This window comes from Mixophyes fleayi, chromosome 6 (genome assembly GCF_038048845.1).
Source record: "Mixophyes fleayi isolate aMixFle1 chromosome 6, aMixFle1.hap1, whole genome shotgun sequence".
Taxonomy (NCBI): domain Eukaryota; kingdom Metazoa; phylum Chordata; class Amphibia; order Anura; family Limnodynastidae; genus Mixophyes; species Mixophyes fleayi.
In genome coordinates this window covers 23,561,775-23,705,953 of record NC_134407.1, presented here as the reverse complement: position 1 = coordinate 23,705,953, position 144,179 = coordinate 23,561,775, and the positions used below count along the sequence as shown (strand labels likewise).

General features: G+C 36.9%; 1 protein-coding gene and 1 pseudogene across 1 annotated transcript; both read right to left on the bottom strand.

The window, feature by feature from the left end:
- Nucleotides 1-44,531: 44,531 nt before the first annotated feature.
- LOC142160676 (centrosomal protein of 55 kDa-like) lies at nt 44,532-62,757 on the bottom strand (annotated as a pseudogene).
- Nucleotides 62,758-64,737: 1,980 nt separating this feature from the next.
- On the bottom strand, nt 64,738-67,083 carry LOC142160210 (furin-1-like). The gene has a single exon (XM_075215153.1). The coding sequence runs from the start codon at nt 67,081-67,083 to the stop codon at nt 64,738-64,740; it is 2,346 nt and encodes a 781-aa protein (XP_075071254.1).
- Between the last annotated feature and the right edge of the window lie 77,096 nt (nt 67,084-144,179).

Sequence of the window (144,179 nt, the reverse complement as noted above, 5' to 3'; positions counted from 1 at the left end):
GTTGAACCTGGAGACTATGTTATGATCCGCAATTTCTTACGTTCAGGTTGTTTAACAGACCGTTGGGAAGGCCCGTACCAAGTGCTGCTGACCAGTACTACATCACTGAAGGTTGCAGAGAGAGACACTTGGGTCCATTCCACCCACTGCAGGAGAGTCCATAATCCGGAGAAAGTGCAAGACAAGACTCAGACCGACGACATAGAGCTGTCACTTGTGAGCCTGTTCCGGGAGACCTAAAGCCTGCAGTTGAGACACCTGAACCAGAGACGTTGCCTCAGAACTATCTTTCCAGCGATGGAGTGGCGGTTTTTGTTTTTCTTTTGTTCCAGGATTTTCCTTGTTTTTACTTTTTCTAGGACATTCTATTTTTGTGAAGGAGGATGGAGGACGGAGGAGAGTTCTGGGAGTGATACGGATGAAATAGAGGCCGAAGAAAAGTTAATAGGATATCCTGAGCAGCCCATTATCAAACTTGGTCCAGGGGTTATGAAAAGGTCTGCTAGCTCAGGAACTCGGAGGCAGTGTGAGGGGCTATTGTCTGATGAGTATTGTATCTGCAAGTTCTGCAACTCCCTAGTTGACGAGAGATGCATCCAACGATGCCAGTCCCCCAGTACTCTGAATATAGGCGGGCATCCTTTGGAGGATTATCACTCCCTGGTGGGTAAGGTGCTAAACCAAACTGAGTGTTGGGTGTGCTCTCACGTGCCTCAAGGGCAGCATAACATAGGACTAGTGCCATTCCCGCTAAACATATCCGAAGTACTCGAATTAAGGGGTGGGAGGCCCATAGAAGGGAGGTACAATAACACTAGGTCCCCTAGTCTGACGCTTCGACAATACTCCATAGGCAGATCGTTGCTGTGCCTAAACATATCTCATGCAAAGCGCCTGGAGAATTGGGAGGCTGACCTATCAGATCAGACAATGGCTCGCCACACTCATTTTAGAGAGAGACTCACAAGGTCACTACTAGGCAGGAATGCTGATGGAAGTCACAAGTTAGGGCGTATAACCAAACATAAGAAGGTATCTATTGGAAAAGTCTCTACAGATAAATGTGAAAATATCATTAATGCCGACACGTGTCTAGAGCAGATGGAGACACTAGGCATGGGTAGTTTTATCAAAACTCTGTGTGATATAATTCATGGGCATACTGTTCCTTATGTTCTCCCTGATGATGTGTATTTTGTTTGTGGGAGGAAAGCTTATTCCTGGGTGACTCCGAGTTCCAAGGGCTTGTGTTTCTTAGCTAAACTGGTTCCTGAAATCATGACTATTACTCATGAAGAAATGGTAGATATTCACAAGACTACATCACCACCATACATACACACACAGTATGAACACCGTGGCAAAAGAAATATGATTCCTGGTGAGGAACCCATAGCTACAAAATTGATTAGTGAAACTGCTGGTTTCCAAGTTATGGTTGCTCTAGATCTCACCAGGACCGCTCGGGGAACATTAAACTTTAAATATATCCAAGACCTAGCTAAATTAATAGATAATATAACCGAGATGTATGATGACACTTTCAGGTATACTGGAAGGGAGCTACAAGCGTACAAGAAGGAGTTGGTGCAACATAGACTGGTACTAAATTATCTCACCTCTATTACTGGTGGGTACTGTGTGACACTGGCCACCCAGTTCGGTGTCAAATGTTGCACGTACATTACTAATAATACGGAAGACCCTAAAGAGGTTATAGACCAGTAGATGGATGAAATTTTGCAGCTGAAATGGGAATTTCGAAAGAGCCATAATTCTTCGTTATATGAAGTCGGGGAAAAGGTGGCGGGTTGGTTCTCATGGTTGAACCCAGCAAAATGGTTCTCCGGTCTGGGGGAGTGGGTACAGGAAATGGTTGCTAGTGTAGGTAAGCTCCTTCTCCTTATACTGGGTGTCATCTTAGCAATTGGTTTAGTTGTCAAATGTGTTCCTACTGTGTTGAAGTGTGGAAAACGGTCTCATGGGAGTAACACTAAGAAAGAGACGGAAAGGGTGGTACCAGATACCGAGATCATGGTCTGTGAAGAAGTATTGTATAATCCTGAACTTGAAACGGTGATTGGGTGATAGTTTATTACACTATCAAAGGGTGGAACTGTCGAAGTCAGCAAATTGGATAAAGTCATTTCAATTAAAGTCTAGCAAACTTGGTTGTCTTTGTCTGAAAAGATGCATACGGTACGCATCGACGTACAAGGGCACGCTACGGCGTGAAAGGGCGTACGCATCCACTACACGTGGCAGCAACAGTAATTGGTCTTTTACCATACATTCGCACAAACACGCATACTTATAAAATAGTACACATTATTGGTAGTTGCAACACATAGTCAGTTATGTCGAAATATAGTAGTTTTTATATGTTATATCAGAGTTACATGCATATTAGTGAAATACACAGAACGGGTTAAAGGAATAACATCATGAGTGGTATCATAATGAACCTTGTTACATATCCTACTGTTTGGTTCACTCTGCGAGGGAATCGCAGAGTGCATATGCAAGTTATGAATGATAGAGAATTATGAACTACTTAAGACTAAGGAATTCTGGCGGGAAGAGCAGAGCATACCCCCTGCAGAGAGGACCCCCTCCTTTGGATTCCTTAGGATGAACCAGCCAATGATTGACGACCCCTTGGACATTCCTGAGACCCGGACCAATAGATGCAAGCCATACCATCTTCATTGTATTACTGTATTTGATTGTGTATATAAGCAGCAGCTTGTGATCCAGAGTGCAGACATCTTGTCCCCAGACTTCAGGATTGAATGACTGCACTGGATCCAGAGCGCCTGCGATAAGTAACGGCTGTATTTACTATTACTTCGCTTGAGCATATTTTTCCACTTATTGCGAATAAATCTTTGTGCTTTGGAAACACAAATCGAGGTTCGACAATCGTTATTGGTTAGCGACGATACGCACATAACAATAATGTAAGTGACTGGAATGTGATAGTGTTACAATGAAGGCAGTAGTAGAAGTGGCAGTATGACATACCACTGTATACACCTCACTTCTACCACTGTATATATATGTATAGTGTAAATTGATGGAATGTGATAGTGTTACAATGAAGGAAGTATGAGAAGTGACGGTATAGCTTACTGCTGTATATCCCACTTCGACCACTGTTCACACCTATATAACTTGATGAAGTGTGTAAATTGAAAATAACCAGTTAGTTATTCTGGAGATCACTGTAAATAACAGGGAAAAGAGCATTGGATGGTATGGGTAATTCATTTTTAGTCATGGAGAGAGAAAGGGAGGGGCGGTTTGGAAATACATTTTTTGGTGAGGCCATTATGGCTTTCATGCATTCTTGAGGTACCTATGATATCTTTGACTTCTGTAGAAGTTTCTCTGCTAAGATAAAGTTGCTCAGCATTAGGTGTCATTTACATATGTGCAATGTTATTTCTTGTTTTGTGACATGGAATATGGTATATGGAATATATGGAATATACCACAAAAAGAGTATGATTAATCATTACAAAAATGACTTTTTGTTGATGAGAATATTTGGAAATAAACTGCAATGGGTGGAGATGTTATTGTTTTTTTATGCATGTGTATGTCCACTCTAAAGGCCTCCAAAATTACCACTAATGTTCAATCATATCTGGTGCCAATTAACTATGTATATTTGCCTAAGGCTTTCTTCACACCTAATGGACCTGGATGCCTCAAAAACAATTGACAGTGTTAGTGGACCTTTCATGGTACAAAGTCTCTAAAAATTCATCCCTTCCCTAAAACATCTTGAATGGCACAATTTCTCCTTTGATATTCGCCTTAACTATTGAACCCCTAGCAGCCCCCTAGAATCTGAGTAACTGTAACTTAACCGGCATCATAGGAACCTTGCATTCAGATTATGTTCTCCTCACACTAATTAACCCCCACACATCTCTATCTATTCTCCTTATTGAAATCAATTAATACAGTATTCTATCTGGGTTCAAAATCCACCTTCACCAAAATTCAAACTGGAACTCAATTTCAAAGTCAAATGGCAAATGCATATGTTTATATACTTAGCATACCAATTACCAAACAAAGCAACCAGTTATGTGATATGAATTATTTTACCCATCTTTCCACCATCAAATTAGACCATCAAATTAGAATGCAGTGAAAAGTGTGCCAGATAATCCGGTTATCACAATGGTGAAGATGAACATCCTATTCAGGCTGCCCTACATTTTCCAGACCTTACCAGTCAAAGTCTTTCTCAAGATCCTCAACTGCAAACAACACATGACACCCATTTCATTTTGATCTAGAAAATGGGACAAATTCAAGATTCCTAGCATGCACTAAAGGTGACAATCTAAGATTACCCGATTTTGATATATATTATTATGCCTTACATATAGCACAATGCACACACCTCTGTACACAAATACCTTGGTATACATAGAAGTGGATATGTTAGGCTTGAAGTACATCTCCTCAATACTTTAGGTACCCATTCATAACTGACCACTAGCAACAAAAACTCATGCTATCATCACATTTTCGTTTTCCATATAGGACAGTCATTCAAAATCACTCCCTACCACTCATACCCTTCTGACACAACGCATTAATCATACCCTAAAAAAAAACATTATTCCACCCACAAAAGTTGACCAAGATATAGTATCAAATTCCTTTGCAATCTTGCAACTGGTGATAATTTCCCAAAATTCTCAACCTCCACAACTCCAAATTCCACCAATATCTATCATTTTGAAATTTCTACCACTCATTTCACCACCTTCCACCAAGTAGACCATTGACATCTAATGAATCACTGTGTCACAAAAACACCTCCTCCAAAGGCTCAATTTATGTAGTGTATAAATCCCTCTCTGTTGCAGAGTCTGCAGACAAACACAGGCACAAGCTCTCATGGGAAACAGAACTGGGACAACACTAGACCCAGAAGAGTTGACAGAAGTATGGCACAGAATAGCGAGAAGTTCCCTACGTGTTCCAATGCAAAAATGTAAAAATTACTTAACACTGGTGCCTGTTTCTTGCCTAAGATTTTTAAAGGCACCACTGACTGCTGCTCCTAGGAAGCCATTCTTTTGCACAAATGGTGGGAAAGATCCAAACTGAACATATTTTGGTAAGACCTTAAGAAGCTCTACCAAATCCCTTATACTATTATTACCACCCAACCCAATTATACTATGCTACCCTATCCTCCTTGTCTTGGAAATATACAAACACATGAATAATCTAATACAATACATATTTAAGATATCTTACCATCAGCTTGTGGCCCCCTGGAAGTACATGGTAATTAGCCGCATATTTGTATGTATAGTATGGAATATATTGCCTGCATCTTGAAATATTCCTAAGTATCTGTTGGTAAAGTAAGGTGTCTGTGGGCTATTATTATTATTATTATTAATTTTTATTTATAAGGCGCCACAAGGTGTCCATAGCACCGTACAGGGACAAACAAATTACAATACAATGGGAGACAGCACAGTACAGTAAACAGTAAGCACAGTAACTCAATAAGCTCAATGCACAGCTAGAGAGGGCGGGGAAGGGGGAGGGAGGATCCGCAAACAACGGGGCCCAAGAAGGAGGGCGCAGAAGACAGGGAGACCCCCAGGGGGAGGAGTAAGTGAGAGCGGACGTGGGGTGGAGGACCCTTGAGGAGGAGGGCTAAGTAGCTGGAGAGCAGAGTTAGAAGTGGTGGAAACAGGAGGAGAGATGGCCCTGCTCAGAGGAGCGTACAATCTAAGGGGAGGGGTGGACAGACAGAGAGACTCACGGGAGAGAGGGAGAGTAGGGGGACGGAGGCAGAAGATAAGGTAGGAAGTTAAGTGGGAGACAGAAAGGCTTTAAGAAAAAGGTGAGTTTTTAGGACCCGTTTGAAACTGGACAGATTAGGGGAAGTTCTGATGGAGGGAGGGAGCTTGTTCCAGTGGAGGGGGGCAGCGCTGGCGAAGTCTTGGATACGCACATGGGAGGAGGTTATAAGGGGTGAGGAGAGGCGATGGTCAGAGGCAGAATGGAGAGGGCGGGATGGAGCATGAATAGAGAGGAGGGTAGAGATGTAGGGCGCAGTGGAGTTGGCGAGGGCCTTGTAGGTGAGTGTGAGGAGCTTAAAGAGGATTCTGAAGGGGAATGGGAGCCAGTGAAGGGCTAGGTAGAGGGGGGAGACAGAGGAAGCGGCAAGAAAGGAAAATAAGCCTAGCGGCAGCGTTAAGAACAGATCGAAGGGGAGCGAGATGAGAGTGGGGGATGCCAGTGAGGAGGAGGTTGCAGTAGTCCAGGCGGGAGATGATCAGAGAGTGGATAAGGCATTTGGTGGCATCTTGGGAGAGGAAGGGCCGGATGCGAGCGATGTTACGCAGCTGGAAGCGGCAGGATTTAGCAAGAGAGAGGATGTGGGGGCCAAAGGAGAGAGAGGAGTCGAGGATGACACAGAGGCAGCGAAGTTGGGGGACAGGGGAGATAGAGGTGTTGTCGACAGTGATGGAGAGGTCAGAAGGGGATGAGGTATGAGAGGGAGGAAAAACTATGAGCTCAGTTTTGGCAAGGTTACGTTTGAGGAATCGACAAATTCTCAACACCCACCAGGTATATGCCACCTACAGCTTCCCTTGCACATTCCCACTCGCATACCAAATGATCACTACTGGGACATACCTCTCCTCCATCCATTTTGCCCTCTGAACAATTGTGATACCAGACTTTATGATACAAATTGCACAGTACTGTATACATGATTAAAATCTTCATTGTGCAAAATGTCTTATAGACTGTTTTATTGTTTATTGTATTTGTAACTTTATTTGAAAAAAGTATGTGTACTTACTTAACCAACCTGACCCACACTGATCTTTCCCATCGTCTCTGTCTCTGTCTCTCCTCTGACCCCTGTCACCATCTCAATTGTCAGCAGGTCCCAGATGTAATAGCACTGGGTGGACTTTGGCGCACAGTTGAAGTCCACAGTACAATAGACCAACACCTTAACACTAGAGAACAGAACTGGAAGACCCAAATACATGATAACAACGGGCGGCTATTTGGTGAATACTGATTAGGTGCTAAAGTCCAGCATACACAAAAAACTATTTTGCAAGGAAAATTCTAATATACTGTATATATATGTACAAGTTAACCCGTGCATGATACTCGTGCATTCTAGTCAAATCAAGCTACTTAAGGTGTTAAAAAGGTTCTTGTCATGCATTGGGGGCTAGGCCAGGCCTCTTTAGGGGAAGAGCGTTACTTTCTCCATCACCTCATCCTTCATCTTTATCGCCACATCTATCCAGATGTCTATCCAGACACAGGGATCTCTCTCAGCGGTCCTGAGTGTCACACTCCTCTCGCTCTGTCACCCCCGGCAACCACCAACCACTCCCCACTGTCACCCCCGGCAACCACCAAACACTCCCAACTGTCACTTCTCCTTCAAGAAATATATATATATTTTTTTAAAATCTTTATAAACACTTTTAACAATTAACAAATTAAATTAACAAATTAAAAACATCTTAGTATACCAAATTTCAGCCCTTTCTGAGTTTTTTTTTCCACACACACACACTAAGAATTTAGTAGGTCAGTGTATAACTCCGTCCAGCAGGTGGCGCTGCAGCAAATTTCAGCCCTTTCTGATTTTTTTTCCACACACACTAAGAATTTAGTAGGTCAGTTTATAACTTCGCCCAGCAGGTGGCGCTGCAGCTTGGTTGTTTTTTTTACACACACAGACACACGCCACTAGGCTTTTATATAGTAGATACATACACACACACACAGGCCTGCATGTTCATAACCTCTGATAATGTTAATTGATCCCTGCTTGAAATTCTTTCATTTATACATTAGTGCATATTGTTATAAGGTAGCAGTCTTCGCTTTTACTCCATTGTTGACCTAGCATCTTGACCCTACTTGTGATATTGCAAATTTAATATATTAGCATATAATAAGGAAAATTCTGCAATAAATACAGAGCAACACCTGCACAGTCCACAAAGCATGAAAATAAAATATTTCAGATGACATTGACAGCAAAGTATTTAATATTCCACAAGAGTTTCAAAGACAAATTGTAACATTTGAAAATATATATTTTAAGCAATCAATCTGCATTCTTAGCAAACTGCCTCTCACCCTGGTGGGGATAATTTTGCTTTATATAAATAGTTTTGTTCTCAAAACTTAGTAATATTACAGTGAAACCCTTGACACTCTTGTACATAATTCTCCAGCTTGTCAACTACAATAACCATGTTTTCTTTTCAAATGTGATATTACTATTACTAATGCCTTTTTCTCATAGCAATTCAAAAGAAGTGTAGAGGAAATGTTATGAATTTCATGATACCTGACCTATGAACTACCTGAATGAGCTACATGATCATAACAGGTTTATCCAGAGTATAGCTGTTTTCCAAAAGTGTTTTGTAGGTGAGAATCTGATTTGAATTTAGATTTTAGTGTATGGATTGACATCAATATGTGTATATTGTTGCTGTGAACTGGAATTCCATTCAGGTTTTGGTTATAATGAGAATGAATGAGGTTCCAAAGCCAAGAGACGTAAAGGCTCAAAACTGCCCCACACATTCCGTTATAATGGGTACATTTATTTAATCTTAATTAAAAAATGCAAAGATCTGGTTACTTTGTTTGCATTTATAGGCATTGTAAAGAGAAAACATGCAAACATTGAAAAAAGAAATGCATTTGCATACCTCCCAGCATTGTAATCCCTGGCATCCGTACAGGTGCGTGGACATCTGGAGGGGGGTGTGGAGACATCACAATGGGGGCATGGCCACTCCCCCAGAGGGCAACCTAGCGCTCTAAAGCACTAGGCTGGCCCGTAGATATTTCACTTCACTTCCTAACATTGCAGCATGCACCAGTAGGAGGTGTGCTGCACCCTAGATAAGCCTTAGCCCTAAAATTGTGACTGTCTCACCAAAATTGGGACAGTTGGGAGGGCATGCATTTGCATTATTCTTTCTGTGGTTAGTTGGATTAGCATGTGGTTTGCGTGAACTGACGGCATGTCTGGTGCAGGTCTTATTCTGTCCCATTTCACCTGAGCAACTATTGGGAGTTATGGTGATGTCATTGTGATGTCACAAGGTTTCCCAGAACCCTTCTCCCCACTAAATACAGAAGTGTTGAATACTTCTGCATTTTGAGCACAGCAGTCATATTGAGGGGCAGTAACCAAACACAAATTGTCCTATCCACTCTCTGAACCTTTAGGTTGTCACTCACTGATTTGGTCTATTAATAATAGTGTTCACATTTACTCCCCACTTTTGTGTATCTTATGTCAGAGTAACGTGTAGCTTTCACCGACATAGATAGACCGAGGACATTCAGAAAATGGTTTATACATCATTAAGTATGTTAAAGTGACTGTGTTCAAAATAGAAAGAAACTTTAGTTACATTATTATTATTATTATTATTATTATTATTATTATTATTATTATTATTATTATTATTATTATTATCAATAATATGGGCAGCACGGTGGCTAAGTGGTTAGCACTTTTGCCTCACAGCGCTGGGGTCATGAGTTCAATTCCTGACCATGGCCTTATCTGTGTGGAGTTTGCATGTTCTCCCCGTGTTTGCGTGGGTTTCCTCTGGGTGCTCCGGTTTCCTCCCACACTCCAAAAACATACTAGTAGGTTAATTGGCTGCTATAAAAAAAAAATTGACCCTAGTCACTCTCTCTCTCTGTCTGTCTGTGTATGTTAGGGAATTTAGACTGGACTGTAAGCTCCAATGGAGCAGGGGCTGATGTGAATGAGTTCTCTGTACAGCGCTGCGGAATCAGTGGCACTATATAAATAAATGGTGATGATGATGATAATTTCTTTATAGGACCCAATTGATTCCGTAGCACTGGACAATCTTCCAAATACAGATAAGACATAACTAGTTCTAGTGAGCAAATCACAACTACATGAAAACAGTTACACTTAAGTAGCATAAATAAGAGTGAGTAAAAAACAAAACAAAAAAAACTGTAGGGACTCATGAAGAGTGTAGTAAAGGACATGATATATGAGAAAGATAGAGAGTAGACAGATATGAGACAATAGGGAGGGAGGACTAAATGGCAGTTTTTGGTTCTACTACAATGAGCTTTCTCCTGAGTCTCATTTACATACTGTAGAAAACAGAAATAGTCAAGAAAATTAATTGAAATACTATAGATGTTTAGATAATTAAAACATAAACTTTTCTGACTTTGTACATACTATTACTATTAAATCTGAAACTATTAACTCATGTAGGAAAGTGCCCTTTAATTTACAATACTGCTCCGTTAATTTACAATGTTTCCATTATTATATATTCACAAATGAGAAAGTTTAACATTTACCCTTGCTAAAGATACGGCCTGATATTGTAACTTATTTCCAGTTATTTCTCTACGACTGTGCATGCCTCTTTTATAAATAAGTTAATATATAATCTACATAGGTAAGCACAAATGCTGCTCGCAAGTGTTTATTACAGTAAAAAAAGAAATTAAATTTTATTCACCAGGAACTGCAAGGGCAGACATACTATAGCAATAATACGTCTTATCTAGACAACACACATTGAATCCATCCACCAGTGTTACCGTTCAATTATGTGCCTAATCCTAAATTGTACAAAAAATATGTTTTCGAGATTGCAGAAGGCCTGTGATTCCCATTAAGTTAGTAATGCAATTTCGCCATGTAAGACAATAACTGATTATGGAGGAAATTATGTGCCTGCTCGGAATGTGTTTCCTTATTCGACATGTCTTATAGAGAACTATAATTTAAAATCAACATAATAGCTTATTTTCTTGCAATGAGTTAGAAAAAAAAACCTTAAGTCTGTAAAAGTACAGAATTTGTCTTCCTAGGTCATTTACTAAAAGACTTACTAACTTTTCATTCCTCCAAATTTAAACAATGTGATTTAACTGCCCTCCGTGTTGCAATACATGGGTTGTGGAATTATAAAGAATTTGTAATCCGTCTTTGTAGTTGTTATAAACATTTTAAGATAATGAACAACATGGCAATATGGTCATTAATTGTCTATAATCAGTAAAATGTTAAAACTGATGTTTTAAATGTATTTTTGCCGGTAGTGGAGCCCTTTCTTTAAGCATACTTGGGGCTTCAGGCACAATCACTTTGTTTTAGGTTTCTTAATTTTTTGGGGGGAGTTGGACGCTTTTTTAACATCAGGTTTAGAGATCAGAATAATTATGAAAAATATTGAGCAATGTATCAGTATGACCTTTAATTGTCTTTAGCCATGCAAAACATGCCACAGATATTTAAATTTTTGGAGAGAATTTGTTTTTTCTTCCAGCACAGTCAGTCAGGGTTTTTAATTTACATTTTTTATCATAACATAAGGATGATTATTATTATTATCCTTTATTTATTAGGCGCCACAAGAGTTCCGCAGCGCCGTACACAGCACAAACAGTAGACTAAACAAGGTGACACATTACAAACGGTTAACAAAAAATACCAAAACTTCAGAGACTCCAGGCAGGCGAATGCAGCAAAGACGGAGCAGAAGAGCAGGTATGGAGAACAGAGGGATTATGAGGAGAAGGAAGGATATTTTAAAGCACCTTTTCTTTTATTTATGTATTCATATTTTGGAGAGAGGTCTTATTGACCACTTGTCCATTTTATAAAGCACCTAGTGTCACCTCAATGCCACCTCTGCCGCCTTTCAGAATTATTTTACCAAGCCCAATGATTGAATAAATGAGCCTCTAGCTTTTCAGTTATTGTCTTTGGTAATGGGTCACACTCTGTAAGGAGCCCATTTTATATGCACTATCTACCCCCTAAATGTCCAGTCAAGGGCTGGATAACAGGATGTGGGTATGCTTGAAATAGTACAGGTTTTATATCAGCCAATGGCTGGCGAGCATTGAAGTTGGGAATAATAATTTTAGTTGAGGCTTATTCACTGTACAGATCATATATCATTCAATCATGTTTGTTTATTACCCTTTATTGCAGTTGGATGAATAATGACGTATTCACCATTGCATTATATCTGGGATGTTTTCTACTTATTTTGTCTTATTACCCAAGTTTTCAAAGTTTACACTAACTATGCATTGCCAGCAATTACATTTTTACATGTCAACAACACTCTTTAGTAAACTGTCCCTGGACATGTGATGTCCATATTAGGTAGCATTTTTTATTTTTCTTAGGTTTAAAGGCATGCAAGTGATCAACGAAGTTCACATTTTTAATACAAACTACATCATGCCTAACTCTAGGTGAATTGCATAAGTTAACAACATTCATTTAATCACTATTTTATTTATTTATTTTATATATATATTCTTTAATTACAATTTTAAGCATGAAAAAACAAATAAGTGTCATAAACAGTAGGTTTCAATTTAGAAAGACAAAATATTTGATAATGACATGAAGAATTTTCCCAGTTTCGATGTGACATTCACCGGGAGCTAATGGATTTTTTCAGTAATTTTTTATTACGACAGATACTGTGTATTTGTAGCTACATGATAGGTCTGTAATGAGTATTGTTTTATGCTTATAAATGTATTATCTATGTCCTTGTTTGAACCAGAAGTGACATAATCCACCCTTATGTATTATGGGTGGAAGTGACATCACTATAAGGACAGAAGTGTGGACATACCTGAATGCCTTGCAATTGATGGTGTGCTGATTGGCGCTCTCTGGAGATATGAAACTATTTAGAGTGCCTTATAAAGTAATTCTGATGAAACGCGTCGAGTTTGTACCTATTGGACGTCTTCTTCCTCACAGTTTGGATTGGGACTTTCTCTTTGGCCAGAAATGTGTCCCATACCAGAATATCGCTCGCTGTTTGAGGAGTGCAGATAAGCTTCATTTTAATTTTTTTATGTACGGGCATTTGGAATTCTAATTTGATGCCTTTTCTATAATTATTAAAGCTTTTGTAATTTATATTGGCAGCCTTATTGATTAAATTATATGTTCCTAATAAAGTTTTGATATGGTACGCATATGCCTATAAGTTTAAATTTATCTGAATATCTAAAAAATAACGTAATAGACTATATTACTTTCTGGAGTTTTAGTTTCCAACTTGGATCCATCCTCATAACATGGAAAATTGAAGAGGAAGAGTCTTTACCACTTGTTTATGCATCAGATAAGCCTGTGAGAATTTGTTCTTTGGTATGTAGTTACCCATCACATCTTATGTGTCTTTATATGTATTAAGTTGTAATACACTATGTGTGGCACTTCTGTTTTTGGCTTTGAATAAATAAAAATGTTTAATAAAAATAAGTTGATCAGTATTATTATCATTAATAATATTATTGTTTCAGATTTTTAAACAAATTTTTATTAACATTAATACTAATCACTTAAAATGTCTTATAGCTGCTAATTGTTCGTCTCTGAAACAAATTTGCTCTTGTTTTAGGCCACTCACTTGGAGTGAACTATTACTACCGTTCCTCTTCTGTACTAGTTTTGCTCCACATAACAGTCTGATAAATAACATGAGAATACTTGGTCTAGGTAAAAAAGTCTGTATGTGGGTAGAACTGTTTAAAGGATAGAAGGCAAAGTAGTTGTAGTTATAAGTGAAATCTACTAAACTGGGCTAAAGTTATTAGTGGTGTCCCACAAGGGTCAATATTAGGACCTACATTTTTTTATATTTTTTGTTAATAACCTTGTAGATGGCCTGGAAAATAAGATAACCATATTTGCTAATAACACTAAGCTGTAGATTTATTAACACAGTGCATGCTAGTAACTTGCTACAGAACAATGTAAACTTAAAGGCAAACAGTGGTGCTGTATGGCAGATAAAATTCAATATAGTTGGTTTATTACTAAGATGCTACTTACACATTAAATTACAATACAATTGGGGAAATAATAGTTGACAGAACATTGAGCTAGCTGCACACAGTGCGAGGCAACGATTGTAAAGGCAAATAAAATCCTAGGATGATTAAAAAGGGGGATACATAGATGTGAGGCAAACATAATATTATCATTGTATAAGTCACCAGTTAGACCACATTGTGAATAAGTGGTCCAGTTTTTGGCATCACATTGTAAGAAGGAAATAGAAGAACTAGTGAGGGTTTAAAGGTGGGCAATCTCATTAGAAAAAAAGTTAATTAAATGGTTAAATTTATAAAGATAGGATAGAAAAATTAGTTTTTTTGCTTTGTAAAAAGGCATATTAAAAGTCACCTAATTAATATATATATCAATACAAAAATTTGTTTGTCAAACAGTTTGTACCAGGGACGTAACTAGGGTTGTATGCAACACTGAAGACAAATGTTAGTGAGGAGTGACTCTGGTCCACTCTGACTGTCACAGTGAGTAATGACAATGAAAGTGCCTCTGAGCCATTTTTAATACAGATTATTTTATCATTGTATGTGGGGGCTGGTGGGGAGAGTATTAATTTAATGTGTGGGCTATTAATGTAATGTGGGGAGGTATTATTATGTTGTATGGGATTCTAAACCAACGTGGATCTCTAATAAATCTGTGTGCTATTAAATTAACCCCGGGAAATAAGTCTATTTTTTAAAGGGGACTACAATTAATATAATGTCTGGACTGTTGCAGGGAAATAGATCTATTAACTCAAAGTGAATGTCACTGATTTAATGTTAGGCTGGTTGGTGGAAGGTATCTTTTTTTTTTAAAACATAAACTTCCTTAATTTAATGTAAAGCTTGTTGGGGGAAGAACTAGTTTTTAAATGGGAGTGCTTTTAATTTAATGTTAAGGTTGGTTTGAGGGAAATAAGCATACTTACTAAATGTAATTGATATTAATTTAATGTTGGGACTGGTTGATGGGAAGGAGGCCTATTTTTTAAATGTAAATACTATTTAAAGTTGGGCTGGTTAGGGAGTAGAAGGCCTAATGCGGGGTAAAGGGAGACCTAATGTTCACTCATTGATCTCTTTTCCAGAAGGTAAATAATAAATATTTCTCTTCCAAACAAGGCCCCTACATTTCCTGATCTGGCCAAACATCAAGTGAGCTTAAGACACCAGCAGCAGCACCAGGTAGTCAATGCTGCAAGAATAGATAGGATAGAGCAACTCAGTCTGCCAACTGCTCTATTGCCTGGGTAAAAATACAGATTTTACTGGAATATCCCATGCTGTCATAACTTTGTACAAACTGTCTTGCTTCATACTTCTCTGCTCCTAACAGTGGTGCGCTGCATTTCCGGTGTGCTTGAAGGGGAAGGTATGAGTTGAGGACAGCCTAGTGCAGAGATAGCAAGACAAAGAGATCAATAAGTAACAACTTGGACAATAAATGGGGTAAAGGGAGGAAAAGAGTTGGGTAGCAGTCTAGCTTGTGTAAATGGCTTGGCATGCCCTACAGTAGGTTGGTCATGCCTCCTTCTGGGGTGTGGCACCAATTCATCTACTATCACTCGCCCCAAGATGGGAGTAATAGGAAGCTGTTCTTTACGGTAAGGATGGTTAAGCTCTGGATTTCCTTACCTTACCATGGGATGGTGATGGCAAATACACAAACAAAATTTAAAAATGACTTTGATACCTTTCTTACAATAAATTGTATCTCTGGATACAATTAGTAGATGGCATTATGTAGGAGATTGATCCAATTAAATTATCTGACTGCTATTTTGGGGGTCGGGAAGGTGTTATGTTTGGGCTTTCTTGGGATCAATGCAGTCTGAATTTATAAGAGGGTGAACTCAGTGGACCCATTTCTTTTTCAACTTCACTATCTATGTAACTATGTATGTCCATTGAGAATCAATTTTAAAATTACAGTTCACAGTTTCTGTCCAAGAAGTGCGTATGTGCTAGAAGAATCATACAGCATACAGCTGACAATCTGTTACAAAATCTGTTACAAAAAGTAAGGGATGTCATTGCAACATGGCTAATCCTGCTTGGACTCTCCTGAGGATATGTCATTTCTGATAATGACACCAATATTGTTCAAGCATTACAGGGGGAATTCCATCACATTTCCTGTTTTTCTCACACAATCAACTTGGTGTTACAGAACTTTTAAAAAATGACAATGACATGCAGGAGATGCTGTTTGTGTCCTAAAAAATGTAGGGTCATTTTCGGGATTCTGCAACAGCATATAGGAGAATGCAGCAGCTGCAAGAAGACTAGCATTTGAGGGGAATGTACTTTAATCCAGCAAAGTAGTCACCTGTAAAGAGAGTGCAGACATGGTTAGCTTGAGTCAAGTGATTGCCTTAATTATACATTTTAAGAAGGAGCTACAGAAATTTAATGGATGAAATAAAACAAAGTAAATGTGCTAACTATATTTTAATTGTAGATTAACTACTTAATTCGCTTCGCCAGGATCAAAGAGCTATCAACATCTTGTACTCATTCAGTTTCTCTGGCAATCGCTTGTTGGAAAAAAAGTAGCTTTCCCAAGACACCCAGTGGTGATGCAGATGAGTCAGCACAACATTTTGATATTTGCTCTGCTGTAAAAGAATTGGCCAAAATTCGTGACAGCTCTGCCCTAAAATGAACTACTAATTCCATTCGGAAGGCCATTATCTACAATTACATCATAGTACACAGATTTCTATGATGGTGAGATGAATTTGTATTGTTTGAGGAAGACTAGCACTGAACCATGCCACCTCTCCTGTTTCTGAGTGAGCTATGGTACAATAAAATGTAAGTGCAGATTTAGACCAAGCCAGGCAGACCTATAATTTCTATTTCAGCAATTACAATTAGCAATGAAGCAATGGAGCTCTTCTTTTTGGGTGTTACCTATATAACGCTGTAGAATTTGCCTACAAATTCTACAGACAAGCCTGCTTGTCTTCCTCTTCATCAATGACTCTTAGCAATTGAGCACTAGTCTTTGGGTGTATATTACACCCAAACCTTATTAGTGCAAATTAGGAAAAATACAGTTTAATCCCTGCTAGGCCCTCCACCATCCTTTTGCATGTTAATAGTAGGATTGGTTGGAGTTATGGGCATGGTCACACATTTTTGGGTAAAATCTTTCAAACTAGCCCAGATGTCAAACTGTTGTGGTCTGCCACCTGCATCATCCCTGCTTCTGTTTGGAAAGTGCAATTTGGTGCCAGAACCTCACGAGCCACACTGCTGCCTCTGGTGCAGGACTTACACAATCAACCGCATCCTCATCAGCGCCCTCGTTGGCTACACAAATCTCCCCCTCATCCTCTTCTAATTCCAAAGTGTCATCCTCACTTGGTGTATCACCGGCTACACTCGGGCTGTTCAGGCACACATCAGCAAAAATGCTGAAAGGGCCCTTCTTTATGGGTACACTATCAGAATGGTCACAACTACACATACCACTCATGGATGGACTCTCCTCAGGAATTGGTGTCGTTTCTGAATTAGAGGATACTTTTTCCTCTAATGCCTTAATGTTTTCTTGCAGCTCGAGTTTCACACGTAACAGTAGTTGTGCACCACTTTTGGACTCTAAATTACTTGGTCTTGCTTGGTCATGACTGACCATACAAGAAGGCGGCTCTGTAACATATTTAGATATCGCTCTAATAGAGAAAGGCAACGCCCTCATTCTTTCTTTGCCACTGCATGTGTAGAATGGCATGTTGGCAATTTTTTGCTTGGCAGTTAACTTTTCATCAGTTACAGCTCTTTTTCTCTTCAACACGGTAAAAGCTTTTTTTTTATTCCTGGACTTAAAAATACTATGTTCTTTTACATAGGCTTTACCAGATGACGTACAGGGAAGACTACCATCAGGACTGGTGCCAGCCGCTGCTTGCTGATCCTGCTCATATGTGGACTGCTGTGAATCCATTTTAATGAGACCCAAAGCACTTGTGGTGCAAATTCAGAAATATATCTAATAATTTCAGCACCAGAAAAATTGTTTTTTTCAAAGAGGAGAATATCTGACACCCCAAGCACTTGTAGTGCAAATTCAGAAAGAAATTGTCCTGGTATATTACCATTTCTGCAGGCAGAAAATAGTTTCATTAGGAGGGAATATGACACCCCAAATAGGTTTTAATGTTTGCAAAAATGCCTCCTCAATACTCCTCTCTTCCTGCTCTAATAACTGCTCTCTTCCTGCTGTAATAAGTGCTGTAATAAGTGCTGTAATAACTGTTCTCTCCCTGCTCTAATCCTGCCACCTAACCCTTCCTTCTCCCTCTGTCAAATGGCGCTGGATTGCTGTGGAGGCGGATATTTATGCATTTGAAACATAGCGAAAACCGAGCTCCGAAATCCGACGACATCACAATGATGTTTTGTCTCGTTTTCAATTCCGAATAGGTGGGAGAGTACCGAGCCTGCTCGGCTCGGTACTCGGGGAACCGAGCCCACCCATCTCTAGAAATAAACTATGGCTTCCTCTTGATTTAGACTTCAGGTTAATGCTGTTGAAGTTTACTAGTTGGATGAAGGTGGTAATCATTATTTTCTGTACACTAACATCAGTTGGAATGCATTTAGTACGCAATAATATAATTATTATTGTAAATAAGAACATGCAAATAAGTTTAAACTATTTATTTTAGTTAATATAAAATATAAAGTGGTAAAGAGACTAAATAATCTTTCCAACTTACAAATTATATCGAGTTTGGTATTAATCTGTTTGCAATTGCATGAGAATGTTTTCAGTGTTATATGTAGCGTTCGCAAGGTTATTCATTATATCACTTTTTCACATGCCAAATAGCCAGCACACAGGGATCATAAAAAACAGTTTATACAGTTCTAGAGGTCGGAGCCTGAGGAAACCATGAGTTTAGAGGGGGTACAGTCACTCTGATGCCATGTTAGCGCATGCCAGATATTTAGGGATGGAGATCCCCTGTTAAGTGGATGTATGGCGGTTTCACCAATCTTTTCACGTTTGCTTGTTGTCATCAGCTTGGTAGCTGCCCCACAGTGCTCTTTCTTCTCTTTCTATATACAATGACCACACAAACAATATATATACAAGGACCACACACACTATATACTGTATATATATATATATATATATATATATATATATATATATATACATATATATATATGCACACACACTGGCCCCTCACACAATACATATATATACACACATCTATATATATATATATATATATATATATATATATATATACATACATATATATATATATATATATATATATATATATATGTGTATATATATATATATATATATATATATATATATATATATATATATATATATACATATATACATACACTGGCCCCTCACACAATATATATATATATATATATGTATGTATATATATGTATGTATATATATATATATATACTGTGCACTGGCCCCTCACACAATATAAATATACTGTACACTGGCCACTCACACAATATATATACTTTATACACAAACACTAGCCCTTAACACAATAACTATGTATATATATATATATATATATATATATATATATATATACTCTAACCCTTCACACAATATAAACACACAAGCCCCTCACACATATATTAATATACTCCCCCCCCCCAAATTTATCTTGTTCCATCCGTGTGCGCTGTGCAGTCTTCTTTCTCATCCCACATGGGACTGTACCTGTCACAGGGTGTGCGTTCTATGTTACACTGAGCAGTCCACAGATAGGAGGAGGGGGGGAGAGGGGAACGGATCGTAAGGATCTGCGGCCAATGAAAGGAGGTAGCTGGTCCCGGAAGAGGGGCCAACCACCTAGCAATAGGGACTGTCCCAAAACAGTGTCTTTTTTGTCTGCTCCAGCCCGCCCCTGGGGAGAGATACACAGTAGTGGGATGACATTGAAAGAGGAGAAACAAGGTTATAATACAGATGAGTGTGAGGCATGGATTAAAAAGTGTCAGCTCTGGTGTCCTTTGAGGATAATGTGCTGTGCAGGGAAAAAAAAGATGAGCGATGGTTTGGAGCTAATTTGTGCCAACTGTATTTGTACTGCTCTCTTATACATGTGGCAGCTCTATACATTTAACTAAGCTTATTATTAAACCTGCATTTGTATGAGCACCTGTCTGGTGAACTACAAACTAATATTAATTAAATACATTAAGATACATTTAAAAAGTGTCTATGGCGTTAAAGTTCTATTTACTAACAGTCCTGTGCCACATTCTTTTCCCTGACCCACATCCTATAACAAGTGTGGAAATCCTAACATCATAGGCATGCAAGAACATGTTTGTGACATTTCTGCTGTGTTCAAAAAAAATATTGCAGCCACAAAAAAAAGTGTACTCCTGATCAGGGCACTAGGAGGTTTATAAAAGCGATGCTTCAAGTCCTTGAAGGTGTCACCTGATTATTTGAATATGTGACATGTTTTTAGGTTTTTGCTGTGATTTGCTATGAACATGTCTCATGATGAGACAATTTTTTTAAAAAAAAGCATTTAATTGTGTCCTATTTCATTTGCATCAGAACACTTTTATAAATTTACCAAATTATGTTTATACAATTCCCTTAAGAGTTAAGTTATTATAATGTTTCCATCAATCTACACTTGCTATGTGACTAAGTCATGCAACTAGCTTTCTGTAGTGTTATGGTAATTAGAAGTGGTTTCTGAGTATCCAGGCAGCCAAAGAGTTAACCTAGAGCTGACTGTGTCTCTAATCAGCTGTGTCTGCTAATGAGTCCGTTTATTTAATGTCTCCCAGAAGAAGTGTTCTGGTTCAGTTTCTGCTAGTGAATAGAACAGGGTGTTTGGGAATGAAGGAGATAACTGGAACTTTATATGATGAGGTTACCAAAAAAGGGAAAAATCACCATGAAATAGGCTGAGGGGATATATAAGCAGTGATTAAAAGTATTAAACATCTACAGCAATCAGAGACAGTTTCAACTTCAACTAGTTTATTGGCAAAAAAAACAAAGCTGTTTTGTAATGCTCTAACCACTGTCCTAGTTTAGTATGTTCACATATGACTATATCTGGCTATCAGTGCATTGTAGCATCTTAGAAATGTAGGGAAACTTGAAAATTAGAAAACCAGATTTTGCTTTCAAGAACCATTTGATTTTCTTGCAATATGCTTAATTTCAGACCCTATTCTGGAAAGAACAGACCACAGCTGATTCATACTCAGAGATTTTAGAAATGCATGTAGCCCTCTAAGCTACCTACACAATCCTTGTTATGCATCTGTATAAAGATAGCTCTGCAGATTGCTTGACCGTGTGCATTTTATTTATTCAAGATTTTTTCGAAAATGTTTTTAATAGTCTCTATTCTTTAGTATATTTCCTAAAGCTAATGAGCATGTACATTAGAAATGAGCAAATGTGTAGTGTAAATGCTTTTTGTTCAATTAGTGGTTCTAGACAAAACAATGTACTATATGTGATTTATAATTCTTTGCCAGTGTAATACTATAGTTTTTATTGTGGTGCATTCATAATACAAAATTTAGCACTTTTTTTGCAAGCATTAATTTCTTGATGCTGTTCCAGAGCTGTGCCAAGTGCATGGGGATTATTGTAGGTGGAATAATCCAGTTCATGCACAGACTGAATAACTGTGAAATTGAAAAGCTTGGAGATCCCTAAGTTCTCACTGGGCAAATCACGCTGAGTTTCTAAAAAAAAATAAAGAAAATTGACATACCTGCCCCCAAGAAAATGTATCTTGTGTTTGTGCTACGCCCATTTTCAGATGCATAAACTACTGGTTAAAGTGTTGGACACTGCTAAGCCTCGCTGTTGTCACAGGAGTTAAATATGATGCTCTTAAAAAAAAAAATCTTTTTAATTAATTAATTCCAAATGCCATCTTTTTTTTTAATAATCATGTCCTTTTGTCTCCATGTCCTGGGCACCAAAACTAGATTGTGAGCTTAATGGGCAGGACAACAAATATATAGACAGGCTCAGACCCATCTTCCCACTCTTTCCACACTTATACTATCTTTTTATTACTTATGTGTATGGTCAGATACCTATAGAAGAGAACTATTCTGGGGTCCTGTTGCTGCACGTAACTACTACAGATATTTTGGGGAGGCACATTTTCCTTCATGAGATCTCTAGGCATTTGCCTATGTTACTTTGTGGCTGGTTTTGTTTTTAGGTTTGTCACATCAGTTTTGACATCCTAAAACCCCTTTGTGAAATGCCCAAAAGACTAAGAATGAATGACTGCTTTAATATTAGTGGCTAATGCTTTTTGCCTTACAATAGCTACACAAACTTTTTCCCTATCCTCAACTACAATTGTTATTCCATTACCCTATGTATCAGTTGTTCCCCACACTTAGAGTTTAAGTTTAAATACTGATCCCCCCCAATGTACAGCGCTATGTAATATGTTGGTGCTTTATAAATGAACAGATAATAATGGAGGCCATTGATATATTTAGGAAACGAGCAGTATATTTCATACTGCCTGTTGCTATGGTTTGGTTTTACCTTAAACAATTGAGCATGCGTGAAATTATGCTGTAGTGCATTTTTGATATATTAGGGACAATGATTAAAAGGGAAGATGGAAGGGGGGAGAGAGAGTGAATGGGATGGAAAGGAAATTATATTTGAAGGAGTGCAGGATTTATTTTTTTAATTGGGGGAAATACACCAAACCACTAGTAAGCAGAGGAGAATTCAGGACTGTGTATCCAGTTAAAATAGATTTGTTTTTATTTTTATTACAAGTATACATTCAGTCAAGTGTATAAATTTAGAATATCCAGCGTTCCATGTGCCGATTTACATAAACATATATGGACCAATAATACTTTCTACTATAACACATTTATTTATGCACTACATTTACATGCGTGAAACAGGCTCCATACAAACTCTCATTTCTTATATAAATGATTTGTCTAGGGGATTTAGTGTAGAAAACAGTTTTTCCTTGTAAGTCGGCTGTGGGGGTTTGTTTATTGCATGCCTAAAATGTATTGTTATGCCTGCCGAGTGCAGTTTCCTCTTCAAAATCTACAATTGATCTTATTATGGTAGGTAAAATGCAGTTAGTTGGTTTCCCTGAGGCTGGAAGCTCAGCACACTGATTTACAGTACTAACACTTCTGGACTTATATATATATTTTTTTTTGTTCTTGCGGCACTTGAAAACATTGTCATAACAGCAAAGAAAATGCTTCCTGTAGGTTTGAGCTGTTGGTTTTTACTGCACACTTCTGAGTATTTTAATTGGAATAAATTGTCTTTAATTTATTATGTTGTAGTTTATTATGTTTATGTAGCCATTCGAAGGGATTTTATTGGATTAAGGAGCCAGCAGGCAAAGAAAATACTGATGTATTAAAAATAAGATAGGTCTTGTGCAGAGTTTTAACCCATATTGTAGGTGGAAACCTCTGACAAGTGGTTTGGTAGAGTATAACGCTCCCCAACCAAGGAACCTCTCAAAATGATTAACAGCACCAAGACAGTAATTATTCATCTTATAGTGGTCATAATCCCACCTACTTACTGTCCTGTTAGCTACAGTCATATACTCATTTTAGTCCTTATTTAGTGTACCAGAAAAGATGGTGTAAAGTCTGAGAAAGTATAAACTGAGAGAAGTCTAAAACAAAAATGTCCTTTAAAATAAAGAAATTTGTGATGGGATGGACCGCCTATGCCACCCTGTCTGTTGTTGCTGGAAACCAACTGGGCTTACTTTGCCACTGGAAGGGGCCTTCTGCCACCACTGAGCTCCTTCTATGGCACTCCGAACCACATTCCTTCTGGGTCACTGACGCTGCTAGCGTATCTCGTTGCTGATGTACCTGGGCTAGTAACTCCGGACCTCTTACTATGGATCCGGGTTGCTGTGAATGGATCCCCCTCTGGCCTATCACATTGACTGGGACAGCACGGTGGCGTAGTGGTTAGCATTTCTGCCTCACAGCACTGGGGTCATGAGTTCAATTCCCAATCATGGCCTGTGAGGAGTTTGTATGTTCTCCCTGTGTTTGCGTGGGTTTCCTTTGGGTGCTCCGTTTTCCTCCCTCACTACAAAAACATACTAATAGGCTAATTGGTTGCTTACAAATTGACCCTAGTCTCTCTCTGTGTGCGTGTCTGTGTGTGTGTTAGGGGATTTAGACTGTAAGCTCCAATGGGGCAGGGACTGATGTGAATGAGTTCTCTGTACAGCGCTGCGGAATTAGTGGCGCTATATAAATAAATGGTGATAATAATAAAATAATAGAGAAAAAAAAACTTGCAGTTTACCACAGTAGTTGATTATGTTAAACAGTTTGTTCCAGCATGTAAAATGTCTGCCAATTTCAATGACTTCCAATAAATATAAAAAAAGCACTGTAAAAAAATATTTCCATGTATCTGGCAGTCCTGTATGCAGTATGTCTAATATATGTTGGACCCTTTGCATTAATAAAGTATTTAATACTGAGTAATATACAACAACTGAGTAATATACAACAAAACTAATATTGTATAGTAATATGACAGTACTACATTTGGGTACATTTTGAGGTGTAAGGTAGCAGAGGGAAATGCACCCATTTAGATAAATTAATGAGAGATTGTGGAAAAGTGTAAATTGTGAGTGTAAAATTTGGGATTGACAGTACTTTGGTTCTGTTTAGTAAGTGTAATACCCTACCGAAATCTCTGGGGTAGACGTAGAACATTTTTAAAGCTGTAATAAATTATTTGCTTCATTCTACATTTGAGCACAATGTGGAATGTTTTTAAAACGGTTTTGACCATAAATGTTCCCAGTTCTACTCCAACCGTACCACATAAAAGAATGAAGTGAGGGTTGTATATAAAGTTTCCGAAATATGAACGTACAAATTGTGCCGAATGGCATGCGCCCGAACGGTAAAGCAAAACTCAGAATATATTGCTGGAATGTTGATCACCCAGTGGAATCTTCAGTCTTCTAATCACTTAAGTTTCAATTTTCAAAAGTATATTAATATTTACAACAGACATCATACTTTACATTTTGTGAAATGCAGGAAGAACTTATTACATTAGATTAAACCTCTCATCCCAAATTCACAAACTCTCTGTCAAGGTTTCTATGGTTGGAATATGTCTGGACCCTTGAGAACCACCCAAAGGGCCCTTTATAATCCCTCAAGGAAGGATGGCTGAACTGGTTAGCCGTTAGTGCCTAGATCTGGAGATAAGAACTATTCTCCCCTTCTACATTTGGTAGCAGCATTGCACTCTGGTGGAACACTTCCACCATTTCTTTTCCGCGCAGACTTCTCGCACATTGGTTCCCTTGTGTATCACATTAACTGTTGCTGTAAAGGATTTAGAGGGGGGAAGAGAGTAGAGAGACGTTTAATCTCTGTATATTACGTGTACAGCTGGTTCGGTAGGTGAATGTTAACAGATTATTTAACTCATGTCAAGACTAGAGCTAAATTAAACCAACTTTCCTAAACTATTCAGTAAGTCCACCCAATTTAAAGATGGCATTCAAATTGTATGTGATATCTTGTATAATAACTATATAGAATTCCATTTACTGGCAGTTTAGGAAATCACAGCTGCACAAAATGTCATTAACAGCACTTTGGGGCTTATGTAAAAATTAGTACATTGTACACATGTGTAACTCGTAACAGCCAATCAGATTCAGACAATTATATAACGTCATTTAGAAAATGAAAGCAAACATCTGGTTTCTATCGGTCCGAGCACAATTATGCTTATAGCACTTTTTTAAAATAAACAATTTTTTTTTGTATTCATGGCAAGCAACAATGTAGCAATCTGCTGTAAATTTTGAAATATCCAACTTGTATTCCTATATATTATGCAATAATTTCTTAATAAACCTGCGTGTGTTCCTGACATGAACACTTGAAATGTATATAACTCAACGACTTGTTCCTCCACAGAATGGATGGAATTACAATTTCAGCCCTTCATAAACTACTTCCGTTTTCAGCATTGTTTAGCTATAACGTTTCTTCTTAAGCAAGAGGAAAATTGCCTTGAAACCTATTGATTTTGTGATTTGTGAGTAGGCTGAACAACGTTGTACATCTCCAGTGCTGTGTAATCTTATAATTAGGACTGGCCTTAGCCTTTAAAATAAGTGATTTTGCCCTTAGTCTGACAATAGCAGAATCATGAATTATCAATTTTAATCAATTTTTTTTTATCTAGTGTTGTGTTTTGTATCTGCAGGAATGTTAGATGCCTTAATTTCACTTCCACAATAACTGCAGGGATCCAACGCCAGAATATCTACTCCTTTAGCTTTAATGTTATCAAAACAGTGCACTATGCACTTTGTTTCCGTGTAATAACTTTGAAAGATTAGTGATGGTCTACAGGCAATCTCTGGTATGGTGCCTGGCCACAGGGATATCTGGCCCGCCACTCTAGGTACTAACCTCTGGCCCGCCGCCCTAGGTACTAGCCTCTGGCCCGCCGCTCTAGGTACTAGCCTCTGGCCCGCCGCTCTAGGTACTAGCCTCTGGCCCGCCGCTCTAGGTACTTGCCTCTGGCCCGCCGCTCTAGGTACTTGCCTCTGGCCCGCCGCTCTAGGTACTTGCCTCTGGCCCGCCGCTCTAGGTACTTGCCTCTGGCCCGCCGCTCTAGGTACTTGCCTCTGGCCCGCCGCTCTAGGTACTTGCCTCTGGCCCGCCGCTCTAGGTACTTGCCTCTGACTGCTATAGCGAGTGGAGTAACTGACCATGACTGGAGTGGAACCAGGAGACTTATCGGGAATATTTTGGAAATCTTGCCAATCACAATAAAAATGCTGCATCTTGCGGCATTTTAACAAGAAAATATCTCCACGTTAACTCATTGTCATTTATAGGATGCCACAGATTGTGTAGCGACAAACATACATATATGACATACATGAGTACAGAGTAAGCATAATCCTCAACAATTATTTGTATAGCACCAGCAAATTCTGTAGTGCCTTACAAGTGGGAACAAATAAATTACTAGGCAATACAGATGTAAACACACAATAGCAACGTGAGACAGAAATTCAAGAATGAGTAGTGTGAACAATAACAATAAGCTGAGATACAGGTGAGAATCATATAATTAAACAAATAGCATAACACACAGATAAAATTCTGCATAATACATAATCATCCCCATTTATTTATATAGCGCCACTAATTATGCAGCGCTATACAGAGAACTCAGTACCTGCCCCATTGGGGCTTACAGTTTTTAAATTCCCTAACACACACACACACACACACACACACACACGGGTCAATTTGTTAGCAGCCAATTAACCTACCAGTATGTTTTTTGTGTAGGAGAAAACCGGAGCACCCGGAGGAAACCCACGCAAATAGGGGGAGAACATACAAACTCACAGATAAGGCCATGGTTGGGAGTTGAACTCATGACCCCAGTGCTGTAAGGCAGAAGTGCTAACCACTTAGCCACCCTGCTGCCCATACATACCGGGAACATACTAGAAAGACAGAGTGTGGTCCGCTGTGAGACATAGGATAGAGAGGAGCCTACTCGTAAGAGACAGCTGAGCACCGAGCAGTAATAGCTTACCGCTTCACCACGCCAGTCTCGCCAATTTTGTGTGCACACCGTGAAATTGAAAATCCAGATTTTAAGGATTTATTTTTTTCTGTTGTTGCAATGGTAATAACAGAACAGATATATAGCAGCAGTAACCTCTTATGTATTTGGTGTAAATAAGCCCCATGGATTACTTCCTCTCAATCTCTTGTCCCTACATCTCTTTTGCAATCAGTCACTGGTGAAAGGGCAAAGTTCCAATATTTACAATACAAGTGCAAACTTGGACTGTATGGAATTGAGTGACTAACTGTGAACTCTTACTGTTTAAATATGAGTTTATGCAAACTGACAGGGCTAATGCATTTACAGTATAAAAGCTTTTAGGAGCTTGATAATTTGGCCTGTTTGATATCTGTGATATTTCTATGTTTAGACAGTTGAGAAATAGCCATTAATCTTACAATTGCATTAATCTTGCAAAAACTGCTATTTTTCAGGATTTAAGGCATATAAATGTTTTATTAAATAGTCCCCTTAGTCCACTTGCAGCTCTAGAAGTCATAACAAAAATCCTCCCATGTTTTATTACTCATGCTCACTTATCAACCATATAAAGAGGTTTATCTTGTGACACTCTAGTAAGTCACAATGAAAGATGGACATTTAAAAGTTGCTGTTGTGTTTTCATGGTTACACTTTAAAGATTAAGTAGTAGCAAATTTAGTTCTATTCTTGTGTGTAATATATGGAATAGAAGAAACATATTATGAATTGGTCTTTCCACTTCATTTTGTAAATGGTGAAAAATGCACTTCCTACATTAACTTATATGGATATTTGAAGTCACCATGTACAGACAGAGAAATTAGGATGCTTTTTTTAATGCATCAGAATTTACAGCAGGGGTGTAGTATTCCTTATAATAAACAGGTTTCCTTAATAAACACTGACATGATGACATCAGAAATCACCAGTTACAAGCAATGACATCAGAACTTACTGTTTATATATTTGCAGCAGTTTATACAATAATTAAAAGGATATACAAAAAGTATAAAAAAAAGTTATGAATTTTGTGGGGAAAAATGTGCAACATAATTGAAGGTCCTTTTTTAAAAATTGCACAAATGTTATTAAGATGCTTTGAATACAGTTTACCTACAGTTTTTTTATTTTACAAATACTGTCCAGACCAAGCTCTATGTACTGTAAATGCAGAGTTAGGTCTTACTCAGAAAACTAACTGTAAATTGTTGTTTTTTGTAACGCATAAAGGGGACCATGTTCTGTTGTTAATGTTACAGCAATCACATGTCAAGTTAGAACATTCTGTTTAATGATGTAGCTTGGGTATAGACAAACTATGTTTGTAATCGGGTCTTAAACAACAGTTATGTTGCTTGTGGGCTCAGTGGTTAGCACTTCTGCCTCACTGCACTGGAGTCATGAGTTAAATTCCCAACCATGGCCTTATCTGTGAGGAGTTTGTATGTTCTCCCCGTGTTTTCCTGGGTTTCCTCCAGGTGCTCCGGTCTCCTCCCACACTCCAAAAACATACTGGTAGGTTAATTGGCTGATATCAAATTGACCCTAGTCTCTGTCTGTGTGTGCATGTATGTTAGGGAATTTGGACTATAAGCTCTAATGGCGCAAGGACTGATGTGAGTTCTCTGTGCAGCGTTGTGGAATTAGTGGCACTATATAAATAGCTGATGATAATGATAGACTACTGATGCAGCTATCTGGTTGCTAAGGTGTACTGCACTTTTGTGGAATTTGAAATATGCGAATTAATATGCCTTCTCATGTTATTAATTTTGCAAATATTTTTATATACTCATCGCATCCTCCCATTCCTGGTTACAGGACTTTTTTCAGGCTGCACCCACATTGTGGAATTCTCTCCCTCGCGCAGTAAGACTTTCTTCTAGTCTTCAAGCGTTCTCTGAAAACCCACCTCTTCTGATATTCCTCAACCAGCATCTTAACCTTCCTAGCTTACACTAACACTACCCTCTACACAGCTAACACAAGACAACAACCCTCTAACCAACATTGCTGTGTGACTGATCACACATGATCTATAATGAGTAGAAGAGTATGAACAATTCTCTGAACTTCAACCTTCCCCCTTCATTTGGGATCTGTTGTTTAGAATGCTTACATTTGATGGTTTTCTGCATAAGGGTTTTAAGGCATCGTGCTTAAAACATAATAATTACATTTAAAATTGACCCTGTTTTTTTCCCGCATTGCCCCCTGCATCCCTCCTTGCAAAATTATTTTAGTGGTGCTCCTCACAGTAACTATAGGAGGAGGAGCTCAGTGATCAATTACGTGTGTGACATTATGGAATACCAACAATTGTTTCACCTATTCTTTCTGGTTGTTGGCTCTCTGAATATCTGGTTCCTAGATGTACAGAGTGACCTTGTGCTCCTTTGCAGATAAAGTCACATTGAAAGCCCTTTTGTTACAAGTCCACCTGTCTAAGCTTCTGTTAACTCTGAGAATTATTGGCAAGATCCAAGTTAAAAAGAATTATCTAGTAATAGCAGCAGGGTATAAAAGGCAGTAAATTGCTGTAACAAAACAATGTAAACACATTCGTTTTATCAGAACTCATAAAAGTCTGCAGTACACATAGACTAAAAATACATCAGTACATTTCTTTTCACAATAGAATGGTTACTGTGGCAATAAGATGTTTCATTGTAGTTAGGAACTCTAATAAGACAAATGCTTTATCTTATTCAGCCTTAAATTGACCGTTTTGTCATAATATTCTAATAGACAAACACATTGTTTAAAAGTCCAAGAATAGAAAACAAAATGTGTGGCAAATGTTACAGGCTACACAGGAGAAGAAACAAAGTCTTCTGTTTAAGAATAACTGGGAAAGGCAAAATACATTTTTAGATGCACAGATGTTTTGTATCATTTATTTAAGGTGTTAATTATCCTATAAAGTAAGATCCGTGGATGAGAATTTGCAATCCGCTCTATACTGTACATTGTGTGGATGAGCGTTGATAGATTTATCACTGGCCAACTGTGTGGCTTTACAATCTTGTATCCAATACAGGATAAGTATGGGTAAGAACAGATAAGAATTGTTTAGCCTCAGCCAGGCTTAATCTATAATGGTAGCTGTTCTGTTTCTAAAGATTTAGTCCGCTGTCAGCCCTGGGAGTCATAACAAAAATCCATCCATGTTTTCTTACTCATGTTCACTTATCAACCAAATGAAGACGTCTTTCTTGTGACATTCAGTGTCACAACACTATTTCTCTAGAGAGTAATATCTACATTGATATATAAATATCTTATACATTAAGTCCTCTAGAAAGTCACAAGGAAAGATTGAGTTTGCACATTTTAAAAGTTGTTGTTTTCTCCGTGGTTAAACTTTGAAGACTAAGTAGAAGCATTTATATTAGTTCTTTTCTTCTCTGTAATATATAGAATGGAAGAAATAAATTATGAATCAACCTTTTCAGTTCAGTTTGTACATGGGGAAAAATGCACTTGCTGCTATATATTATAGAGAAATTTGAAGCCACCATCTACAGTCACATAAAGTTACTTTTTTAATATATATAATAAATTACAGAAGGGGTGCAGTATTGCTTATGATAAACAAGTTTCCTCATGGTTACTTAATTGATGACATCAGAACTCACCCGGTATAAGCAATGACGTCCGTATTTATTACAGCAGTTTAAACATACATTGGCATCCTTTGTGCACACCTCCCAACACTTTAGACTTTCAAAATTGGGACCTAGTTAGCCCTGCCCCGAGTCTGCCCAGAAATGTCCCTTTTGAGGTCCACAAATGGAAACCGTTGGGAGGCTATGCCTGCTTATTATATAGCTCATAACATCCCTCTGTTGGATGTTTGTCATAAAATCAAGCACATCTGCAAACCGCCTGTCTAATATTTCTTCTGCTGAATTTATATGCTGAATTAAAGGAGAAGCCCAGTTTTTGGGATTTTCCCATCACTCCCTTTATGTTCTCCTTTACTAGCTTGTGGGTGGAGGGAACATCGCAGATATAAAGGAATATACAGGTTGTGTAAAAACCCCAAAAGTTATACATTGTCTTGTGAAGAATACCTTACACCTTCCTGTCAGTTTATCAGTCTACAATTTATTTAGACCTGAACTTATTAAATAGTCTAAAGCAGGCCTGTCCAACCTGCGGCCCTCCAGATGTTGTGAAACTACAAGTCCCAGCATGCCCTTCCAGCTATCAACAGGTTGTCTACTGGCAAAGAATGCTGGGGCTTGTAATTTCACAACACCTGGAGGGCCGCAGGTTGGACAGGCCTGGTCTAAAGTGTAGGCTGGTGGGGTGGAGTAGGATGATTTTGGAGCCATGCTCCGTTTTGGCCATTATATTCTCACTCATTTTATTATGTTTTGCAGTAAAACAGCATAGTCTGATGTGTTGTGAAATGTACTGTACCTTAAATCTATATCTACAGATAATTCGCTCTAACATTTGTGTTTTTTAAAAAAATATTCAGGTAGTGCTATGACTTTTAAAGTTGTAGGGCATACAGTATTTATGTGTTCTTGCATGCTTGTTACACTAGTCAACTTGTGATATTATGTGAATGTCCAACTAATTTTCATGCTATTACTCATCCGGAAATGTTAAATAAGCTTGTTGTCTCCTGCAGATATGCAATATCAGCTTTATTTCCTTTTACAGGTCATGTAGACACTTTTTTGCATTTGATCTGGGAATTAAAACCACCTACAATCCAAGAATTTAAAGTGCTCTATTTTGAATGGGTGACAGGTATGTGAGTGGTTGAAGGCTGCATGGCTAACCTAATTCCTCCGATGGATGATAATAAACTCAGTGGTGAGATGATCGGTTATCTCAAGGTATCTTCCACATCTGCAACTCAATAATATAAATGAAAATAAAGAAGTAACATGCATATTAAATAAATAGCGCTCTCAAACTATTATGCTTCATCACTTTTTCAAACGTTTTCCATTCCAAAATAATTAGAAAATAAGCTCCGGGGTAACAAGTGTAGCTCTTATGTCTCGTGAACAAATGAGCGTTAAAAGAATAAAAGTTAAATTAATACATCATCAATAAAGATCCTTTACTTTAGAAAAAAAAAGCCAAATATTAAACCATCCTAATTTTTGTATATTACATTAGATGAGGTTTGTGACGAAGAATTAGCAGCAGGTAAACCTGGTAGGGGAAAAAACTGTGTAGATGGTGCTTCTGCAGGATCATCAAAGATATGTGTTCTGCTGTTATCAGTGATCTTTAATTTTAAGGGATACATGAGTGCAAAGAGCTTATTGTTTTTAGACAGATAAAGACAGATTGGCATAAACTATTTACATTTTTGTGTGAGCACATAACAGAATAGTCCTGAAAGATTCAGACTCTATTATCAACAGTCAACTGTTTTGAGCATATATATTCAGTAAGAATCCTTTCTTCAACTCGACAGCCAAGAAATCGAGCTGTTACTGGGTGTGGTCTTGTAGCATTCCCCTCCCTCTCCTAACCAAATTGATGATCTCTTTTTATTTGAGAGGTTCTTGTATATGCAAAGCTGCAACTAAAGTCTGCTTGAGGTGAGAAAGCAGTGATTGACCTTTAACCTTTTCTAGTATTCCTATAAATTAAAGATTGTTTCTTCTGATTATCAACATCATCCAGCTTTTCGCTTAGTTGTATTTGTTCATATGGGTTTCCGACATGTTCTGCTTTACTGTGTTTTCTATGTACAATTCACCAGCGTTACCTGATGCCTACTTAAGTAACTATACCATAGTACACTCTTTTCTATTCTCTAATCACCTACCTATTTCAGTTTGCCTAAATGGGGAAGGACAGGAATCACTTTTGCTTCCTGTTGAATGATTAGAGTACAGAGCATATCTGTGTGGGACCAGTACAGGAGTCGGTGAATGGTGCAAACATGGTTATCATTAATTTTATTTTATTTTTTTAAACTCATTGAAATGAGAGAGAGACCACTTCCAAGCGTTGGATGGAGTGGTGTAAAGCACACCAATACTGGACTGTGGAGTAGTGGAAATGTGTTCTGTGGAGTGATGAATCACACTTCTCTGGCAGTCAGATTGACGAGTCTGGGTTTGACGGATGCCAGGAGACCATTACCGGCCTCACTGCATTATGCCAACTGTGAAGTTTGGTGGATGAGGGATAATAGTATGGGGCTGTTTATCAGGGTTTGCGCTAGACCCTTTATCTCCAGCAAAGGTCAATCTTAATGCTTCAGCATGCAAAGTCATTTTGGACAATGCTATGCTTCCAACTTTGTGCCAACAGTTTGTGGAAGGCCCCTTTCTATTCCAACATAACTGTGCCCCAGTGCACAAAGCAAGGACTACAAAGACATGGTTTGATGAGTTCAGTGTGGAAGAACCTGACTGGCCTCACAGAGCCCTGACCTCAACCCTATTGAACACCTTTGGCATGAACTGGAATGGATATTGCGAACCAGGCCTTCTCGTCCACCATCAGTGCCTGACCTCATAAATGATCTTCAGAATGAATGGGCACAAATTTTCACAGAAACACTCCAACATCTTTTGGGAAAGCCTTCCAAGAAGAGTGGAACCAACTCCATATTAAAGTATATGTATTTGAATACAATGTCATTACAGTCCCTGTTGGTGTAATGATCAAGTATCCGAATACTTTTGTCCATATAGTGTATATAGATATAGAGAGAGAGATTATTCAAAATGTAACATTGCTATAAAAATGTACTATTCTTCAATAGCATGGAACCTCGCTAAATGCAATTAATGCTTTTAAACATAAACAATATCTGCTATTTTAATAGAATGACATTTTATTTCGTCTGGCATTACTCTATATATTTGGCAGAATACTTAAGTTATTGGAAGCAATAGGTAAGCAAAACCTTACATTGATCAGGTGGTAAAAGTCAATTCAGTATCTTCATTCTCAGCTGTGTTGGCTAACAATTTCCTCAGTGTTTGCTGATGGTTATCTGCTTCACTTCAACAGTCTTTATCTAAGTAAGTCAATAGACTAGACTATGTTGCAGGCAAGGAAAGCCAGTCTATCTATTTTGGACTTGTGTACACACAATGGTCATATATCTGTAGTTGTACTTTCATTGACACTATGAGGAAGCTTTCAACAACATCACATATGTTGTAAGTCACAACCAGATCCTAAGAATATAAAATGAAACCATGTTTAATATACATTTCTCTTTTGAAACCTCCTATTAAAGAATTACATTAGCTAGAGAAAAAATAAAGAAATTAAGTTATGACAGACTGACTCTGGTCCAAGTGCAGCTTGTTTTTGCGCTGTCCCTGTCACTTAACACAGCCCTAAATGGTAAAATATTTTTGCTTAAATAAAAGGAACCAAAACCTAGATTATATTTGTCTGCTTACTTAGAGAAACAACGTTGAAGAGCATGGTTGACAGTTTAAAATACACTCCCGTAAAAAAGAAAATATATAATTTTATTTATTATGATGCATGGAGATTTTTGCAGCTGGAGGTGCCCTAGTCCGTATCACCACACACTTGGAAGTGGGTAGGAGGTGAGGGTAACACCCTCGGCTACATCGTTGCCAAGCTCCACACTTCCAGTGGAACACTTAAATGAGGGAGCAGCGGCTTTACATGTGGGGGGTACTGCAGGAGGCATTCAAATCAATGGATGAGAGATATTGTGTAGATATAGACAGTGGATGAAGTGGGGGTGTATACTGTAGTATGCCATACCGCAACTTCTCCTATTGCCTTCATTGTAACACTATAAAATTACATTTTCCATACCGCCACTTCTAAATTTCTACTTCGACCACTGGATATAGATCAAGTGAGTTATTTAAGAAAGGTAACATTGCACTTATAATTGGTTGTAGTGAAAGCACTTTGGAGCATTTTCACATTTGTCTCCTATTTCTCAAATGGTTACACATGTTTATTGTGCCCCCGCTATGCATTTTCAAGGTAAACAGATGCAACTTCTACTATCATGGTGCAGATTTTTTTTTTTTTTTATATATATATTTTTTAGTGAACATATTGCTTCATGGACCTGATAAAGGCAGTGGCATAGGGGCAAAACACACAAAATAAATAAACCATTGAAATCCTTTCATGAAGTGAACTTTTAAATACAGCAAGTAAATTAAATGTACATCTTCATTAAAAAGAAAACTACTCTTAATTTGATCTGTGGTTTCATTGAATATAATTGAACACATATTGTTCTTTTTCAGTAACATAGTTGTGCAGATGCATAGGGAATTTTTTTTTATATATCCTTAGTATAGCTTCCGAGATTTGATGAGATTGGTTGCTTTCAGGGAGATGTGCAGACATTAGAAATGTCCTTCGCAAAGCAACTGGTAATATTACTGGTGATATGAACTAGATTATTGTCCAAAAACAATAACAGAAGAATGATGTAAGCACCTTTTTATAAAAAATAATTCAAAACTAATAAACTTCTAGAAAACCAAAATCAAGTCCTTGAATTCTGAGGGATCACTGTAAAAAATCAAACCTATAAAGAGCTAGATCTAAAGACACAGTAGTAATAACAAGTCAGCCGCTTTAAGGTGATATCTGCAGCTCAAAAACAGAATACACAAAAGGAGAACAGGAAATGTAACCAAGGTTATTAGCAAGGAATGGGAGAGGGAAAAACGTAACAATGGCAAAAAATATATACATCACAATATACAAAAGCATATACTAAACAAATGTTACTTTTTCCATACCAAATATGCACTACTAAACACCTTTAAATGAGCATGCAAGATAAAATAAAAATAAACACTCCCATTAGAATAGTATGAGGGAATATACTAAGAGCCAATAATGTGTAATAGGTGTCTATTTATAAAGAAAGTGGGCTTTGGTGTGTTGGCAGATCAGCGTGCCAAGTAGAATCCCTTGGGGAAACCCGCAGAACAACAGTATCGCCATAAGGAGCAAATCTTGAGATGTAAGATCAAGAAAGCAAATGACCATTCATGGCCAGACCACATTGAATCGAAATCTCTGGCAGAGGATCAACCAATAGTCTACCAGGGAGATTGCTTCTAGAGCCACTGATGTTGTGTGTTTGAAAGAACCAGCGCAATATATATTCATACAACAGCGAGAATCCAGTATTAATTGTATAGTTTATAGAATTAGTAATGAGCATGCAGGTGTACTACAATAGGCAAGTAGCAGAAGGCTGTATACAGTGGGCCTGATGCAGAGTTGGGTACTTAATAGGGTCAACTTATTTGTAAAAAAAAAAAAAAAAGAGAGCAATTGAGATGCATCCACTTTTGTATCAGCAGCATTTGTGGCTGGTTTACGATAATTAATCATCAAGCGAGTATTCGCACATGCCCTAGAGGTGATAAGTTATGTCCCTTAATGTGTATATAAGTGTACCAATATAAAGAAAAAGAGGGCGCAGATTGATAAAATAGAAAATAAAAAAGAATGGACAGACAACAGATATTTGTTCTGTTTATAGCTCTTTTAGGATAAGATAGCTGGAGACCGATACACAGATCCGGAATATCAATCAAGGTAATAAAAGGTAATAAAGGATTGTTCTTACCCTAGAATTCCCTAGTATGTAAATACCGGTATTCTGCGTTCAAGAGTCCTCCTGCCTTAAATCCATGTAGTTCTATGTTATAATGCATCATGTTCTCGCGTCTGAGATGCGGAAGTGAGTCACTGACCCACAAAGGCACAGAGGCTGATGTGGTTCAAGAATGCTTCCTTCAACACGTTTCATCCGAAATATGGACTTTCTCAAAGATATTGCGAATAGAGTGTGAAGGGGGTAAAATAGACCATCCTTCCTCCTGATTGGGTAAAATCTTTATTAAATAAATTTAAATACTGTTAAAAATATCTAAAAGCAAAAAAGGATAACAAATGTACAATAAAGGATAAACAGTTAATTAAAAATGAACCTAAATCAAAATCACTATTCACACTATGTGGCATAAGGGTTTTCATCATGTATATCCATTTGGCTTCCAGACGTGAGATGTTTTCCAAGTAATTACCTCCTCTCCAGAATTTCTTTACATGTTGTATGCCTATAAATTTTAATTATTTTGGATTGCATTGTGGACTATTAATAAAATGATTTGGAATACTGTGAGTCTTAAGTCCTTTTTTGATGTTATAAATATGTTCCACAATTCTTATCTTCAGGGTACGTTTTGTCCTGCCTATATATTGGAGGCCACAAGGGCACTCCAGCATGTAGATGACCCCTTCCGTATTGCAACTAATGGCTTGTTTAATATAAAATATTCTTCCATTGGACGTGGAATGAAATTGAGTAATGGCTTTAGTATGAGTTAAGTTGCAATTTTTACATGCCTTGCAGTTCAGACAATAATGGAATCCATATGACTCCTTTCTGTTCGATTCTGTCATGGAGAGTGGAATAAAGCTGTTAAGTATGTTACGTAGATTTTTTTGCTTTTTTATAAATTTCGTTTTTGTCAGACAGAAATTTCTTTGCATCCTAGTCTAATTTTAAAATGTGCCAATGTTTTTGGATAATTTCTTCCACAGCTTTGGTATTACTATTAAATTGAGTTATGAATGAAATTTCCAGAACAGCTGATGTATTAATCTTTTTATTCTTATTATACGTCAGAACAGTTGTTCTTTCCAATTGTTTCACTCTCTCTAAAGCTGAATCCACTGATTTATCATCATAATTCCTTTCTAGGAACTTGAGTCTCAAAAGTTCGCTTTGTGTTTCAAATATATCATTATTGGTACAGTTACTTCTTAATCTTCTAAATTGTCCTGATGGTATATTTTGTATCAAATTTTTACGATGATTACTGGAGGCTAGCAGATAATTATTGGTGTCAATTTCTTTTGTTTAATTTTAGGTTTTAACAAAGTTGTCTTCTATATAGATGGTAAGATCAAAAACATTGACTTGATGGGTACTGACCTCAGCTAAAAATTTCATGTTGAGTGTATTACTATTGATGTATTTGAGGAATTGCTGAAGTCCTTCATTACTTCCTTCCCACACAAAGAATATATCATCTATATACCTCCACCATTGTATTAGATTCTGAGCAAAGGGGTTGTTGGTCCATATATAAATCATCCTCCCATTTCGCTACAAACAAATTGGCATAACTCGGGGCAAAATGAGTCCCCATAGTTGTACCTGAAATTTGATTGTTAAACTTTCCATTAATAAAATTGATTTTGTTCATTCTTCAAATCCGTATTGTTACATAAGTAGTAATAAGAATGCGAACAACCATCTGCGTGACTGAAACAAGTATAAAGGGATTTAATATCACATGTACCCAAAATGATAGTATCTTTCCATTCCATGTCGCTCAAAATTTGAAGAATTGATGTAGTATCTGACAAATAACTTTTCTGTTGAGAAACCAATTTTTGTAAATAAAAATCCACATAACCTGAAAGGTTTGATGTAATGGAATCAATTCCCGATACAATCGGTCGGCCTGGGGGATTGTTCATGTCTTTATAAATCTTCGCAAGATGATAAATCACTGGAATCTTTGGGTTTTCAATATGAAGGTAGTCAAACTCTTTCTTTGAAAGAATACCAATATTCAAACCTTCTTCCAAAAAATCATACAGTTCATTTTGATATTGGATTGTCGGATCTTTAGGCAAATGTTGATAGGTGCCTGTGTCCGCTAATAATCGTTCCAGTTCCTCCGTGTATTTCACCCTTTCCATAATAACAATTCCACCTCCTTTATCGGCCGGTTGCTTTGCTTTGTGATCTAAAGTTGGTATGCTCAAAATAATCAGTATTTTGTGAATTCCTTTCTATTGGATTTTTCAGAAAGTACTTCTTCAAACATAGTTTGCGAACAAATCAATGTAAATCAATATAAACATCAAATTTGTTAATGGTAGATTGAGGTGCAAACTTCATTCCCTTTTTAAGCACATTGATCTGATGATTATTCAGAGATTTGGTACTAATATTGAATATACCTGCAGTGGATAATGCTGTAGTGTTTTTGTTTTGAGTTTTTCTTTTTGCCCCCTTCTTAGCCCTTCTTGTGATTGTGCACTTCTGATTCTCTTTATTTGCGGTGTAAGATAGGTTATAATCGAAGACCTTGGTTCTTCTGTCTTGAAGAGGGATTCTAAAAAATCTTCAGAATCCTCTGATAGAATTATTTTTTTTATTCATTGGTGGTACATGATTTGCTATGTTATGAATCAAAGATAGAGATGTAGTTGCCATTTCCTTCCTGACACATTTTTGACCTTTTCTATATGAATCTATGACTACATAATTCTTCTCCTTTTTTCCTTTTGGAGAATAGCTAAAAAAAAATTCATTGTAAGGCTGGTAAACTCTCTCAGGATTCGGTTTAACAGGTATGTGTTGAATAAATGGCTTCCTTTTGATTTTTGCTTGTTTACCCTGAGGCTGTTGATTACGTAAAATATTGGAAGATGCTTTTTGTCTCATAGAGGAGACATCATTATTCATTTCTTCCAAATCCCTAAAATATTTCTTTAGTTTCCTATTTTTCATATCTTGTTCTAGTTTTTGAATTTTATCCTGAGATAATATACTTAATCTTTTGAAATCTTCCATTTCTTTAAGGGGTTCAAATGACTTGTCTAAATTATCAATTTCCATTTCCATAGATTCCAATGATAACGGATCTATCTGAGATGATCAGCTCTGTTAATTGCTTAGAGTATAGATCTAGGATTGTATTCCATTTCTTAAAAAATCCTTTTGTAATGGAACAAAGGTAGGGTTCTTTAGTATCCTAAGGCCTCTAGCAATAAAGGCCTTTTCAAGATACTTAGTAACGGTAATGATTTCCCACCATTGTCTAGTTTGTCTGACAAAGTTTCTCGAAAGGGAGATAATGGAAACAGAAATCACTGGCAGGATGTTCTTTAATAACCGATTGTCTGTCTATTATAGTGAAGAGATCATCAGTTTTAATCCCCCTGCATCTATGTGCAATATAACAAAAATGTTGAGTGTTGCTCTCCATATTAAAAAACGATAATGTACAGAGAAAGCGCTCCTCAAAACGATGCATCACCTCATACAAAAATTGTACCAATATAAAGAAATAGAGGGCGCAGATGGATAAAATAGAAAATAAAAAGGAATGGACAGACAACAGATATTTGTACTGAATTATATCTCTTATAAGATAGCTGGAGACCGATACACAGATCCGGAATATCAATCAAGGTAATAAAGGATTGTTCTTACCCTAGAATTCCCTAGCAGGTAAATACCGGTATTCAGCGTTCAGGAGTCCTCCTGCATCAAATCCATGTAGATCCGTGCTATAATGATGTGTGTTCTCGCGTCTGAGACACGGAAGTAACTCACTGTCCTGCCGAGATATTGTATCAGGCAAAATATACTAGTAGGTTAATTGGGTGCTATCAAAATTGGCCTTGGTCTGTATTGGTCTTTATGGGCAGCACAGTGGCGTAGTGGTTAGCACGTCTGCCTCACAGCACTGGGGTCATGAGTTCGATTCCCGACCATGGCCTTATCTGTGTGGAGTTTGTATGTTCTCCCTGTGTTTGCGTGGGTTTCCTCCGGGTGCTCCGGTTTCCTCCCACACTCCCAAAAAATATACTGGTAGGTTAATTGGCTGCAATCAAAAATTGACCCTAGTCTCTGTCTGTCTGTGTGTGAGTGTGCGTCTGTAGAAGGAAATTTAGACTGTAAGCTCCAATGGGGCAGGGACTGATGTGAATGAGTTCTCTTTACAGCACTGCAGAATCAGTGACGCTATATAAATGATAAAATATTCCTGTCAACAGGTGTAATTAGAGAGAATACGGCATGTAGAACACTAAGCTGTCACAGAAATAAACAATCTCTTGTATTACTGGTTGCAGATATTCAGTAGCAAATTACCAGTCTAGTAATCACTGTAAAGCACCTCTTTGTGTAATACTGAAATAAACAATATCTCTTGAAGTTCTACTGGAGCAGACTATACATTATTTGGCATGGCAAGATAATATAGAATATCCCTTAAAGCAAGACTGGTGCAAATTAACACACTCCAGTAATCACTGCAAACTCTCTCTAGAGAGCAAAGGATAGTTCCAGCATTCTGTGGCTGCAGATTCTAAGTTGAGCTATATGTAAATAGCTTCTAGATGTAGAAGCCAGGAGACGAACTGGAATGATGCCACCAGATATCAAGAACCCAGAAGATTTGCATGATGCAATCCAGACATTAGAATGCAATAATGCAGAAAAAGGATATAGTGCAAGGGCAGGAACAATCTTGAAAAAGACAAGCCACAGGAATCAAAAAGCATGCATATCCAATGCTATACAACTCCTTCACTGGCAAGGCATGAAGGTGTGTGTGTGTGTGGGGGGGGGGTCTTTAAATAGTGCAGCTCGCCAATCCACTACTCAGGAAAGGCTCACCTGCACTGCAGCTCAGAACTTATTGAGAGCAAGGATACAGGAAGTAGTTCTTTAGAGTGTCACACCTACTTGGCAGCTCAGACTAGATGGAAGTCAAGATGCAGGGAACAAACAGCTTAAACCCTAACATCTAATGTGGTGTGACCAACAATCCCATTGTGCTCAAGGAGAGAAGTAGAGGTTCATTCAGAATTAGGCAAAAAAGACTTTAGCTAATAATTTATATATAATGCAGTATTCAAAATATTTTTCAAAAATGTCGGTTTGTCTAAACACACATCTCAATTGTCTAAAACGCACTTGGAGAAACAAGTCATCCATTCAGTAACGACTGATTGCAATAAATTAAATGGCTGTAGAGAAGCATAATATCACACGATAAACCATTAGATATTTTCAAATTAACTCAATCAATAATTTAATTGAAACCTTGTGGAAATAAGTTCTCATTTTATGGATCCAGATGGCCACATGCATATATAAGAACTGATACCTATTCCCTCCTCTCTGTGTTATTGGTATGTGTTATGCTCTATGCCAGGGTTTCCCAAACCCAGTCCTCAGGGCTCCCCAACAGTGCAGGTTTTCCCTATCTCCTTGCTGGAGCACAGGTGTATTCATTACTGACTGACACATTGTAACAGATCCACAGGTGGTCCTAATTATGTGACATGTGATCCGGAAAACCTGCACTGTTGGGTTTGGGAAATCATGCTCTATGCCATATAGTTTAAGACTGGGAGAATCACTATTATGCTAATGAAGAGCATTTGGAGAGTACCAGACTCTATCTGATCAGTAAGAGAATGGCACATTTAATTTGCAAGCCATGAAAATGCAAACACTGGAACACGGTCCCCACCGCTGTCACAGCAACAGTCTTGTTTACAAATAGACATTTTCTGCAAGTACAGTTACCATTCTAAAATAAAAAACCAAAGCACGGTAAGAGCAACAATGTCCACTGATTTGTTAAAAGGCCAAGAATTTAAAAATGCCCCTTAGGTCAAGCACGTATCACCAAGAGGGGGGGGGGGGGGGAGGTCGACAGCATATCACCAGTGTAAAATGTTTAATTTGCTTGTTCTTTTGCTCAATACTTAAAATAAAATGTCATTGTATTTCTCATACTGATAGTGTTTTTGACAGTTTACTGCAGATAATTTAGTTGTAACAGTATTTTTTTATTATAATTAAAGAGACTATGTAAAAAAAAAAAAATGTTTCTCTTTCAAAGAAATGTAATGCTGTGCAATTTTCCTTACTAGGAACCAATTTGGCTATACTAGGGGAGTATTATGAAATAACTAGCCCTTTAATTTTTCTGGGATTTTAAGAGTTTGAAACAGTGATTGTATGAAGAGTTTCTTATAGAGGTGTAATTGACACACAGTAGTGTTTGTATCAATATGGCAGGAACTTCACACATCTCCGCTCTGTGCTATTGGGGATCCTGCTCCTTCCTCTATCTAATGATCAGTCTGTGGTTCCCTGCTTACTACTATTCTCATCCCTCAAATCATGACTCTACCGGCTCTACTAGTCACCAAACTTTTTAGGGACCGATACTGTCCAGCCTATTGGCTGAGCAGAGTCTTGTTTGCTGTCATTTTACTCCCTGCGTCCTCATGCACAGCTACTAAATAAACAGAGGTGGGAGCGTTTGGAGGCTACACAGTGTGCATGCTGGGTCATGGAGGAGAGGGAAGTTACAGCAGGTTATATGACCTACATGCACTATACGGACATCTTCGCTATCTAGAGGCATTGAGACTAAGTGGAGTCTGTATTGGCATGACAGGTTATATGGAGTTATGTTGGCTATGCTTTGGCATATCAGCTAGAGACATTTGAAGGGATTGTTGTGTCTGATGTGCATGGTATTTCTTTTGCATTTTTGCACCACATCATTTTTATGATGGAGAGTATGTTCAGTATTCGTCTTTATGATGCAACAAGTATGTAATTTTTTTCACATAACCATATACGCCTGTTATATACTGTGTTTCTTTATATACAATTTAAAGAGTTAATTTTTCCGTGTGCAGTACACTTCATATATCTCTGCCATACCTGAACTGTTTTGCTCTAATTTAATACACTAATACGGCAGCATCCAAAGCCAAAGTAAAATTTATGCAATGTGATTTATGTGCCACACTACAATTCCCTCTTGATGGCACGATCTTGTTCCGTATTACACATAAAATATGTTTTAACCATTTTCAACATAACAATGTCTGCTTAGCTCTTTGTAAAATAAAATCTTTATTAAATTCTCATTTCTCATACCAACAATACACATTTTTTAAAGGACTCCTATTTCTAAGTAAATTACTGGCTCTGAGAAAAATATATACAAAATAGTGATGAATGCATAAAAAAACGTAAAAACAAAACAAGAGTGTAACAGAGGCAAACCCTCCCTTGACTGCTACATAAAGTTTCTGTTTAGCCGGCAGCAATAGTTTTTCTTCAACTGGTGCAGAAATCGATGTGCACAAGGAGCTCCCGGTGCTGGCTGGTGGGGTACACAGCTCTGCATCGGGGACACTCTAAGAAACTTTCATCAAAGAGATTTTTGTGCCTCGGAGATGGATGCTGGTCCCGCAGCTTCAGCTTGTCTTGGAAGCCGGACACAAAGTTGCTGGATGTGTCAACGTAATAAATGTCACGTTTCTGGTTGTAAAAGATGGGGAAAAAACATAAGGTAAGCAAAATTAGGTGTTCAAATCGCTTGTCGCCAACACACAATGGAAGCAGTCATTTTGTGGGCACTCAGTGTCAGATGCTCATAGGCTGAATATTGGCCCAGCCCACAAAATGGCTGCACTGTGTATAGGCAACAGGAAGTTGAAAAGTAAAATCTGAGGGATAACTTTATACTGTATATTAGAAATATACTGCAAGTCACAATGGTGCTATGCAAACTTATAAAAGCAGTACATAGATAGCATTCTTCTTAGGTCTTCATAACAAAATACCTTTTATTACTGGAGAGTAAAATGATTTTTAACTCATCTTTTACCTAGTATTGTTCCTTCTCCTGGACACAAAATTCACAAGAGTCTTATTACACATTCAAAGACATTCAAGTTTAACTGTTAAGGGTTATTATTATGCATAATGAATTGCTGAATGGCTTAATGAAGACTACAGCTATCTGAGCATTTGTTTATCTGTAATGGAAAGTGCAGAAATACTACATCTCACAAAGTACAAAGTGTTCATCCTACTTTTTTATAGTTTATCATAAAAATAGATCATTAAATATAAATTATCAAAGCCGGTCTTATTTCATTTTCTGGATTCTACCCATACAATATCATCATCATCACCATTTATTTATGTAGCACCACTAGTTCCGCAGCGCTGTACAGAGAACTCACATATGTCCCTGGCCCATTTGGGCTTACAGTCTAAATTCCCTAACACACACGCACAGACAGACTAGGGTCAATTTGTTAGCAGCCAATTAACCTACCAGTATGTTTTTGGAGTGTGTGAGGAAACCGGAGCACCCGGAGGAAACCCACGCGAACACAGGGAGAACATACAAACTCCACACAGATAAGACCATGGTCGGGAATTGAACTCATGACCCCTGTGCTGTAAGGCAGAACTGCTAACCAATTAGCCACCGTGGCGCCCAATATCCATATAATTTCCATATAATATGGAAATTAAGTCACTTTGCAGTAACATATCGATATAAAATCAATGTCTTACCTTCATTGACTTCCAATACCCATAAAATTACAAAAGGGAATACAATCTTATGTAATCTACAGCAAATTGTCCTAAATATTATGCATATAAGTCCAGGACTTCACAGAAGCAGGCAGCCATGGTACCATCATTTTAGAAAACCTTGTATAGATCTTAGTTGGCGCACACATTATCCATGGTGCTGCCTGGTAGTCCCTGCCTCATTATTATGTAATATACTGTATGTGATAAGTATACTTGAGAAATATAGTACAAGTCAAATAGTTTCGGATGGTGACACACTTAATTCAGCAACAATAACTTTAAAGACTATGAGAGAACTCCGATTTAACAGGCAGTAAACTGTTTACTTTCAAAGTGGAGGAAATTCCATTTCGTGGTGTTTAAAACATCATCCAATTAAAGTCCATGTTCTCTCTCTAACAGTCCATTGTAAGAATTCTGGACTTACCATTGGCTCCAGGTTTGTTATCTGGTCTCGGGTCCTGTGCAGCTCTTCCAGTAGTTCACGGAGTTGATGCTGTACACTATGTCGGTTGATCTTCTCGTTTTCTAAATCGGAAGTGCACCTTTGGATCTGATAATGCAAGAAACAATGACTTAATAGTCTTTATGAGAAAGTAAGGTCTTTGATCGAGTCAAATACTAGAAATGTCGAAATGACCAAGGCTGGAGTTACATGGGACCAAGTGAATGCTGCATTTACCCAACTAGAAAGAAGCAGTGTTCTGAAAATTTCTATTGCTCTTGTAGTAGTGATGCAGAGCATCTTCAGAGCTGAAGTGCTCTTTTGTGAAGGGATAAAAGCACTTAACTATAACTAGTCCTCTGTCCTATAACTATCATGTCATACCCTGAAATGACTTCCTCTCAACACACTAACTTCAGCACTAGACAGTGCAGCATCAGCCACCAAACAAGCTCCAGTGATCCAAACCTCAACCATGGCACATCACACAAAAAGTGCTTCCACACTGCTGAGTGCCACTGGGGGATATCTTACATCAACTTCCTTCACAATACATTCATCCTTTCATCTTTCAACACTACCCTTACACTTTACAAGCAAACCTACCTTTTATATCTAACATAAATCAAGTCCTCAAACACTGGACACCCTTTTACCATCTTCAATTTGTTTCTTTGCCCACCTGCTCCATTTCCTCCTTTCCCCCCTCATAGACCTTATATTTGCCACATACGTAAAAAGCAACATCATTTCGATAAGATATTTCTTTATGCTAGACCCTGCACACCCCAACCACCTTCTCCTAAATTCACCAATCCATACTCCATTCATTCCTTTCCACAACTGAGGAAGAAGTCTCTGTACCTCTCACCCTACAACCTTGCAGCATTCCCTCCCAACTTCTGCACTCTAACCCACTGTGTACCTGCCACTCATCTCTTTAACCTGTCTGTCACCACTGGCACATTCCCAGCCTCCATTAAACACGCGATCATCTAAATAAATATTTCTAGACCACCTCTTCCACTGCAATCATATTTCCTCCAAATTACTTGAATGACATGCGTGCAACTAATTTTCTCTCCTGACTGACTCCCTTTTTTACTCTTGACAATAGGGCTTTAACTAAATACTAGTGGTCTAAGGCTTACTTCTTCATCCTCAACCACCTGGACCTCTCTATTGGTTTGATACCATTGATCACCCTCTTCTCATGCAAACCCTTCACTCCATTGACCTTCAAGACACTGTACTTTCCTGATATACCTCCTCTCTAACCAACTCCTTTTTTAACAATCATCTTTTTGTCCACTGCTATTTGACATCAGAAGTTTGCTCTATTCCAGTATTTGGACAATGCTACATCCCCATGGGGAACCCCGAAGTATATGCTATCACATTTTTATATTGAATGGTACCGTTTTCTCATTCATGTTTCATAGCTGAACTTTAATAGAACAAAGTATTATTGAACACGTTGAGACATTGTTTACGAGATGGGATAGTCCTGATTATTATTCAGGAGATGGAACCTTTGATATAGTAGGAGCCATTGTATCTTTTTTATGAGCTATATTTAAGCTTTTAATGTATTTACAATATATTATGCTGTGCTAATATATAAGTAGTAAGTCATTTATGTTCATGTTTTATAGGATTGCAATAAATTAAATTTGAAGCTTTGGTTTGTAAGACTTTTTAATTATGATTTATTTCTTAGTGCATTAGTGTGTGTTTCTTCTGTATGTTTTTCTACATTTGCAGAGGATTGCAGCCTTCTTTTTCTACAGCTGCTCTACCACTATGCTGATTTTCTGGATATAGTTATCTATTGTCCTGTGCGTCTAATTTCAAGTGATTTTTTTTTTATATACACACTCACAATTGTTGTTGGAAGATTGGGGGGGGGTGAGCCAGTCATAAACTGTCAACAGTTGCTAGACTACTGTTAGGGCAGTAACATTAACAAACCACAATGAAATACCAATACAAGTTGCATGCAAGATATTCAAGTCAGGAGGATATTTTTTTAAACATTTAACTCAAATTAAAAGCTATATTATACATTCATATCCCACATTGTTTGCAAAACATTTTGTTTAAAATGCTGTACAAAATGATCAGCGCCACAGCTGTTTTTGAATAGGGAATGGAGGAAATTGAGAGCTCAGATATGTTTTCAAACTGAATTGATATAGGTCGGCTGAAATCTCAAGTTCATAAGTAGATAGGTTAGAAACCCTATTATATGGTTAATATGTTTCCAAAATGTATCGAAAGTTGTTAAATTGTGAATTAATTGGGATCTATGAATAATAAAACATGCAAGCACAGCGCTCTGTTTTAAGGCAAACAACAATAATATTTAACACTGGTTTTGCTACTATTTTGTGGTGAAATGTTGTACTATGTGGAACAGCAGCCTCTGTACCTGATTTGAAAGTTCAGACTTTTTCTTCTTTTCCGCTTCATACTTCTCTCGATAAACATCAAGTTCATCCTTTAATCTTTGCATTTTTTCCTTAAAATGTTTCCTCTCTTCCTCTCGCCTCTACCTCTCCAGTTCTCGAAGGGATTTTAGGGCTGTGGACAAATCTCCCACCTCTTTCTCCTTATCCTCGTACTTCAGTCTCATGGCAGAAAGCTCAGAATTTAGCTGGCCTGTGATTTGCCTTTCTCCTTCCAGATCTTTTTTTGCAGCAAGTAAAAGCGGTTCATATATTTGTCTTCCTTCATCTTTAGCTGAAAGGACAAAATATTTCACATAATAAATATTTGCAGTTTATATGACAACACATTTAGTGTTGTTCTGGAATATCAGCGTTGCTAATCTAAGGTCGGTTATGATGAGTCTATAATACATTAGAGGTGTTTTACCTATTTAAATTAAACATATAATATAATTATGGCCAAAGCCCATGTACACAATGGGAAGAATTACCTGTATTTGTAGGAGCACTAAACCTTCTCAGCAAGCTAAACATTTAGTGTAGTTGTATTTCTCCAAATTTATGTTTTGTGCTTTTAACTAGTAGCATCAATCACTGTACTTACTACTGTCTGAAAGAGGTTTGTCTACTGGGATACCATAACAGGTGAAGTTTATTCTGCTGCAATTCTCTTCACACTGAATATACATGGAGACTGAATGTAACACTACCATAAGTATATGAACCATACTAAAACATAGGTTAGGAATATGAGCGACTGCAGCACTCAAGCTTCAACTATATACAGAAAATCTGCCCGTAATTATCAACATCAGGTCATCTGGTACCAATCCATGTAGTAGTACAGGTATTATTATTATTATTATTATTATTAATAATTTTTATTTATAGGGCGCCACTAGGCGTCCGTAGCGCCGTACAGGGACAAACAAAGTTACAATACAAGGTGAGACAGCACAGTACAGTAAACAATAAGCACATTACAATGCAGGTAACACATAACAGCGCATTGGAACGAACGTAAAAGTAAACATGATTTTGTAAGCAGGCCGTCCTAGGCCCCACTTGGTAATTATTACATGTGGTGCAGTTAGATTGTGTAATCATACTTTATACATATCCCATTTGGCACTCGATGCAGGACGTGGCATATTTTAGACACTAGACCAAATTAATTTACAAACATTTTTATATGGACGATAAACATACGCACATAATATTGATTACTCTTTCCATTTGACTCTTCACAACTTCATGATGTAATGCATCAACTGATTACCTCCAAGATCAACCTGCCCCCTGAAATTGATTCTAGCGCAGACCAAGACTGATATCCCTCCTCCCCAATATCACATCACAGCGAGTCGAACACCCCTCTCCCTGGAATTTATCTGTCCCCAATTTGAACAATTCCCCTAATGCCACTTAATTTCCTCTCTCACAGCAGCATTTACCTAATGGGAACGTGGATGAGCTGGCTACAGAAGCATGCCATTTTGATATGCTGCTCTCATCAGTACCTCTACGTCCACCCCCAAAGTTTTAAACCAAGGGCATGCAGGGGTCTGAGACAGGACACATACAGGGAGACCTTGCCTCCAGTAGATTGGTGTGGCTACTCCCCCATCGCTGTGCCTCTGAGTGTGGATTGAACTCCACTGCACCAATGATATTCCAGCTGGTCGCCAGTGTGTATTTTGTCACTTAATGTGCTCCATTTGTTTTACGATGTGTCCCTTTAATTGAGGACAATACATATGAATTGATTTGTCCAGAAAACTATAAAAACATACCATCAGTGTTACTCTCCTTTGCTTGTTGTTCAATTTGTTTTGCATTGGCGACTTGCTGTTCCAGATCACAGATGCAAGCCATTAATCTTTGCACATGAGCCTCACGTTGCTGGTCATATACCAACCACTGCTGGTTCTTCTCCAGAGCCTAAATGACATGAAGAATGAAAAGGAATATGAAAAAAATAAATATAATATTCAGCACTATAGCAAGTGCATGATGAACTGTAAGCCAAATGACACCACCACCTGCTAGTAGAGAGAGGATTGTTTGCCTTAGAGGGTGCACTACAGAAATGGGATGTGTCTGTATTGGAGGGGACTGTCATAAGTCATGCCTTTCTATGGTGCATAAGCCAGGGGCTGGACAAAGTCGCCTAAAAGTGCAAAACAGACCTGGTGAAGTTCCCCTGCTCTGTTTGCTTGACCCCAGCTCTGACAGATATATCTGCTTTAGACATTCAGTATTTACAGATACAGCACTCAGAGCAATACCATCAAAGTGGGAACATGCGGGGGGCCTAGTGCAACACTCTCATTCTGGGGTTGCGTGGCCTTATAGCATTGCTTTTCTGGGGGCACATTGGCTCATGTGTAACTTTTTTTTACACATGAAGGGGGGGCAAATTGCACAGCAAAAGCAATGTTACCTACTGTTTTCAAGAATGGGCACACTTTGTCATGACAATGTATGACAACAAGGGACTGTTATCTGCTAACTACTGGATAAGACTAAGCAGGCAAAAGTTAGATGGGTTTTCTTAGGCGTGTGTATTGTATGAAGATTGGGAATAAAAATAACCAAATGGTGATCATCTTAGAATTGTTGACATTTAATGTTTGTACAAAGCATCTGTTTCATGTATCCAGAATTTCGAGCAGAGAAACAGGAACAGTCTGCTGGCTAATGGTAGCTGGGACAATAGGCCATAATAGAGCCATTAAGGAAAACAGAGGTGACAGTGAGCACAAATGATACATCTCAAGCCAGGTGGCTCTTATAAATTACCAAGTACAATAAGACAGGCGCCTGATTTCACAATGAAACCATTACTATGGAAAATAAGGCGCTAAACAGGGCATGATATAATATATTTTAGTTCCCAGTTATGTTGGGTAGATTTGCAGTCTCCCAATTTTTTTGGTCTGTCAAATTGTAATCTAAAGTCTCTTTTACTGAATGCAAGGTGGTGTTATATATTGACCTGCCACTGGGAGGGGGCAGCTGTTATTTTGCACCCTGTATAATTTTAGAAAACAAATGTCAACATACATACAAATATAATGAAATAAAGAAATTCTTAAGGCTGCAAGTTGGTGTTATTGAAACCGCATCAAAGAGCAAAATATTAACTGGAGGGACTCAATATATTTTAATAATAGACTTAAAAAAACAGATTGTAGACAGATTGTAGATCATGATCTACGAGTCGTAGGATGAACGGTTTTCCTTTGTAAATAATATCTGTGAAATGAGAATTTATTGGCCTGTAGCTAAAAGAACATACTGGGACTTGAGATTCCAAAGGGTTTCTGCCTTGATCTTCAGTATGCAAACATTATTTTGTCCACCCTCAAATTAAATGTTACTGAGCCAATGACTGAAATACTCACATCCTTTAGCTGAGCCTCCAGGACGTGGATATCACCCACAGCTGCTTCTTTGGAAAGATCCTTAAAAGAAAAATATATTAATCAAAACACTGCACAGGGCTGCCAAACCAGTGCCTTTCTATCTCTCCTGGGTACTGCCAAACCTGGCCTCATCAATTTACCCAGAAACCCAATAATGAAGCAGCACATCAAAGGATATGCACTCTGAACAATATTTTCAAATGTATACAAATTATTTAAGTTTTTTTTAAAATATTGCAAGAAGTAATTGCCCAACAAAATCTGACACAATAAAATTTTGATGGGTGGGGGTCATGAGTTTGATTCCCGACCTTGACCTTATCTGTGTGGAGTTTGTATGTTCTCCCCGTGTTTGAGTGGGCTTCCTCCGGCTGCTCCGATTTCCTCCCTCAATCCAAAAACATACTAGTAGGCTAGTTGACGGCTATCAAAATTATCCCTAATCTGTGTGTGTATTAGGTTGTAAACTCCAATGGGGCAGGGACTGATGTGAATGAAAAATCTCTGCAGACTGGTGGCGTCATATAAATAAATGATGAATTACTATAAAATACTCCCCATGTTTGCGTACGTTCTCAAAAAAAATACTGATAGGTTAATTGGCTTCTGACAAAATTGAACCTAGTTTGCATGTTAGGGAATTTAGAACGTTATCTCCAATGGGGAAAGGACTGTTGTGAATGACAAATATTCTCTGTACAGAGCAGCAGAAATGGTAGCACTAATATAAATAAATGATTGCTACTGTGCCTTTCTACTGTAGCTTTGTTCAGCTTTGTTCAAAAATAAAGTATTACCCTGACACACTACAGACAACAGACACTACTCCCACATTCTACATCCTCCCACAATGTCCTGATGGGATCTGGTACAGGTAGAAAAAAAGAAATAAGCATAGAATACAGTAGTCATGTGAATCACTGTGATGTCACTGACCCTGTGACAACCAATCCAAACTCTGCATTTCTGCCAAGCAAGCCTAAATAGCGACCAGTCACTGTGGATCTGTTGTGTTAGAGAAGTACCTCCCTTCTGACATGGCAAGCTGTTGCTGAGGGGTGAAAGAGCATTGTGGGGACATATTTATTCAAGTATAAAGATTCCAATTATTCCATGTATATTATCCAGCTTCGCAAAACACAGCCCTTCTATTAATGCTAAATTGTGTCTTTACTTGCTCGTTAGGAATCTGTAATTTCTGGAAAAATATAGTCTGCTCTAAGGAGAATCCCTAGATAATAAAATTCCAAAGTAATAGGGCTAATATGAATACTGCATTTCAGTGCAAAAGTTGTATTGAGACACAGGAAACAGACACTTGCATTCACAGTATAACATACACTAGTCAGATCAAAGCTAAATGGTGACTGATTGCTAAATAATGCCCTTGATTTAAAAATTAAAATGATAAACACCTTTGGACACATTTGAGACTAATGATGAACCTTGACCAATATTTTATACTCTACAAATTATTATATCTGACACACAGTAAAACTGTGCATAAGTGAAACCAATAAATTAACAGTGGATTTGTGGGAACTAAGTTTAAAAAAATAAATGAAATATAATGTATTTTGAAAATGACATTAACACTTTTTTAAAAATTATCTTTCTACTTATTAAAAAGACAGAAAAACTGATTTTAAGAATGGTAATAAGTACTTTTTTACTTTACCAAAAACAGTTAATCTAAAATGGTCTGGAACTACAAATATATAGAGCTGCTTGAACACACAATGTAAATTATAAGCTGAATAAAGAAACTTAAACGAGTAGATATTTAATAAAACTACTAAACTACATAGAGAAATAAAGAAGTTTGCAATTAGGAGGAGACACATAATGTAACTTACCATCCGGGAGCTGGGATCTGACAATACCAATAGTCACTGCTATGCGTAGTGTAATCTATCACCAAGTAGGAAGAGTAGATTGTAGTTACTGGGCCCCCTTGTCCTTTTATACTGACCCAAGCTGCACCCCACCCATTGCAGTCAAATGCAAATGTAATGTTATTTAAACCTGTTTTTAAAACCAAATACATTGTACCTGCTTATTTTAAGAAAAAATCTTTATCATTCCTAGAATGGAGTAGAACATTCCTGTAACTGGGTATCATTAAATTACAGTTGACAAATGTAAAGAAAATATATTGTTTTTACAAAGTAATACATTTTTAAAAAAATAGATAATAATAATGAGGCAAAGAACTTATTAAACTATTTTATATTGGTTGGTTTGCTGGCAAAAATTATTGGATCTCTTTTAAATGTTACTTGTAGTTTACCAGATTAGATACTTTAATGTATTCTTTTTCAATGTTGGTATAAATCTTGCCCATCGCTCCACATTCCCTGTTGTGTGGTCCGCTATATATCTAATGTAGAATATTAAATATTTATACTGTTGTTTTCTTACAAGCACCATTGTAGTGTATATATTTGACTGCTTTTTTATTGTGTTATTTTATGTACAACCATCATGTGTCATCATTTGATTATGCAAAAACACGTGTTTGTGTAACTTTGGTACTTTAAAATAGCGTTTCTGTCACATTGCTAGGTGGATAGTGCTATCAAATAGATATGCAGTGATGAGTTTGTTATACTTTTTTTTTAGACGTATTAATTACCATTTGTATTCCATATTTGAATATATCCATCCATATCCATTGTTGGATATATAAAAAGTCTAATATATTTATAATATATAGCTAATATTAATATAATTTAGAATAGAGATGCACTTTAATCATTCATTTTAAATAACTAATTCAAAGCCACAAGTAATTTTTGTTTTAACACATTTTAAAAGTGATCTTCACCTTTTTAATAAAATACATTTGGGAAATATCAATGTGTATTAGACCAACATTAATACAAGAAAAAAATAAAACATTACTGAACATTGGACAGAGGGCAAACTTACAGTTGTGTTTAAAAAATGTAATTGGAGACAATTAAAAAGCCGTTTCACAGTTAACTGTACAATTAAGATTCTGTCATATTCTAGAATAGCTTAGAAATGAAAGCAAGCATCTATTTTGTTGCTATGGGTAACGCAATCTTTTCTACAGTGCTACCTGTGGAGCAGTTCTCACAAATGTCCTTCAATATGGTTTAGTATTGATTATATTGCATTTATACAATTTGTGTGACCACGTGATGAATGACTGATTTAGAGAGAAAATTTTAGGAACCAGATAAATTATTCTATTAATCAAAAGTCTACTGATCTGATATGGATATTTTTTCCTCAGGTATTAATGTTGTGTTGCTTTGAACAAATGCATTAGTGTAGTGAATGAGTTTTTATCAGAGATAGATGTATCAGGTGTTTAATATCATTTTGAACAAACATATCAGTATAGTGAGTTTAGCAGAGATTTATAATACGTAGCAGGAGTTGATCACAATTGGAAACTGGAAGGGATATAAATGGGGGAATTCTATTCCCTGCAATGTGCCGTGAAGGCACTCCATGGTGATATAACTATACTGATTTGTCTTTGCAGGCCATTGAGGTGCACAAGAAAATCAGTGATATTGGGGGGACCATAGTACATGGAAATGAGCACCCCAGGATATCGCCATGATGTTCGGCGGGTCATGGTGGGAAATTGAATTTCTCCCCCAAAAAATGATTGTGCTAAAATGTGTATTTGTGGTCTGGGAGCAGTATAATAGTGGTCATCCTCTGAGAACATTAATTTCTACACCCCACCCATATTCAGAGGCACCTGGCAGGAGCCACAGAAACTACAAACATCTCATCACATGATAGTTTATTCTAGGATAAAGACACACCCACTATCTAGAATCACTTTGTCTCTGGTAATTAACTTAGCTGTTTATATTTATGTTACCATGAATAGACATGTGGCTACTTCACTGAGCAAGTTAGGTTTCATTGTTTCCAGTTAGAAAAAAAACTATCAAAGGGGCAAAATGTGTTTTGGTTATAAACAGAGGATTGAGTAACAGTACATTTACATTTGACCACAGAGTTAAGGGGTGTAGGGTACCTCAAGGATCTGTTCATTTTGGATTAATTGCAAAAAATAGAGTAAATTGGAGTTCTTATTTTCACCATTCTAAAATTCAGTTTGTATTTTTAATTTTTTATTATTTTAATATATATATGCCATGGTATTTTATTCTAGCATAAAGACACACCCACCACATAGTCACCTTTTGTCTGTAGTAATTGACTTAACTCTTTATTTTAATGTTACAATGAATATACATGTGGTTACATCACTGAGCCTGATAATTTTCATTGTAACTGGTACTTTAAAAATAAACAATCTTTAGGCCTCCTGTTAGGAGTGTGGGACTATTATCAGGGTACATGAGATTCTACACAACCTTACCTTAAAAACTGATTTGATTTGCAATTTACTTTAAAGGGGAAAATAAAATCACAAAACACTATGGGGGAAATTCAATTCCCCCTGAAGTACCACCACGTTAAAGCAATTACCGTTATTATGGTATGTTTAACCCGGCTTTCTGCTAGCAGCTCAGGGAGCTGCAAGCAAAAAGTCGGCGTTACAAGTACCGTAATGACTGTATTTATGCACAGTATTACCGTAATAATGGTAATAGTGCACAGGCCGCATTACTTTTTCAAGTAACGCGGCCAATTGAATTCCCCCCTATAACTATATTGAAAAACATAGAGAATAGGAAGTATGGATAAGATTCACAGTTGACAGAATGAGAACACAATACAAAATGGTCAAAAGATCATTTAAATTATGTTTCATGTAATTAAATATACTTTTTTCCCTTCAGCGTCAGAAATGGAAGGTAAAGACAGAGTTCAGAAAATGGACTGTAAATGCTCGAACACACACAACCTTTGTAATTGTTGGGCAGTGTTCCTCTATATGTTTCAGTATAATTTTTCTGCATCACAGAATTAAAATAAAAAAATAAAAGTTTCCAAACATTGCTAATATTCTAGAGACAAAGGTTGGTTTTTATTCTAGAAGGGGAATATGTTCACTTTGTTATAATGCTATTTTTAGGATGGTTGTGGTATCTAACAAGTTGCAATCTACCCTTTGCATTTACACTATAAACAATTCACAACTTTACACTCCACATATTTAAATTTATATTTTAATATTTTTTTCAAGTGTGCAATATCTTCACATTATTTTACATTTTAAAATGTAACTTACATTTAATTTAAATGATAACTAGTTGTAAACACATGTTATGCTAGGTATCATTTCAAGCCAGTTAAGATTTATTTTAATTCTTAACAAACCATTCAACAGGCATAATGTGTTCGGTTATAAATTGCAGTCAAATGTAAATTTAATTTACTCAGAATTCTGTGTAAGGGGTGGGGTCCCATAGGCATATGCATTGTGTTTTTGGTTACAGTTCATTTTGGATTAATTGCTTTAGTAAACTTGAGTGCTGCTTTTCACCATTCTTAAATCCGTTTGTCTGTTTAATAAATACAAACATAGGTTTTTGCTTATTTTAGAATATAGGTATCAATGTTATTTTTACAAATACATTTTAGGATTTTTTTTTACTAACTTAAATTCTCACAAATCCATAGTAAAACTTTTGTTTCCACTTAAGCATATGTCATTTTTTGTTTGGACATTTGTAAAAAAAAAATATTAAATCTTATTTGTGAAAGAAAAAGTAAATATCCATAGTCCCATGAAAATAGTAGCTACACTATATAATAAACTGTGGAGTTGCCAAAATGCAACCTTTTGTTTCTTATGTATTTGAATTATTGCCGAGAGAAAACTTTACATACATGGTTAATTCCGAGTTTACAGAAACTTACACTACTTCATATTTGAGTTGATTAAACAGTTTTTCATACTACAATTTTCATATTGTGCGTTGTGTATACAAGCAAGTAAATGTAAAAGAAATCGCTATTGTAGCCCTTTATAGACTGGTTCCTATTACTTTTACACTTTGTAAATAATTTCCTCTATATTCAGTGTTTCCAAAACACAGTACATCATAATTTTTTACTCACATAATTTTTTAAGAATTTGTATTTTTTGTAATTGTACTTAAAATTATAACAAACATACTGAATATACGATATAAAGTAATACATAAGTAACATTCCTGATCCTGCAGAGAACATTTAATTTAAATAACTAGTTGTAAACATATGTTATGCTAGGTATCATTTCAAGCCAGTTAAGATATATTGTAATTCTTAACAAACCATTCAACAGACATAATGTGTTGGTTATAAATTACAGTCAAATGTAAATTTAATTTACTCAGAATTCTGTGTAAAGGGGTGGGGACCCATAGGCATCTGTATTGTGTTTTTAAATCACAGTTCATTTTGGATTGCTTTAGTAAAATTAAGAATGAGGAAAAGCAGCACTCAAAGTTTCTTTCTTTAATAAATGAAAACTTTGTTTTTTGCTTCTTTTAGAATATAAGTATCAATGCAATTTTTACAAATTAACTTTTGGAATTTTTTTTTATTAACTTAAATTCTCACAAATCCATAGTAAAACTTTTGCTTTCACTTAAGCATATGTCATTATTTTTTCAAAACAAATTACAGTGGAGTATTAGATCCTCTATAAAAAACTGGAAATGCAATGTGATTGATATAAAACAATTTATATCACACACATTGCATTTCCAGTTTTTTTTATAGAGGATCTAATACTCCACTGTAATTTGTTTTGTTATATATTGTTGATTCTACGGGGTTGCAGACCCCGTGCAGTGGTGTCTTTCTTCCTCTCCATAATTTATTCCAAATATATCTGGTTTTTATAGATTTTGTCATTATTTTTTGCTTGACTATTTGCCAAAAATATATTAAATCTTATTAGTGAGAGAAAAAGTAAATGATAAACTTTGCCCTCTGACAATATTAGCTATACAATATAATAAACAGCGCAATTGCCAAAATGCAACCTATGTATTTTAATTGCTTATAGGCAACTTTACATACAAGGTTAATTCCGGGTTTACAAAAGATTCCACTACTATTTATATTTGAGTTGATGAAAATATTTTCATACTACAATCAAATTATGTGTATACACGTAAGTAAATGTAAAAGCAATCACTATTGTGTTCCTTCATTACTTTTACACTTTGTAAATAATTCCCTCTATATTCAGTGTTTCCAAAACACAGTACATCCTAATTCTGCACTCGCATAAATACATATTTTCTAAGGTACAAAATGCCTATTTTTAAAAAAAAACTTAAGAATTTGTATTTTTTGTAATTGTATGTCTTTACATTTATAACACACACATATGTAGATATAAAGCTATAGATCAGTAAAATTTCTTATCCTGCAGAGAGCATTAGAGATATGTTTGGGTTTTTTTTGGGGTTTTTTGGGGTTTTTTTTATAAGAGTTATTTTCTCCACAACAGCGCATCTGTCTCTGATTGTTTGTTGGTCAGTTAGTTACAACATCCAGTAGAGTTGTTCATGGTTTTCTTGGATTTCTTTTCAATGTATACATATATTTTAATATGAGCAAGCAAAAGCCTTGGCCTTTCCCTTCATAAACTCCTGTTCATTAGGTCGGTCACACCGATCAATCTGCCTTCTCCTCGAGAGTCACCAGGTATCTGAGACTGTGTTTTCCAGCTGAGTGGGCTCCTCAATCAAGCTGTGCTCAGTCAAAGATGTTGTTGGACCAGTTGCTGAAGTGGACTGATGTAATGGTTTGTTGTCCAAGATCTGGGGAAAGAGAAAATGATCGCTCTTGTTCAGAAATATAAAATAAACTGACTTCCTATATGAAAATACAAGGTATCTACAGTATAGTAATTTACATAAGGTCCAAAAAAATCTAAAACCTGAATCGATTCAGCCTGAACAGATACAAACATCATATCCTGCAGTGACTGTGTCTTTCTCAATGCGGCAAGTGTCGTATATGCAGAGCGTACCTAGACAAGATGTTTCTTCGCATCCGCTTTTAGGTGAATATGGATGCGCATATGCCTGATTTACGTGCGCTCACTTTGGGTGCCTTGATGAATCAGGCCCTGTATGTTCACATGTTCTCTACAACATCTTTTACTTACTGTCAGAAAGCATGACACGGATAGGAAAATAGGGCCAAATAATCAAATACATAGGAAACAGCAACACTGCACTTTTGGTCACTCCAATATTCATTAACAAGCTAATATTTATTGCACAATGGTTATCTTTTATGTTTTTATTCTTTACAAGTAAGATTTAGACTATTTAAAAAAAAAAAAAAATGACATCCATTATGGGGCTAATGATGAGTTGAATTCACATGGTACCAAAAAAACGCTCAATATATAAAAACAGCATATTTACACCCACATGTTGAGTGGCACACATATCAAGTCCACGTGTTCAGTGTGCAAGAAGATGTACTCAAAACAATCATGAAGATAAGTTCATGTTTGGTAAACAAACAATAACAATAGGTGAGTTCAAATAATGCTATTATCGCTTCATTCCCATTCCCTTTTGTGTAGAAGTTCATGGGGGGGGCAAAAGTTTTTGACCACCCAACAGAAATCATGGGGGGGGAGCAACTGAAATCCCCGGCTCCTACGCCCCTGTATGTATAACTGTGCAAACCCCTGACTTGTGCCCACACCTAACATATAGCAAAAAACTCCGAAGTTGCAGGTTAAATGAGTGTTCTTGCCATACACAGACTTCAGTGAATACTCTTGTTATATTACGGACATTATTACTTTTAGAGAGTATGAATGTACCTTAGGGGATTGGCTCTGTGTGAGCATATGTGCTAATAAAGTAAAGTGCAGCCAGGCTGATCTTTGCCATTATTCACTTACATTTAATAAAACAATTAAATGTTACTGGTAATTGGCTGCTACAGGGGACTGTGTATTTATATGGTTATGCTGTGCTAGTAATATACATACCAAACAAATGCCTGATTGGTTGCTATTATTTTTACACCATTGCCTTAGCAACAGCCGGGGCAAAACCGGAAGTGACCGTCTCCATGATGACCGGGACGCAGCCAGGGTAAGAGCTATTGGAATCGCCGCGGCTCGAAACAGTACCCCCCACTTGAGGGGTCCAGGCACCTCAACATCCAGGATTCCAGGGAAAGTTCCTGAAGGATTTCTTTAAGAGTTTGTCAGCGTAGAGGCGCATCCGTGGCACTCGGGATCATTCTTCCGGACTGCAGCCCTTCTAGTGTATCAAGAAATTAATTTGTCCTTAAACTGTCTTGGAATCAAGAATTTTTTCTGCAATGAATTCGTGATCGCCATTCATATTGACTGGCTGTGGTCTGTGTTATCTGTGCCAATTGAACTTAAAAGGGGCGGCAACTTTTTTCAAGAGGAACAATGAAATAGGTTTATAATTTTTAAAGATTAAAGCAGTTTACGTCTGAATGCCATGGAACTGATTTTTTTTGATGATAATAAAAGGTCCAATAAATCTGGGTCCCATATTTTTTACAAGGCTGCTTTATTTTGATGTTCCGGGTGGAAAGACAAACTTTATCACCGACCTTTAGAAGGGAAGCTCTATGATGGCGTTCCGATAGATATTTGCATCTGAAGGATGGTTGAAGTAATGCGGAGAGCACCTTCTTCCAGATAGACCTGAGTTGTGAAGCAGTGGCAGGGATTCCGGAAAAACCAGGTTGAGGAGTGGCAGGAATTATTATAAGCGAACTCAGCCCATGGTAGTAGAGAGGACCAATTATTATGAAATTTAGATACATACAAGCGCAGGAACTGCTCAAAGGACTGGTTTGTTCTGCATGAACATTATATTGTGGATGATAAGCGGATGACAGGCTTATCTTTATTCCCAGTAAATAGCAGAAGGATTTCCAAAAGAGAGCGACAAACTGAAACCCTTGGTCAGAGACGATGTCCTCAGGGAGACCGTGTAAACGAAAAATATGTTGTATGCATAATGAGGACAGAGTTTGAGCATCAGGCAGTTTGGATAATGGCACAAAATGGGCCATTTTGCTGAAATGATCCACGACCACCCAGATGGTATTGTGGCCAGAGGACCATGGAAGATCAACAATGAAGTCCATCGAGAGGTGTGTTCATGGTTTAACTGGATTAGACAATGGTACTAACTTATCCGAAGGACGACTTCTGGAAGTTTTAGTTTTTGCACATTCTTGACAAGAGAGAAAATTATTCCTAACATTGGAAGACAAAGTGGGCAACCATATCCAATGAGAGAGTGCTTCAAAATGGTCCTATATTCTCCTGGGTGCCCTGCCAGTTTGATGTCATGGCATTCCACATTTACCGCTTTCCTGAGATGAACAGGACCAAATAACTTGCCTGTATGCGTTTGGGAAGGAGCAATCTTCTGAAATTGGCGCAGCGTAACTCCAAGGTCTTGAGTCAAAGGAGGCAGAGCATGGCAAGACATGAAGCTCTGAGACATTGTATCTGCTTTGATGTTTTTAGAACCTGGCCAAAAACTTATAAACTTGAAACGAGTGAAAAAGAGCGCCCATCGTGCTTGTCTAGGATTAAAGGTCTTAGCAGCCTGGATGTATTGAAGATTTTTAATATCAGTGTATATGGTGATTAAATGGGTTGCCCCTTCCAACCAGTGTCTCCACTCTTCGAAAGCCATTTGGTGGCCAATAATTCCCGGTTGCCTACGTCATAATTGAACTCAGCGGGTGAAAATTTACGGGAATGATACGCACAAAGGTGCAGTCTTTGATTCCGCAGATCCTTTGGGCAAAGAGTAGAACCAGTCCCCACATATGAAGCATCCACTTCAACCATAAATGGTAAATCTGGGTTCCGATGCCTGAGGACTGGAGCAGAAGAAAAAGCATTTTAGAGGGCTGCAAAACTTGACAATGCATCTGGAGACCCATTAAAGGTGTCAGCTCCCTTGTGATTGAGAGCAGTGATTGGTGCCAGCAAGACATATTTTCCGCTAAACAAATATGCCTGACTCAGAATGTGCCCTGTTAAATATTAGTAAAAAAAAAAATCTCCTTGGTGCTTTGGAAAGTGTGTTGGTAAATAATATGGTGAATAGAGGCCGTGTGGAGTTCTTTATCTTATCTCAGGTACACAATCCAAATACAGTATCAATCAATACACTTTACTATGTACACAGATAAGCATATTAATAAAAGCAATAATTGTTCTGGCCAGAACTAAAGGCTAAATACAAATAATTTTGTACATAGAAGATAGAGTAGTGTACAGTCATTGCCAAAAGTTTTGAGAGTGACACAAATATTGGTTTTCACAATGTTTGCTGCTTCAGTGGTTTTAGACCTTTTTGTCAGATATTTGCTATGGTATACTGAAATAAAATTACAAGCATTTCATAAGTGTCAAATGCTTTTATTGACAATTATATTAAGTTTATGCAAAGAGTCAATATTTGTAGTGTTGACCCTTCTTTTTGAAGACCTCTGCAATTCGCCCTGGCATGCTGTCAATCAACTTCTGGGCCACGTACTGACTGATGGCCGCCCATTCTTACCTACTCAATGCTTGGAGTTTGTCAGAATTCGTGGCCATTTTTTAATTTCTCTGGTTTTCAGATCTTTTTAGACAATGGGTTTGCAGATAAGAGATCCTAATCATGTATCTTTTAATTGTTCTCTGTGGTGCCCTTTAAGTATGTGATTAAATTCATACACTGAGGGTTAGTTTATCAGTTGCCAAAGTGAGTGACAATTTTCACAAACTGTAAAAATAAAAATTCCCACATTTCCTCAGTATATGAAGAGGTGTGGAACAAACCATGACATGGCACTCAGATCCCAGAGTGCACTGCTCTGAAATACATTACTGTACACAGGAGTCATTTTTCAATGCTGAAAATGAAGTTAAAAAAAAAAAGATAATCTATCAATTTGTTCCTTCAAAAATCAGTCATGTGTACAATTGTACATGCCTCACACAAACATCTACAATGCGTATATTACATTTTTACCTCATGCAGACTAATATATGTCTCTGACAAGTCTGGATAGATAATCTCAGTGTAAGAGACATCACCATAGTACCAATCCTGCACTTTAGACTCTGATGTTATATTTACCAGTGAATCACTGTAAAATGCATTCTAAAGCTACAAGGAAATTTCCAGTCAGTGAAGCGACTTGTTTTAAAATGATACCAAGGTGCCTCAAATCGGGCTTACAAAACCATTTCTTCCCTCTGTCACTGAAAGGGTTATTTGACATCTGCTTCAACAGGCAAACATAATAAAAGTATCAATCAGTATAGAGATATGATGGGCACAAGTTTAATACAACAGTCTTGGAAAATATACAATGATTGAAACAAAAAATCAAAACCATAAACCTCCCCAGAAAAAAAAACAGTAAGAAGAAAATGAAAAGAAACAGAAAAGAAACAAAACAAAGAAAAACCTACAGCAGCATACACACAAGACACTTCACAAAAAAATTATTTAGATGTTTCCTGGGCATTTGCCAGAGCCCTGGATGGAATCACAATCATAACACTTTAAAGTTGATGTTTAACTCAGTATCTCTATTGTCCAGTGTTGAAAGGATACCTAAACAGAGTTTGTAACATGGTATGACATTTTGGTGTGGTGGTGTCATAATTATCATCAAACGGCACTCTGTTGCTTTATAAAAGCAGTTCTCTCATTACGAGCATCAAACTCCTCTACATCAGACTCCAAGAATCCTTCTTCGTGGCCCATGTCTGACGGGATTTCTTTATAAGAGATGATCCTACTGTCCAACATATAAAACTCTTTTCTGCCTAGGATTACTCCAGAGCGCACTTGAAGAAACAAAAATATGCTGATAAAGGCTACGACTATCATGACGCAGCTGAGGCTAGCCACAATTAATGGCAAGTTCGAGGACACCACAGCTGCTGCTTCTTTCACCTCTACCAATTCTCTACTAATCTGAACTTGGTGTGAACAGGAGAAGTCTACAATGTTGTAGTGTGAGTGAGGGGGGCAGGTGAGGCAGTCATTTCCAGTAATGGCCTTGCAGGTAGCACAAGAAGAATGGCAGGCTATGCAAACATTGGCCTGTAGAGTCTCTATGTTGTTCTCCACTGTGTACTGGATGGGCTGAGGACTGGCTGTGAACCCAGGAGGACAGGAATTCACGCAGGTCTTCTGATGCAGGAAAAAGCCTTCATCACAGACAACACAGGACTGGCTCAAGGCCACAGTTCCACACCCCTCAACATGAACCCGATTGGAGAGGTTCTGAGTATCAGATGCTGTACCATACAATAACAGTACAAACTGTGTCAGTGTTCCATAGTTGTTGTCACTGGCGTTTTCAATCTCTAGTACCCATTCTCCAGCTGGGTCCTCATCCCAAGAATGCGTTGACATAAAAGCCCAATCACTAAAACCTTCCGCAGAGTAATCGAGAGGCCTTGGTGCCAGTAAGCAGGAACGAGTTCCCATGGGACTTGTCAGATAAATGGCGAGGTCTCCCCTGCGGTTGTAAGACAAGCTTAACCTGGCTTGAACATGCTCCAAAGTGTTTATGTAATTGGACATCCCAGCGCATGGTTCCACTTTCTGTCTGACTTCCAACCGCTTCTCTATGTCCTTGGGTTCGGTGAGAATGTTAATGACACATTTTCTCTGAGGTCCCACGTTGGTCCAGTTTTTAGCAAGGGTAACCATAGCCCCAGCATCCATTAGCCCATATCCATATGAATGGCTGACTTTTCGCCCAACTCCATTGGTTATCCAGTCAGTTGTTTTTAGGTGAGCTGGGTTTGATGTCCTTACAACCAGATGTTGCATATCCCTCCAGGTAAGATTATTATTTGCTTCCAGAGCGAGTGCAATAATCCCTGCAGCCAGAGGGGCTGATGCAGATGTCCCAGTGTGAGTGTCTGTGCATTTCTGCCTTAAATCAGTCGTTATGATTTGCTTTTCATTCTGGTTCCCACTGCTGTAAGTGGTTGCCAGTGTAGAGGAGCAGGCCTCGCTGTACCATGGTACATTGCCAAACTGGGTAGTGCTACTGATGGACAGTGTGTAGATGCTGTTTGTGTATCCATCACAGTTGCAGCTGTCATGTTGTCTCCCACCATTTCCAGATGCCCACACGTATATAGAGCCCAAACCATTACGACCCTGGTTGACCCCTCTCAAGAAAGCCTCTTCTGCCAGATGAGCTGGACCATCCACAGTCATCCCATCATCCTCTGGTCCCCAGCTGGCACTGTAGATGTGGATGTGGTTAGGGTTGAGTCCAAGTGATTTTGCTTCTACTGCATCAGTCACTTCACCATCCAGCATCCGAACACCTCCGATCTTTGCATTATAAGCTATTCCAACACCACAAATCCCATTATTGGCCACTGCTGCCACTTCTCCCGCACACCGTGTACCATGTCTATTATTATTCGACTGAGTGTAACGGGGCTGTGGGTCCGGATCTTGGTCATTGACATCAAAGCTGGCTTCTGGATCATAGTTATCTTCCAAGTCAGGGTGGTTCTTTTCAATGCCATCATCCAGGATTGAGACGACGATGCCTCTACCAGTGTATCCCTGTTCCCAAGCTTCTTTCACGTGTATATCATGTCGGCTTGCATCATACAGATACCATTGCTGGGGAAATTTGGGGTCTGTTGTTTCTGTAAAAATATCTCTCTTTCTTCTCTTCTTTGCTACCTGCTGTTCTGCCCAGTGTACCTGAGGATCTCTACTTATCAGGAAATGTCTGATTCTATGAGGTGTCAAGGACTTCTTCACCACAGCCCGATGATGAAACTGGTAATAATCTCCAAAAATCTGTCCATGGTTAATGAACCCATGTTTCTTTGATATGGAGTCAGCCACTGCAGGACCACCTGGGATATGAACTGCCCATGTATTTGTATATACCTTGTGTCCAGACAACTCTTTAAACAGTACTATCAGGGAAGTCCAAACCAGAAACAGCAAGGTAGTCCTCAGATCCATCAACAACGCTCTGTGCACCTGGATGAATGGAAAGCAGCTCTCAAAAGAAGTCAGATCAGATCCCTGGCTGCGCACAATCTGCTTTCTCTGTGCTCTGAAGTTTGCCGAAGTCGTTGGGATCATGGGGTATTAAAGCAATAATGTGGTACACTCGCCAGCCAGAAAAATAGGTCCAAATACGATTTTTTGAAATTCAGTTCTACAAAGGTAAAAAAAAAAAAATCAATTAAAATGATAAACACTTCAAGAGACATTTGAGACTCATAATGAACCTTGACCAAGTTTTTGTACTCTACAATTTATTATTCCTGATGCAAAGCAAAACCGTGCATACGTAAAAGCAATAAATTAACAGTGGATTTGTGGGGATTTAGTTTAATAAAATTGACTAGAATGTGTTTATAAAAATGACATTGATATTTATCTTAAAAAACTGTTTCTATTTATTAAACAGACAAATTGATTTTAATCTGTTTATACTTATTAAAACGACAGACAAACTGATGTTAAGAATGGTAATAATAGCCACTTTCTATTTTACCAAGACAATTAATCTAAAATGAATTGTAACCACAAATAGATAGAGCTGCTTGAATACATAATGTAAATTATCAAGAAACTAAAACCAATAGCTTTTGGCACATATTTAATAAAACTACAAAACTACATAGAGAAATAAAGAAGTTTGTAATTAGGAAAAAAAATATAATGTAACTTACCATCAGGGAGCTGGTATCTGACAGAATACCAATAGTTACTGTTGTGTTTAGTATAATCTATCACCAAGTAGGAAGAGTAGACTGTAGTTACTGAGCCACATTGTTCTTTTATACTGACCCAAGCTGCACCCCACCCATTGTAGTCAAATGCAAATGTAATGTTACTCGAACCTGTGTGTAAAGCCAAATACATTGTACCTGTTTATTTTAAGGAAATTAAAGTCTTCATATATCTTACAAGGAAAATCTAAGAAAATGTTGAGCGATTGCGCAACAAGAAAGCACTTTTAAAAATAGATATTTATTAATAATGTTGAGGCAAAGAACTTGTTAGACTATTTTATATTGTCAGTTTGCTGACAAATATCATTGCATCTCTTTGAAATATGTTACTTGTAGATTACCAGATTAGATACTTTAATGCGCTCTTTTTGGGTGTTGGTGTAAATCTTATCCATTGCTCCACATTCCCTGACGTGTGGTCAGCAATACATATAATATAGAATATTAAATATTCTATTTTCTTGCAAGCACCATTACAGTGTATACATTTGTTGACTGCTGTTTTATTGGGTTATTTTATGTACAACCATCATGTGTCATTATTTGATAGATTATGGAAAAACAAGTGTTTTTTGCTATGTAGCTTTGGTTCTTTAATTAGCGAAAACGTTTCTGTCACATAATTGCTATGTGGATAATGCTATCAAATAGATATGCAGTGATGTATTTATTATACTTTTTAGACTATTGCCATTTGTATTCCATATTTGAATATATCAATCAATATCCAAAGTTGAATATATATAAAAAGTCAAATATTTGTATATGTGGCTAATATTAAAATAATTTAGAATAGAGATGCACTTTAATCACATTAATTTTCATTAATTCTAACTAATTGATAGCAACCAGTAATTTTTTAACAGATTAAAAGTGAACTTCGCCATTAATAAATTACATTTGGGAAATATCAATAATATATATATTAGACCAACATTAATACAAGAAAATATGAAACATTACTCAACATTGGGCATAGGGCAAACTTACAGTTGTGTTTAAAAAGCTCTAATTGGCAACAATTAAAAATAAGTTTCACAGTTAACTTTACAGTAACAATTCTTAGCTTAGAAAATAAGACAAACGTCTATTTGGTTGCTAGGGGTAACCCTATATTTTCAAGAGAGTTACATGTGAAGCAGTTCTCATAAATGTCCTCTCTTATTGTTTAGTATTGATAATATTGCATTTATACAATGTGGAGCCACATGATGAATTATTGATTTAGAGAGAATATTTTAGAGAACCAGATAAATTATTCTATTAATCAAAAGCCTACTGATCAGATATGGATGTATTTTGGCCTCTGGTATTAACATTGTATTGCCTTGAACAAATGTGTTTTATTCAAGCAGAAAGACACACCTACCTACCACCTAGAATCACTTTTTTTCTTTGGTAATTGACTTAACTCTTTAATTTTATGTTACAATGAATAGACTCCTAGCTACTTCACTGAGCCTGTTAACTTTCATTGTTTCCAGTTAAGATTATTTTAATTCTTAAACAGACAAAATGTGTTTGATTATAAATATAGGTTTGAGTAGCATTAAATTTACATTTGACTGCAGAGTAAGGGGTAGTGTGTGACACTGATCTGTATTGTGTTTTTAGTTACAGTTTGGATTAATTACTTTAGTAAAACAAAGAGTGCTTCATTTCACCATTCTTAAATCAGTTTGTATCTTTAATAAATAAACACAAAGTTGATATTTTTTTAGAATATAAATATAAATGACATGATATTTTATTCTAGCATAAAGACACACCAGCCACCTAGAATCACCTTTATGTATGTGGTAATTGACTTAACTCTTTATTTTTATGTTACAATGAATAGAAACTTGGGGGTATATTTACTAAACTGCAGGTTTGCAAAAATGAAGATGTTTCCTATAGCAACCAATCAGATTCTAGCTCTCATTTTGCAGAAAGTACTACATAAATGAAAGCTAGAATCTGATTGGTTGCTATAGGCAACATCTTCACTTTTTCAAAACCTCAGTTTAGTAAATCTAGCCCTTGGTTACTTCCATGATTTTCTTTAAAGAACCAATTACAATCTATAGGCTTCCTGTTAGGAGTGTGGGACTATTATCAGGGTACATGAGATTCTAAACAAGCATACCTTAAAAGCTGTTTTTTTATTTGCAATTAATTTACTTTAAAGGGAAGAATAAATTCACAAAATACTATGACTATATTGAAAAAGATAGAAAATAGGAAGCAGGGATAAGATCCACGGTTGACAGAATGTGAACAAATTACAAAAATGCCCAAAAGATCATTTATAATTAATGTTTCAAGTAATTAAAGATACTTCTTTCCCTTCAATGTCAGAAATGGAAGGTGAGAACACAGAAAATGGGCTGTAAATGCTCGAACACACACAACCTTTGTAATTGTTGGGCAGTGTTTCTTCATAGGTCATGATGTTTTAGTATTATTTTTTTGTGTGTCACAGAATTGTTTGCAGTGAGAAGTGCTTCCAAATATTGCTAATATTCTAGAGACAAACGTTAGTTTTTATCTTAGGAGGGGAATATGTTCACTTTGCTATGATGCTATTTTTAGGATGGTTGTGGTATCTAACAAGTTGCAATCTACACTTTGCATTTACACTATAAACAATTCACAACTTTACACTCCACATACTTAAATTTATATTTTAATATTTTTTTTATTGTGGAATATCTTAACATTATTTTACATTTTAAAATGTAGCTTACATTTAATTTAAATAACTAGTTGCAATACATGTTATGCTAGGTATCACTGCAGGCCAGTTAAAAAAATGTAATCCTTAAATAAACATTGACCAGACATGTGTTTGGTTATAAATTGCAGTCAAATGTAAATTTAATTTACTCAGACATCTGTGTAAGGGGTGGGGTCCCATAGGCACCTGTATTGTGTTTTTAGTCACAGTTCATTTTGGATTAATTGCTTTAAAAAATAGTTTCACCATTCTTAAATCAGTTTGTCTCTTTAATAAATAAAAACATATTTTTTTAAAAGAATGTAAGAATCAATGCTATTTTTGAAAATTATAGTATTTTTTTGATTAGCTTAAATTCTCAGTTAAACTTCTGCTTTCACTTAAGCATGTCATTTTTCCTTGGATATTTGTTAAAAATATATTAAATCTTATTAGTGAAAGAAAGTAAATGATAACCATACTTTTATGAAAATATTAGCTACAATAAATAATAAACAGTGGAGTGGTCAAAATGCAACCTTTGTTTCCTATGTATTTGAATTATTGCTTCCACCACTTCATATTATTTGAGTTGATTAAAATATTTTCATACTACTATCATATTATGTGTATACACAAAGTAAATGTAAAAGCAATCTCTATTGAGGCCCTTTATAGACTGGTTGCTATTTCTTTTACACTTTGTAGATAATTACCTCTATTATTGCTTCCACAACACAGTACATCCTAATTTTTAAGTCACAGAATTACATATTTTCTAGAGTAACAATGTCTATTGTTTTCAAATAATTTTTTAAGAATTTGTAATTTTTGTAATGTTGTTTTTACATTTATAACACACACACATATATTTAAATACATCGGTAAAATTCCTGATCCTGCAGAGAGCCTTGGAGATATGTATTTTTTGAATGAGTCTTTGTTTTAAGTTTTGCTGCCTCATAAATTTCTTCTCCACAACAGTGCGTCTGTGTCTGATTGATTGCTGGTCAGTTGGTTACAACTGTCAGTAGAGTTGTTCATAGTTTTCTTGGATTTATTTTCAATGTATACATACATTTTAATATAAACCGGTAAAAGCCTTAGGGTTATGTTTACTAAACTACGGGTTTGAAAAAGTGGAGATGTTGCCTATAGCAACCAATCAGATTCTAGCTTATCATTTTGTAGAATGTACTAAATAAATGATAAGTAGAATCGGATTGGTTGCTATAGGCAACATCTCCACTTATCAAACCTACAGTTTATTAAATATACCCCTTGGCATTTCCCTGCAAAAACTTCTGGTCATTAGGTCAGTCTCACCGATCAGTCTGCCTTCTCCTCGAGAGTCACCAGTTATCTGAGAGACTGTGTTTTCCATTTCTGTGAGCTCTTCAATCAAGCTAGGTTTAGCGGTTTGGATCTACATGAGCAGCTACTAATAAAGTAGAAAAGTGCAACCATTCAGATCTTTGGTTATATTGACTGTTAAAAAAAAACATTAAATGTTACTGGTAATTGGCTGCTGCAGGGGGGCTGTATATTTATACTGCCAAACTTTGCTAGCAATTGATGAACATAAAAAGTAAATGCCTGTTCGGTTGCTGTTATTTTTACACTTTGAAAATATTTCCCTCTATATTCATGGGTTCCAAAGCACAGTTTTAAAATACAAAATGCATACATTTCAAATAAATTTGTAAGAAATTTTATCTTTTGCAATTGAATATTTTTACAAGTATATATATATATATATATATATATATATATATATATATATATATATATATATATATTATAGTCATGTTCAAATGTTTTGAGAATGACACAAACATTGTTTTCCACAAAGTCTGCTGCTCCAGTGTTTTTAGGCTTTTTTTGTCAGATGTTATGGTATACTTAATTAAAATTACAAGCATTTCATAAGTGTCAAAGGCTTTTATTGACAATTACACTAAGTTTATGCAAAGAGTCAATGCTTACAATGTTTACCCTTCTTTTTGAAGACCTCTGCAATTCACACTGGCATGTTGTCAATCAAATTCTGGGCCACATACTTGACTGATGGCCACCCATTCTTGCCTGATGGCCACCCATTCTTGCCTTATCAATGCTTGGAGTTTGTCAGAATGTGTGGGCATTTTTTAATCTCTCTGGTTTTCAGATCTTTTTAGACAATGGGTTTGCAGATAAGAGATCCCATACATGTATCTTTTAATTGTTCTCTGTGGTCCCCTTTAAGTATATGATTAAATTCATACACTGAGGGTTAGTTTGTCAGTTGCCAAAGTGAGAGACAATTTTCAAAAACTGTGTAAAAATGAGGATTGACTACAAGTTCTCAATGGGATTAAGGTCTGGGGAGTTTCCTGGCCATGGACCCAAAATTTTGATGTTTTGATCCCTGAGTCACTTAGTTATCACTTTTGCCTTCTGATAAGGTGCTCCATCATGCTGGAAAAGGCATTGTTCATCACCAAACTGTTCTTGAATGGTTGGGAGAAGTTGCTCTTGGAGGATGTTTTGGTACCATTCTTTATTCATGGCTGTGTTCTTAAGCAAAATTGTGAGTGAGCCCACCAGGGGAGGGCCGGCAAATTTTAGCCCGGGGAGAAAGATTTGACGAAGCCATGAACAGAGCTGGCAAATCAATTATTTTCTACACTTTAAAAATGGCAGTGGAATGAGAGAACCTTGGGCATTGAGAACACAGGTCTGCTATGAAAAAGCTTTTTTAACAAATTTATGTGATACTTATAGATTTTTGGCTTCTGAACACAAAAATGACTCCGGATTTTGCATATCACATCATGTTTTTCTGCAAAACATGTATTTATGAATAAGTAATTTTTTTAATATTCTTTAAAATAATAATTGTATTCTGCTTACATTTATTATAAAACATTGTCTTAAATGAGTTCAGTCGGTAGTATAGTACATTGGAATTCAGTTTTCGTCATAAAACTTCCCCCCCCCCCACCCCCCCGCCCAGTGCCAGATTAAGGTCCACATGGGCCTGGAGATATAATTTACAAAGGGCCTAAACTCCATACTGTCTAAAGGAACATTGCACACATAACTACAAGGTGAGCTGGCGAAGGTGGAACCAAATACAACAGATGCAGCACAGTTTTGCCCTGTGCTGGCTCATTTTAACCCCTACCTACCAACATATACACACACACAGTACATACTACACACACACAGTACATATTCATTCATGGATTCTTCAAAAAGATGTTTAAAAGCTGTTTTATTGCACAATGGCAATACATACGCGTCAATACCATTCGCACATTCAGTCTATCTTAAAGAAACATATGAAAATTTGAAAACTGTTTTGGAACTGATTGAATATTCAAGACACAACTGGTTAATATGTGGAGATCTTAAAATTGTATGCATGGTACTTGGCCAGCAACAAGGTTACACCAAATCCCCATGTTTTCTCTGTGATTGGGATTGTAGAGCTAAAAATTTACATTGGCAAAAAAACAATTGGCCAGCTCAAAAAAGTTCGGAAAAAATAATGTCATCAAATCCAGTTTAGTAGATCCAAATAAAGTTTCACTTCCACCTCTACATATAAAATTAGAACTGATGAAACAATTTGTAAAAGCACTGCCTAAAGGTGAAGAAACTGTCAAATATCTTTGCACCAAATTCCCTAACATATCCGATGCTAAACTGAAGGAAGGCATCTTTACAGGCCCTGACATTAGAAAGTTAATAAAAGATGAACATTTCGAGCGTGTAATGAATATTGTGGAACTTTCGGCGTGGACTTAGTTCAAACAAGTGATTTCAAAATTTTTAGGCAATGTCAAGGATCCAAACTACAAAGAAATTGTCAGAGAAATGCTTAATAGTTACAGAAACCTTGGCTGCAGTATAAGTTTAAAGATCCAATTTTTGAATTTACATATTGAGCATTTTCCAAATAATCTCGGAGACTTTAGTGAAGAACAGGGCGAATGGTTCCACCAAGATGTTACAGATGTAGAAAGAAGATACCAGGGTCATCGGGAGGTCAGCATGATGGCTGACTACTGCTGGATGATGCACAGGAGACGGCACAGAAAAAACTTAAAGTGAAAAGCAACAAAACGATGTTTGAAGACAAAAAAACAAGATATTAACGATTTTTCAATAACTATTGTTTTGTTTCTATTGTTTGATTTTATTGCTATTTTATTATGTAATTAAGACAAAAACACAGTGATATCATCTACACTTCTTCATATTTCACAATAAATATGTCAAGAACAATTAAACATCTTGTTTTTCTTAAAAATGTCTGTAATAGTTAAATGTGATGTGGTCATTTTTTTTATATACTATTTCTTGATGTACACAGGAGTATAATTAAGAATATAAAAGTATAATTAAAATAGCTTTAAATACCTTCAATTTTGCAGACCTGTGTAATAGGATAAACTTTATTTTCAAAAACTTTTGGGGGGACATGTGCAAAAGCAATTCCACAGGTAACTATAGAGAAAATATTTTGGCATTTTGGTATGATGGTTTAGAAATTAAATCAAATGTCTGCTGGCTATGAATAACACAATCTTTTTTTATATAATGATCTGTGGATGTTTTCATACCTGCTGCCTTTTTAACATTCTTTAATACAGCACCAACGTATTCTGCAACACTTTACAGGAAAGTGTCTTTCGAAGTGGAACTTACAGACTAAATTCTGTACCACACAAGTCCACACGTACAAACATTAAACTACCAGTACTACAACTTTCCCAGCTTACATATATTATTAACCTGAAACCTACTATATCTGTGTTCTGGTACCAGCTATTAACAGGACAAAGGCATCCGTGTAGGGAGTTTTAGTACAGATTTATGATGCTTAACACAAATTAGTCACAATTACCATTTGAAATAGAAATATAAGCAAGGTGGATGGGTTACAATGTATCAGTTTGTTTACGGCCTTAGTGAGTATAATGGTCATCACCAGCTGACAATCAGTTCTACTTCCCAGCTCTATTCCAGGGTTAGCTCGTAGGAGGAAATGTGGATGTTTCCCATAACATAATCCTGAGTACATCACTGATCCTGGCAAGTATCAGTGATTTAATAAATGTGTCAATTTCAGGTACCTTTCATCGAGCTAGTTTTCTAACGAACTGGTTTAAAAGAAAAAAATAAAATCACAAAATATGACAGAGGGACTTTTATTCTTAAAGAGAAAGAAATAAACTAAAAACACGTATACTTCTTAATTTAATTCTGGGTAATATCCCCTGACTATAAGTATTTAATTGTCTTTTTAACAGACGACTCATGTCAATTAAAAAATAATCCATAAGGCCTTATACATACGGGTGTTTTAAGCCTTTAGCAAACATTTGTAAAGCCTCACAAACCTTTAGTCTATGAAAGGCCGCAGTAACGATTACTTTCACTTTGCTTGTGTTTATACAGTACATATAATACACAGATTATGATAATTGTAGTAAGAAAATATATTTTATCAACTCAAGATAAAATACAACTAAAGAGTAAAAATCAATAGGCAGAGATGCATAAAAGAAGAGAGATACAGAAGATGAAACACATATTCCCACAAATTATACAACATGAAGTACAAATATGATTTTTATTTAGCACCTATAGAAAAACAGTAGTCTGTCCATTCTCCTGATTTTTGAAAAGTAATATTGTCATCAGTAAAAAACATCAAAGTACTGTATTAAGCTATTGACTGTTAATATATATAAAAATAGAAACCAGTGAAACTTTTGCATTTTGGTGCTCAGAATTTCAATTCAACAATGAACAATTTCAAAATTTCCTGAGAGTACCAGTAACCTGCAAGAGACTGATTGTTTTGCTGGTAAATATATTTAAAAGAGTTTTTTTTTTCTATTTACACTGACTGCACACTGACATGAGAGGAAAACAATTGTTGCCATTTCAGTGCCTGGATATGAGGGGCCCTAGCAATGTTGGGGAGGCCTGCCCGCTCCGGCACCAAGAGCCCATTGCACGTGCACCAGATGGGCCCATGCTCAGAAGAGTTCTCTACTCCGCTCTTCTGAGATCAAATTGGGAATCCAGTAGGCTCTCTCGGCCCACTACCCATAATTGCTGTTATGTTAAAGAGATTATTCACTTTAGAGAGTATGAATGCACATTAGGGAAAAGGCTGTATGTGAGCAATTGTACATACACTAATAAAGTACAACTAGTTACTGGCTCTGCTATGGGGGGTACTGTGCAGTTTTACAGTCACATTTTGCTAGTAAATAATCTAGAAAGAAAACAAATGTCTGGTTGTTGTCTGATCCTGCAGAAAGTATTAAAGTGTTGGCGGAATCTCTCTCTTTTTTTTGGATGAATCTTTGAGAGTCTTTGTTTTAAGTTTTGCTGCTTCATAACTATTAGAGATTTTTCTCTAACACAGTTTATCTGTTTCTTTGCTTATCAGTTGGTTCAAACTATCACTAAGGTTGTCCAAGATCTTCTAGGATCTCTTTTCAATGTATACATACATTTTAATATAAACAGACAAAAGCCTCTTTCTCTGCATGAACTCCTGTTTATTAGGTTGATTACACAGATCAATCTTTCTCCTCGAGAGTCACCAGGTATCTGAGAGACTGTGTTCTCCAGCTGAGTGGATCCTCAATCAAGTCCTCAGTCAGAGATGTTATTGGACTGGTAGGTGAAGTGAACTTGTGTAATGAATCACTGCCCAAGATCTGGGGAAAGAATGAAAATGGTTATGTTAGGTTATATGTTATGTTATATGTTTCTGAGGAAGAACAGGATTCAAATATGAAAGTAAAAGGGATCAATAATAAGCTACTTTAAGATCTAAAACATAACTCTATCCAATATGAACAGTTTAAAAAAAAAATGATTACAGGAGTTTGACATTGTTATCTTATATATTTCACTGCAAACTAACCTGTCTTCCGTTACCAGCTATTTTATACAACATCTTTCAATAGGCTTACTGTCAGAAATGCTACACACAAATAACTACATCTCTCATGACCAAACCATTAAGGGCCACTAACAAAAGTATTTAAATAGCGCTGTCCATAATCACATAAAGATAATGTTAAAAAATAATGAGTAGTATCTCAGTATAAAAATCCAAATAGAAATGAAATAGTAAATCATGTATTGTTATCCAAAGTCCAATTAGGCACAGCAACATAAAATGGAAAAAGATGGTTCTCTATAGCAACACTCCAATTTACTACAATAAGGTAAATAATAAACAAAATAGTCACTCTCACAGCTGATACTAAAACTCAATGCACATGACGTGCAATCAATAGGTACAAATGTAATGAATAAACTCAGTATACAACATGCAATTTTGTGGTAATAGTATGAAATGCATGCAATTAAAATCTGCAGATAAGTAATGCATATAGTTTAGAACCAACACAAATAATTAAAAATAATTAGTGTCGTTAAATCAGCGCTCCAATGGAACAGTTAAAAAAACCTTCTAGTTACTTCTAAAAAATCAACCAAACAAATAGGAATATGTGTTCCATTCACGCATTAAAAATGAACTAAGGGCTTACATCACAATCATATTGTAAATGTAAATGAACCTTGCAAACCTTTGAGGTCAATCCAAGAATGATCAGTACAAACTTTGTGGTAACGGTATTGTGCTATAGGTGCTAATTGGACACTAGTTGTCGTCCCGATGAATTAGCAGCCGTTGGACAGTTAGTGATTGTTCACCCACTCACTATAATGGAATTCTACCACGGATCTCTTGGTAACGATTAGTATATATTCATTGGTAGCAGTGATGTCGCACTTGCTTTCATCTGAATATTATTTCAGCTGTCGAGCAGAGGGATTAATAACCCACTCGCTTCCTATGGTAGCGATATATCACAGACTTCTGCATGCAAGCTGTTGGTATAATATGTATATATTTAAAGGTAATAGTAAGCTTGATTCTTCTGTATAATACAATGTAGATATGGATATATTGATAAAACAATCTCAGCGTAGTGCGGATGTGTATAGCCTTTCTGTCTCACGCGTTTTGTTGGAGTTTTTCAAACTTTTTCAAAGACAATGAGGAGTCTTGTCCAGGCTTTCTTACATGGGAGGTGAAAACCACACTGAGGAATTAATTAGAAACAACCCCTCTCGGATTATCACCTTATCAGCTACACGCTCACCCCCACTGCTCTAACCTCTCTACTGTCTAACTCTACCAAGCCTCCTCATACCCGCAGAAATCTTAATTATATTAATATTTAACAATTTCTCCTCTCTTCAACACCTTCTCTCCCCTATCTCTACATTCTCCTCCCCTGAGATGGCAGTACCTCATTTTCACCAAACCTTAGCAACAGCCATTGATCAAGTGGCTCCAGCGACACTACATACTACACGTCAACTTCGATGTCCGCCGTGGCACACTACATCAACGCAAAATCTTCAAAAACTTTCCCGTGAGGCAGAACTTCACTGGCGTAAAACTCGCACCTCTAATGACTTCTTCACATATACTTCTGTCTACCGCTCCTATCGAAATGCTCTGGACACTGCAAAACAAACATACTTCCAATCTCTAAGCTATGCTCAGGCTTCCAACTCCAAATGCCTTTTTAAGACATTTAAAGCTCTTCTCAATTCTCCCACCCCAAACCCTCCGTCCACTATCAGTGCCCAGGATCTTGCTTCCTATTTCAAGGACAAGATTGATAAGATCAGACTAGAATTGGTATCCTCTTCCTCGACAAGCAATTGGTTCAATTCTTTCCCACCAACCTCTGACACCCTCTCTTCATTTGACCCCACAATTGAAGAGTAAATTTCTACTCTCTTCATATCATCCTACTCTAACTCCTGTCCTCTTGATCCTATTCCCTTGCAAATTGGTAGATCCCTGTGTCCTGTGCTCATCTCACCTCTAACTAAAATCTGTAATCTCCCGCTCTCTTCTGGCATCTTTCCGTCACTATACAAGCATGCAGTGATTACTCCTATTCTAAAAAAACAAGATTCTGACCCAAACTCTCTCTCAAATTACGTCCCATCTCTCAGCTGCCGTGCCCCTCCAAGCTTCTAGAGAGAATTGCCTACACTAGTCTCACGCTTCCTTTCCGCAAACAACCTGTTGGATCCTCTTCAGTCTGGCTTTCGTTCTCAACACTCCCCAGAGACTGCGTTGACTAAGGTTGTCAATGATCTGATCACTGCTAAAACTAAACGCCATTACTTTCTCCTAATCCTCCTGGATCTCTCGGCTGCATTTGACACCGTTGACCACTCTCTTCTCATACAAATGCTGCAATCCCTAGGGCTTCAAGACACTGTTCTATCCTGGTTCTCATCCTACCTTTCTAATCGCTCTTTCACACTTAATATTGAATAAATATAAACAAATAAATAAATACATATATCTGCACCCCTGAGATGTGTGCATATTGAATAATCTGTCCAACAGACTGTATGTAAAAAGATAGAAACATGCATACATTAATAAAATGGAGTACTTAGAAACTATTGAGTTCTACACAGTCATTAAGGCCACATGGTGATAAAGTCTTCAATCTAAAAATCCAGTATGCTTCGAGTTTGCAAAGCAGATTGAACCTATCCCCTCCTCTGTTGGTGTTATTAACATGTTCAATAGCTTTCACCAATAGGCCTGTTAGATTGTTACCCTGGCATGAGGCCACATGTGCTGATAGTGAGGGATTTCTTACATTTTTTATAATATTCCGACGGTGTTCCCGGAAGCGTACTCCCAATGTCCTAGTGGTCCGGCCCACATATTGTTTTCCACATTTGCAGTTAATAACATATATTACAAAAGTCGATTGACATTCTAGAGTTTTTTCAATAGGGAAATTCTCCCCTGACACAAATGATACAAGCTCTGTAGACTTATGATCTACATGTTTACATGTGATACATTTTAATTTACCGCATTTGAAGCAACCTTTTCCGCTGCTTAACCACCTTTTTGCATGAGATATTTTAGTCACAATAACCTTCTTATCGTCCCCCTTATAGAAACTTGGTGCTAGTCTTTCCTTTAAATTCTTAGATCTATTAAAGACCGTTTAATCTCTTTAGCGTAGCTATTATATTGTGTCACAAAAGCTAGAGGCTTAATATTACCCTTAGATTTAGCTGGGTGTACTAAAAGATTAGATCTTTCCAATTCTGCAGCTTCTTCATACGCTGTGTTTATAATATGACAGGGATAGCCTAACTCCACGAATGATTCATAGAGTTTGACTGAGTGTTTTTCAAACTCTTCCCATCTGGAACAGTTCCTTCGTATATGACGGAACTGACCTTTGGGAATATTTGTTTTCCAGGGTCTGTGGTGGCCACTCATGAAATGTAAATAATTACATGTATCCACATCTTTGGAGTAGTTATCAGTGATAACAATATCCTGATCTATCTTTAAGGAAATATCCAAATAATTGATCTTAAATTGATGAAAATTACTTGTAAATTGTAAACCATATGGATTGGAATTCAAGTGTGTTGTAAATTCAGAGATGGAATGTGCATCTCCATCCCATATGAAAAACAGATCATCGATATATCGCCTATACAGGACCAGGTTCGCCCCGTATGCAGAGCCCCACACGAATGATTCCTCAAAAAGGCCCATGTATAGGTTCGCATAGCTAGAGGCGAACCTGGTCCCCATCACCGTACCAAGTATTTGGAGATAATATACTGAGTCAAACAAAAAATAGTTATCATCCATAAAATGTATTCTTTGTCATATCAGGAAGTTGCGCATAGATGTGCCAAGCTGTTCTTGTCTCTCTAGAAAAAATCTAATTGCCTTCAAACCCAAATCATGAGGAATGTTCGAATATAGTGAGACCACATCACACGTAAGAAAATAGTAGGTTGGTTTCCATGTCAAATCATGTATCATTTTTAGAAAACTTGTAGTGTCTTTGATATATGATCTTAAAGTAGGAACAATAGGCTGGAGAAATGAGTCTACAAAAGCAGATAGATTACTTGTTAAGGACCCAATGCCAGAGATAATGCCTGTAGGTTTAGACATAGTCTTATGTATCTTGGGCAGAAGGTAGTAAGTTGGGACCATTGGGAATTGAGTATATAAAAAACTGAAAACATCTTTGGAAATAATGCCTTCTAGCAGGGCATCATCCAGTAAACATCTCAATTGTTGTTGATAAATGTGAGTAGGGTCACTTTTTAATATGGTGTAAAATAAGGGATTCTTTAGTTGTCTCATAGCTTCATCCAGATAGTCTATCTTATCTTGGATTACCAGACCCCCCCTCATCAGCCGGTTTTATAATGATATTGGTATCAGAGGTCAAATCTTTGTTATCCGCTGGCTCCAAATGAACAATTTCCTTATTAGAATTAGTATCATGAAATTTTCTCTTTCTATTGTTTAGATAAATCTTTTATGAATGGGATCTCCTCCCCTATTGCCATGTCTAACTTTCTTGGATTTCATCTCCAGAGGTTGATTCTCAATCAGAACCTCCGCCATGGTCTCTGTCCCTTGTCTAAAAAAGAAGTAGAAGTTGAATCTTCCCTAAAAGGATGTCTATCCCTCTTATCTCCTAAGACATAAAATTTATTAGTGAGGGGTAATTTTAAATTGATTCATATTCTTTTTTTATCTCATATTCTCCTTCATTTCTAGCGACTCTCCTCCAGGGATACGTATGACAATCCTTTTTTTCTTGCATACGTCTTGGGGTTACTTGATCCTGACTGATGGACCCATAGTTCTGATAAGAGTGATTGAATTTATTACATACAAAATATCCTGCCTCTCTCCTCTTTCTAATAGGATATGTAGGTACTAAAAGGTATCAGATTCATTCCTTCCCAAATCCCTTGTTGTAATGTAACAATGGGATCCTTTTGGATGCTTATTCTATCTCGATAGAATTTTCGTTTTTTTTCGATTCATAACATCTTTGGAATCTTTGGAGATTTTAATCTCTATACTTGTTGCCATTTGTTTGTAATCTTCTAAATCTTTTAAGGGTGTAATTAATGTGCGAGAAGTTTGAATATCCTCCTCTAATGTAATAAGCTCCTGTCTTCTTTCTTTAAGGATAAGATCAATAAGAAAAAAAATAACAAGTATTCAAAATATTGTTCCATTCCTTCTTAAATTATGTAGTGGCTGAACCAAAGGACGGTTGTTTAACTATTTTGAGTCCTTTGGGAATGATTTGTTCCGCAACATATTTTTCTAGGGTCACTACCTCCCACCAGAGTCTATTTTCCTTTAATAAGGTTTTTTCTAATCTCCTCATGACTGTGCTCAAATCTTCATCACTACTGTTAAGGATATCCATGTCAACCTTAAATATATGGTCAACCTGCTTTATATCTTCGGATATTCAGATCCGCTCTTTGTTAAATACAGATGTGCATGTAGCCGATATATGTATACCTGTGCCCGCCCCTGCCTTGTGAACCTATACACATGTGTCCACACGTAACATGTAACAAAAATCTCAGAGAAGGTGCAGTTAAAATGCACGTTCTTGCTGTACACAGACTTTAAGAAAAATTTGTCAATTGCTATGTTGTATTATGGACATTATTTCCTTTAGAGAATATGAATATACTGTAGGGAATTGGCGCTACGAGAGCAACTACACAGGTACAAATGAAGTAGAAAAGTGCAACCAGTCAGCTCTTTGCTATTATTATCTAACATTTAATAACACAGTTAAATTTTACTGGTAATTGGCTGCATCGGGGGACTGTGTATTTATACTGTTATACTTTTCTAGTAATTAATATACATAGAAAGTAAATGCCTGATTGGTTGCTTTTATATTTACACTTTGTTGTAAATAATTCCTTCTTCCAAAATACAGTATGTAACTTCTAAAGTACAAGATTTAAATATTCTTTATTTTATATTCTTACATTTATAATATACATATCAATAAAATTCCTAATCCTGCAGAGTGTTGGAAAAACACATTTTTTTTGGATTAATCTTTGATAGTCTTTATTTTATGTTTTGCTGCCTCATAAATATTAGTTGTTTACTCCACAGCAGTGCGTCTGTTTCTGGTTGGTTGCTGGTCAGTTGGTTACAACTACCAGAAGAGTTTTCTTGGATTTCTTTCAATGTATACATACATTTTAATATGAGCAGGCAGAAGCCTTGACCTTTCCCTGCATAAACTCCTGTTCATTAGGTCGGTCTCACAGATCAATCTGCCTTGTCCTCGAGAGTCACCAGGTATCTGAGAGACTGTGTTTCCAGCTTTGTGAGCTTCTCAATCAAACTGTCATCAGTCAAAGATGATGTTGGACCAGTGGCTGAAGTGGACTGATGTTGTGGTTTGTTGTCCAAGATCTGTGGGGAAAAAAATTATCGGTCTTCAGAAATATATAATACTAAAATGACTTCCTATATGAAAAAACAAGGTACCTATAGTCATTTACTTATGGAACAATAATTCAAAAACCTGAATCTATCCACTTTGATAAGACACAAACATCATATCCTGCAGTGTACTGTTTGTCTCAAAACTACAAGTGTCGTATAGGCAGACCGTACCTAGACAAGATGTTTCTTCATATCCGCTTTTAGCTGAATACAGATGCACATATGCCTGATTTACGTGCATTTTTTACAATCTCGCTCAATTTGGGTGCCTTGATGACTCAGGCCCTGTATGTTCACTTGTTCTCTACAACATCTTTTACTTACTGTCAGAAAGCGTGACACGGATAGGAAAATTGGGCCAAATAATTAAATACATAGGAAACCGCAACACTGCACTTTGGTCACTCAAATATTTATTAACTAGCTAATATTTATTGGACAATGTTTATCATTTGTTTTTCTTCTTTACAAGTAAGATTTGGACTATTTAACATTTTGTTTGACAAATATCCACTATGGGGCTAATGATGAGTTGAATTCATATGGTACCAAACATCGCTCTGACAATATATAAAAACATATTTACACACACATGTTGAGTGGGACGTATATCAAGTCCCCATTTTCAATGTGCAAGAAGATGTAATCAGAACAAACATGAAGATATCTTAATAGTGGGTAAACACAAGTCAACAGTTGGCGAGTTCAAATAATGATTTTATCACTTCATCTCCATTTTCATTTCATTCATCCCCATTCGCTTTTGTGTAGATGTGTATGGGTGGGCAAAACAGTCTTTGACCACCCAACAGAAATCATGGGGGGGAAACTAACCCCTCTGCCCCTTGTTCCTATTCCCCTGCATGCCTGTGCCCACCCCTGACTTGTGCACCTGTACAAATGTGCCCACACCTAGCATGTAGCATTTATCTCAGAGGAGTTGTGTTTGAAATGTGCGTTCTTGCCATATACAGACTTTAGACTTTTAAATCCGTGAATCACTATGTTATAATATGGACATTATTGCCTTTAGAGAGTATGAATGTACTTTAGGGGATTGACTCTCTGAGCAACTACACAGGTTCTAATAAGGTAAAGATAAATGCAACTAATCAGATCTTTGCTTTTATTGACTTATATTTAATAAAGCAAATGTAGCTGATAATTGGCTGCTACGGAGGACTGTGTATTTATATTCTTATGCTTTGCTAGTAATAAATATACATAGAAAGCAAATTCCTGATTGGATGCTATTTTATTTTACACTTTATTATAAATAATTTCCCGTTTAGTGCTTCCAAAACACAGTACATTCTAAATTTAAACTCTCATTTTTTCTAAATTTAAAGGTTATTATACCAGAAATTACTTTTCTCTCAATGGTCTGTTTGCACGAGATATAACGTGAAAAGAGGTGAATATCGAGTTAATAAGTTGAAAGTCAGAAATTAATAATTATGCTTGTTTGGAATTTCATGTACTCTGACAATAAACCCACACTTCTAATAGGATCCATATAAATTGTAAGTGGAACTTTAAAGAAACAATGAAAGTAATCAGTCACAGTGAAGTAGTCGCCTGTATATTCATTGTAACATAAAAATACAGAGTTAAGTCAATTTACAAAAGGTGATTCTGGGTGGTGGATATGTCTATATGTTAAAATAAAATACCATGTCCTGAGTTGTTATAGCTTCCTATGGCTCCTGCCAGATGCCTCAGAATACAGGTGGAGTGTAGAAATGAATGTTCTCAGAGGATGACCCCTATTATTCTCCTCCCAGACAGAAGACAAGATAGTTTGCAATGAAATAGATAACAAGACAACATACAATGTAAAACTCCTGTAATCCTATCTGTAACATAAACTCCTGGTCATTAGGTCGATCACACTGATCAATCTGCCTTCTCCTCGAGAGTCACCAGGTATCTGATAGACTGTGTTTTCCAGCTCAGTGGGCTCCTCAATCAAACTGTGCTCAGTCAAAGATGTTGTTGGACCAGTAGTTGAAGTGGACTGATGTTGTGGTTTGTTGCCCAAGATCTGGGGAAAGAGAAAATGATAGTTTTATTATTATGTATTTCTGAAGAACGGACTTCCTCAATTAAGCTAGCTTTAGGGGATTGTCTTTACATGAGCAACTACACAGGTATTAATGTATAATGCAACCAGTCTGATCTTTGTTATTATTGACTTACATTTAATAAACCAAATATTACTGGTAATTGACTGCTACAGACTGAGTATTTATGCTGAAATACTTTGCTAGTAATTAATATACATAGAAAGCAAATGACTGGTTGTTATTATTGTTGCACTTTGTTGTAAATAATTCCCTCTATTCATTGTTTCCAAAATACAGTACACCATAATTTTTAACTCACATAATGACATTTTTCTAAAGTACAAAATTCCTGTTTTAAACAAATTTTTAAGAATTTGTATTTTTTTTTGTCATTTTATATTTTTACATTTATAACACACACCTATATATAAACCAATACTTCAGTAAAATTCCTGATCCCATATAGAGTATTGGAGAATTTATTTAATTTTAGGATAAATCTTTGGGAGAATCTTTGTTTCAAGATTCTCTGTCTCATAAATATTAGAAAGTTGTTTTCTCCACAACAGGGCATCTGTCTCTCATTGGTTGTTGGTCAGATGACTGCAACTACCAGTAGAATTGTCCATGGTTTTCTTGGATTTCTCTTCAATGTATACATACATATTAATAGGAGCAGGCAAAATCCTTGACCTTTCCCTGCATAAACTCCTGTTCATTAGACCGGCCACACAGATCAATCTGCCTTCTCCTCGAGAGTCACCAGGTATCTGATAGACTGTGTTTTCCAGCTCAGTGTGCTCCTCAATCAAGCTGTGCTCAGTCAAAGATGATGTTGGACCAGTAGCTGAAGTGGACAGATGTTGTGGTTTGTTGCCCAAGATCTGGGGAAAGAGAAAATTATAGTTTAATATTATGTATTTCTGAAGAACGGACTTCTTCAATCAAGTTAGCTTTAGGGGATTGTCTTTACATGACCAAATACACAGGTACTAATAAAGTAGGAACTGCAACCAGTAAGATCTTTGCTTTTATTGACTTACAATTAAAAGTTACTGGTAATTGGCTGCAGTGGGGGACTACAGGGGCAAACGCAGGATTTGCAGAGGGGGGTTTCCACACCACTCCACCAGTAGGCGTGACCAGCATGCATGGAGGAGTGGATACAATTTTAGAGTGCTTTGCTGCTCTCCAACTCTCCTTATCCCCATAATATACAGGGGCATTGCTGCATGCACTACTGTTAGGTGCATGCAGCTCTCTCTTTTCATGCAAAACCGTGTGAAGTGAGGGCAGGGTCCAGCCACCTCAATTATACAGTGCCCCAGGCTTGGAGGGGGTTTTTAGGCACTAGGATGCCCCCCTTCGGTTTGCCTATGGACTGTGCATTTATACTGTCATGCTTTGCTAGCACTTAATATACTGTACTTTTGAAAGCAAATGCCGAATTGGTTGCTGGTATTTTTACACTTGGTAACTAATTCCCTCTATATTCATTGTTTCCAAAACACAGTACATCCTCTTGATTCCAACTACCACTAAGGATGTCCATGATTTTCTTGGATATCTTTTCAATGTATACATACATTTTAATATGAGCAGACAAAAGCCTTAACCTTTCTCTGTATAAAGTTCTGTTCATTAGGTCAGTTGCACATATCTGAGAGACTGTGTTCTCCAGCTGAGTGGGATCGTCCATCAATCTATCCTCAGTCAGAGATGTTGTTGCACCAGCAGTTGAAGTGGACTTGGATGAAAGAAAGTAAATGAGGTTAAGAACAATATGTTTTTGAGGAGGAACAGATTTCAAAAAGGAGAAAAAAGGGATCTGTAATAAACTACTTTTAAGATCTAATACATCTAAAACATAAATCTATCCGGTATGAACAGTTACAAATATAATTACAGGAGTTTAACTTTCACTTTAAATTATCTTCTGTTACCAGATATTTATGCTAAGAGTTTCTGTCAATTACCAAAATGTGATTCCGGGTGGTGGAATTGTCTTTATGCTAAAATAAAATACCATGTCCTGAGATGTTATAGCTTCCCATGGCTCCTGCCAGATGCCTCTGAATACAGGTGGAGTGTAGAAATGAATGTTCTCAGAGGATGACCTATATTTTACTGCTCCCAGACAGAAGACAAGATAGTTTGCAATGAAATGGATAACAAGACAACATACAATGTAAAACTCCCATAATCCTATCTGTAACATAAACTCCTGGTCATTAGGTCGGTCACACTGATCAATCTGCCTTCTCCTGGAGAGTCACCAGGTATCTGAGAGATTGTGTTCTCCAGCTGAGTGGGCTCCTCAATCAAACTGTGCTCAGTCAAAGATGTTGTTGGACCAGTAGCTGAAGTGGACTTGTGTAATGGATCGCTGCCCAAGACCTGGGGTAAGAAAGAAAATGAGGTTAAAAATTATATATTTCTGAGGAAGAACAGGTTTTGAACATGAATGAAAAAGGGATCTAAAAAAAAAAATTTAAGATCTAACACATCTAAAACATAAAATAATCCAATATGAACAATTGCAAATAAGGATTACAGAAGTTTGACATTGTATGTTGCCTATTATCTACTTCACTGCAAACTAACTTGTCTTATGTTTCCAGCTATTTTATGCTAAGAAAGTTACTCTACAACATCTTTCAATCGGCTTACTGCAAGAAAGCATGACATGAATTGGAACATTAAACCTTCCCAATGGTGGTTTAGGTTGACACACAAATAACTACATCCCTCATGACCAAAACATTAAAGGTCACTAACAAAAGTGCAAACCTAAGGGATACCAGGGCAAAGGACATAAATCTTATGAAGAAAGATATTCAAATCGGATTCAAGGGGTGCAGCGGGCGCAGATTTGTTTTCCCCTCTCGAATACTTTTGAGGGGAGTAACATGTCATTGGAGGAAGTGGAATTTGGACCTTGGTTAATTCTTTCAATGCAAAACCTTTTTCTCCTTCCATGTGCACTTTATACAGGAAGGTAATTTTGTATATGCATGAATTCAAATATATTGGAACCGGGCTGCCATTTGGTCACTCCAATATTCAATAAGTAGTTAATATTTATTGGTCAATGGTTATAATATACCAGTGACTTTTATAGTATTTAATATATTTGTCCACTATGGGACTAATACTTAGATGTTGAATATGTGTCCAAAAATAAGCTCTAAAAAGAAGCATATAAAATAGCGTATTTATGCCCATATGCTGAGTTGGATGTATCGCAAGATGCGCCCAGTTCTGCGCCAGAAGCGTAGTTTACGTCAAAATTACATCAGATACTCTTAAACCCAACCAGGTCAAAAGCACCAGATACAATTTTAACATTTGTTTTGATAGTGAAAAATGCTTTTGCTATTTGGTTTGAACAAAAATGTTTTTAAAAAAAATTATTAAAATTTAATACTGCAGTTATAATCTTCTTTCTTTTATATGAATAAAGCATTCTCAAATACACCTGTACATTTTTTAATTAATATAGATTTTTAGTTAATATATTCAATAATGTAGGCATCATTGAATTAAGTACACTCGGCTTCAGAAGTCAATCTGCAATCAGCATGGGCTAGCTAGTGCTGGAGACCGTTATCATCATCAGTGTGTATTTGCACCAGTCCTCAGGCACCTGCAAGTGATATGGCTACTGACAGGCATGTCGGTGTCTCCGAGCAGATGTGCATCAGTCGCAGTTACATGAACAGGCCCTTTCTGCACTCTGATGATCCCATTCCACCCCATTGCGCCCTCTCCAAGCCTCAACAAATAGGCATGCGCCCAACTCGGCATGTGCCCTGATAAGTATTACACTAATTATGCAAAAAATGGCATATGCATAAATGAAAGCAATAAATTAAAAGTGGATTTGTTGGAATTTAGTTTGATAAAAAATAGTTAAAAAATGACTGACACTTTTGAAAAATATATGTTTCTACTTATTAAAAGGACAAACTGATTTTAAGAATGATAATAAATAGGTACTTTTTATTTTACCAAAACAGATAATCTAAAATGCACAATGAATACAAAATGTAAATTATAAGCTAAATCAAAAAACTGAAACCAATAGATTTTGGCAGATATTTAATAAAACTACTAAACTACATAGAGAAATAAGAAGTTTGCAATTAGGAGGAGACATATAATGTAACTTACCATCCGTGAGCTGGGATCTGACAATAGCAATAGTCACTGTTGTGCTTAGTATAATCTATCACCAAGTAGGAAGAGTAGATTGGAGTTACTGGGCCACCTTGTCCTTTTATACTGACCCAAGCTGCACCCCACCCATTTTAGTCAAATGCAAATGTAATGTTACTGAAACCTGTATTTAAAACCAATTATATTGTACATGGCTTTTGATTTTTTTAAAAAGAAAATAGTCTTCATATCATTCCTGGAATGGAAGAGAACATTCCTGTAACTTGGTATCATTGAATTGCAGTTTACAAGTTTAAGAAAAATCTAAGAAAATGTCTAACTATTTCACAGCAAGAAAGCACTTTTTAAAAAATAAATATTTACTAATAACGTTGAGACAAAGAACTAGTTAAACTATTTTATGTTGGCCGGTTTGCTGACAGAAACCATTGCATCTTATGTGTTTACCAGATTAGGTACTTTTATGCGCTCTTTTTAGGTGTTTGTAAAAATCTTGTCCACAGCTCCACGTTCCCTGATGTATGGTCAGCAATACATATAACATAACATAGAATATTAAATATTTACACTATTGTTTTGTTACAAGCACCATTATAGTGTATCTGTTTGACTGCTGTTTTATTGGGTTATTTTATATACAACCATCATTTGTTATTATTTGACAGATCATGGAAAAGCAAGTGTGTTTGTTATGTACTGTAGTTTTGGTAATTCTTGTACTATGCTGCCCCCCCCCTCCAACTTGTGCAAAAAAAAATGAGACATTTCACTTAAAATGCGCTTGTTTGCCATACACAGACTTTTATTTTATTCAGTGCATTGCTATGTTATGTTAAGGAAATTATTCCCTTTAGAATGTATCAACATATTTTATTAGCTCTACAAAAGCAACTACACAGGTACTAATAAAGTAGAAAATTGGATGCTACGTGGGATAGTGTATTTATATTGTCATGCTTTGCAAGTAATGAATATACATAGAAAGCAAGTGCCTGATTGGTTGCTATAATTTTTACATTTCCCTGTAAATTATTTCCTCTGTATTCAGTGTTTCCAAAACACAGTACTTCCTAATTTTTAATTCACAAATTTTCGAAAGTACAAAATGCCTATTTTTTAAAATAAATTTTAAAGAATTTGTAATTTTTGTAAGTTTATATTTTACATTTATAATATACACATACTGTGCATACAGTATATCAATCAATACATCAGTAAAATTCCTGATCCTAAAGAGAGCGTTGGAGATAGATATATATCTCTCTACATTTATTTGGATGGATTTTTGAGAGTCTTTGTTTTAAGTTTTGCTGCCTCATAAATATTAGTTGTTTTCTCCACAACGGATCGTCTGTCTCTGGTTGTTGATCAGTTGGATACAGCTTCCAATAGAGCTGTCCATGTCTTTCTTGGAATTCTTTTCAATGTATACATACATCTTATTATGGGCAGGCAAAATCCTTGACCTTTCCCTGCATAAACTCCTGGTCATTAGACCGGCCACACAGATCAATCTGCCTTCTCCTCGAGAGTCACCAGGTATCTGAGAGACTGTGTTTTCCAGCTGAGTGAGCTCCTCAATCAAGCTGTCCTCAGTCAGAGATGTTGTTGGACCAGCAGCTGAAGTGGACTGATGTGATGGTTTGTTGTCCAAGATTTGGGGAAAGAAAGAAAATTATGGTTTAATATTACATGTCTGAAAAAGAATGGACTTCCTGCATGAAAATACAAAGTATCTATAGTAATCTACTTAAGGTCCAAGAAAGCTATAACCTGACTCTATCCAATCTTAAAAGATATAATCATCATAACAGGAGTTTGACATTGTGGGCCTCATTCATTAAGGAACGTAAGTGCCAGTACACAGTGTATTTTACATTGAACTGCACATGCCCAGAAACTAACTATGCCAGTAAACACAAGAACATCCAATTAATCTTCAAATGCAAAGAATACTTCTGACAGCCTACGATTTCATCGGAGGAGAAGGGGTGCATGCAAAGCTCAAATATCATACAGCAGATTCCGATTGAAGCTTTGGGCATCTCTAAGTTACGTGTTTTTCAGTATCACTTGCACCAGCTACAGGTCAGGTGTAAGTGCTGAATAATAGTGGTGATGGTCACATATGCAGGTGTTTGCAATTAAGAGCAACTGAAAAAAATGTATTTTATGTACAGTAGACATTCATAAGATCTTGATAAATTTATTAGAAAAAAAAATTAGAAACAAAAACCTTTTTCCTGTTGGTTTGACTAAATTATTAACAGGTGACAATAATTGAATACTTTTTATTTTCTTCTATGCGTTCTGCTGGGACTTTGTATTCCACCTATGTATGGTACGTATCCTGCAGTATAGTGCATCTCTTTCAACACGACAAGTGCCGTATATGCAGAGAGTACCTAGAAAACAGACATTTGTTCAGATCCACTATTATTTAAATACAACGGTGAGTATGCCCGATTTACATGCGGTTTTTACAAAATCGAACAATGCTTTCATTTTCCATTAAAACTAGTAGTAAACAGCCCTTATAGCGCTTCACACACCACTGCTGCAGATAGACTAAACTAGAGACTACACTCAAGTCAAGAACAAAGATTAAAAATATATAGATCAATCTTTCTGCGCCGTGGCTCCCCAAATTACACAACAAAATTGATAAAATAAATAAAATATAATAGAATTAAACAAATACTTATATTCGATCGTGTAGATATGTTCAATTCTCTTCACTTTTCAGTGGTGGTATTCATAAAAGGAAAAGGAAAGACGATAGCGTAATGCTGTATGGTAATAGGTTGAACTATACAATCATAAATTAAATGGCAAATATGTGGCTGCAGTGCCATACAATAAAATAGATAATAAAAATAATATTAAATAATAAATAAAATCACTGTTGAAAGTCCAAACAAAAAACCTTCGCAGACTAATATATTTCAGTTGTATGGATAGAACAATGTTCCACCAGGTGCAATCTATTATCTTCCTGTGATGTGGGAAATCTCCCACAGGGGATTTTACTTACAACAAGTATTCTTTGATAATGGCACTTCAAAAAATATTCTTAGATATTAAAACATGGGTACTCCTACCAAAAAACAGTTTATAATCAGCGTGTAGCATATTAAACACTGAATTCAACAATCGCGGACACCGTGATGGAAGGTAAGCGAAGCCCAGCGGAGTCCAAGATGCAGACGTACAGTCAGCGTGATGTACAAGCCGCTGAGTTCAGCAATTGCAGATGTCCTAAAGATGTATGTGATTCGGTAGGGTCCTAATTAACGAAGAATGAGCAGAGCCACATACTCGTTTCGATCCCAAATCACAGGATCTTTCTAAAGGTGATATGCTAAACAATTCAGATGTCTCCTTATATAGTTACTTTCGATCACATGATCGGACTGAAAGAATGTATATATTAGTAAAAAAGGTGCCAATACATAAATACAATGATGTATAATTTAAACAGAAAATCATCAATAATAAGACAATAAGTAAGTATGCAAAATGCAGTAATACAACATAAGTTTCACGTCCCACATTAAACCGGAACATAGATATACTGTATCGATATATTGAATGGTATCGACATATATCGAGCACAAAAATTTCTATCTTATATTTAAGCTTCCAAAGAAAAAGATAATCAATCTGAATAAATCCACAGCATGTCGGTTTTTATGTGAATGAACTAGGTTCTCATCAAATAAATATGACGGGCTAACGAGGAATATAGTTTCACTGTTCAAATCTTTTCTATAAAATAGTCTGAATATAATAATCATAAGCCATTAGACTGAGATTTAGTAAGGTATTAATATAACGTGCACTGAGATTTATGCGTGCGCAAACATTATTGCACATCAGATGGGACCGACCCTAAAGGAGGTTCCAAAAGAGTGAATGTAGTAATTGTCATCATTGATAGTTTTTCGAATACTATAAAACTGTTTGGTTCTTACATAATATCTAGATGTATGAATGAGTGAGTGAGTAACACGATATGGAGTTCAGATTAATCCAATGCTATGTAGACTAATTAAATACATCAAATACAAAAGGATAATGCATATAGGAAACAAATGGATATAAATCATTCATAGCTTCTTTTTCTGAAAAGAGAACAGAGGAGCAAAGGAAAATGTCATTAGAATCATTTCATTCTAAAAAAACATTTTAGCTCAAAGTCTTGAGTCCTGTAGGTATTAATGAATCAAGTCTATATATCCATGACATTTTCTTCTGTGATAGTTTGTTTGCGATATCCCTGTATTTCCAATCTCCCTGGATTAAATCAATACCAATAAAGTTTTTGATGTCACTAATGCAGTAATTGTGAGGATTTTTAAAATGTACAGACAGGGAATGTAATTCATATCCAAGTCTTATATTCCGGATATGCTCGTAAATCCGTTTTTTTTAAGAAGCGTGATGTCTTTCCTACATAAAAGAAGCCACATTTACACTCTATTAAATAAATGACATTACAGGAATAGCATGTAATAAATTAATCTATCTTATATGATGAGTTAAATGTTTACAAGGGAAACATTGTCCACAACGATAAAACCCTTTTGATCTTATTCTACCTGGTCTGGGAGATTCAACTGAGGCACCTTTAACTACCTTATCTTTTAGGGTTTGTGATTTCCTATAGATAAAGGAAGGTTTAGCAGGAAGAATTTCTGCAAGATGTTGATCTTTACATAAAATATGCCAATATTTCGAAACAAATTGTTCAGTTTTTTTATATGAACTATTATAGTCAGTTATGGAAGTTAATTTAAATTTATTAGTGTATAATTTTTTTGATTGTTTTAATAAAGACTCACGGTCTACTAAATTAACTTTACATTTGGCTTCAGTAAGTAATTTGTCATTGTAACCCTTTCCTTGAAAGCTTCTATACATTTCATCTACTTGTCTAGAGAATGATGAATCTTCAGTGCAGTTCCTTCTTACATTAAGAAACTGCCCATATGGAATTCCCTTTATCCAATTGGAATGGTGTTGACTAGAGGGTGGGATATGGGTGTTGGTGTCTGTAGGTTTTTTATAACATTGTGTTTGTAATGTCATATCCTTAATATATATTTCTAGATCTAAAAAATGAACTGAAGAAGTACTGACATCAAACGAATATTTTATGTTCCAACTATTAAAGTTAAGACTGGACAAAACACATCCAAGGAGAACCTATCCCCCCTCCAAAAAAAAGGATGTCATCTATATACTTTTTTCAGGATACCAGGTTCGTCCCGAGCCTGTCATGAATAAATTCATGTTCTCAATGTGCCATAAAAAGATTGCTCGGGGCAAACCTGGTACCCATGGCTGTGCCAGTCCTCTAGAGGAAGTAGTCACCCCTATAATAGAAGTAATTGTTCTCCAAAATAAAATGAAGAAAAAATAAGAGAAAGTTCTTCAAATTCTCATCAAGGACAGTCTTATCCAAAAAGAACCTAATTGACGCTAAACCCCTATCATGTTGGATCACAGTATATAATAAGATGACGTCTGCTGTCACCATATACATACCTGAATCCCACACAATACTATTTAGATCAATAAGAAAGTGGTCCAACACCCACATGGCAGACACAAACCCCACACTAACAATCATGGGGAATGCGTTAGGGCACTAAGCTAGTGGAGTCTTGCTACAAGGCCATAATAACAATATGTGTTAGCCACCTTTGGTGTAGCAAATATTTCAGTCTCCACCCTTTTCTTGGTGTTTTTACAATGTTTAATTGCTGGTTTATGTAATGCCTCACCTAGTTTGCTAATTGGTCGAGCCACCTATATTTGAACTTACAGCCAACACAGATACTCCACATGAGCACTAGTTACATTAGTCTGATTACACACATTGTTAGGCAGCAGTCACTTGACATGTTTGCTGAACCTGACAATGTAGGTTTCCAATGTTATTGTGGTGTATAAATGTGTGATTGTTTGTCAATACCATTTTCAGGTTGATTGCCCTCAAAGTGGAAAGTAGTGACCAAAGTCACATTCCAGCTTGGTTTCTCTTCAAATCCTGTGTGTGTGTGTGTGTGTGTGTGTGTAAAGAGTAAATTGTGTTAGTTTGCGGCCTAATACCACCTATGTCTGTTTAAACATGCTAGTCAATGTTAACACTAATTTTCTGCTCTTGCATTTGCCCATGCCTTGGCCAAGGGAAGTACAAATCCTTAATATACATATATCCTGCCTTTAGGATGATGGGTCCATGTTCAAATTTCTTTAACAACACCATCTAATCCAAGAGTGTTGGCCTGAGCACACAGTCATTTGAGGGTTTAATGTCTGGTAGATATTGTTGATGTTTGCATTGTTAGGTGAGGCATCCACTTTATTTGGCTTATAGATGGTGAACATGTGCAATGGGTACCTGTGTCTGTATTGCCAAGAAATCACAACATACCAAACTTCCAATTATAATAGGTTGCCCGTTATATAAAATAGCTTGGCCTTGCTTAAATGTTTTCCAAAACTGTAAGGGAGCAAAATCCGAGTGACGTGGCCACTCTAGCAATGAATGAATCACAGTGTACATAATGTAAGAAACTCTAAGGTCAGTTTGTTTTAATAATGTATTCAAGGTTCCAGATTGGTTTAAACTATCATGGATTGGGGGGATCAGATCATAGAGTTTTGAAAAGTCACTACATGATAGAGGCATTTGGTGGACAAACTACCTCTTGGACATTCATCACTTGTATTACAGAGTGTGCTTCTTTGCCTGAGCAAACCATATCTATACTGCAAGGTTTTTCATTTGCTTCTTACATGATTAGTCAGACACACAGCACTATATACACCCTTATATTGTGTCAAACTGTCACGGTAGTCTGTATTTCTTGAACCGATTCGGGACCCTTGGAACTAGCTGGAGCAGGACTGAATCTGAACAGAGCAGCCTGGATGATCTTCCTGCTCATGTTCTTGCTGATTGTCAAATCTAGCAGGGGAATGAGCAGTCTGAAAATGTGGACGGAAACACTGATTTTGTAATGCAGCCAGGAACACTGGAGCCAATAACTATCCTCTGGAGAGAAGTGTGTTGTTCAGGCAATGAACAGATCACAGCAGCAGGTTTAAATAGGTTGTCCCAAACAACTATTGGCTGATCACTTCATGGGATCACAGGTGCCGAATCTGGTTGGTCTGGAAGGATCACCTGACTGCATCCAAGATGCCTGTGCACATGCAACTGAACAAACAGTGTGTGTTTGTTTACAAACGGAGCTGTGGAGGACGGGAATGTTGCAGATGACAAGAAGGAACCCAGGTAGCCGTGATATGACAGCGGCGGATGGGGTAAGTGCGGCTAAGATCCAAATGTGAGACCCAACCTATATGTGCTTAGTGCAATAAGGTCATGAAGTTACATTTAAACAAGTGTTATGCTAAAGGGCATCCGGTGTACCACACACTGTGCATTAGCACTATTCTTGAATACAAATCTCTTATTAGATATTTAGAATTTGCACAGAATCTTACCTGTACAAATTAGTAGTTAACAATAATTGTCCTGTGGCATAATGTCCAAAAAAGTTTAGACTAATTTGGTTACATTAACACCTGTCTTTTGTGGCTCCTTTGTGTCAGGTTACAGTTTGCAAATGCAATACTTCCTTTACAGGATTTGGCCTACTTCTAAAGGGGCACTGTAGTAGTTGCACGCTTTGTTTGAAATAATTTACTCAGGCAAATAAAGAAACACTGTGGCAAAATCATTAAGAAGCTTACCTTGATACACTTCTTGTTTAAGTCTTCTTCAGCAAACCATGGCCCTGAATCATTCTGGAAAGGTAAGGTAAGGCAAGGCTAAACCATGTGAGTTTGGAGGGGGATGTAAACCAAAAATGTGATTGGAGTGGAGATCTAATTTTGGGGTAGGAGAGGTCCTAGCTGACCTGGACATTTCAGTGTACAAATAAGCTATCAAGTATTTGTGCGGCACATTAGGATAGAGACAGTATTTTACTTTGGCCCTAAACCTATTGCTAATTTGCACCACTTGCATTTTAAAAGGCTTTTTAGCAGCATACAGAAATATGTATCCTTGATATTTAGGTTCATTAATCAATCAGGGCCGTGGTTTTGGTCAGCACACTGACATTACATACATATTCGTTAGAATACGTTAATAAATCAGGCCCTGTGTTCGGAGATGATACTTTGGTTAGAGTTGATAACAAGTATTGTTAGTAAAAAAGCATAATGGAATATGCCTTACCAAATAAAGACACATTATTTCAGTAGTAGCAAAATTTTTATTCAAAACATAAACTAAACATATTTATGGCATATATTAAATCATAATGTTTGGTTATGACAATACAAATTATTTTTTACAAGGCTTTTTGAAGGGGGTTGCAAGGGAGGCTCCCCGACTCTGACTTTTTGTCACCCGTGATGTAGAGGAGTCAGAGGAACCAGGCAATGGGACAAGGTAAATGGATTGTGTCCGATGAGGTGAAGGTGCAGGGTCAGGGGAGGGGGAAGTGGGCACGACAGGGGAGGGGGAAGTGGGCACGACAGGGGATTGGCCAAAGCCACGGACAAAGGCAAAACACATAAGACGACATAGTTGGGGGTCAGGGAGGGAGGAGTCAGACACACCAGGGAGGGAGGAGTCAGACTCAACATGGAGGTTGGAGCCAACAGACAACTGGGTATGGGGGCTGGGGAACAAATAATCTGAGCTGGGTGAAGGGATTGTGCCGGAGGTGCGTTGGGAGTGGGCATGCAAGATATCACCCAGGAGTGTTGCAATATTTATCACTGTGGTATTTAAATTATCCATTTTGGTGGTGAGTGTCATCATTAAAGAGGTGTGTGTGCTCATGAAAGTGGAGAGTGTGTTAGTGAGACTGGTGATTTGCTGATCCGTGTGTTGGACAGTGCTCGCTATTTGTGACAGGTGAACATTCTGTGCATCAGTGGCGTTTTTAAGACTTTGGGCTGCGTGTGAGAGTGTCCGCTGCCTTACATATTCAGCTGGAGGCAGCTGAGCCTCCTCCACATCACGGCCAACTTCCTCCTGCACTGGTGCAGCAGGCGCCTGCTGCTCACATTCTGTAGAGAGCTAATAAGAAAAATAAAGTAATTAGAATCAAAGAGTAAGGTACGATATTATATTTGCAAAAACATCTTACAACGCGTGCTGTAGCATTGGTAAAGTGTCAGCTTCCCTTGAATGTGCTAGCAGCCCTTGCCGGTCCCCAAAAACATACATTGCCACTTATGGTGTCACATTTTTGGATAAGCCCTACATATTGAGACCATTTGTCTTCAGTGTGTACATTTCATTTCCTACTATGTGATAGGCAAACACATTGTGCAATTAAAGTTTACATTCACACACATCCTGAGAGTTGACACTTTTACTCAGACAGATACAAAGCTTTACAGACATTAAGTAAGCAAACTCATCATGTACCTAGTGGAGCGGGATGGGCTAGAGCCTGTGTCTATGTCGCCCACCCCAACAATCTCCACCAGAGCAATTGCTGCCCTTGCCCGCTCCTCGAGGGGTGTTAAATTACTACGTAGTGGATGCCCCCCACCAGTCCCTTGGGCATGCCTGTGCATGTCAACCAGCTTCCCTATCAGGCGTCCTTTATAGTCTGCCCATATGTGGAATAGACAAACATTATTGCCTCACATAGTAGCTTCAACTCCAAATGAGACAATTTTCCAAAAAAACATTGCACGTTTGCTAATCACACCAATTTATCCTACACATACAGTAATACAGATTTTGCACTTTTGAAGCGCGGATAATGTGGGCAACATATTATGTCAATGTGACCAAGGGCCATGCTGTTAGTTTCTGGAAACAAAGGGCCTGATCAACAAATGCATTGGAGACACAAGGTGGTTTCACCTCACAGGTGACTAATGCTACTATGTCACAATATCCATATTTATCTATAGCGATATCTATATATATTATTTTACAAATAGACACAGTCAGACAAGTTAAATAGGGCTATTGTTTTAAAATCGTATTAGTACCTTTTCTGTACTTCAACCTTTGTACGCTCATATGGAGATATCGCATTGATGAGCCGTGTAATTTCTTGCCAATGCGTTTGGCTCGCCACTGTGGAACCTAGACAGAACCTCTTCGACCAGCACCTCCAGCTCCTCCTCAATAAAATTGTTTTTCCGCCTACTTGGCAGCTCTGGTGCCTGCACATTACTTGGCCCAGCTTCAGACATATTCCTATTTGAAAGATAAGTTGTGTCTTTATAGGCAATGCACACAGTCAGGTGGTAATACAGAATCTAAGCACATCCACCCCCTAAATAAGGTAGCATTTCACAAACCTCTAACTATGTCTAAAACACATGCCCCTTATTATAATAAATATAGTGGCTTGTCTATTTAACGAGCATTGAGTTTGGCCACTGCATTTTGACAGACATATTCGTCAAATACTATTGCAACATTCTCCTCCTACTACTACTACTCGTCACTTTTCAAACCATAACATTGGTTTACAGGTTAGCAATACACCAAAATGAAGGATATCACTCAGAGTTGCAGAGTGGCAAACCCTATATTGTGTTATTAATATTAATATTTGGTTACAAATCAGCCAGCAACACACTTAAGTGTGTACTCCAAATGCAATTTGGGAGGTATGCGCCAAAATAAGTGTATACATTTGGACCCATGTGTCCATCAATGCAATGAGCTAATTATTAGTGTGTTGAACATGGATAAGGTAAAAGAACTTGGCATACTGTAGGCTACTATTGCATTCTTTCCATGTTAAATGCGAGGGCAAGGCCCATTTCTATAGCAGTTTAAATAGAAAGACTGCTTCCAAATTATGCTAGAGGCTGATGTCAAAAATGCCGTTCTGAGTAGCAATAACAAATCTGATGTGGTGAGATTCACAAAGTTATCTAATTGTATATTATAAAATCATGCCAACTCCGGAGATACGAAGTCTGGAGAGTTCACAGTGCTAAATAGTACAATTCAGCCATAATGAGTAGAAGACTCCCCCCTCCCAGAAAAGCATAGTGTCGAAGGACGCGAGTCCCGACGTACGTTTCACTAGTTCGCTTTTTCAAGGGAATCACCAGTGAACCTGTCAGCAAAGTCTTTTACAGTCGAAAACCGGATCTATTAGTAGACTGACTCTATCGTAAGCCAATCAGCGCCGGAGTTCCGTATGAGTCACATTAATTTTCACAAATTCATTCGTAAGCTCACCCTAAAAAAATTCTTTAGTCAACCAAATAAGAACATGCCAGTTAATATACAAAAAGATACAGAGACTGAATTCAAGCACACTACACTGAAAGAAAAATCTAAATTTTACCTGAGCCAACTAAAAGGTCTTTTTATTACCACATTTCAAAAATTGGTAGAAAATGATATTCAGTGCCTCCAAATCACCAACAAAAATAAACCCTCTAATTTGACCAGAAAAGAGAAAATTGCCATCAAGGAATTAAAAAGCAATCCTGATCATTAAACCAGCAGACAAAGGTGGTGGGATCACCATCCTTGGCAAAGAAATGTATTTAGTGGAACTAAATAGATAACTTAAAGACACAAGTACAAATGAACTACTCCCCAATGACCCTACCTCGAAATACCAAGAAGAATTACTAAACCTTCTGAAGCCAGCCTTTCAAAGGGGTATCCTCAGTAAAGCTGAATTCGACTACTTATATATCCAATTCCCCAGGGTCCCTGTCATTTACCACCTACCCAAAATACATAAAAATCTGGACAGGCCGCTGGGCAGACCTATTGTCTCCGGTATTATGTCACTTACTACCCATCTCAAGCTATATTGACTTATTCTTACAACCCTTGGTCACCAAGCAGATAAGTTACATCAGGGACACAGGACATGTGCTAGAATTACTGAAGGATGTCAAATGGAAGGATGGATACCACTTGGCCACATGTGATGTCACCTCCCTTTACACCATCATTGATCACGAGTCAAGATGCACCCATGTCTGGAACATACTCAAAAAAGAATCTGGTCAATCAGGTTTGCAAATTGATTTTATTATGGAAGGGATCTCCCATATTCTCCACCATAATTATTTTTGGTCAGAAGGGAACTTCTACAGACAGGTTCGCGGAACTGCTATGGGCGCTAAATTTGCGCCCAGTCATGCGAACCTGTTTGTGGCAGCATGGGAAAACGTTACCATCTGGGAGAACAATCCCTATGCCCCCCACATCCTCTTTTGGCACCGATACATAGATGACGTCCTCTTTATTTGGACAGGCCCTAAAAGTGAATAGGATTTATTCCTAGGTTATATCAACCAAAATGACCTCAACCTACAGTTCACAGCCAACACCAACAAAAAAACAAGTGGTCCAGTTTCTAGATCTTGAAATATACATTGAGAATGCCCAGATTGAGACCAGAACCTTCTTCAAAGAAGTTGACTCCAACTCTTATATCCCCTACAATAGCAACCACCATACTAACTGGATTTGTGATATTCCAAAGGGCCAGTTCACTAGAATACGATGAAACTGTTCCAAACCGGAACAATTTGCCCTACAAGCCAATATTCTTAAAGATCGGTTCCTTGAAAGGAAATACCAGAACGAATAATCTGAGAAAGCAACTTGTCAATAGTACCATTCCACCTGAGACAGTCCCCTCGCTAGGTACTTGGCTAAAAGATACAGAGAATGGTTTCTATCATTTCCACCGGTGTTCTGCATGTAAAACCAGTCATGTCTTAAGTACCAAACCCATCACTACATTCCAATCTAATGTCTCTGGAGAGGAGTTTACCTTGAACAGCAGACTCACATGCGACACTATAGGGGTCATTTACCTCTTGAAATGCCCCTGCGGCCTACAGTATATCGGAAGAACGATTAGGAAGCTTAGGGTCAGGATCTCTGAACATCAGAGAAACATCAAAAAGGGTCTTGAATCACATAGTGTCTCAGCACCGTTTGCGACTCACCATGCAAAGTATCCTTCCCTGCTCCAATTTATGGCCATTAGAAAAATTGTAAGACCCTGGAGGGGTGGTGACTACATTAAAATCATTTCTCAAAAAGAGTCTGAATGGATATATAGCATGAAGTCCCTAGCACCACAGGGTCTTAACATTGACTTCGAGCTGGGCCAATTCTTATGATTAGCCTTGTGTACACAGGCACATCTTTACTAGAAAACAGGACACTTCGCCATTCTGTTTTGTTTTCTGCTTACCTTCTGTTTTTCTGCATTACTCCTGCTGTTTGTAAACACTATGTATACTTGTCATCCTTTTTAAAAAAAACATATATATATATATATATATATATATATATATATATATATATATATATATATATGTGTGTGTTTTTGGACTGGCCACCCGACATTGGCCGCTGTGACTATCCGTCAAGCACGAGGAGGCACGTGATTGGTCCATGTACAGTTCACCGCCCATAAGGGAGAACAATATCGCTATTGGATAACTGGCTTTGTTTACCACCGCCAGGACCAATAGGAGCAATGGGCAAACCTAACAATTACAGAGAAGGGCGCCCTTTATAAACTTTATTATCTCATAATGGGCCACTACTTTTATCCCTGAAGAAGCCTGCTGGCAAAACGCGTTGGTTACACGCTCCACATCTTATATTCTTCCTATCGTGCTGTCTGTTCGGCCACGAGAGGATTTTTTTCACCACAGCCGCATGCGCAGTTGGACTTAGTCACGGCCGCAAAATCTCTGCTCCACCCTCACCACAGGGTTCTACACCGCCTCACCACAGGGTTCTACACCGCCTCACCACAGGGTTCTACACCGCCTCACCACTATATACGCTGCTGGTTGCAGTCGGTATTCCAGAAGGGACTTTTACATCTCCCCTATCAAGGGTAAGTCCCATACTTTTACACCACGAACTTGCCTCCCTGGACTGGCTACACCTGCTCCACCGGATGGTATTTGGATACCCAGGGATTTTCTGTTCACCGGGTCCATTATTCTGCCCCTGAGACATTCAGAGACTTTAAGATTTAAGAATACTAAGCTATCTTTGTTATTCAATATCCGAATACCTGGTGGTTAGATATTTGATTTATTGTATTCTACTGCTGCCTGTGGTCCATGATATTGCATTTATTCCTTACACCAAGGTCTGGAATTTATGTTTACTAACATTACTCTCGTATATGTTTAGTCTAAAAGCAAGGTACCTGCTTTTAAATATATCTGTATCTATGAGCAATAAACACTCTTTTCACTAAAGCTGTATTTACACCTATACTTCTGTGTATCAAGACCACCAGCATCTATACCTAGCAAGGTTTTTACATGTTGAGCTTTATGCTCTTGGAGTATCATTCATTTTGTATTGGCACCACATATACCTTATATATTTATTTGTACTTCCTGCACCTTAGGGGACCTATCTTTTCATCTATATATAGGAAAATTCACTTATTTTCCTTCTGTAGTAGAATTTTATCAGTCACCCCCTCTTACGCCCATTCTTACATGTTTCACCCCGAAGGCTGTTCGGTGCCTGGATCGCTATTATCTGTTTTAAGGAAATGCTTTGCGATTGAGGACAGTTGTGTCTCTATCCCGTGTGACGTTGCAAGACACTGTGTTTGAGAGTGTGACTGGTTTTTCCAATGTAGATCTTATTACAAGGGCATGATAACAGATATATTACTCCCTGAGTGTCGCAATTGATGAAATCCCGTATGACATGTTTGCTACCATATCTGTCAGTGTAATCATAAGTTTTATTCATAAATGAACATGCTCTGCATCCCCCACATTTGTGAGAGCCTTTGATTTTGTCTACCATTTTTTTGCCTACAAAGTGGCTGTGAATTAGTCTATCTTTTAGATTCTGAGCTTGCCTCCAGCTGAAATTAGGTTTAATATCCAAAGCCTTTCGCAAAGTGTCATCTGAGAGCAAGACATGCCAATGTTTTTTTTATAATTCTTTGGAATTCATGCCATTCTTGACAGAAATCCCCCACAAATCTGATGATTCCAGTGTTATCATCCTTTGTCTTATTAGATACAATCTCATTCCATTCTTTTATTTGGACATCTTTCCAAGCTCTATTGATGAGTTTCCTACCATAGAAGCCTTCATATAGATGTTCACTGAGTTCTCTGGCAACTAACATTGAAAGCATCTGTGTTAGAGCAGTTCCTTTTCATCCTCAAAAACTCTCCTTTTGGGATGTAATTGATAGTTGGGGGGAAGTTGAAGCTCTTTTTGTGCAAAATGCTGTTAGTGGCCATTGTTTTCCTGTACACATCCGTCTCAATTGTACCATTCTGGCCTCTTTTGATTGTGAGGTCTAACAAATTGATCTCAATCCTACTGATGGTGTAGATGAGTCTGAGGTTGTTCTCGTTATTGTTGAGAGTATCCATGAATTCAGTGAAGCTAGCCTTGCTACCGCACCAGAGAATGAAGATATCGTCGATGTAGCAGGCCCATAATAGAACTTGATCTGTATATAGTTTAAGATCTTCATTGAAAACAGTCTCTCGCTCCTATCTCCCCAAATACAGGTTGGCAAATGTGGGGGGGCACAAGCCGCCCCCATCGCAGTGCCACGCTTCTGAAGGTAGAATCTGTCTCCAAATACAAATGTGTTTCTACTCAACACAAAATCGAGTAGCTGTATTATTGAAGCATCTATGTTATCCTCGATCTGTAGGAAATATTGGACTACATCCAGCCAGAACCTTGTGTATGATACTAGTGTATAGTGATTCTACATCACAGGTGGTTAACCAGGTATTATCGTCCAAGATGATTCCGTCCAGCATATTTAAGACTTCTGTAGTGTCTTTTATGTATGACAGAAGAGTCAAGACATGTTTGCGCAAATGCCTATCAAGAAAAATGCTGACTTGTTCAGTTAGGCAGCCATTGCCAGATACGATTGGCCATCCGGGGGAATTATTTTTATTTTTATGTACCTTAGGTAGAAGGTAAAATGTAGGATTCCGGGATGCTTTACGGTTAAGAATTCCTTCTCCGCTTTGAGGATGGTCATTTGTTCATATGCCCCTTTAATGATTGCCTCATATTGGCTCTTATGTTCTTGTATTGGATTGCCAAAGAGGGGTTTATAGCATGATGTCGTAAGGCCTCTTTCGTATACATATCAATGGGCCATAGGACAATATTACCTCCCTTGTCGGATGGTTTGATGAGGATATCGTGCCATTTTTTTTTTTATTTCTGAGTCTCTTTTGTTTGGATTTCTTCGGAAAAGTTTGCCCAGATCCTTGGACACTAGGGGGTAAATGTATTAAGCTCCGGGTTCTTCAACACCCGCAAGTTCGGCGTCTTCGGCGTTTAAATTTAAAGCGGCGCTGCCTTGTAAAGGGAAGTTTCCCTGTCTCTGGGGGGGGTCCCTAAAAAATTAGTCTCAGTGGAAGGATGATGTTTATAGAATTTCTTATTGGTATGCAGGTTGCCATGTTTTTTAATGTCCGACTGTTTAGCGTCAGAAGACTTACAACTTATTGTGGGTTGGAATTTAGTATAGCCACGCGTGATGTTCCTATTGTTGTTTCTCCACTTAAAGATGTTTTTCAAATTCATCTAGGTCCTTTTTATGGCCCTCATATGCTTTGAGAAAGGCTTAATTTTTCTCAAATTCCTTGAGAGTTTAATACTCAGAGACTTTATCTCTCTAATGTGGGTGTCATATATTAGGGTGTTGTGCTTAAGTGTCAACTCCAACAGGTCTTTAGAACATTTAAGTAGAACATTGTCCCATTGTAGTTTTAATTCTTCACTAGCTAAGTCGTAGGTGGGAAATAAATTGGGACGTAAGCCTCTAGGGGTGGTTGCATTTTTAATATAATTTTGTGTTGTGGTCATGTTCCAACAGACTTTAATCTGTTTTTGTAAAAGGGATTTAAAAGTGAGCAGATCATCACTCCAATTGTCCTGTATATTATGTCTCGCACCTGAGCCATCACTGGAGAAGATACTCTCTACATTTTCATGCCACCTCTCTTGGCATCTGCTGAGTTAAATACTGACTGTTGTTTCATGTAGCGCACAAATACTTGATAGCTTATTTGTACACTGAAATTTAAAGTTGATATTTGTGTGCTACATGAAAAAGCAATCAGTATTTAACTTATGTGCAAAACAGAAAACTAATTTGCACCCCTTGCATTGTAACATGGTTTTGTCCAGGAGACTTAAATAAGAAACTTCTTAATTTAAGATCCTTAATGAATCAGGCCCTATGTCTCTATAATCCGATCCTGGAAAGTTCCTGTAATCAAGTGTGGTGAGACTAGTCCATCTCCACATGCAGCAGACCCCACAGGAAAAAAGTCTGTTTGTATTGTCGGCTTCTCTGCATAATAGTTAGGTGGGACGGTCAATACACAACAACTTTATTGAGATCAAAACTTTGTAAAAACTATCACACTGAATTCATCGGTGATAGTGCAAATGTTAAATAAAACAGCTGGTTATGTAATTAAAAGTAAATGCAGCATCTCTACGCGTTTCATTTTGATCACAGAACTTTTTCAAAAGCACTAACATGCAATGTAGATTGTGCAATATATACACAGACTCTTTAATTGTTTGCATTGCGTGATTGGTCATACCATTTCTGTACAAAGAACAATCGCAAAGTTTTTATAATATGCCATACATAAACCATACATTTACATATAAATGTAAATACTTTAAAAACCACCTCAAGTGATGGATATAGACATTTAGTTAAATATGCATTCTAGATCGACAATCCATTTTCTAAAATTATATATGTTCCGCAAATAATATATAGGCCCCATGAACTATTCAGACAAATATAAAAATCCCATATATACATATAACGCCAATATCTGGTTTTTGGATCCTAAACCGAATATACATGAACATCCTATTTTTAAAAAAAATCTGATTACATATGTATATTATTAAAATATATAAAATAAATACATCCTAAAAACATCTTAAAATTAATTGTATACATATAAATACATATACATATAGATTTTGTATGAAGGTTGTAATTATTTATGATATTCCTTCTAATCAGCACAAAAACTATACAATTAAAACACATCCTTTACAATAGGGGTTTTAATTCTAAATCTATATTAAGGCCAGTTGGTGCCAGGGTGTGTAATTTATATATCCACCTAACTTCCTCTTTATTTACAGTATTCAGGAGATTAACACCTCTCCAATTTTGTTTGACAGATGTTATAGCCATAAATTTTAAACCTATAGGGTTACAGTTATGATGTTGACAAAAGTGTTTAGAAACACTCTGATGTGAAAAACCACTTCCTGATGTTTCTTATATGTTCTCCAGTTCGTACTATTAGTTTGCAAATTGTGCGACCTACATACAGGATCTTACAAGGACATTCTAGTATATAAATGACGTTCTGAGAATCACAAGTTAACCGACTATTGACAGCAAAAGTCTCACTTGTTTGATAAGATGTAAATGTACATATGGGTTTGTTTGTCCGATAACCCAATGTACTACAACTAATACAATTACCACAATGGTAGAACCCATATTTTGGAGTTAAATCAGATAACCACGTATGAGGCTGTGGTTTCACACGTAATTTAATTAGTGTCAATTTGGAATTAAGATTTGGTGCCTTACGGTATACTATTTTAGGATGTTGTGGTATAATTCCCCAAAGCACCTCATCTTTTTGTAAAATATGCCAGTGACGTTTAAAAATCTTGTTGATCTGTTGGGCTGACCTAAAAAAGTTTGTGATAAAGAGGACATCTTGTCCCCAATTATCAGATCCTTTTATATTCATGTTGTCTTTTTTGTAGGTAAGCAATTGTTGTCTATCCATCTTTTTGACTTCCTCATAAGCTTTTTCTACCAAATATGGATCATACTGTTTTTCAAGAAACTGTTCTTTCATTCGTGCACTCTGTTCTACATAAACATCTATATCAGTGCAGTTTCTCTGGATGCGCTTGAATTGCCTGACAGGGATATTGTTCAGCCAATTATGATGATGATGGCTAGATGCTAGAATAAAACCCATTAATGTCTACTGGCTTCACATAAGTCTTCGTTTTAATATCTTTCTCTTCTACAGAAATTTCTAAGTCCAGATAGTTAATTTTCTGCTTACTAATCACCGATGTTAAATACAAATTTTTGTCATTATGATTGATATATTCCAAAAAAATCTCCAATGACTCACGTGTGCCTTGCCAGATCATAAGGACGTCATCAATGTAACGACGCCAGAGCACTAGGTTCGCCCCGTGCCGCTCGGGAAGCCAGATGGTATCCTCCTCCCATTTTCTCATAAATAAATTGGCGTAGCTCGGGGCGAACTTAGTGCCCATAGCAGTTCCTTGCATCTGAAGATAAAATTCACCATTATACCATAGGTAATTTTGTTCCAATATGAATTGTATACTGTAAAGAATAAAATTGATCTGTTTCTCAGGTAGCTTATTATCTTGCTCCAAATAATGTCTAACACTACTAAGTCCTTGTTGATGTGGTATGACTATCCAGTAATCATCTTTCCATTGAATATGCCTTAAGGTGTTAATCACTTGTATTGTTTCTCTAACATAAAACAATTAGGATTTGACGTGATTTTGAAGGTAAAAGTCCACATAATGTGACAAATTAGATGTAAGGGATCCAATCCCTGAAACGATGGGTCTACCTGGCAGCCTAATGGGATTCTTGTGTATTTTCATAAGGTAGTACAGTACTGGGATCCTAGTATGTAAGATTGTGAGGTATTTAAAATCATTAGGCAGTAATATTCCTGATTCTAAACCAGATTTTAAATGTACAGACAGAAGGTCATTAAAAATCTTTAGTAGGATCTAATGCCAATTTACAATATGTAACACTATCACTAAGGATGTTTCTCATTTCTGTATGATCTGTTGCATTAAGAATAACTATCCCACCCCCTTGTCTGCGGGTTTGTTGACTATCTCTTCGATATTCCTCAGTTGTTGTAAAGCCTCCCTTTCAGCTTTTGTTAAATTGTCTTTCGAACATCTATTGTTAAATTTAGTGTCTAACTGATCAAGATCATCAGTTACATTCCGTTCAAATGTATTGATAAATTCCCCTTTATTATAACTGGGATAAAAGGTGGAGGGTACTTTCAATGTAGTATGTGCATAAGAATGTAACATAGATGTATTGTTAGTTATTGACGCTTGGGAATTCACAAAATATTTTTTGAGTGTTAGTTTGCATATAAATCTCTGTACATCTAAATATATTTCAAATTTATTCAATGTATGTGAAGGGGCAAACTTGATCCCTTTATTAAGTAAGATGAAGTTAATGTATGAGAACTTAAATTAACTAATCCTATTGGTTGAATAGCCGATTTATTTGTATATTTTATCTTTTGATTTTCTTTGAGCTGGTATCTGACAATACCAATAGTCGCTGTTGTGCTTAGTATAATCTATCACCAAGAAGGAAGAGTAGATTGGAGTTACTGGGCCACCTTGTCCTTTTATACTGACCCAAGCTGCACCCCACCCATTGTAGTCAAATGCAAATGTAATGTTACTCAATACTGTGTTTAAAACCAAATGCATTTTATCTGTTTATTTTAGGAAAATAAAGTCTTCCTCTCTGACCTAAAATGGAGCAGAACATTCCTGTAACTGGTCATTGAATTACATTTTACAAATGTAAGAAAAATCTAGCAAAATATATTAGTTGTTGCACAGCAAGAGAGCATTTTCTTAAAAATAGATATTTACTATGTTGAGAACTTGTTAAACTATTTTATATTGGTTGGTTTGCAGGCAGATAGCATTGTATCTCTTATGTGTTACTTGTAGTTTATCAGATTAGATGCATTTAATGCGTTCTTTTTAGGTGTTTGTATAAATCTTGCACATAGTTCCACATTCCCTGACGTGTGGTTAGCAATATGTAACATAGTATAATAAATATTTATACTATTGTCCTCATACAAGCACCATTATTGTGTACCTATTTGACTGCTGTTTTATTGGGTTATTTTATGTACAACCATAATTTGTCATTATTTGATAGATCATGGAATAGCAAGTGTTTGCTATGTATGTTTGGTAATTTTGGTACTATGCCCCTCCCCCCCCAACTTATGCACAAAAATTAAAGTTTCACTTAAAATGCACGTTCTTGCCATACACAAGCTTTTATTTTATTCAGATAATTGCTACGTTGTATTATGGACATTATTCCCTTTACAGAGCATGAATTTGTTTAAGGGGATTGGCTCTACATGACCAACTACACAGGTACTAATAAAGTAGAATCTGCAACCAGTAAGATTTTTGCTTTTATTGACTTACATTTAATAAACCAAGTAAATGTTACTGGTACTTGGCTGCTACAGGGGACTGTGTATTTACATTCTCATGCTTTACTAGTAATATACATAGAAAGTAAACGACCGATTGGTTGCTGATATTTTTACTCTTTGTTATAAATAAATCCCTCTATATTCAGTGTTTCCAGAACACATACTCACATACTTTCTAAAAAACAAAATGCCTTTTTTAAACACAATTTTAACAATCTGCACTTTATGTATGTTACTTTGTTTTATTTATATATATATATATATATATATATATATATATATATATATATATATATATATTTTAGGAAAAATCTTACAGAGATTGTCTTTGTTTTAAGTTTTGCTGCCTTATAAACATTAGTTGTTTTTTCCACAACAGTGCATCTGTCTCTGATTGGTTGCTGGTCAGTACAACTACCAGTGGAGCTGTCCATGGGTTTCTTGGATTTCTTTTCAATGTATACATACATTTTAATATGAGCAGGCAGAAGCCTTGACCTTTCCCTGCATAAACTCCTGTTCATTAGGTCGGTCTCACAGAACAATCTGCCTTCTCCTCGAGAGTCAACTGGTATCTGAGAGACTGTGTTTTCCAGCTGAGTGGGATCCTCAATCAAGCTGTCCTCAGTCAAGATGTTGTTGGACCAGTAGCTGAAGTGGACTGATGTGATGTTTTGTTGTCCAAGATCTGGCGAAAGACAGAAAATGATGGTTTAGGATTATAGATTTATGAAGAACAGACTTCCGACATGAAAATACAAGGTATCTATAATAATCTACTTTAGGTCCCATAAATCTAAAACCTGAATCTATCCAATCTGAACAGACATAAACATTATAACATAAGTTTGACATTGTGGGTTTGATTCATTAAGGAACATAAATGCTGGTATATGGTGTATTTTGCACTGCACACGCTCAGAAACTAACTATATGCCAATGAACGTAAATATATTCAATTCTTCTTTGAATGCAAAGGACACTTTCGACAGCCTACAATTTCATGGCCAGAACAGAGAAGGTAATGAAATAGATTCCCTGCCACTCCGCTGACATCAATGAAATATATCTGTATAAAACAAACTTTATAGAATAGATATACTTAACATAATAAATACACTGGTATTGCTCTGGCCATAGATCACAGAGTGACAGGAGCTAATACTTGCACTCTGTAAATGTAAGTAATACAAACATAGTTGCAGCTTATGGAAATAAAAACATATAAAACGTGGACCGAACAATCCGATCTATCATGTTGGGTAGTCAGAGACAAACTGAGACCTTCTGGTTTTATTGCTGATCTATAATGGAGATGTCTCTAACGTGATATAACACATCCAAATCAGGTGGCCACAAAATCCAACGGTGTAAATTCTATGAAATGGATAACTCACAGTTTGTAGATGGCTGATCCACATGCGTCCTGTGATGAAATGTAATAATCCTTCCAATTCTCTATACACGGAGAGAGAGCGGGCGGTAGCTGAGTTCCCCCACTAGTTGAAGCGTACAAGCTGGTGCGTGCGCAGTTGATTGTAGGTCTCCTGAATAATGGCGCGTCTCTCTATCAGATGAGGGGGTCCCGTTCAGTAGACTAAATATGGCAAATTGACGGTTTGAGACTGTATATGCAACACATTTCACCCTAGCATAGGCTTCCTCAGGGATCAAGAGATATGTGTTAGGCAGCACCCTAACTTATAATTCTCTTCACAGCTTTAAAGATAGACAGTGCTTGGTACACACACTGTAGAAGGGAAGGGGCATAGGTACGTAGACAATGTACAGTAAGGGCTCGAGCACATGCAGCAGCGTCCGATTCAATATTTGGGCATCTTGTTTTATTACAATCCTTGCAGATATGGAATAATTTCTCAGTCCTTTGAGATGTAAACTATTTAAATGTAATTTCTTCCTTTCCATTTCTTCCCTTATGTGTTTATATACATTGGTTTAGATTTACCTCTTTTACAATTGTTTCCCATAGGAATGATTTTATATGTGTATGTTTCTAGCAACATTTTAAAGACAGCCCACTTTTCTTCTGTATTTTTTTTCTTCAAAAACTGCATTCCAGTCTATGCACTATATAGATAGACTCCTTTTAAACTTTATAAAGACACATTTTAATTTAAAGTCCTAGTTTATTCCTTATACTGTTGCTTCTGGAAACTAATTTCAATTGAGAACATATTATGATAACTGTTTTATATGTGCTCCCTTACTTGAAAACTTGATATTACATGTACCTTATTATTTCTAGGTCCGTTTCCTAGTTGGTTGCTCTACTATTTGGGACATGTAATGGTCTTTTAGCATGCTCAGAAACCTTTTGCCCCTAGCTGTCTCAGTACTCCAATCAATGCCCATAATTAAAACTTGACCTAGTTGTGTTGTCTTTTCAATTTGCTGTAGAATTTGGCTTCCTTAGTCACACTAATATCCAGCGGTTTATAGGATGTCCCTATTATTATCGTAGATTTGTAAGGCTCCACAGTGCCGTACAGTAGAGAAAACAAGACATACAAGGTAGACAAAATAAACGCAGACATAAAAATAAATGGTATGAAAGACCCTGCTCATTAGAGAGCTTATATTAAAAGTGGAAGAGGAGCAAATGGGATTCAAAGTAGAGATTGGCACAATTGGGAGGGTGCATTAGTGTGAATAGTGTTATTGGGGATAAGTTCACCTCTAAAAGGTCCCTATCAGCAACTTCTCTGAACTTTTTCCTCCACTGGATATTTCTACCAACAATGCCTCTATATTATCACCAATACTCTCGTAAATAACTTCCTGTATGCTTGGTTTTAACACTGGCTTAATATAAAGACATACTCCTCCTCCCCTTTTATTTACCCTATCTCTCCTGAAAAAAGTTTAGCCATCCAAGTGAACTATCCAGTCATATGTATAATCCTACCATGTCTCAGTAATACCTATATTATTATATAGCTCGTTCAGTGTTGCAAGTTCTAACGCCTCCATTTTACCTGTTAGGCTTCTTGTATTTGCAAGCATACACTTAAGTCTATTGCCTCCCTTTGGTATTTCTTTTTTGCTTTGATATGACTTTTTTTCTTATTGACTACACTTCACTTACCCCCCTCTCCACCCCCTTGACTCTTGTTAAATTCCTCCTTACTACTCTCAATGTCTATCCCGTAAATAGTTGCTTGCCCCTCCAAGCCTTGTTTAAAATCTCCTCCAACCTCCTAACCATCCTCTACCTCGCACAGCAGCCCCTTTCTCATTAAGGTGCGATCCGTCTCAACAATAAATATGGCATCTGATAGAGAAATCAGCACAGTGCTCTAAGAATTCAAAACCCTCCTTCCTACACCAATCTCTTAGCCATGCATTTACCTCCATAATCTCCCACTGCCTCTCTGAACTAGCATGTGGCACAGGTATTTGTTCTGAAAATACCACCTTGAATGTTCTTGCCTTAAGTTTGCGACCTTTCTTGCCAATCGGTGTTCTGTGTCGCTTCCAGGTGTCTTGGAGTCTCGGAGCGATGCACAGCTTCCGAGTTGGTCCGAGACTCTGAGACACCCTTATTCGGCTCTATACGCTAGTAAGGGGAAGTAGTAGGAATAGCACAGGAGGGAAGTGACACGGAACACAGATTGGCAAGAGTAAGTCCTAAACCAAAATTCATTATTTGGACAAGTAAATGGACATAAGATGGATACACTGAATATCTTTGGACAATTTTTATTCATATATATCAATTCTAGATTTTTCAAGGCCTAGACTGAATTATTCAGGACAAACCAATAGAAGGTCAAATGAACATCTGAAACAATTTAGAGTGCATTGATTGATTAACAGAAATATATCTTCTGTCCAGAACTACTGTTTAGCATATTACAAATAAATAGGATTTTATCCAAATACTGTTATTGGAATTGTAGTGTATAACATGTGAAGTGTGGAGCGCCAAGGGGAAGAAATACATATATTCTATACCAAAGGCAGGGATACTATCTTATCCCCATAGGCAGCACCACTGATATCTCTATATACATTTACCGAGGACAGCGCTGGGTTTTCTCTTTTCGATATGTACCTGAAATCATTCTTTAAGACACCCCATATTCCTCTAATTTGGAAATTAATACCAGCATGAACAAAAAATGCCTGGTCGTTCCTGGCCCCTTCCAATAATCTGTCCACCCGATCTACAATATGTGAAACCGGAGCACCTGGGAGACGACACACTCTTCAGCATACACTGTCCCAGTACAAGATTGCCATATCTACCTTCCTCATATTTGAATCTCTTACTACCACAATCTGCCTCGGTCCTTGAATATCTTTGGTCCTCTCTATGCTGGATAGACCATTTTGCTGGTTGCTATTGAAATCAATCTCAACCTACTCTACCGATTCTGAACTGCCTTCCACAGTATCTTCATCCAATATGGCAAATCTGCTGAGATTGTTCAGCTCAGAACTCTTCCTCCTTCTGCTACCTCTTGTAATTGTTACCCAGCTTCCTACCTGTGCATCCTCCTCTGTCTCTGCTCCACCCAGATCAGCTAACACCTCAATGGTGAGCGGTAAACTCTGCTCCAAGTTGGCAATCTCCCTCAATTTTGCAATGGTCTATCTTAGATCAGTTACATGGGCTTCCAAAGAGACCGATTGTTCACATTTCTCACAGAGGTATATACCTTGGAACAATTGCTCTGTGTGTACATACATATGACAAGATATGCATTCAGTGAGAACTTCAATCCTGCTGCCATTCATATTTTTTATGACTAACTTAACCCTTTATAACTTTCAGTGGATTTGAAACTACTAACCTTCACTAGCCCCTTACAAGATCCAACCCCTTCCTGGATTACACTCCTTACTGGATATAACTCCACACTTTAAACAAAATGCATTTGAAATCGCAAGCTCAAAAGCCTTGGCCATTCCCTGCGTAAAATTCCTGTTCATTAAATAGGTCACATCGATCAATCTGCCTTCACCTCAAGAGTCACCTGGTATTTGAGAGACTGTGTTTTCCAGCTGTGTGAGCTCCCCAATCAAGCTATCCTCAGTCAGAGATGTTGTTGGACCAATAGCTGAAGTGGACTGATGTAATGGTTCGTTGTCCAAGATCTGGGGAAAGAAAGAAAATTATGGCTTAGTATTTTAAATTTCTTAAGAAGAACGGACTTCCTACATGAAAATACAAGATATCTCTAGTAATCTACTTAAGGTCCAATAAAACTAAAACCTAAATCTATCCAATCTGAACAGATGTGAACATCATAACAGGAGTTTGACATTGTGGGCCTGATTCATTAAAGAATGTAAATGCTGATAACAATATTTTGCACTAAATTGAACTGCACATGCCCACAGACAAACTATATGCCTATAAATGCAAGAACATCCAATTCATCTTCAAATGCAAAGGACAGCCTAAGAGTTTATGGGCAGAAACAGAGAAGGGAAGGGGTGTATGCACTGAGCCATCAGGGCGGCTCCAAGTATAATTTACAGAGCCAGCCCCCATGTATTCCACTGCATACCGAAAGGATGCGTCGGCTACCATTTCCTGCAGCAACCTAGAAGAAACATCAAGTTTAGCAGTGCCGTTAGTACTATGTCCTCTTTCCTCTTTAGGACAGTTTAAATCATCGGCCATCACTACCGCCCTGGTGGTCGCGAGCTGGGCACCAGTGTTTGGAAAAGCTCCAAACTCTCATTCTTACCTTCTATCGGGCACACACAAGTGATACGACTACAGACAGGCATCTCTGCAAGGCTCTGCCTCAGTTGGAATTACACAAACCTATCTTTGGTGTATTCTTATACCCCTTCCCTCCCCCATTCCGCCTCTCCAAACATAAATAGGTGCAAGTGTCAGATGCAACCACATCTTGCTACAGACTTAGACCTTTTATTGTGAGTGCGTGAAGTATAAATTTGCATATTTTATGTTGAACAAACACATAAGCTCAACTCGGCATGAGCTCTGATATGTATTACACTAATATTCATACAAGAAATAATTACATATGTTTAAGTGAAAGCAATACATTAACTCTGGATTTGCAGGAATTTCATTTCATAAAATAAATTAACTAGAATGTATTTTAGAAACCGACATTGATATTTATCTGCTGTAAAAGCTACATTTCTAATTTATTAAAAAGAGAGACAAACTGATTTTAAGAATGACAGCAGTAAGCACTCCTTTTTTAACAAGAGCAATTAATTCAAAATGAAATGTTTATGTAGGGGTGTGTGTATAGATAGATAGATAGATATAGATATGTATGTGCGCGTATATAGATATGTATATTTATATAGATATGTGGATAGAGATATATATATATATATATAGCTAGATATAGATAAATATACATAGATATAGATAAATAGAGATATAGATATAGATAAATAGAGATATAGATATAGATAAATAGAGATATAGATATAGATAAATAGAGATATAGATAAATATAGATATATTTACAGAGAGAGCGTGCTCTCTGAATACAAAATGTATACCATAAATTAATTCCGAAACTGAAACACATAGATTTTGTCAGATGTTGCATATAACAGCTAAAATCCCTACATATATAAAGAAGATGATAAAGAGATGGACTATAGTATATCTTACCATGTGTGAGCTGGGGTCTGATTGAATACCCATATAGTCACTGTTGTGCTTAGTAGAATCTACCATAATGTTGGAAAATTAGACTTGAAGTAACCAGGCTACTGTGTGGACCACAAGTATTAGTGAGTTATATGAGATCACATAGGCAACCAAAATGCAGTTTATTGCATAGTTTCCAGAACAGACGTGCAGATATATATTCACCAAAGAGATGCGATTTATTTATCTTTTTGCAGGTACAGCAAACACATGTGATGGAAGTGCAGTTCCTAGTCACCAATTTATGAACACAGCAATACAGTCCAAAAAAACAGGTTAATATTCCCACACTGGTGGAGCTTATTGGCGGGCAGACTAGGGGCGGTAGCCAGATTGTGAAAGGTGGAAATCTAATAAGATTTAATTCTGAGTGCCCTCTCTCATGGATGTTGGGGACCATTGGCTCCCTGTGGAGACGGTGTCTAGAAGTCTATTCCAGGGTACTAGTATAACAATTACTTTCTTGGCTAAACATGAAAAGGTTTATAGTATTATATCTGCATATGCTAATTGTTCTGCCTTATCTCTGATTAAACACTTCACCTGGCCACATTTAAGAATTAGGCTAAGCACACACTACAGAAATTTCCAACCAATCTGTTATCTACAAAGATTTTTGCATGATTTAGCGTTCGAGCTGCGATTTTTGCCTGTCAAATCATTGTCTCAAAAGATTGTGACTCTGTACACATTGAACAGATATGTGGCCTCCCTGCAGCAATATGCTAAAGAAGTTTAAATAAAGGGTTGAACATAAGCGCAAAAATCTCCCACAAACTAAGATTCCGGAAAAGGAAATACATCATCTCCAGTCATTCTAAAGCGCGCTTTGTGTATAGTATACATTTGTTTACAACTGTACATTTACAACGGTTTATTTCAATGTGATACCCATAATTGATCAACGGCAAGCTCGTGGTCTTTTGCATGGCGCTATGGTAAGAACACTGCAAGCACAGACCTGGAGGGAAAGAAGGAGAGAGAATCAGTCTTCCTGGACCAAAGAGTGGTTCCAGAGAAGAGTCTCTTTTTCACATATTCCCTAGCTCCAGGAGATACGAGACAACAACCCTGATGACTTCAGGAATTTCATGAGGATGAATGATGCCACATTCCAGGAGCTGCTCCAGTTTGTCACACCACTTATCCAAAAGGTGAACACTCATTTAAGGAGACCCATATCTGCAGAGCAGAGACTTTGCTACCCTAAGGTGAAAAAATTTGACTTTTTCACTGCTTATACTTGCAGTAAACTGTAGGTTCTATTTGTTTGTGTTTATATATATTACAAATACTTCCATTTCTTCTATTCCTCTGACCAGATGCATTTCTTCAATTCCGATGTATGAAGGGATTGTTAAGCCAAATTGTGGTATTTTCCCACTGGGGTTCGAATAAATTTGTGTACCATGCATGGCGCACAGCATGTTCCCATAGCAATTCCACAAATCTGTTTTGCAATAGTTCCCCTCAAAACCAAAGTGCATGTAGTAGTTGTCGTGTGGGCATCATCAGAAGGGTGCCCTTGTCACACTTGATAAAAAGAAATTGGATAACAGATGACATTTCACTTTAAAGGTTTGCTTTTTAACTTACAATTTTCTATTAAATACACCTTTTATATATTATTCTTTCACTGTTTTAATTAGAGTCAAGAATGCCATTTATAGGTCATTTTTAATGCATACTAATAAAGATATACATTTTAATGGATACCTTAGTGCACCTAAATAAAATTAGCCACCTATTTGTATTTTGTATGTTTAAAAATATTTTTGCATTTCTGTTTGATTGTTAGAGGTAGTAACCCCTGGTCAATATACAATATTTACATAAGCAATGTATCAATAGGGAAACACAAATACTTGAGTAATACAACTGCTATGGCTACAACACTGGCCTGCTAACATATTTGTTAGTGGTTAGCACATCTGCCTAACAGCACTGGGATGATGAGTTGAATTCCCGATCATCGCCTGTGTGGAGGCTGTATGTTCTCCCCGTGTTTGCGTGGGTTTCCTCCGGGTGCTCCGGTTTCCTTTCACAATCCAAAAACATACTAGTAGGTTAATTGGCTGCTATGAAATTGATCCCAGTCTGTCTGTGTGCATGTTAGGGAATTTAGCCTGTAAGCTCTATTTGGGGCAGGGACTGATGTGCGTTCTCTGTACAGCGGAATTAGTACCGCTATATAAAAATAAATGATAGTTTCCAGATCATTGCCAGCAGCTGGTGATTAAGATACTTCCAAGAAGTCCAAGTTGCATCAAATTGCAAACTGAATCTGTGGCTCTCTGTGTGCAGACTGAATTGCTCTAACTTCACAGTTAAAGACCTGGACTTCGCTGGTGTCAAAAAAGTAGGACAAAAAAAACCTGTATATCTGGGGCAGTAGAGGCAGATGCACTATGCCAGGAAAGAAGTGCAATCTCATTTGATGGCCCCTGCATGTTAACAATGAGGCCTTCATGACATAAGAGTCTGCTGGATCACTGGGTATGGACTTCAGTAAACTTTTGGTCAGAGACTGAATCAGCAAGGGTCCTGACATTTCATCCATGTTTTCCTCTAAAAGTTTGGTTAAAATTTCCAGTGATCTCTCATCTGCTTTATGTAAAATGATAGAAACTAAAAAATAATCCATTTTGTGTTTTTAACCTCATTGATACAAAAAATTTCTTCCTGCAAAGCGTTTTAATTAATCTATTAACTTCAAAGGTAAAGGTCAAATATATTTGGCTTGGTTCTTGGTGCAAATTTTAAGCCTCTTCTGAGTAAATATTATTGAGTCAATGCTTTTTTTTCTCCCTATTCCTTATACTCCTCTACTTTTTCTATATCTGGGTCCTTCTTCTTTTGTGGGTACCCAGTTCGAATGGAGCACCAGATGTTTCTGATGAAGTAAACTTGGATCTACAAAAGAACTCTGAAATTGAAATTCTTTTAGTCTTGCACACATCACTCTTATCATTCAACTCTAAATCCATTTGAATCAAAGGAGGTATTTTTTTTCTCATACTTCTTAAATATGTGTTTAGCCTTAATTTTTAACTGCTTATAAACACACAATGGGAAAGCATAGCACATTCACTTAATGCAAGGGAATCACTGATAATTATGCCTTGTATATCTTAGGGGGTAGTCCTCACATTATCTACTTGATGTAATTGTTTATTCACATGTAGGCTCCCACCTGGTCTTTCTGATAGTCTAACTGATCTCTAAGTAACTTTTTTTCTTTTTCTCTTATATAATGTATTTTTCATATTGTTCTTTCCTTTAATTAATAAGCATATCAGATTCTTTATAAAGTGGGTGGTCCCTAACAGGATCCAATACAATTTTAGTTTATCAGTTTCCTTCTCAAAATAATGAACATTCTGTTTCCTATGTTTAATAAGTAATTTAATAAAATTCTTGGAGCACTGGTCTAAGGGGGTATTCCATTCAAAACTGAAATTTGCATCATCCGTAAAAGAGGAATTCTATTAGTGTCCAGATAGTTCTAGAGGGTTAACTTGTCCCACTAGTGATGAGTCTCAGCTTTGAGTAGATATTCTAGTTTATTAAAACTTTTCAAATATTTATTTTTGTCATTGAAAACTAGGACTGGTCTAATATAATGGAGGCCCAGCCACCCTCCTTAATTCACTCCATGAACTTTATATAATGCCACCGATTCCATGGCACCTGACCTAGTCATACAGCTAAGACATACATACATACTTAGATGGAGCAGAAGCCCAGATGGTGTCTACGCCAAGTTGACCTTAACCAGGATCCCCTTCAGGACACACCAGAGTGCTGCAGCTACATTGTCAAGGAGGACTCTATCTGTCTTGGGGCCGGATGGAAGACTAATCGTTAGAACTACCAGATGTGGTAGCTGCACCCTTAATAAGGATTCCTACGGGACAGACAGAAAGATCATGGTTGCCAGCTGCTGACTGTTTTAAAATTTCTACTGTGACTGCTTTGTGATTAGTGTCTCCACTTTCTTCTGTCCTTGGTCTTTTAATCCACACCACACCCATGGAAGTTGCACAAAAATAACAATAACCAATTACTGCTTTATTATAAGAGCCTGATAATGCTGCTGCCTAAGAATAGGCACAAGCCATTCCCCACCAGCTGGTCCTCTACCTTATGCATCAAATGTTCCCCACTCCTCTTAGATTGCAAGCTCATTTGAGCAGGGCCTTCTTTATCTCCTGTTCTATGTCATAAGTTTGTTTTCATGACACCTTCGGTGTAGAGTGCTGCGTGATATGTTGCTGTTTTATTTGTAAAATATAATATGTACTTTTACAACTAAAAAGCACATGTTCTTAGTTTCTAAATGAAAGAAGAAACCAAATTTAAACAAACTTTTTTTTAAAATACTGGATTCTAAAAGGAGATATTGAAGAAAAAGTTTTATAGACTGATGCTACAGCATAAGATGGTCTTTCTCAGCACAACTCTGATCATATAAATATTCAGACAATTGCTGTACCAGGGTCACCTCCATATGCTCAGAGTCCTAAAACAGCAAGAAACAATAGTCTGTCAAGGTACACACTGATATTTCACAGCATTCCTCCAGTGCTATAAAGTCTCTCCCTCTCTCTGTATTAAAGAATGCAAGTCGAAAGACCGTAGGGTAAGCAATCTATATTTTTTCTTTTTTCCAAGACAAAATAGACCTCTGCTGTGCACAATGATTCTATAACTTTATATTTTCTGGTTAACATACAACTATTAAAAGATAACATTTTATTGTAAAACTTTAAAACAAAGTCATGTATATGAGAGTTATAAAGAAATAGTTCCTTAAATAATAGTGCAAAAAGAAGTCCTTCTAAAATGCAGTATCCCTTGCTAGTGTAAGTCTGCTGCTAGGGGTTATCAGGAAAAAGCGTAGGTGGAGACAGAATGTTATTATAAAATGAGAACAATCACAGCGCAAAACGGAGGGTTGCCATTGGCGCCACACTTTTTCCCAAAAGCTACACTCCATCCTGCTATATGTAGCATATACTTGTTGTCAAAGTAATAATAAACAAAAACCCTGTATTACCAATTAGTTCAATAGAATGAACCAATGAACTTGAATTTTGTTTCTGTGCTTTAAGAGAACGTAAAAACACATATTGCACAATACAGAAATTACATAACAAGAGACATGTTTTTAGTAAATTTCCATTATTGCACAATATCGCTGGATATGGCCAAAGAAATATTGGGACCATAAAAGGTCAAAATGACCCATCCAAGATGAACATGTCACTTTAATTATAGAGACTTAGTGCCAGCAGTGATGTAAGCTGGGAAGGTGTGTTTTAAAGAAAAAGGAGTAACATATTTTATAAAAGAATGAGTTAATCAAATATAGGGTGTCAATTGGCATTTGAGACCCTGGGCGTATGTCTGCTTCGTCCAGTATGGCTGTATCTATGTATAATATCTTTTTAATAAACTATAGAAATATTATATTTTGCAAACCTGCTCATCTCATTTATTATTTAAAGAGAAGAAAAGAGAAAATCTTATACATTGTTTACAATATTCTTCAGTTTAATTGGAAGGGCTCTGTACCCGGTGGCCAAATCGGTGGCTCAAATATCAATGGTTTGATGGATTGAATTCTTCAAGAAGAAAAAAAAATATTGGAGTATTTCAATGAAAATAAGTTTATTTTTCCAATTAATCTCAGACTCTATTATCATTATGATGTAAAGGAATTTATTAATACTTGTATAAACACCATAATCTTTTTTTGTTTAAAGAATAATATATATTACAATATTGATCCCCAGATACCTCTATTATTTGATCTGATCTGATAAACTAACAGTCTATGTACAGTAGCTATAAATTCTCACTGTATGGAGCAGTGGTTGAAGTGGGGTGTATATGGTGGTATGTCATACTGCCACTTCTCCTACTGCCTTCATTGTAACACTATCACATTCTAGTCACTTACATTATACATATATATACAGTGGTAGAAGTGAGGTGTATACAGTGGTATGTCATATCGCCACTTCTTCTACTGCCTTCATTGTAACACTATCACATTCCAGTCACTTACATTATACATATATATACAGTGGTAGAAGTGGGGTGTATACAGTGGTATGTCATACCGCCACTTCTCCTACTGCCTTCATTGTAACACTATCACATTCCAGTCACTTACATTATACATATATATACAGTGGTAGAAGTGGGGTGTATACAGTGGTATGTCATACTGCCACTTCTACTACTGCCTTCATTGTAACACTATCACATTCCAGTCACTTACATTATACATATATATACAGTGGTAGAAGTGAGGTGTATACAGTGGTATGTCATACTGCCACTTCTCCTACTGCCTTCATTGTAACACTATCACATTCCAGTCACTTACATTATACATATATATACAGTGGTAGAAGTGGGGTGTATACAGTGGTATGTCATATCGCCACTTCTACTACTGCCTTCATTGTAACACTATCACATTCCAGTCACTTACATTATACATATATATACAGTGGTAGAAGTGGGGTGTATACAGTGGTATGTCATACTGCCACTTCTACTACTGCCTTCATTGTACACTATCACATTCTAGTCACTTACATTATACATATATATACAGTGGTAGAAGTGGGGTGTATACAGTGGTATGTCATACTGCCTCTTCTCCTACTGCCTTCATTGTAACACTATCACATTCCAGTCACTTACATTATACATATATATACAGTGGTAGAAGTGGGGGTGTATACAGTGGTATGTCATATCGCCACTTCTACTACTACCTTCATTCCCATTAGATTCTTCATACTAACACTTCTAAATTTCCACTTTGACCACTAGTATGGAGTATGTATTAACAACCTCTTTCAATATTAACTCTGTTTATAAGAAGTGCATCATCAAACTTCCTCTTTCCCAGTAAAAGCTCAATAATTACTGTACTCTACGTGGGCGGAGTAAATTCACTGTAGGCCATGAAAGCTAACCTGAAAGGGATAAAATTTACAACTATAGACTGCAAGAAAATCTTACACAGGAACATAAAATCTATTTGTTCCATCTAGTCGTCCTACTTTTTTATCCCCAAAAAAAGTTTAGAACTGCAGTAAATATACACACAGTGTTTCTAGTCTCTGCACTACTTTCCACCAAAATTGAAATTGAAATCTATACAAGCTAAAAAATTCCAAATAGTCAACAATTCACTCTTTTACCTTTCATGTCCTCAGCCAGGAGAGGATCTAAAGCAAACATGTAAAATAAAGAATACTGAAAGAGCATTGATAATTAGAGTACTGTTATTAATAACAATAAAATGATATGTACATATGATGCATATAAATCATATCTGGTAAACATTTGGATGTTGGGCTAATCAAAAGTAGATCTTCAAATCCAGCAACCATGGTTCATTTCTTAATCACTGCCCCACCTTAATAGAACTATAGAACCAAACTTCACTTGAAAAGAATTCCAATATGTTATCTGAAATATACCTACATACCACCACAAAACTATAGAAGGCAACAAGGCTACTTAGGTGTCATTTTAATTTTAGTAATTCAAAATTAAAAAAATGTCCTATAAAAAATTTCATATAAAGATAGAATATCTGGAAGAGAGGAGCCCCTCTGGTTATAACATGTTACCTGTCCCCAGTCCAGACTCAGAGATGACATTCAAAAGGTATCAGATTCCCACATATCTGTCCTCTCCAGAGCCACACACAGAAAAACACAAAATGGCAGACCACCCTATGCATTTTCGTCCTACACAGGGGTGTATCCTCCCACATTTTAAATGGCCTATTGCTAATTGTATAATACCTGCTCTATATGAGCAATTTCAATACAAACAGGAAGAGGAAGTTTTAAAATTCCGGCTATGGTCGGTCTGCAGAGGAAACCTAATCATAGGACTACTAGAAAATGCCGTATATTAGATTCAATAATTACTATAAAAGTCTAAGCATTACATAATAAAAGAAGTTACTGGCAGTTGCGAAAGCCACGCTGCCATTATGTTCCTGGATCTTTCAGATTTAATTCCTCGGCTAACCTGTGGTTCAAGTTCCAGTCAAGCTGTAGCAAAACCTGGCCAAGCTGTCGGCTATATTCAATCACACTGTAGCATTCTCCGACTGTTCCTGCTTCCAAATCTTGAGTGTACCGGCCCCCTGGTCAATATGCTCTCTGTCAGCGGTAGAGCCGAATCCCAGTCTCCCTGCTCCAGTACCCTCACCAGGCAGAAAAATCCTTGAACTTCTCCCAGTGGAGTACAGAATCGCTAGAAGGGTTCTAGACACGATTAATGTATGAAACGCAAAATCTGGTTGAAAACAAAGCTTAGTGTTGTAATGTGGGAGTTGAGGAGAAGCAGCAACACATTGGTTCCCAATGCTGGGTTTGTGCCCAGGTGTCCGGTATAGTCCAGGGGAGAACAAAAGCCACTTAAGCTAGTTTATGAAGAGGTTTGTCTTGGATAATTTAACAGATCCTCCCTGTTTGAACCCATGCCATGATTTTGTCATGTGGACGGGACTCCAGCTGATGTCAGCTTCATGTTCCGAAGAAGAGAGGGAACATATATCCTACTAAACAGGGAAGGAATATGGTTCCAACTCCTAGGAGGCATGTGGAACCCACCTAATGCCATTTAAGAATGTGGCTTTCCTGAAAATAATACTCCTCCATTTTAACCAAATATTCCTGTGGATAGTCTGTGGACATAATAAGATATTATCATTTAATTACACCAAAAGGGTGAGAGACCCCCTCCCTCAGCAAAGTGCACTGGCTCTTTACACAAAAGGTGTTGTCCTCATGGGTACTCAAACCCATTAATTCAATATCCAGCCCCCAAGGTCCTAGTGATTAAGGGAGCTGCAATACCAGCAAACAAGAAGTGTTCATAAAATAATGAATACTTCATTCAAATGGAAAACAGTTCAAAAGATGGACTAGCTAGTTGGCTTCCCCTGAGCTAATGTAATAATTGCCTTATAATGGCTTCAAAATGACCAAATGCTGAACATATTTCTAGACCATTTCTCAAACTTACCGCTGTTATGTTATTGATGGCAGATGTCATTTCCACCACCCTGCGTGCAAGTGAATTAGTTATTTTGACTCTAGTAAGCTGAAACCCATGCAGATTGTGCAAATTCATACTAGGGAACTCTTCTAAGGCCTCTAATGGTTTTCAACCTATGGTGGTTGAAGTGGTAGGATTGTCAGAGGTGACAGAAACTCGGACTCAACTGATACCTCATCTACAGGTGCTTCATCTTGTTCTGGCTTATTCACAAAAGGCAGGATTACTTCTTCCTAAGGATGTAGTGTTGTGTTGTCCATCACAGTTGGCTCTTGTGAGGGAAGATGGTTTGATGGTCCTAGGGAAAAAAATACATTTGCAGGTGAAAGACCATAAGGTAGATTCGGTATCTCCAAGTCCAAAATGTAAACCCTGGCATTCCGCCAACCATCAATTTAAGCATAATCACATTCTATATAGATTTGTGGCCAATACAGCTGATCTTTCACGGGTGTGATAAAGGGCTGGATGTTCAAATCATATTCTGATACTTAAATATGTCAAGCATAAGAAAATAAATATTATGGAAAAAATATGAAACCATGCTAAATATTCTACGCATGTTTGTATTTAATGTTTAATTTACGCACCAGACATAGGTGGGAATTATGGGCGGACTGTCTCCTGAATATTAATACCATATGCAAGATCTTGGTGGGCAAAAGTTGCTTTAATTCATCCTTGTAGAAAGAGGAAGTGTACTCAAAGGTCAGATGTGATTCTCCTCCTGTAGCAGCACCTGTTTTGTCCTCCTCCCCCATTTGTTTCTCCTTTACTCTGTGCTTGATGTCAGCGATCTGTTCTGCAATTCTCCACACTGACGGGCAGATCCCGCGGCATATACTTCAGACCACATTTGTTGTTTGTAGGTAGCAGGCCCTATAATTATAATAAGGGCTTAATTCTGTCCATAAATAAATTGGACATTACAGTCCAACTTGATTTTGCCAGAGGGAAAAGTGTCTTGACTCCCTTGAGTGTTTGAAATCAGCAAATGAGAATCCAACAATATTTAAAAATTACTCCATTTATAGAAAATAGCAGACTGGTTTCATTGATTAGCGGTCTATGTCATCGTCACAATTTGCAGTCTATTTCACTTTTTAGCCTCAAAAACGCAGTATCATAAATCCAGCCGGTTGGTGGCCAAAATCGCTGTTGATAGGCAGTGAGTGAGTTGAGATGCAGCGATTACAAACACTCCGGGAAAAACTGGACTTTAATAAATTTATTCTTCTGTCCTTTGATTCATGTCATGTTCAACAGTCTAATAAATTATATCATAGAGTATCAATTGTTCTTTTTATATATTTTAGTTGTATTATTTATGTGCATTTTTCATTGCTGTCTAAACTTTATTTTAATCATTTCTCATTTTTATTGCTGTTTTGTAACAAAGAAAGTTAGTTATTTTACTGTTTAGATAGTAAATTGCAGTGAACTTTCAGTGATTATCAGATGACTTCTTTTACTTGAAAAACAAATGTGTTTTAGCTGTCCACACACTTGATGCTGCAATGTTTGTAATTATTTAAACCAAAGTCCAGATTTGGCAAATGCAATATGTTTATTTCATTTTAAGGCACTTGTAATTGCTGACTTTCTAAATGTAAGATTCTCTTAAACGTAATATATAAAAAGCATATTACAATGTGTGTACTTTGGAAAGCGAAATGGTATATTTCTATTTTCCTATCTAAATTCACATTTTGAGTATATAGCTGTAAATATCTCACTAGAGAATACATTTAAAACAAATCCTACTATAGTTCTTCCTCCGCCTTTGTCCATATCTGTCCAATTTGAGCTAAATTGTTTCTTTGTACTCTGTCTGAAGCTCAAACCCACACAAAGTGCCAGAGGGGAAAAAGTTACAGCACATTGATTCTCTTGATAAATAGAGAATGGACCAAATTTAAGCACATTTTTTTTACTCAAAGTTTTGGTTAACTAGTGTTAATAGCCAACAGTTTTGCAATCAAATGAAAAAAAAAAGTAAATTAACATATTAAATAGCTACAGGTAGGCTCACAGTGGGGTTTTATACACTCCATGCTCTTAATTGTGGTCTTTAGAGCATAGAGAATCTGGCTGTTAGGGTTCGAACTAGGGATGTGTAGGTAATAGTGTACTTCAGATTTTGTTATGTACCATAAGCCGATCCCAGGTGAAATAAGCTTTTCAAGCGCCTTCATTTTAACCAGTATATGTAATGGTATAAAGTTGGTTGTGTTTTTTATTCCCTCTTTTCACACAATGGTAGAGTGCTTTTTAACATCAGAATTTCAGTTTAATTCATACAGATATAACATACATTAAAACAGAAAACATAATAACATGGGTACAGATCAGACTAATAAAGAATAATAAATGCATGGAAGCAATTAATAGAACTAATTGCATAGCATATAGTAGCAATTCAGCATAAGGCATGCTAGGGACAAATATGAGACATATGATAGAGGACCCTGTCCGTAAGAGCTTGCATTCTAGAGGGAGGGGGAAGTGAGAAACAACCAGAGCTAAAGGGACATTAGCCTCCACAACCTCTGCTACCATTCTGGATCATTAAGCTTAAACAGTGGAAGAGGGGAGCAAAAGATGAGAGGAAGATGGGGCAGAGTGGAGAGACATGGAAAGCAGAGTAGTGCAGGCAGAGGTACATGGCAATACAGATGAATAAAAGAGTGGACATACTGCTGAATGTAAAGCTAGACAAAGTATGCAAGGGAAACAAAAAGACAGTTGTCAGTGCTTATCCTTTACACTGCATATCTGTGTGTATCCAGCAAAATGAAAACATGGGGTATTAGTTCATATTTTGATCAAAACATTTAAGGTATGCAAGTGGTTCAGTAATTCAGCAGTGATCTTATCTATGGTGACAAGTCAGCAGGCAGTGTCCTGCTGGTGTACAAAGCAGGGGGTCTAGTTGGAGGGTACCAGGGGTAAATGTATCATAGTGCGGGTTGTACAAGTTGCCGGAAATCGGCGAGATGACAGCTTAAATTTAAAGCGCCGCTGCCTTGTAAAGGGAAGTTTCCCTTTACAAGGCAGCACCGCTTTAAATTTAAGCTGTCATCTCGTCGATTTCCGGTGACTTGTACAACCTGCACTATGATACATTTACCCCCAGAACTCAACTGAGAGTAATGGATTGTGTCCTCTTGTAGCAGTGATTTAAGGTAGAGTGTTCTCCTCCTGTTTAACTCCAAATTATGATATATCAATTTTAATAAATTTGTAACTAACACACTGTCTATGCATCCACACTACCTAATAGGTAGTGTGGATGCATAGGTAGTACCTATGCATCCACACTACCTATGCATCCACACTGTATCTATGCATCCACACTAACTATGCATCCACACTGTATCTATGCTTCCACACTATCTATGCATCCACACTAGCTGCAGCCAATACACACTGATTATGTGATCAGTAACTAGACTGTCCCCCACAAGAAAGACTAGCAATAAGATCCAAAAACAAACAAATAGTAGTATAGCATGTACTATGTAAAAATAGCACTTTCTTATGAGCAATTCAGAATCTGTAAAATGGTCCAGACAGGGCAATGGAAAAGACTAGTCACTTCTCATACTCTCTTGCCATGTGTAGAGAGAACCAAGATGAATTCTGGTTTAACTCTGAATTATGGTCAATGTCAATCTTACACTTCTAAATGTCACACTTTGAACAAATAAACATACATATATATATGTTTTATTCATGTATTTGATAACACTGGTGAACAAGAAAATACGCCATAGGCTCTGCGCATGTTGATAATATTCTTCTAACCAGAACCACGTATGAATTTACTTGAATAAACCCAAATGTACATATATAATGTAATTGCACCATTTTACGCAATCGTTGTTACCGCACATATTTTAGCAGTTTGTACGCAGGAGTAGAAGAATGTTTGAAAGTGTCCATTTTCTTACGCGATCTCTCTATACATGACTTCGAGCTCAACAACTAGTATTTTTACAAATATAGAATACCCCTAACATTCTGTTCCAATCTGGTAATACTTATTTTAAGAGAGATGGGATGGAAACTTTGTAACTGGATTAACGTGTTTCTATCCATATTTTTGCATGGAAACCGTTAGATGGTAGCTGTTCGATTATATACATTTTAACATTTAAAAAAGACACATTTAGTATCCAAAGGAAAAGTTAATTTATCTGGTAGTAATTTGGAATTCAGCAAATCAATATACTTAACACGATCTTCTGTTCTCACCATCCCAAATTAAGAAAGGTCATCTGTAAAGGAACCATAATAAAATATATAATATTACAGAAATAACTTAGTAATTTTCGTTAAGAATTGCTAATTAACTCTTCTTTTCTGGTGCATCACTTGTCAGTACAGCTTCTAGTTCTGTAATCTGTGCTGAATATTGCCCTGACATTTTGTGTTACATATCCTCTTTGGGGTGTACCAAACTGTTTAGCCAGAATAGTACTTTCTTTCTGAGCAAAGCATGAAACGGTCTATAAAACACACGTTCATCAGGCTTCTCTTCTGAAAATATATGAAGGAACATTTTCAACATCTGCTATTCATATTGTGTGACTTGGGAAATTACAAATTTAGCAATGGGATCAGCCTCAATTTGTTTGGTCCACAACACCAGCAAACAGCACAAAAATCTGATGTGATACACCTGGGACATTATTGTTTAATCAAGCAGAGGTTTCAAGGGAAATAAATTTGCAAAGTAATTTTGCTGCAACTAAGTGCTCGGCAGCTATTACAGCAAAGCAAACTCCTATCAAATGTCTGGCACAGGTCAAATATTTTTAAATGTAGACAACCAGCCTTGTATGTTTCTTGCAATGGTACAGGCACTACTGATATAGTGATCATAGAAGTTTGCACACCCAAATAAAAAGGAGGTGAAGGCCTAACATTGATTAGTGTTGGAGCCGTTTGATTGTCTCTTTCAGTGTCTCAAATGTATGTTGCTGTCATGTAATGATTTAGCTCTTTTAGCAAATCGTTATTTATCATATGCACCATGATAAATGTTACTTTTACCTATTTTGTGCTAAAATTATAATCCTGCAACAGAGTAAACTGTTGAAATATGTGAATGGCATTTTACTAGGGACAGAAACAGAGAAGAAAACTTAACTTTCTTGGTTCAACTAACATTTGATGCCTTGACATTTGGCATGACACTTGATTTACAAAACTGGGACTCGAGGACAGATCTTGGGGAAGGGCTGTGAATACATAATGCTCATTTTGAAATGTAAAACTGAACTTTTATATCGACAACTCCTTGCAAGAGCTATACCAACAAAACTCTGACGTACAATACTTAGAAGAATAATGGCTTTGCATTCAAAAGTGAGGACACATCTGGTCTGTCTGCAATAACAGGCATTGTGACTGGAACGCATTCATTTTACATTCTTTAATAAATAACCATTCTGTACAATTCATCAGGTTACTTTACTGCCCGGGTTAGATTTACACCCCTTGATGTAGACTTTCCTGTATGACAACTGAAATGGGAGCAATAGATTGCTTTGGAATTCTCTATTGACACTGAGGAGGATGGTCGCTGTTTTCAAATGCGTGAACCTGGTAGTAATGGTGACCACTGATTGGTCTAACTTAGGCTGGGTACACACTACAGTGTTTTCACCCGATTATCGGGCCTATCACACGATAAACGACTGTTCGGCCCGATATCACATTAGTGTGTACGCGCCAACAATGAACGATTATCGTTCCAAAGCATATCTTATCTTATCATTTTAATTGATTTCGTAAACAGACTAAAAATCTTGTTCAATGATGGAACAATGTTGTTCCAATTCTGCAATGTGTACGCACTCGCAATTAGATGGCCATAGAATTCACAGAGTCGAGATCTTTTCAGCCGATGGTTATGACAGATGAAGAGCACAGATCTGAAGGTAAATCTTGTAAAACGTGTACACATGAATCGGCTGCTGATCGGGAGTTTGTCGTTGGTAAAATCGTTAATGATATCGCATCGAGAGACATTTTCTGTAGTGTTTACCCATCCTTAATTCTACACCTGTGTCATTGAGAAATTCTGTGTCTTTTCCTTGTAGGAGACAAGCATAAGTCTTTCCACTAGTGTCCAAAAATACTAGCGTTAAATGTTTCAGAGGACAGATCTCCCTTTCTAGTCAGAGAAAAGGTAGCAAACTTTCCCTGTCAGCCATTAGCACACGTCTTGTCTTTTGCACCTGTACAACTGCTAGTAAGTCCCATGACATGTTTGATTAGAGGGACATATAGAGATGTTGGATGAGTTAGACATGGGGGGACAGATGGCACAGGAGCGTGAAACCATGTTATTTTCCTGGCATCTTCTCTTCTATATCATATAATAATTTTTAACATTGTCATCTCACAAGATCTTTTATACCACAATAACAACTGTCGTTCAATCATTATTTCCCTGTTTCCATGCAAAAAATACTGATAAAAACATGGTTTCACAGTTTCCTGCTGCTCTTTAAAAGAACTATTGCCAGATTCACAAATGTTATGAGGTAGCTGATATTTGTAATGATCCTACAGATAGAGAAAAAGATTTTTTTCACTTGTACACATTTCATTAATTTAAAGATTTGCGCCTTTTTCTCTTTCACTATTTTCTAGTTTGTTTTTCTGGGAGTTGACCACCACCTCCAGTTGCTGCAGGCGTTATAAGATGAAGACTCAGGGGAAGGTTTTAAATGGGACACCCCGAATATAAACCTGTATCACTATCTTAGGGACTCACCTACAGGAGATGCCTTGAAGTGGCAGGTGAGCCTAACCCCAATATAGCTATATTGTGCACAAAATTCTCCTCTATGTATATGCTGACAAATAGTAATTTTTATATAGTTTGTTTCTGAGAGTCAGGCAACATTTTTCTTTTATCCTACAGCAAGAGTTGCAGAGCTGAATGTCATGGATTGTAGGTTTGACTTACAGGGTTATAGCCAAGAAATCTTTCAACAAGCTCTTCTTAAAGCTATGGACAGAGAATTTAGTTCTGCAGTCTAAAAGAACAAAGGTTTGTAAAAAAGAAAACACTGTTTCATAGTAATAACAGATTCAACTGCTTGTACAGGTGTTAACTCTTAAATTGTACAAAGCAACTGAACATTGTTGGCATCAGATCCAAACTTGCCAGGGATGTTTTAAAAGCAGTGAGTGATAAAAAATAATAAGTTATATTTATCACTAAGAAATATTTTGCAATAGTGTATAGGTATCCAAAAATGAACTATGAACCATAAATGAATAATAATGTTTATTCTAAAGACATGACAGATCAATAGATCAGTAAAACGGAATCTGTATACATTAAAAATATAAGTGATATCGCAAAAAATATTTCGATCACATGTGCGAATATACAACACTAAATTGGCGATATAAAATAGGAAATCACTCCGGAAAGGATAATCCGTAGAAAAGTCACAGAGCTTTATACATCCCAACAGTCCCGGACAAAAATTGGTAATAGCTAAATATACCGCTGAATATTGGTGGTGATCTAAAAAATTCTTAGTCAAGGTCTCGGCTTGTTGTAAAAAAAAATTCATAGTTCGAACAGTTCCTGCGCAAGCGCAAGAACTGTCCTTTAGGAATATTTTGCTTCCATTTTGGATGATGACTGCTTGTATAGTGTAGATAATTACTCCAGTCAAACTTTTTAAATTGATTATTGGTATAAACTGTTTGAGTGTTTTACAATTAAATTTATTATGTATATATAATTCTTTGGGTTTCGTATTATCAGTAATAATTCCATATACATATTTGATTTTAATATATATTTAGTAGCTATGTTTCTTTTTGCTCTATTACCAACAAATTAGTTTTTTGTATTATGCATTTGTGTTGCTTTTATGTTTGTTTTTTCGTATTAGTGCCTATGAACCATAGAATAGGGAAGAGTTAAACCCAACCAGGGTGTTGTGAATGAATAGCTAATTACTAACCAATGTGGTATTTAAGGAAGCCTTGTGGAGATACTACCATTATGTCTCTGATTAAATTGCATGTAGCGGTGAAACGCGTCAGAAGGATTATTTGACACGTGTGGCTATATATTTTATCTCTCTGAACCTTTTCTTAAGAGGAATCACATCTGTGTATCATCTTCTGTATTCAGTGGCTATATGCCAGCTTGGTAATAATACAGGACCAATCCAAAGTACTTTACTGGCAAAATTACTCCCAGAGCCCCATTTTCGATTTGAGGTCAGAACTTATGTCCAACAGACCTGTTGCTGGAGGAGGCCGGTTTGATGACTTCTTTACTGCCGCGGCGGTTGTTCACGGGACAGAAAGATTTTATCTACATGTCACCATTTCTCCGCATTTGACATCAAGGATTTGTGTTCCAGTTATCTGGTAAGGAGACGAGTGACTGCATATGCTGTACACCGCTACTTCATATATTTATTATTGTCTGGTGCTACTTCTCATCAGTCGCCATTACTACAGCTCACCACCAATATTCAGCGGTATATTTGACATTACTTACTAATTTCTGTCTGGGTCTGTTGGGATGTATAAAGCTCTGTAACTTTTTCAAGGATTATCCTTTCCGGAGTGACTTCCTATTTTATATTGTCAATTTACTGTTGTATATTCTCACATGTGATTGAAATATTTTTAAGTTGAATATATAGAATTGTTTAATGAACAAAAATTTTAATTAATAGGCAAGCAAATAAAATTATTATCTAAAAGATAACAATATCACAAATCATCTTGCTAGTTATAAAGAATAAAAAGTTATTAATGTATCAGCTTTATACTCTACTAATACATGTAAAAGACCAAAAATGACAGATCGCTTCAGTAATTAGTGGGCTTAAACCTTTAACACAAACTTTCTCCAAAGGTAACCAAATCAAACAGCTTTAATTGTCTGTGCATAGTATTAATAAATCGTAAGTGATAATTGTGTTTTCTACCACTGTCTCTCTCTTAATTAGGAACAATCCCGTTTTCTCACAAACTGATAGGAAGATATGTAGCTTTGACTGTAAATACTGAGCTCTCTGGATAGACTTAAAGGATTGATTTAAGCACTGATCTAGCATCAATCTCTCACCAGACTGACTGAAGCCATACAGAGAATAAAACGTCTTTAATCATCTGATGCTTGCTGAAACAATAAAAATAGGTCCACCCCAAATTCTATCAATAGTATATGAAATTGGCGATGATTTCCTCATAGGCATATATAACATTATCCACATTATAAGAGTATTTAAAACCCTTTCATCCAATCGCTGAATTAAATTAATCAAACAGCAACTGTTCATATGAACACAACCACAAACAAGCTGTATTCTTTAAAAAATATCAATACATTTATTAGAGATAATTTAATTAAATTTAAAAAAAAAATCTGCGTGCATCAAATCATATTGATGTATTCACTGAGAGGTACATCTTCCCAATACATTACTATTTATAATATTATGCGCAGTCCCTCACATTTTAATTAAAATCTGTAACATTTTTTCAATTACATCATCTAAACTCAAATTATGCAAAACCAATCATGTGACCAGAATTTTTGATTCGGTCCGGGTCAAAAAGGTCACAGGCAAACGAGGAAGGTCAGGAACAATAACAAACTGGTAATCACGTAACGCAGGAGGCAGGAAGACCTGATACTCTGGCACTGGTAGGAGGGCCAGAAGTTGTTTAAATAGTATAGTGTCCCAATAGGAATCAGCACTGCAGCGCTGTCATAGTTAGCGCCGGGGAATCCTGCTCATAGCGTCCCGTGTTTTTTAAGAAAAAAAACAAAAAACAAAACGCACATGCATCGGGTATACACACATCCATATTCAACAAGGAGCGGATGTGAAGATACGTCTGGTGATGATTACGGCTCTAGGTCCGCTCTGCTTTAATAGACAGGACACTGAAGGATATTACATACTGTATGTGCAATATCAAGTCACAAAAGACACAGAAAAAAATAAAAACTATTCAATTAATGTCACATGTTAATAATATAGTCATTAATAAAACACATAACAAAAAAAAAAGCATTTTTTTTGGGTGGGGGGGTTCATGAAATACATTTATTAGGAATGTAACTAATGTCGACTGTATGTAAAATACATTTTTACAATTGCTCCTCATTGCAAACACATGTTCTAGCATATATACACAGCCATCATCACTAATAATCGGCACTTAGACTAGACTTATACAGAGTAATATGTTGGGACATTATACATAAAACATGATAATGAAAATAATATGATTTAGCATTCAGCCAAATCCTAAATCGTACCTTTTGGTAACATAATTTCACTTTCCATTTCAGTTTTTCGTGGTTTTCTTCTGAATTTTGTATGAAAGGAATGTACAATATTCAGAGATGGTGTCTGGACTATTCCTGAATTTCAGCTCTTATTGCAAGGATACATGTGGTCATCCCTTGAAACTAGAGGAAAGGAAGTTGAATCTAGAGAATTGGGTCCAGATTTACTAAGCTGCGGGTTTGAAAAAGTGGGGATGTTGCCTATAGCAACCAATCAGATTCTAGCTTTCATTTATTTAGTACTTTTGCAAAATGATAGCTAGAATCTGATTGGTTGCTATAGGCAACATCCCCACTTTTTCAAACCCGCAGCTTAGTAAATCTAGCCCTTAGTCTGTAACATAGGGAAAGTAAGATGCTGCATGTGGTGTCAAGTGTGTTAGTGGAAAGTCTGTGCGTCCTTTGTTTAAGGTAAATACTGTACAACTTCTGTTGCTGCCTTGGAGGTGAGAGCTTCCAATCTAACAGTGTTGTCAAATTTTGCACAGAAAGAAAATCAAGGGTGCTGAAAGGAATTTTGACTTGTAGGGTGCTGACTGTGTTAAGAACAAAGGTGCCAGACAACTGTCTTACGGCTTTGTGGATATAAGCACTGGTTGTAGAATAATCCAAGTGGTTAAGGCTGTTTTTGTGCAGCTTGTTCGTGAAATGTATAATACTGTAACAGGGGTAAAAATATAAGTAAACAAATAAAAAAGTGAAGGTAAATTAAAATAAAACAAATCAAAACACTATAATTACAATAAAACAAACAATGATGTCAAAGAGTTATGATGTTTTGCAATAAAAATAATGATGTTAAAAATTGCTTTATTAAATAAAGTTGTTGCAAAGCAAGTAAAATGTGGACTGTTCATAAGTGACAGAATAGAATTCTGGCTATTTTTAGATGTTAGGTGGCATATGATATAGAAATATTCCTTAAATAAGGATAGAGGACTTGCATAGAAGATTTCTGTGCTACTAGTCTGTTCCAGCCATGTAATCAAAAAGGCAGTCTCGTATACCAGATCACAGGAGTGCCCTTTGAAGTTTATTTAAGGGTCACTCTAATATAGGGTAGTAATCTTATAATCAGTCTGTTATTTACTCAAATATCTGTTTAGTATAAATACCTTTCCCTCTTATATGACAAGGTATGGGGAGAATTATTTATGAAAGAGGGGGAGGGTTGGTACAGAGTCTCAGTGTATGATGACATTCAAATGTATGAATATCAGTCTTAGCATATGATATTTTTTGGAAAATGTATATATTCATGTGCATTTTACAGGCCAATTCCTATTTAGTGTTCTCATATACCTACTATATCACACTATACTACAATAGTATATTATATATAATAACAAAGGACAACTAGCACCATAGTGTAGTATATTAAGAATGCAGTGTGTGTATAAAGAGTACACAGTCTTGACCTGCCCCTTAGATTGGGCAGAACAGTCACCAAAAATCGGGATTGTCCCACTAGAATCAGAACATTTGACAGACTGTCCTGCTCTCTCCTACCTGTTCTTGTCACTTTCACCACCTGTGGCTGCTGGTTTCTTCAGTTGCGACTTATCTGGATCCTGGAATGTTGGGGGCCAAATTTGGAAATAAAAATGGGTACCTTTAGAAAATTCCAACCAGCCCCGGCACTAAATCAATAGGACCCACGATTAATACTTAGGCCTTCCTCCAGCCCCAACAATAAAATAATAGCATTCCCATTTAATAAATACACCTATTTCCCTCCCTCCAAACAGTCCCAGCAATAAATTAATAGCATTTACGTATAATAAATATGCCTACTTCCCGCAACGGTTACTGCCATTAAATAATTCCTATTTAATAAATAGACCTCATGCTCTTTAAACTCAGCCCCACATTCAATTTATAGTCCCCAAACCACCCCATCTTAAACTAATAGTCCCCACTATAAAATTAAATTGCCCCACCATCATCCCACAAACAAAATAGCAACAATTAGTTAGCTACCACCTACCACACACACACTACATTGCCACAAGCCCGCTGTGCCATCACACACACATTACTGTGCTCCTTCATCACCATGCTGTCCCCCCTTATGATCACATTGCGCTCTCCATGCTGCTTTTGCTCCCTTCTCCTGGCTCCCCTGGGCCAGTCCAACCCTGTACCTGCTGGACCTGAGGAGAAGACCTGAGGAATTTAGTAAGGTAAACTTGTCCAGAAAATAACACAGTTGAAATGCATGAGGATACAACAAAATTAATTCTGTAAAGTTAAGGTTTAACTTATTTACAGAAAAATTACTTAAGTTCTTTTTGTTTTATTACAGTTTTAGACCATTAGGTAGGGTGCAGACCTTGAAAGGCTCCACTCATTAGTGAATGAAACATTCTATATTGAAATGTATTTTAAGTGATGGACTTAGTAAACCAGTGAGTGCTTTGTAACATCACACCAATATATAATTTAAAAAAATTGTATTTTACTATATAGGTTTATAAAAGCAGTTCTTGTCTATTTGTACCCTAAGAGCAAAGTTTTCAATTTAGATCAGCAAATAATTTAGTAAAAAGAGCCCTACTTCTTTTTTTAAAAAAAAACCCTTGTCTGTAATCTTTATATTAATGGCATAAGTCTGACTTTTATAAGTGATTTATATATATGAAGCCTTTGTCTGAAAAGGGCATATCCTATACCAAATTAAAGATCTTGGTCTGTAGATTTGCAGAAAACTATTGGCGTTCCAATCAGTTGCATCATTATTTCGCAAAATGTCCGCCTGCCAATGCATTACCATTGTCCTCTGAAAATTGTGACAGTTTCCAGAGCAACCAGCAGGTGCACAGGTGTATTGACAACTGACTGTTAGTGAACTCTTCCTGTGCACCTGCTGTGTGACCTGCTGGGTGGTCTGGAAACAGTGACAGTTATTTGCAGCTACATATATCAGCGCATCTTGTGGGGACCATGCCTAGCAATGTAACTTCAATGGAAAAATTTATACATATATTGTAGTGTATAAGAAATTCTTTAGTTCCTTTAATATAGTGATTAATAATATAGGTATTCATTACACTTTGTTGTTAAAATTTCTACATGCTACGTAGTGTATAAAAAAGTTATTGAATTCTGTTAATAAAGTAATTTAGTCATTTCATTTCAGTTTAATTTAAAGCAGTTAGCGCCGGGTTTCTCAAGTATATTTTTATTCTGCTTTTACTTCAAAAAAAAATTGAAGATAAATCCAAAAGCAAAACAAGTACAGATATAGGATCTATTACCTTCCAACTTCTACAGTCTACCTTCTACAGTCACTATGAGGAGCAATGATAAAACTAAATGAATGCCAAGGACAGGTTGGAGAAAATGATGTGAATTTTACATGTTGTGGAGTCTATTTAAAGCATGATGCTCCAAATTATGTATAAAACCCCAAGTCCCAAGCTTTCCATCTAATAGATCACATACCTGTATTCCATTATTCTTTAATATTTTTGAATTGCTGGCATTAGATGTCAAATGCATGGAAAACAAGAAATCATGCATGGGTAAATATTTGATTGACATTTTATGAATTATTCACTTGAATTGGCTTTAAAATTTACATGTGACCCTATACTATATGCATAATTAAATTGCTTCTACATTATTTACTTAAAACTCGATAAAACCATTCAATAACTTCCTCTAGCAATGACGTTACTGTTGAAAAAGATTAAAGGATGCAGTTTAGTTTAATTAGAAAAGATCAATCATTTATTGTTTTTAGTCATTTTGATTTGCACAATTAGTAATTATCCTTTTTGCACGCAGTAAACTTTATATATTAAATTTAGAATAATAGAATTTAACCTAGTGTCTGATAGTGCCTACTTTGGAGTGTTTATTTAATGTGTAACTTTAAAGTTAAATGATCCCTCTTGTTTTTCCGTCAAGTAGCAAATTATTACATATACCGTAGCTGAAGATTTAATGCAGCGAAAGGTACGATCTGCCTCCCATATAGAAGTGTCTATCCTATAGGGAAATTAAAGATAACTGATGTTCCTTAATTGACTACTAGCCAATAACGCAATGCTAGTATTTGGCGCTTAAGAGTGGAAATAATTTCATCTTCTGCTTCTTCAAGGGTATGCTTCCTGTCCTGTATTCTAAAGAGAATCTACAATTCTATTTACAATATGCATCCATTGCTTATACAATCTCTAAAGAATACACAGTGAACTGCTGGAACGAAAGGACTATAAGTGTTAAACTAATTTAGTTTCCTTTTATTGGTATTGCAATGTGAGCTCTGTAGCCTTGAAATTCCAGAGAAGATATCAGATTTCTCTGATAATAAAACTTATTTAATACCGGCAGCAGAAAGCAAATTGTGGTGATTGCATATGTTTTTTGATAGCTGGATCTTTTGTATTTTCAAATCATTTGTGTCCCCTTTGGGAGTAAGCATATAATGAAAAAAAGATCATTCAAGCTTGCAGAAGCATTTAATAGACTGTGACTGTCACATTCACACGTGTCTTAAAATTAATTTGACAGGGGAAAAAAAATAAATCGATATATTACAAAATCTGCAGTATGGCTACATTTAATTTTATGAATGGAGATATTAAATTGGAGTGAACTGTGTCAACAACGTAATATGACCCATTTGTTCTGGTATTTTTATATTCTCTTTTGTACCACAGTAACACTTTTGCTCAATGGACAGCTCGTCAAGTGTATTATAAATATATGAATATCTATGGAAAGGGCATATCTATTTAGTTTACCCACAAAATGGCAATGCAAATGAGTTGGGCTTCAAGGGAATTTGTTATTAAAAATAAATTATTTTATTTCAAGTACCGGTTTAGACCATTTTGATATTTCTAGTGGTTGTCTTCAAAAGCATCTGCCAGCTAACATCATAAGTGTAAGGCTGGGTACACGCTACAGAAAATTTCTCTCGATGAGCTATCCTTAACGATTTTACCAACGACTGAATGTCCCAATCACCATGCCGATTCATGTGTACACACACACACTATACACATGTTACAAGATTTACCTTCAGATCTGTGCTCTTCATCTGTCATAACCATCGACTGAAAAGATTGTGACTCCTCACACTCCATAGAGATTTATGGACGCTGCTGGTCGTGAGTACAAACTGCAGGATTGGAACAGCATCGTTCCATCGTTGAATGAGATTTTTAGTTTGATTTAAAAATCAAATGAAAACGATACGATGCTCTTTGGAACAATAATCGTTCATCGCTGGAGCGTACACACTAATGTAATATCTGGCCGAACGGTCGTTTATCGTTTGATTGGCCCGATAATCGGCTGAGGACCCTGTAGTTTGTACCCAGCCTAAGATCACTTAGCAGACACCTTTGCAATACCACCAAAGGAGTCTGACTCCAACCATTGTTTGTCTGTGAGTTAGTCTGGAAATGCAATGTAGTGTTCTCTTGAGATTGAAGTTTGAATAAATGAGCTTACATTTTTAAGCCAGGATTCTCATCCACAAAGTCATTTAATGTTGATTCAGTTTGGGCCCCTATATCAATTTAAAGGGAAGCATTTTTTTTATATTCTTTTCTGTAATAATACTGTCACAACAGGTCTTACTTCACCCTCAATGTTTATTTATAGGGCTCCACAGGAGTATCATTTTACAGATAAGACACACCAAGAATACAATAAGCAAATATAACAGATACAAGTATGCAATAAAGCATAATAGCAAATCCATGACTATGAAAAAACATGATATAAGAATGAGTCATGCGCCACTAGCACTGATAAAGGGTGGAATACTGCGTGTACGAGCAAATAAACAGCTTCAAATTACAACAAGACATTACAGGGACAAACTGTGCGAGGTAGATGGAGAGTGGACGGCCATTAAATATAGGGTAGAGAGGACCCTACCCATGAGAGCTTACATTCTATATTTTTTTTTACTTTGTTTAGATGTTTAAATTAGAGATGTTCACTGACCCCCATGTTTTGGATCTGGATTAAATTTGTGTTTTGGTTTTGATTCCTGATTTTTTTTTTTCTAAAATCCCTATTTTTTTTTTGCTAAAATCACATCATTTGGCTCTTTTTTATCAATACATTATTATTAACCCCATTAAACATTAATTTCCAATCATTTCCAGTCAATTTTTGTCAAGCGACAAGAACACTGCTCCCCCTCCTGTTTCTGTATAAGCAATGACACTGAGCAATGGCACTGGAGAGTGACAAGAACACTGCTACTCCTGTTTCTGTGTGAGAAATGGCGCTGGATCTCCTGGGGAGGGAGGTACTTATGGAATCCAAAACCGACAACGCAACAATGACGTTTTCCCTCGATTCAGATCCAAGGATGCGTGAAAGTAACGAGCCAGCTCGTGAGCCTACTCGGATCCCCTAAGTTTGGGTGGGCTCGGTTTTCAGAAAACTGAGCCTGAGCATCTCTACTTTTAATTAGAC

What these genes read in the sequence shown, in the direction of transcription:
- LOC142160210 (XM_075215153.1), bottom strand. Translation starts at nt 67,083, where the DNA reads ATGGATCTGAGGACTACCTTGCTGTTTCTGGTTTGGACTTCCCTGATA.